At 39.9% G+C, this 143735-nt stretch overlaps 1 protein-coding gene and 1 long non-coding RNA gene across 7 annotated transcripts in view; one reads left to right on the top strand and one right to left on the bottom strand.

The window, feature by feature from the left end:
* LOC149623044 (uncharacterized) overlaps positions 1 to 14101 on the top strand; it is a 21589-nt gene extending 7488 nt beyond the window's left edge. Inside the window, exon 3 of the long non-coding RNA XR_016374950.1 lies at positions 13486 to 14101. This is a non-coding gene — a long non-coding RNA (uncharacterized LOC149623044). The remainder of the gene's footprint in view (positions 1 to 13485) is intronic.
* Positions 14102 to 76761: 62660 nt separating this feature from the next.
* Positions 76762 to 141914, bottom strand: LOC149623043 (B-cell receptor CD22-like). Of its 6 annotated transcripts, XM_089853485.1 has the most exons (15): positions 140196 to 141914; positions 135439 to 135768; positions 102313 to 102639; positions 98933 to 99250; positions 97544 to 97840; positions 95826 to 96098; positions 94297 to 94563; positions 93677 to 94015; positions 91788 to 92042; positions 84125 to 84403; positions 82127 to 82264; positions 81381 to 81414; positions 80873 to 80967; positions 78228 to 78361; positions 76762 to 78095 (listed from the first exon to the last, which is right to left on the bottom strand). In XM_089853485.1, the coding sequence occupies exons 1-14, from the start codon at positions 140482 to 140484 to the stop codon at positions 78273 to 78275; spliced, it is 3330 nt and encodes a 1109-aa protein (XP_089709611.1). In that variant the 5' UTR covers positions 140485 to 141914; the 3' UTR covers positions 76762 to 78095; positions 78228 to 78272. The 6 variants fall into 6 exon arrangements, with proteins under 6 accessions (XP_089709611.1, XP_089709609.1, XP_089709612.1 ...); XM_089853483.1 differs by lacking the exon at positions 80873 to 80967; XM_089853486.1 differs by lacking the exons at positions 80873 to 80967; positions 81381 to 81414.
* Positions 141915 to 143735: the final 1821 nt, after the last annotated feature.

The raw sequence follows: 143735 nt of genomic DNA, 5'->3' as shown, positions 1-143735 counted from the left end.
TGTATCAAGGAGCTAACATTTGCAGGCAGTTTAGAGAGAGAGAGAGAGAGAGAGAGAGAGAGAGAGAGAGAGCGAGAGAGAGAGAGAGAGAGAGAGAGAGAGAGCGAGAGAGAGAGAGAGAGGGAAGAGTTGGCCATCCCATCCCATCATGCAATCTTTATTTTTTTTTTATTCTCCTTTCACGATGATGAATGATATTTCCTAGATCCATAAAACATGGTTTGGCGAAAAATCTCTCTTAGATTTCCCTTTATTTTTTTCATTAATCACGAACAAAACAAGTTGAAACAAATGGCGTTTCTTAAGAAATTCTTTTCTTATTTCCTCGAGTCGTATCTATACAGGGTGTTTCTTAAGTACGTCTGTGTCTCCTTGGTTTAGGGGTCAATCAATGTATTTCCCTAACTAAATGAACTGTAGATCTCCGTGGTCCGGTGACACTTTCCACCACTCAGTTTGACCCCTTAAAAGATTACAAAAGCCTTTAATTTATTTATTAACAGACTTATCAGAATCACTATGTAGGCCCACGACATGAAACAAATTTCTTTTCAACTTATAGTGGAACATTATTAACATATGATACTAATAAATGGCGTGTTGGTGGTCATGGGGGGGGGTTAGTACTGAACAACACCAATGTTGTTATTATCGATATATTGGTTTGATTTTGAACACGAATTTGACTCTGGCATGCGGGGCTAGGGCTAGTTTTTCAGGGGCTATATATACCTCGGACATTGTAGTTCTTTATTAGTTTCTTTAGGGGGGGATTGTATCGCGTGTTGCGTCCACCGCTACTGGAATTGGGTCCAGGCTGCTGCCGATCAGGCTGGCGTGTTTCTTTTCCTAAGACTATAAGTCTACAACTCCGCAAATTTGACCGCAGAAATCCGGGTGCGTGGGTGAGTGTCTATAGCGCAAAACGGCCATTACTTATCGCGGTTATTTGTCATATAACTGCCCGAAAGCGTCAAAAGTTTTTCCGTAACAAGTCTATATCGGTTAGTAGGCGGCCATTTTTTTTAGTTCTTCCCAAAATATAAAGACTCAGACTAGTTTTGTTTTTGGGGGGAAATGGACCATGTTTTGATTAACATTGTCTCCGTAGTGTTTGCGATTTTAATGTTCATTCTGCGGTTCATATGTTCCGGTACCATATTTAGTAAACCGCTTGAAGATTAAAATTTTGAATTGATCAGAGTTCGTACAAACCTGGAAATGTCAGGGAAATGGGTTTCCCAAAAGTTGTACGAACCCTGTCGCCCCACAGCCTCCATCTTTTAAAATGGCGATCGCTAAGAAAAACACCTTGAAACCCAGCAACAGCCACGCACGTGTCTCTTTTATTATATTAACTTTGTTTCAACTTTGCGTAAGATTTTTGTTATATCGTAAAGCGAGAACCATCTTGCTATTTTTCTATATTTGTTAAAGATGGCCTTAGTTGGTTCTACTCCTAGAGTTTTTGGAAAAGGAAGGAAGATTGCCAGAGGAGGGTTAGAGAGTATGTCTGAACTATTGGGAAGGATGTTTGGTGTTTTGGGCTAGACTATCGCCAGGAGGGGGTGGGGGAATTGAGGAAGGGGGTGGGGTGGGGGCGGCGATAAAACCCGCGGGATGATCAATCAAGATGACAGCTTCGAGTGTTTTTTCTTGCCCATTTGGATCGGGAAATATCGCCAGGGAGTAAGAAGGCCAAGAATACCCCGATAGAAATGGGGCCCTTTTTTTCTTTCTTTTAAGAAAACCGAATTTACTCTATTCGACTACTAATGTTCAATAGGAGCGTTTATACCAAGTACTTCGATTCGAAACCCGTTTTGGAAAGGTAGAACGAAGCGTAAAATATTTCTCTAGATTCTTTGAAATCATTTTGAAAAGGGGTTTCAAGTATTTTGGTTGATAAATTTCCGAGTAATTGTCGCGTAGGTACTTTAAATATTTCTTATTCTGACGTGGTATACTTTAATGACGAGTACTTTCCATTCGAAACTCGTTCCATTGTTGGGTCGGTCCCGGGGAAAGCCACTATGTCACCCTTTAACAAAAATATGTCGATAAGTCAGTCACCAACACCTGATATTTCCGAGTGTACGAAGGAAGATATTTTGATATAAATATTTAGTTCGTTCAAATCGTATTTTTTTAAAATATAGTTGCTTATGGCTTTTTAACCATTTTTTCGAGAAACAATACACTAGCAATTTAAATCTTATTACGGTGTGAACAATGTATTTCGCGTGATCTACGTTCGTGATCGAGTGTTTTTAGTTCGAGTTTAAGTATTAAATATTACAGAAATATTTTTGTATTTTGTTCGAACCATTTCATTATTTAAGGAGGGAATATTCTTGAATATTTGTAAGAATAAATAATAATACGTTTCCCTTTTGAATAGATAATAGAAGCGTATTGTATTAAAGTTTCAAAATTTACTCCTCGATGGCATCCAAAATTTAAAGATATGTCAGAGGTAAAGCCGATGTATATAGCTTAGGGGGGGGGGCGATGATTAGCTCAAACTATAGCTTGTCAAATTTCCCTCTATGAACACTTTGTAATGCATTGTGTATATTATATAATATTTCAATATTAAATCAGCTCTAAGAACCGTCATAGTTATTCGAGAGTTAGATGGTTTGGAAACTATAGCATATCCTTGATGTTAGCGACTTCCCCCGAATTCCATCTCAAGAAATTGAGATCTTCAATTTGGAAGTATAGTTTAAGGGTTGGTTATTTTCAATATTGAAACCATATCATCAAACGACCCTGACTATTATTCCGTCTTTAATCGAATGGGTAGAGTTCGCGAATTTGTATCCGATATCCGTAAGTTGAAGTTTAAAACATTGAAACACCTGGTATTTCGTTATAACGTTGTCAGGGTTGGCATTATTATAGTTTTACTTCGAGTTAGGATCTTTCTCTTTTGGTTAAATCAATACGCGAGCTTGGCTATATTTCCCCGTGGAGCCCCAGGTTCGCTAGCGGCTGGCTGCCTGCCCACCTTTATGTAAGGAACTTTTTACCTATGCCCATGATGTACTCGCGCGTTAGGCCTTGGCTTCCTTCGCCCACGCCTTCGCAACAAGCCAAAATCCTCGTGTATTATCCCGCTTCCAATCGGAATTTCTAAGCGAACTTCCTCTTCTTAAGGCCCATTTTCAAACAGTACAAATACTACTCCTTTATTTGGTCAGTGAGCATTGAGAGAAGGAGGTACCGGGCACTGACTTGGTCCTACAGTTCCGCACACGCGCAACAGAGAGAAATTTGTTTACAACACTGCGCCGTTCAAGTTACCTTCCCCCTTCCTTGTTCCTCTCTCCGTGAATTCTTAGCCTAACAATGAAAATGGAGCTTAAGTCTATCCTCTTAGTACTGTACAGTCCCTTCTCATTCTCCGTATTCGTTGTTCTGGCGTAGTTTTAGCAGCATCATTTTGGGCTGGACTTGCATAGGTACGGCGATATTATCTCGAACACGGAATTTCATTATTACTGAGCGAGATCTCGGATCTAGCCTCCTCCTCCGCCAGGAATAAGATGAACTCTAGTAAAGGTACTCTTTCGGGAAAACGAGAATGAGAGAGAGAGAGAGAGAAAAAAAAATAATAACACCGAAGCAATTCCAATTTGTCATTTATATCTTGCTCGGGGTTCATTCAAATTACATTGCTTCCTAAACCCAGGATATGCTTTTATTTTAGTGGCGATACACCCGACGTGTTTATTGGGTTGCTTTACAGCCTGCTGCCAATGAAAATCCACTAAGTTTTGGAGGGAATAGACCATTCCACGAGAAACCAACGGGGCATTGGCGGGAAGGAGGTCACCCTCTTGGGTTATTTCAGTGGTGCCAATAGGTAACGCCAGATGGAGCCCTAGTGTTCGCAACACGCGTTATAGAGGAGTCGAGCTTCCTCTAGCCCCCAAGTAGGCGACTTCTGTTCTGGACTTAATGGAATGGTCTATTAGAATATTTTAACCAACTGTTAGACCATCTTTTCTGATAACGAATTTATGGTATAGTTGAGAAAATAAGCATTTCTCTGGATTCTTTATATTGAGTTAGCGCCTTTTACTATTTCTCGAAATATATTTGAAGGAAAAGACGTTGGCCGCGTCCTTTTCAAAGAGGATCTCTTTAACAAACTTTCCCTGTCTCGGAATTAATTCGAATAACTGGATTTTGGTTGCCGGGAAGCGCAGCCCTGCCTGCGCCTGCTTTTCGCGGGAAGACTGTGATCGATTTCGGCTAGGCTGACCATGACCAGACGCGTGTTACCTAATATAAAATACTCCTAAAAGCGCAAAAGGTAGCTTAGATTTCCACGTGGTTGGTACCCGATACCCTTCAAATGATTGACTTCCGTTAAAGTCGGATCTAGCGAGTTTTTGGCGGCCTACAAATTTCATCATTTGGTCCAAGGTCCAGGATAAATGTCCGTCAGGTTAGACCCCCTCCTCCACTTTGGTTAGCTCCTTAGCAAGAAAACTACCAGATGTACAGGGTGAAACGGGTCACACGCAATTGCGATGTAATCGGTATGATAATTGTCAGACAGTCTATGACACGGGGTATGACACTGCTTTTGAAGCTGACGCGTTTGATCTCGCTAGAAGTCAACGACATCTTCAAAATAGGTCTTGCTCTGATCCGTCTCACCCTGTGTATACTAAGAGGTAGTGATGAGGAATTCTCTCACCCGCCGTGCACCTGCACTCGGCAATTACTTTTGACACTAGACATCATTCAATTTCTTCTACGCGGGCTTTGCTCATCCCGCCAAGCTCCTTATCCTCGTGGGAGTAGCGCCGCTTCCCTGGAGAAACTCGACTACCCAGCGCAACCCAGACTAAAGTTAGCAGTTTCCCCTAGTTTCCGTCTTTCCGGCTTTGAACGTATTAAGGCAACTCGCTCTATGGCGTAAAATTCTGAGAGAGCGGTAGCTCTCTTAGATAAGACTTCATACTGCTCTTAATGTATAAGGAGGGTTTTTTGGTTGGATGTAACTTTTTTTGTATTGCATTAACTGTATTGAAAAAATTCCACAGAACTACAATTCTGGCCCACAATATGTGGTTAAAATTTCAAAAAGATCCATTAATTAGTTAATTTTATAAAAAATAAAGTTGCTAAGGGTGGTTTTCATTTCCATAAAATTCATCACACCTTTTGTTGAAAAACAGGAATTTTTCCCATAGAAATAACATGGGAAATTTTCTGAAAAAAACGATCGTGTGGCCACGATATTAGAAAAACTACACGTTTGTTAGACTTGAAAACGGTTTTAAATGGAAGGTACAACACCTAACATTCCGCTAAGCAATTTTCATTGACTATAATTAAGTCTAAGTATGTTTAAATTTAAATTTTCAAAACCATTCCAATCTGCGATATTTAAGCAGTGTAAAGAGTCAGTCTATGATGTTAGCACTTTTAAAGCTATTTGGTTCAAATTTCGTGGTGGTTGAAAAACAAGGGGACCTAGCTTTCTGTGAGCTAACAAGTTAAGTTGGAAAAGGTCCCCCACACTAATAAATTATGTAACCAACTGCCTTTGGTACTTGTGGGTACTTGTAGGTACTTGTGGGTGCTTGTAGGTACTTGTGGGTGCTTGTAGGTACTTGTGGGTACTTGTAGGTACTTGTGGGTACTTGTAGGTACTTGTGGGTACTTGTGGGTACTTGTAGGTACTTGTGGGTACTTGTAGGTACTTGTGGGTACTTGTAGGTACTTGTGGGTACTTGTAGGTACTTGTGGGTGCTTGTAGGTACTTGTGGGTGTTTGTAGGTACTTGTGGGTGCTTGTAGGTACTTGTGGGTGCTTGTAGGTACTTGCGGGTGCTTGTAGGTACTTGTGGGTGCTTGTAGGTACTTGTAGGTACTTTTAGGTACTTGTAGGTACTTGTGGGTGCTTGTAGGTACTTGTGGGTGCTTGTAGGTACTTGTGGGTGCTTGTAGGTACTTGTGGGTACTTGTGGGTGCTTGTAGGTACTTGTGGGTGCTTGTAGGTACTTGTAGGTACTTTTAGGTACTTGTAGGTACTTGTGGGTGCTTGTAGGTACTTGTGGGTGCTTGTAGGTACTTGTGGGTGCTTGTAGGTACTTGTGGGTGCTTGTAGGTACTTGTGGGTGCTTGTAGGTACTTGTGGGTGCTTGTAGGTACTTGTGGGTGCTTGTAGGTACTTGTGGGTGCTTGTAGGTACTAGTGGGTGCTTGTAGGTACTAGTGGGTGCTTGTAGGTACTAGTGGGTGCTTGTAGGTACTAGTGGGTGCTTGAAGGTACTAGTGGGTGCTTGAAGGTACTAGTGGGTACTTGTGGGTGCTTGTAGGTACTTGTGGGTGCTTGTAGGTACTTGTGGGTGCTTGTAGGTACTTGTGGGTGCTTGTAGGTACTTGTGGGTGCTTGTAGGTACTTGTGGGTGCTTGTAGGTACTAGTGGGTGCTTGTAGGTACTAGTGGGTGCTTGTAGGTACTAGTGGGTGCTTGTAGGTACTAGTGGGTGCTTGTAGGTACTTGTGGGTGCTTGTAGGTACTTGTGGGTGCTTGTAGGTACTTGTGGGTGCTTGTAGGTACTTGTGGGTGCTTGTAGGTACTTGTAGGTACTTGTGGGTGCTTGTAGGTACTTGTGGGTGCTTGTAGGTACTTGTGGGTGCTTGTAGGTACTTGTGGGTACTTGTGGGTGCTTGTAGGTACTTGTGGGTGCTTGTAGGTACTTGTAGGTACTTTTAGGTACTTGTAGGTACTTGTGGGTGCTTATAGGTACTTGTGGGTGCTTGTAGGTACTTGTGGGTGCTTGTAGGTACTTGTGGGTGCTTGTAGGTACTTGTGGGTGCTTGTAGGTACTTGTGGGTGCTTGTAGGTACTTGTGGGTGCTTGTAGGTACTTGTGGGTGCTTGTAGGTACTTGTGGGTGCTTGTAGGTACTTGTGGGTGCTTGTAGGTACTTGTGGGTGCTTGTAGGTACTTGTGGGTGATTGTAGGTACTTGTGGGTGCTTGTAGGTACTTGTGGGTGCTTGTAGGTACTTGTGGGTGCTTGTAGGTACTTGTGGGTGCTTGTAGGTACTTGTGGGTGCTTGTGGGTACTTGTGGGTGCTTGAAGGTACTTGTGGGTTCTTGTAGGTACTTGTGGGTACTTGTGGGTCCTTGTAGGTACTTGTGGGTGCTTGTAGGTACTTGTGGGTACTTGTGGGTGCTTGTGGGTACTTGTGGGTTCTTGTGGGTGCTTGTAGGTACTTGTGGGTGCTTTTAGGAACTTGTGGGTACTTGTAGGTACTTGTGGGTGCTTGTAGGTGCTTGTAGGTACTTGTGGGTACTTGTGGGTGCTTGTGGGTACTTGTGGGTGCTTGTGGGTACTAGTGGGTGCTTGTGGGTACTAGTGGGTGCTTGTAGGTACTAGTGGGTGCTTGTAGGTACTAGTGGGTGCTTGTAGGTACTAGTGGGTGCTTGTAGGTACTAGTGGGTGCTTGTAGGTACTAGTGGGTGCTTGTAGGTACTAGTGGGTGCTTGTAGGTACTAGTGGGTGCTTGTAGGTACTAGTGGGTGCTTGTAGGTACTAGTGGGTGCTTGTAGGTACTAGTGGGTGCTTGTAGGTACTAGTGGGTGCTTGTAGGTACTAGTGGGTGCTTGTAGGTACTAGTGGGTGCTTGTAGGTACTTGTAGGTGCTTGTAGGTACTACAATATCTACAATTTCAAAAAATTGGAAAATATAGGAAAATTATCGAAATTATAGGAACTAATAGGAAGACATCCGAAAATAGAAAAAATTATAAAATTTAGGATATGTGGTCACCCAGCACAGGTCTATGGAATATGTTTGTGCACAGGTGTATAGATTGTTTTTGTACACAGGTCTACGTAATAATTTTTTAGCCTAAGTCTTCGGAATCTATTTGTATTATTGCATCCACTGTGCTTTGCACGTGAAAACGACGGGAAGGCAATTTGAGTTGGACTGGGCGTTGAAGCAATCAAGATTAATACTTCTATAATAGATGGTTAGGGCCTTGTTAGTTCAAACGCGGTAACTAATAAACGAGCAACACCACAAGACTTAAATGGAGCGCCTGCTTTTCAGTATAAGTTTTAAAATACTAGTTTCTAAACAGTTTTAACTCATATTAAGACTGAAGTGACAGATATTAATAAAAAGTGTCTTTGTGCACAAAGACGCAAAAAAGTAAGAGATAAGTGTAGAAAATTAATTGTTTGAAGTAACAGATATTCAAATTTTCATTTTTGAAGACGTGATTATAAAACATCAATTATTTTAAAAAATTTCTTATCTTAGTTTTTTTCACAAAAATTTCAGAGAAACTACCTTGATACTACTGTTTATTTTCTTGAAACATTTGCTTAGAGAAAGTTCCAATACTCGGATATCTGAAAAATAGAGCTAAAAGAATTTATTTTTTTATTTTAAAATTGAAAATATTGCGAACCGAAAATTACATTCGCCCTTTGACTGTGATGTAGTTATTAGAGTCAAAAGGATATGTAGCTTGATCGTGATCTTTTGAGAAAGATACAACACGTCAATTTTTGAAAACTCGAAAACTTTAAAATTAACGAACACGTTTTGTTTAGTTTTCATGCTTATTTTATTTTGTCTGCTATGAACGATTTTCTGTCCATTTTATTCTCTTTATAGGCCCGAATACTCAAACTATCTCTAAATTTAAAAAAAAAAAATAAAATGCATACGTTTTCTATTTTTAAAATGATGCACATGTTTAAGGATAAAATATATTACTTAAAGAATTTTTGGTGAAAAAAACTAAGATAAGAAATTTTTTAAAATAATTGATGTTTTATAATCACGTCTTCAAAAATGAAAATTTGAATATCTGTTACTTCAAACAATTAATTTTCTACACTTATCTCTTACTTTTTTGCGTCTTTGTGCACAAAGACACTTTTTATTAATATTGTTAAGAGTCCATGCTTTCGAGGAAGTCTAAAAAGTTTACCCAAGAAAGTAACAATTTTCCTTTTTTGGGGGTCCCTGTTTGACGCAACCCCAAGTATTTAGTATCCTCGGATAGGGGAGAAATGGGACTATGACATACTCAGAGGACATCCCCGTATCTCTAATAGAACCAGAGTTACGAGCTTCCAAAATTTGAGTATAATGTTAAGCCTATGGAGGGAGCTATGTTTATGAACATTTTTCTTAATTACTCGGACCCTGTTTGCCGTAACCCCAAGTATTTAGTATCATTGGATAGGGAAGAAATGGGACTACAACATACTCAAAGGACTTTCCCGTATCTCTTACAAAAATAGGGTTTTCACGAGCCAAAAGTAGAAGTTAATTTCTGTTGTCAGCGCATTCTCGCTATAGTTTAGTCCGAACGAGTCCTTTGGGAGAGAAGTTTGAGGGGCCGATATTTGGTACATCGCTGACGCGCTATTAAGTCACAACAGATCGCGCCAATATTGAAGGTTCGGCTTTAGCGAGTATACGAACACTCTACGCTGCACCACCGAAAGAAAAGTGGAAGGAGCTTCAAATGACCCCGGCAAAATTCAATTAAACGCATCGCTGAGCGAAATAGTCCCTTTTGGTCAGACAACCCGCTCTTCAAAGACTCCAGCAGAAGGCATCCCCCCCAAAGAAAGTGTAGGACGGACCCCTTCGCGGCTCCCTACATCCCTCGGTATAAAGTAGAGGTCGAGGAGGAAATCACTTCGTATAGAAAACGCCAACCATTTATGTTCAAACGCGATAAACTTTTCAGCGGTGGTTTGTCCCTCGATAGGGTCCCTTTAAAATCTTTTCAAAACGTCTTAAATACGTACGCCCCCTTCGAAAATTCTTTTCCGTGGTTATCTAAAGCGAGATTAGCGAAAGGGAGAATTTTCTTAGAGACTAGTAAATTTCTCGAGTAATAATACCTAGGGGCAGGAAGTGAGATTCGTATAACAACTTCTTCCCTGGCGTACGCGTCCGTCAACTTCTTAAAGGCTAATTAACCCTGATAAGGGATATCTTACTTAATGAATGATGCTGGGAGATATCCGTCTTATTCCCATCTCTGACACCCCTCTCTCAAAGTGGAAGATATATTTTTTAGTCACTCAAAATTACCAAGGATCCGGGAAAAAAATAATAATGCCAATAAAATTAATATATTAATTAGAACATAATTGGTTTCATAGCTAACTAAATAAATCTATTTTACTGGGAGATGAGGAAAGTTGAAAGATTAAACCAATTTTTTTATATCTCCTCTCTGCGTTTCTGATTTTCCGTCGCGGTGTCCTTAGAGGAATCAGTAGATACTAAATTATTAAAGATACTATACAGGGTGTTTCTCGTAAGTCTTCCATAAATTATATGGCGCAGTGTTCCGGGGACACTTTTCACCACTTAGTTTGACCCAAAGAACACTCTCTTTAATTTATGGCTTACTTACGAGAAACACCCTGTATGTAGTAGTCTGGAAACACCGCGGTGCAAAAGATCTCTTCGAGGCAGTCCATGAACTTCCCATATATACGTCGAGATTCCAAGCTTTCTGAAAATTTTATGTTTGACGTTTCTCTGTAGGGATTTAGGGAAATTCATTCGCCCTCTTTCTCCCTCTCCTTATGCCTCGCGTTTCCTTGAGAAAAAAAAAATAGTATTACAGTCGGTGAGAAATAATAGACAACATGTTGAGTCACGCATTTGAATTGCACCTTTTTTCTCTAATGGTATAAATGCGCTGAGTGAAAAGAGAGTTTCTTTGTGAAATATTGCAGTTCTTTCCAATGGGCGAGTCCTTCAATCCGATTCAACATGAAACGTAGAAACGTGCTCTTTGGCTACGCTTGTAATGTCTTCCGTGTGGTTTGGCTCATTTTGAAGACGTTTCTCTCTCTCTCTCTCTCTCTCTCTCTCTCTCTCTCTCTCTCTCACTCGTTAGGCTAGCAGCCATTGCCTCGTTACGAAAGAATAAAGAACGCGTATCTCTTATTTAAAAAGCCTAACTCCATCATTAACTTTTCGGTGGGGGCCCCCACGCGTATTCCGTCTTTTTAGACTTTTGCCGCCATTTAGGGCAACCCTACTCGAGTACTGTTTTACGTATTTAACTCCTTCCTAAGCCCTTTAAGTTCCCGACCTTTATTCTCTAACCCCTTTACATTAATTTCTCTGTCAAATATTAAAAGCGTGCCAAAATTTAAAATGAATCATATAAAGCCATAAGCGCGTGAAGTTACAAATTGTTACAGAGCGCGAAACATTTTAAAAACCAAGGCTTAATGAATTCAACAAGAGGAATTTTCCTTTGTAGGCCTACAGGGTTTGTAAGTATGTCTGGCGTATCTTGTTTGGGGGAGGCACCAAATTATCTAGCGGGAAAGCTTTTTTTGTTCTTTGGCTCGGCTTAACTCGCTAACGGTGTGCTCGGAATAAAGTCTAGATATTTAAAGCGCGGGGCTTCCAAAACAAATGATCCCCGAACGCGTTTTTGCGGCCTGATTAGACTTTTACACTAATGGTACGTAGCGAAGAATAGAAGAGAGAGAAAAAAGAAGTACCTCCTCTCCCATTCTATATCTACGTTATGGCGTATACATTCGAAAGAAAGGATGGTACCCTGGCACGTTTTCTCGCTAAATGTCCGACCGTCTGGTTCCTTTACCGTCGTTTATCCACGCGGAACACTCGTTATCCAGAACGAAACCTTTAAAAACCAACATTTTTCTATTCTTTTCTTAGACACCGAGGCAAGGACCGTTATGGTTATAGACAGACAGCGCTTTGTCCCCCCCCCATGAATATACTAGGTCCCTCGCATGTCCATGTAGCCTAATAGTTAGTTCTATAATATTTCCCAACTGGTTAACAATATAGAGGGACAAACGAAACGCGTGTAGAGAAAAGAAACTATAGGCCTAGGCCTACATGGAAAATTTGCATACAAAAATCATATTTTTTCTCGCTCGTAAAAAGTAGGCGATTTTTAAAGAAACTTATTTTTTATCGCAACGGTTTTTTTTAATTTTTACTCATTTGAGAGTTGGAAGTCGTTTGGGTCGGTTGGTAAATTTGTCGGAGCGTATTATTTTACAAAACGAATATTATTTTGAGTAATCTCCGTTTAATAATAATTAAAGTAAGTTGTCGGCGTTTATTTTATTTCTTCCAGCTCAATTTTAATTCAATATACTTAATTATAATAATTAATACCAAGGCTTAAGTGCTTACGCGTTTATAATTATTCAAAGGAGATTTTTCCTTAAAGGGAGAGTGAAAATGAAAATCTAGTGGTTTTATTTTTGTAGATTCACGCACTATCTGTATTGTGAAACGTTCGGAAAATAGCTGGGAGTTATTTTAAAATTCAATTAATTAGAGATTTCACGGATAATTTGAAACTCGCGCTTGGTTTTTCTTTTCACCCTCACTTTAATGTAAATAGTAAAAGGTCGTACGAGAGTAAAGGTAAACGCGTTTAAATATTACTCCACAAGTTGAAAGAAAAACCAGGAGAAAAAAATGTGAGTTTAAACATAAGAGAAAACCCCCGGGAAGTTTGCCTTCATTTCGTTTTAATTTCATGTGTTTTTTTCTTCTTCTTACTGAGACTGAATCTGTACATTTCACCCGTGAATATCGCTTACCCGTAGATCACGTGGTTTTAGGCTTATATTAGGCGATATATTTTACTTACAATATTATTTTTAGCACTTATAAAATTCTCGGAAAAGTTTCTTTGCTTAGGCCTAGTGTTAATATAATATTACAAAATAATTTTTGGAATGAAGTACTAATGGATTAACTTAATTAGGCCTTATTATTCACCGTAGAACAGGTGCTACTTGACAATAAATAAGCCTTATCCCCTATTTAATTTAACAACATTATTCGAACTATTTTTGAAATTCGTGGAAACTTCTTGGTCTTCTTCCATATTTAGTATAAAAATAAGTTTTCATATCGACCGGGGGTAACTCCCCCCGCGCCCCGGAAAGAGTGGCCCACTATGTAGACGGTAGACTTGGTCGATGATGTGTGGCTTTTAGTCGCTTGATCCAAGAAAGGAACCACCGAAAAAGAAAAGTTATCCCCCTTTAACTTCCTTATATTTTTCAAACCCTCAACCCATTTTTTCTTTTCTTGGGGGGGGAGGGAAGGGGAATCTCTTTACTTAATGTTTTACAGGAGGCGAGTCGTCCGCCGAGCTTAGCTATAATATTTATATTCCCTCTACCGTCTACCATTACTCAGCCATTAGGGGATTTTCTTTGTATCCTGTAGAGATGCGGGGATTTATTCCTTAGAGGGATACGGAGTGTGGCCAGGAAAAATAAAAGGAACTCGTGTTCCTAGACGTTTTTGAGACGTTAGCTGTTTTCAGTTAAATATTAAACGTATAAACCATTTTGTACTAAAAGTGGCAAAGACAGAATTAAAGTAGAGATTCAAATTTTATTAAATTCCAACCGTAATTAAGTTAATTATAAAACAAATACTTTGCAGTGTATTTCCTATGGCCCCTTGGATGTTGGCTTTCCCTGGATGCTATGGCCCCTTGGATGTTGGCTTTCCCTGGATGCTATGGCCCCTTGGATGTTGGCTTTCCCTGGATGTTATGGCCCCTTGGATGTTGGCTTTCCCTGGATGCTATGGCCCCTTGGATGTTGGCTTTCCCTGGATGCTATGGCCCCTTGGCTGTTGGCTTTCCCTGGATGCTATGGCCCCTTGGCTGTTGGCTTTCCCTGGATGCTATGGCCCCTTGGCTGTTGGCTTTCCCTGGATGCTATGGCCCCTTGGATGTTGACTCTCCCTGGATGCTATGGCCCCTTGGATGTTGGCTTTCCCTGGATGCTATGGCCCCTTGGCTCTTGGCTTTCCCTGGATGCTATGGCCCCTTCGCTCTTGGCTTTCCATCGATGCTATGGCCCCCTTGGATGTTGGCTTTCCATCGATGCTATGGCCCCCTTGGATGTTGGCTTTCCATCGATGCTATGGCCCCCTTGGATGTTGGCTTTCCATCGATGCTATGGCCCCCTTGGATGTTGGCTTTCCATCGATGCTATGGCCCCCTTGGATGTTGGCTTTCCATCGATGCTATGGCCCCCTTGGATGTTGGCTTTCCCTCGATGCTATAATATGTTCGGTAAGCGATTTTGTTTATCAAGGTGTTACGTATTTAAAATCGACATTGGTGGCAAATTTAAAGTTTTAAACCGCGAGAAATGTTAATATTTAACATTCTTTGAATTCTCATGAAAATCACACGCCTGGTGTAGTTTTAAAAAAAGGACACAATTTTTGGTGGTGAAATTTAAATAAGTCTTCGAGAGCTGCCACGTAGGCTGAGAGGAATGAACTGGTGGGGGGGGGGGCAGTTGGTTCCTTGTTGGTTGGTGCGTCGGGTCCTTTCTAGCAACCCGAAATATTAAGGGAAGGTCTTTGTCGCGTCCTCTTTAATTGCGCCTCTAATTAAAACGGTGTTTTGCGCGTCCAGAAATAATTAATGATTCTATTCTAATCGTTGGAGTCGCGTTTACAACTCTCATTATCTCGGGAAACGCGCGCCACCACCATCACCAGCCCGTGCCATGCCAAGCTTCATTTTTACTCTATTAAGAACAGTACCCATAAATAACATCCCGCATTTATTCATTCCTAACATGAATATGCTAAACAATGGCATTAGCAACGTGAATTTTGTATCATTTGCCTTTCGTACAGTATATGAATGGTTCTTAGGTTTAAGTTGGCCAAGAAGTAGACCGTCTCAACGGAGTTAGGATTAAATAGACCATGAAATAGACCGTCTAAACGGAGTTAGGATTAAATAGACCATGAAATAGACCGTCTAAACGGAGTTAGGATTAAATAGACCATGAAATAGATCGTCTTAACGGAGTTAGGATTAAATAGACCAAGAAGTAGATCGTCTTAACGGATTTAGGATTAAATAGACCATGAAATAGACCGTCTAAACGGAGTTAGGATTAAATAGACCATGAAATAGATCGTCTTAACGGAGTTAGGATTAAATAGACCATGAAATAGACCGTCTAAACGGAGTTAGGCTTAAGTAGACAAATAATTAGATCGTCTAAACGGAGTTGGTCTTAAGTAGACCAAGAAATAGTGTTTGTATTTATAGTAGGGGTGTCAATTTGTGTTAAATTGACGAGATACAACCATTATAAAGTTCTATGTTATATTACTTGCGGAATTGAATACATTCTTGATACTCGTTCGGGATGAGCTTTAGCCGTATACATACAACAGGCAATCTGCCGCTAAATATAGAAGCGTTTTAAAACTTTCAGTGCAAGGTATTAAGCGGGTATTCATCATCGGAAAAATAATAAAAAAAAAGAAGAGGTTTTTTTCTTTGGTATTTGGGCAAGACGATAGATAGAGCGTATATTTTATCCTTCCGGTAAAGAAGGTAGTCCAGGGACCGGGGGGGGGAGTGGCATTTCCTGACCAAAGTTAAAACTCGGCTCGACTAACATTAATCTTCTGGACTTCTTGTCAATTTTCCAAGAACTTTCTACACTCCCCGGACCATATTGGCTATCGAACCCTCGGTGATATTGTTAGTTTTAGAGGAAGGAAGTTTTTTTAAAACCTATCGCAGTTTGATTTAACTATTTGAGCGTCATCTGTGTGTTGGTTTTTAGTGCTTAGAGTGCTCTATTGCAATAGCTCTAGCACTTCGGCGATTTTTGACATGGATAATTGAAGTGACGCTTATACGGAGAAAGAGAAAAGATTCTTTCCGGGGCGGTTTCATCAAATAGAATCGCGAGTATGGTTTAGAAGGGTTGAGTTATCGATATCGTACCATATATTTTAAATAATTAATCTTAAAAGTTTGATAAAACGCGTCTATACCTTATAATTCTGACTAATGAAGGGTAAACTAGAACCATTAGCTTTCAAGGAAAACCTCCTCCTCCCTTAATGGCGTTAGCTCCGGGAACCGCGCGCCCCACTTCCTCGGGCCAAAATATATACGGCCAACTGTCGATAACTGCAAATTTCGAGACCCTTTCCAAGTCAGCCGGAAAATCAAACAAAACACTAGCGAATAAATACCAATAAGTGTATCAAAACGCGTCGATTTTTGTCGGCTCGCTATTCGGTATTTGCCCGAACCTTCGCCATTTCGCGAGTAAGATCCCCCCTGTATTCTATAAGGATTCTTCGGTAACTCGCTCGGGACTCTCCAAATAGCGAGTATCTGATCAAAAAGCTAACGGGACAAAATGGTGATTGAAAATAGGGGTATGGGTAGCTCTTAGCGTTGATTGAAATCCTGGGTATTCTCCTTGATTTATCGCTAATGGATGGGGCGCCTTTGATTCGGACCTACCTCCTTCAGGGGCTTCCCCACCCCCTCACGCCACCCTAAATATAAAAGGGGAGAAAGAAGATACTCAAGAATAAAAGGAGATAGTCAAAACCCAAAGACACGGTTTCGCCGTCATGGACTAAAATTCTAAAGCGGACTAGCAGAAAAGAAATTATTATATTTTTTTTCTTTGCCATACGAGCGCGTGAGATTTGTGGGGGGGGATACATTCATTTCATTTACTTCCCCCTACCGCATGCGCCTACAGCTATGTAGAATGACCTTGAGGTGATGTTTCTCTCCTGCATACCGCGTGCACTCCCCTACAGTTTTCCATCCCCTACCGGATTTGTAAGATCCATGACTGCGTTGGGAGGTTTATACGTCAACTGCCACCGCTCCCCAAGTACTACGCCGGTTAAACTAATAATATTGGCTGGGCAAAAAATCCGGGGCTAAACTGAAAGATAGGGAAAGGTTCGTGTAAAGAAAGCCTAGTTTATATCGTTCCTCCTCGTCGACAAATTCATAAATCAAACTGGTCCCAGTTCGGCAGAAAAAAATAACCGGTCACCCAGAAAGAAAGAAGTTTGAGATACGATTCCCAATTAGGGTTATTACCCTGGCACGCCAGTATCCTTCTCGTTTCTATATAATGAGGCAAGGCCTACCTAGATGCAGTTGCAGCCTCTCTAACCCTTGGCTAGTGCCAGCAAGGAGAATATAACAAGAGGAGCAGAAAGTCTAGCCTTTCACAGGGCTTTTGAAAAGCCCGGCCACTGTTTTGGAGTAACTAGATCCGGTTTTTGTTGATTGGTTAAGCAGCGACGCCTTTTATTGGTTAAATTATGTCGGCTGCTTATTTTTGGTGGTGGCAAAGGGTTGATCTCTGCGTTGGCCGTTAACGTACAAAAGGTAGTTTTTAAGTAGACGACATGGTCACGTGAACAACCGGAACTAGTTTCTCCAAATTCAGAGCAGGTCCCTATTTACAAAGTTTCTGCTCCTCTTGGTATATTCTCTTTGGTGCCAGTGATGATCGAACTTGCCTCTAGCGCGAACGGATAATTCTTTTTTTTTATTCTTTCAAAGTTTTCAGTTGGAATTCGTCGGAATGAAAGTTAAAAAAAGACGCGACTGAAACGATGAAATTAAAGCTCTTCTTTTAAATCGGAACGGTTTTAATTTATGAGCCGGGGACAAATTACTACTGCACGCTTTCGGCGGCTGGCGATTAACGAAGACAGTCTTCTAAAAAAAAAACACGCCGCTTAACAACTACGAATGTCTTTTTCGTTCGCGACTTTCGACTAAACTTTAATTGAATTGGGAATGTGTCATTCATTTGTTTTTCGCGTCGCCTCAAATTACCTTGCACTAATTTCCTTCCTTTCTCGAGGGTCAACAATCGAGGTGTACCATACTCTGACTTACCATAAGTAAATAATTAAAACTATAAGTTAAACGCTCTAGTTTGCCGCGTGGATAAATACAGAAAGATGGGGGGTACCAAAGAAATTTCCGAATGAAAATTATTTTTAACATATCGAGAATAATTACTTTAATTCGACTCTCCATTTTTGTAAGAAACTTATGACGGTTAATTATTCGCTTATGTTATATTGTAAAAGTCTTTTAAATTTAAAGAATGTTGAAAGTTTTCTAAAGATGTTATATAGTTTCAGGGCGTACGTATGTATGTATGTAGGGATGATGATAGTAGATAGATCGAGGGCGGCTGCGACGTTGGCGGGTTTGTGGTAGCTGTCTCCTTTGTTAAGTTTTGGAAGTGAGCTTTTCTGTATAGCTGTCGTCACCCGTTGTTTTCCATTTGTTCTAGACTGTACCAGGCTAACACCCCCGTGGCCTTTATTACGGCTGTTAGTCGGAGATAACGCTGCCGTTTTCTCTCTCAGGAAGAGAACCGGCGCCCCACAAATAAACCAAGAGTGAAAGACCACTCGTCGCCTGAAATCTATCACAAAATACAGGGTGTTGCATGTACGAAAACTTTCCTAGTCTCGATTTAAAAACGCGTACCCTTCCAGCGCGCCTCCCCTAGCTGAACCCATGATACACCCTGTACAGAAACCCCCGAAGGTTCTGACGAGTATAGCTTCTCTTAGTTTTGTCCATTTTAAAAGGCTCGCCATTTGCCAGTCGAGCGAACGCGCCCGCCAACCAACGACTAAAAACAAAAGGTGTAAGACTATATAGTGTATAGAAGACTAAATCCTTTTGACCTCGGACGCTAGCTTCCAATATTTAGGGGAAATCTCAGTCGGATATTGACCAGGGATTTAACGAAGCGAAAATGATCGGCCTTCCTTCGACAACCACGGGGGCTCCCCATTTTATAAAGGGCGAGACACGAGCGAAGGGGGGGCAACTAACACTTAGTTTAATGTTTATATTCTGCTATATATATTGTTGTTTTCTTTCATTAGGCCTTTATCGATTAGCCAGCACTATTCCTTAAATTGTTTCGCCAAGCTACTCAAATACTATCAACGATTATACATGCAGGGTATAGTGGGATGGTTTTGAGTCGCGAAAATCTAACTTCCGCGATTGATTTTGCCCCCACAAGGAGTGTTTTAGGGATGTCCCCTTAAAAGAAGAAATTTAAAATAACTTTTGCAAACTCTTAGTTCTTTTTTGGCAACATCAAAAAGATAGCAAATGAGGCATTACGCGCCCGTAACCCTCGTCTTTTAAGCACTTTCCACGCACTTCGCTCATTATCGACCTCAAAGGTTACCATCCTTTTTTTTTTCATTCACAACGCGAAGAGAAAGAAGCTTAAAATTCCCAATGGTCAGGAGAAACTTTTTGAAGTGTGTTAGGATGAAAATTTTGAGGTTTTTCAGAGAGAGCGAGAGAGAACGAACTTTGAGAAGGGATTAAAGGCGAGCAAATATACCCTAGTATTTATTTTATCTTTTTATTTTTTTCTCGTTAAGAGGTATGTACGTGTTCCCGGAGTGTTCAACTCTTTTAGAACGGTGTCTGATTGAAGCTAAATTGCAAAAGTAAATGCAAATTCAGTGTAGTTAACAGGTTGAGGATAGACGCGTAACTTTGCTAACTACAAAAAGGTTCTTATATATTTTTTTTTGGTACAACTGCTAAAGTCGTAGCGAAAAATGCTCGGTTAATTAGACCGTTCAAGCGTGTCAACTCTATACTCACTCCGAAGTTATTAACTCTTGACACTGTTCTGGTTTCAAATACCAAAAATCTTTCACGTAAGCTAAAGAGAAAAAAAATCGACTTTCATTTAGTATTTATATAAGGACATCGTTAATGATTTAAAAATAAGGGCTTTGTAGAATTTTGCTTTTCAATTTAATCATTAAGAAAAGTAAAAAAAAATGGTTCCCAATAAAGAAAGTATACTTAAAAGATTAGAGATCACAGTGACCGTCAGTGATCATGCTAACGACGTCCGCGATTGACCTCAGCGAATATTCTCTGCTCGGAAAGTAGCGAATTCATTCGTGGGTGCTGGCTTTACGGTTAGGAACTGTAGGGATAAGAAAAGCGTACGTGTCTACGTCGTGGATTTAAGTTTGTCTCTTTTTTGGGAGGAATTTCTGGAAACCAAACTAGATAACGCGAGAAAGAAATCCCCAGTTTCGCGATTCGCCAAACATTTTTTGAGTAGAAAAAATAAAGAATTTGCGATGGAAAGAGGAGAGAGAGGGGGGATGGGGAGGGGGCTAAATCGTTTTAGTTGAAGATTTTTCCCCGGAGCTAAACTCGGGGACGTTACATCGGAAGAAAGAAAACTGAATAGGAAGTTTCTTCCGAATTTTTATCGTTTATATTTTGTTTCTCGTATGAGCTCCCAAAAAATCCGGGCCCTTTTTCTATATATCGTTCGGAACGGAAATAGTGTTACCATATTTTTAGTTTTCTTTCGCAAAATATCAGATTTGCGGTATATATATATCCTAGTTTTACTTCGCTGCTGCAAGTTTCTCAAAAGAAAATAAGATACCAAACTGTATTTTATTTAGAGAAAAGTGTATAAACTAGTATAAGAACGTACAAAACTGTTTCTCCTTTATATACTTTCTTCACTTCGGAATTCATTTTGAAAAAGCGCTCCGCGATTAAGATTAAAGACGGTTCATGATTGAATTTATGATAAACGTAACTCGAAGATACGTTGTCTAAAATAATTGAAATATTTTAATGTTTTTTATTTATTCTCTCATTATAATGTCGCGGTAAATAGATGACTTTCAGAGTGTCGAAATTATGATGAGAGTTGGTTGGGTTGGTCGCCTTTAGGTTATAGGTCGCGTGACAAAATCCGTCCGTTCTGAGATTAGAGTGTTCCTCCGTACCGTCTTTGTGCCAACCAGGTGATGTAAAAAATTGTTTGAGGAAAGGGAAAAATACAAAAGAGAAGGCGCGAAAATAAATCGAAAAAGAAGCAAAAAAACTGTGATAGCGCCGGACCGCTGAGGTACATCCTCCGGCGCCTGAACCAATAGAGACAACCCGGCCGAGTTGTATTTTATGCCTTTCGGTCCCCGTTTACCTCCGTTTTTTTTTCAAAGCCACCTTGTTCTCGCGAAAAACCGTGGCCCCGAATATAAGAAAGAAGAGTATGGAGAGAATCAGAGTTTAAAATCTCATTAGGGCGTTAAACCGCGTGAAAGATAATATTACCAGACTGAAATTTTAAGAACGAAGAGCTTCTTCTTTAAAACTAACTGTAAGGTCCCGTTTTAGAAACAATTTTCTAAACATCTTGATATCTCTTAAGCTGTATGTCCACAGTTACAAAGGAACCGTTTAAGAATTCTCTTCATTACCGTAAGTTTGAAGGGATTTGAACGACGCTTATATTAGCGCAGTCTGCTCTAGGGCTTCCGGTCCCTGAAAACTGTTATAATCTTTGAGGTTTCCTTCTCTGTTCTTTCGTTGTTGCGATTGGTGGAAACTCGGATGACGTATCGACGTATGTCCCGATGATGAATGAAATAGTCTTATCTGGTGTGTATATAGTCAATAGAGATATTTGCTCCTCGCTGCCGGGATAATAACGAGCCGAGTTTTTTTTTCTTCTTCTCTCTCCCGTACATTCGTTTCTTCTCCGAGGCGATGAAGGAACAACGAAAACGAAAGAAAAGAAGGGGAGGCAGGGATGGGGGAGGGTGGGGGCTTGGCGGCAATGTGTACCTTACTGATGAATGTTGGCCCCCAAAAACTGAGCAACTTCTATCCATTCATTATTCGTATAAACCCCTTTTTTTCATCCGTCCCTGCCAAACCCTTTCTCTCCTTGAACAAATCCCTCGTCCGCGCAAAGAGGAAGAAATCTTATTTGATAAAATGAATGAGTGACTTATTTGCTGATTGAGTTTCATCGTTTGTTACGCCGAACTTGTGTCGCCCTCCCTAATATTATTAATAGCGAATTCCATTGGACTGCTCCGAAAAGATTTTTGCCTTTCCCTTGGGGTGTGCCTTTTTTTCCGAGCAATCTCGGAGCGGTTCGATGGAATTCAGCGTCATACTTCTCGGAATATAATGTTACCTATAATGAGAGTCGTCTAGATACTTGTTGAGCTATTAAAGTATCCGTAATTAAATCCTTTGTTCTTGGGATTAAAATTAAACGGACAAAGCGTTTTCGCCGACGTAAACCATTTGTTATTTGAGGTGAATTTCTCGAATATACAAGTGGGCTGAACTTTAGCCCAATTTCTTTTTGGCTCTCGAAACGCGTTTGTATTATGAATGTTCAAATGTAGGGTAAATGTTGCTTTTCCTAATTAGCTTTTAGTCTATAAATGAAACGAGTACCATTCTCTTATCTTAAAGGGAGACTGAAACGGAAAACATCCAGTGATTCTATAAGTCAAATTAGATTCAGAGTTCAAGGATAATTTTTGAAAATTTGCATCTCTTGCACCAATCGCGTAACACCCTGCATGCCTTTTTGTTAACGAAAAGGGAAATAACTTCCATTTCAGCATCCCTTTAAGAGTCTTAAATAGCGAAGAACGCGCCTGAGTTTGAGACATTTTCCCTAATTAATTTCCCTTCAATGTTCTATTTCGGATCAAAATCAAATTCGGGTAAAACTAAATCAAGAGTTCATAAAACGGAATATTCAGCTACCACTCAAAACATATAGTCACGTGACATTACCCAATCACTACCCCGGGAAATTGTAACGCTATACCACTTCAAAATATAGTTTTTGAATTAACATCCCTTAGTAACGCGTTGTTCATCCACATTTAAAGGTATGAAGAAGCGAATCTGAACTTGTAAATGAAGTGATACACTCTTTATAAGCGTCTCTTAAGCTTCGACGGGGGAAAATCCTTACAAAGGGAAATCTGGTATATACGCTGGTGTGCTTTTCTAGTCATAATTGGACTGATTCTCAATCTATTAACTTAGTTAATGACGAAGCGCGTACGGGCCGCGGTACTATCAATTAAGTCGCTTGACTGAAAAAAATAAATAAAAAATGGCGCGCTCCGAGGAAGCCATATCCTCTATGTAGAAGCTTGGCGCGTGCACCCTAATTAATGCAAGCCGTGCGCGCACGCGATATTGCTAAATTGATAAGCCCCTAGCAACACCGGCTCTTCCGCCTCTTCCTCCTCACCTGTACATCCCCATCTTGGCGAGCACGATATTCATGATACTTAACCTTAAAATCACTAACTAGTACGCAATTTTAGGGGTCTATTTGTTGTTTTCTCTCGTGTCTTAGACGGAAACCTAAAGTAAACAAACAATTTGTCAACAACATTATCGACTAAAGAACGCTGGACCCTTAATTTCATAAACAACCCATTACTCGTTAGGCCTAGATTGAAGATGATCACCGGCTCGGTAATTTCTATTCTTTCAACTCAGGGGCGTTTGTAGGGAAAGGTAAAGAGGCTAGGGTGGGCCGGCGCGCCTCTTGTTTACGTATTCCCTTTTCTAATTAATGCTTGGGATAGCCGATATTAGTCTCGGAAGACGTATTGACTTAATCAAATTACTTAATTAGCTGGAGCGGCCGACGTGCAAAATGTTTTGAACTTCCCCCGCCCCCGCACCCCTTCCATTACTTCCTTCTATTTCTGTACGTGGCTGGCTCGAGTAGGCGGTACCTTTCCAACAAGACCGAGTTAATGGAGTTTAAACTGGGCCAAAGGAAAAGTCTCCCCATAGTTTTTCCTTCTACGTTTATTCCTTGATGCTGATTGCAATGACACCTCCGACTTACTTCCTTCCTGCCTTTCTAGGTTGTTCTTTTTTTTTTATGGAATTTTTATCTTACCCTAAGCCGTGATTTCCTTGTGTTTTTTATTTGTCGTTAAAAGGGAGGGTGAATTATCTAAAAAATTATCTCTTACGACTGAATTTTGTTCCTAAGGCACTGATGTATTGCGGGCTAGAGTTTTACAGGGGCTGGTAGGAAATACATTATCAGTTTTACCCCTGCAGGTTCGGCTGACCATCCTGAAGTCGCCCTTATACGTGGTAATCGAATTATTTGTACGGGCTTCTATGGCCCGAGCAGCTTTGTTCGTGACCGTGTGATAGAGTGGGCTATGCCACTTTGAGAATTGTTTTTCTTAAAAAAACGCGGAATTTTAGGTAGCCACCCACCAGGGGTAAAACTAGTAATGTATTTCCTACCAGCCCCTGTAAAACTCTAGCCCGCAATACACCGGTGTACGATATTTTTTAAAATTTTATAAAATTCGTAACTTCCGTAATTCTGTACCGATTTAACAGTTCTTTGCACTAAATTGAATGCAAAATTACGTTCTACGTGTCGTCAAGTTAAAAAATGTAGTTCGCGTCCGTGAGGGTGTGATGGAGTGCGATATGGGCCAGTGTATGTTTTTAATGGGTGTTCATCCTCACTTTGCGTTCAAGATCTTTCTATCTCTCTTTGTAAATAACTGGGGGAGTCCGGAATATTTAACAAAGAAACAAGTAAAGGCGGAGAGAGAGAGAGAGAGAGTAAAAAAAATTTCATTGTTAATTTGGTAAATGAAAATTTCCTTCCTTTCTTTGCCTCCTTTTGTCCGCTGGATTTGCCACTGTTGGAGAGGAAGGATGCCTGTGATATTGGACTGGGAAAGTCGATACCTCTTTTCCCAGTGGATATTGATTACGTCGCTTTATTAACTTTTACCGGGTTTTTCCCCCCACCCCACCCCTCCCACTCTCTCCTCTTCTATTCGATTATTTCTGTCGAATATTTGTCTCTGAATATTTGTTACTGGAACTTCTTATTCCAAGAAATGTTTGGGTTTTTAAATGCTTGCATATTTACACTAAAGTTTGGGGTTGTTCTTGGGTTGGAAAACCCTGACCCGTTTGAGAAAAATACCCAGACCAAAAAATCCAGACCGATTTGAAAAAACCCCAGAGGTATTTGTAATATATATAAAAAACTGCGTAGATCGAAAAATAGTTCTTATAGACTGTATCTCTGAAGTCGCAATCATTCTCAAAAGTTTCATCCCCCCGGAGAGAGAGAGAGAGAGAGAGAGAGAGAGAGAGAGAGAGAGAGAGAGAGAGAGAGAGAGAGAGAGAGAGAGAGAGAGAGAGAGAGAGAGAGAGAATATTTCCTTGCCAGCCAGACAGAACCGGAAAACGGAAAAGAAAAAGTTCCGGAAGCTCTAGTTTTTGTCCCTAACCTTTACGGGGCTAAAGGACTTAAAAATTTTTAAAGTGAAAACAGAAAATGGGATTTGTGTGTGTAAGAGAGAGAGAAAGAAAGAGAGAAAGAGAGAAAGAGAGAGGTGAGGTGAGCGAGTGAGTGAGAATCGGAAGAGAAACGTTTGATTTGGAACGGAGGTGGGCCGGGAAAAGCTGAGAATACATTAACCATCGCTGCAGGTGCACACTTTTTATTTTAAGCTTTAGTTTTTCTTATTTTTTTGAAAGTGAGCGAGAATATATAGAGGAGAGATTCTAGAAAAGAAGTTAGAAGTCTCCGACTATAACATTGCACTCTAAACGGCGGGATATTATCGTATTTCCACTACCTCTTGAACGTAAGGAAAATAACTTAAGCCTAGTTTGAAAAATAGGCTTAGCAGTAAAGTAAATCTTTTCTTTCCTCGCGATCTGACTAGTCTAGACCCTTTTACAAAATGTATTCTAATGTTAGGCTTAAAAGAGTTTCGACTCCTTCCGCGTATAATCTCCGTATGATTGTCGATCGATGTTCGGGATTTTGGGAGCTTTACTCTTTGGCCCCCGTTTCTCGTATAAAAAGGCCATTTAAACATACTGGCCCAAAAAGGCGGGCGGGAGAACTGAACAGAGGGGAGCGGGGAGGGAAGGATGGTTGGCTCGGGATCTTTCCGATTTTGTATTTTCCCATTAAAACGGAAAAAAGGGCCGATGCGATTGCATTCTGCGAGAAAAGTTTAATGTTTAATTAATGAATAGCACCCGCTGTTTCATTCCCACAAAACACCGGGGAATCTTTAAGGAACACACCACGTGTTTGGAAAATATATTCTAAATGGCAGTTTCCCTCCAATCTTTCCTACCACCCGCACACACTCAGTTGAATTGTACAGTAAAATTACGGAATAGATAGGCCTAACTCAAATTCATTTTAGATATATATATATATATAAAGGGAGAAAGGGTTAGGTAAATTAGCTCGTGCTTCATAAATCACGTGACCTTACTACGTAAATTATTAAAGCTCGTGAAATTTCCAAAAATTCAAAAACAAAATTGAAGACAAGGCCTAAAAGGAATTTTGTAAATTTAAACGCGAACAACCGGTTCTATTATCTATATTTTATTGTGTTGATTACATGATCTATCTTTTAATTATTAAAAAAATCTCCGTGAACTACTTTTTAACAGCGCAGTTATTCCTTTATAAGAATTTAAGGCAAAGTGGCGAGTGACCAGGGGCAAGCTTGTTCAATGAAAATAAAACGATATTCGATGAGGTGGCCTGCCCTGGTTGGGGGGGGGGAGAGGATGGGCGGAGGGGCTTGGAACCGAGTGATTTATTTCTTGCAGGCCACGAAGTACAGCTCGTTAATAGTGGCTTTAATAAGGAGGGCAAGAAATATCGGCAAGCCATCGGGTAAAGAGCTTAAATTGGGAATAATTAAATATCAAATTGTTTCCACTTAATTGGTTTCTTATAAGGACAATAATTAATAATGAAGAAAAAAGTTTTTTGTTTAGCTATAACAAACATCTCAACTATTATTTCCTAGTGAAAAGAAAAGAAGTTCCAGTCTGAACGAACTTTAAGCGCGGACGGGAAAGATATGGGACATACGATTAATGATTCTCAATGACTCGCTCTTGGACTGCAGCACTGCAGTGTCGCCGTAAAGAATAGCCGTACGACGCGCTATATGCCTACCAGGAATAAATACAGCTAGTAGGAATGTGCTTCATTCATGGTCTCAACTTATCTAGGCGGATTTTGTGGAAGGATTTAGGCTAATCATTATGTTGCTGCCAATCTATGAAGTCGCAGTTAGAAAGACTCCATCAGAATTATGTGGCGTTATGAGAAATTAAAACTGAAGATATGTTTCCTATAAGCTGTATGTATTCTCTGACGTAGGTTACATACTAAAGGAAACATTAGGCCGGCGGCGGTGACGGCGAGTTCCCTCCTTCTCTCGCTCGCTCTACGGAGAATGAATGGCTAAGTTAAATCCATTAGCTTGTCCCGGGCAAGTCATCCCTTGACCGGCAAGATCATTCTCTCGGGAGTTACCCCTCCCCCCGCCCCGATAAAACGCAATTTAAAGTCAACTTTGACGCGGCGCAATCTCCTTCTGTTTATTTAATCCAATATCTATTACAGTATGAAAATTAACTAGGCGGAAAATGAATTTTTCTCTACTTCCGTTTTATCTATCGTCTGACAAAATACGTAAATTCTTTCATTTCCCTATGATCGTTTTACGCGTGATTTAATTGTTGGTACTCGGAGATAACGCGCTTTTCTTTTTTTAAAATCTAGTTTAAGGGGTGGGGGAGGTCTTGAAAGCTAATTAGCTTAATGGACTTTAAATTTTGTCTAGGGGTACATAGTTAAATAGTTTTTCTTTTCAACAACGCTCAAACAAAAGGTTATTTATGATTTTAAATTTTTCAAACTTATGGTTGAGTAATACTCATTAGACAAATGACGATTCTTTAACTTCGTGACACGCGCCGTGATGATTTCTTTAAAAGTCTCTCTCTCTCTCTCTCTCTCTCTCTCTCTCTCTCTCTCTCTCTCTCTCTCTCTCTCTCTCTCTCTCTCTCTCTCTCTCTCTCTCTCTCTCTCTCTCTCCCTCTCTCTCTCTCTCTCTCTCTCTCTCTCTCGATCCAATTTCCTACATTACTAATTAGTCTCCTTTTTGGGTTTTGTACTCGAAATCAATTCACCGTAAATTTGATTCGAAAAATCGGTGCCCGAGTCACGTCGCTTTTTCCTCTTTTTAACCGCGTAAGACGAGCTGTTCCTCGTTAGGGAATTTCCTTCTTAATTAAGGGTTTTAACGGCCAGAAATTAATCCGACGTATTCGAAAAGTTCCATTTGCATTTGAAATTACGCAATATGTTTATCGAGAGACCGGAAGATCTTTAGATTAATTTACTTCTATTCTAGGTTTTTTTTTTCTACTTTAACTTAATTAGTCGAATCTTTCCCCGCAGTCCTTTGTTCGTGGTATCGAATTAGATGAGAGAGACCGATACTTGGAGATTTAAATACGATACAGGCACGTGACTTTTTGGCGCGTAATTTAGTCTATAAATAAAACCACGCCCCCGCATGTATCTATTTAAAAAGACCATTTCTAAGCAAACCAAAAATTTCAGTAATTATCTCTAACCCAGATTGAGGAGGTCTATAATGGTATGAGCGGCGCCGTAGTCCACTCCGACTCGCTGCATGCACAGTCCACCAGAAGGAAGGGTCATTTGTTTCTAAACGGTTTTCATTAAAGATAGCGACGGCTGTCGAGGGGTGCTTCTTTGGTAATAAAAAGACCCCGCGTACTCTGTAGGCATTGGTCACATCGGGACGTCTGTGAATATTTCAAGCATTAGATTCTAGGCTCCCAAACTTCCCGTTCAACTTTCAACCCTGGAAGAGCTAGTCCACCCAAGATGACGCTTGAACTTTACTGTCAAAATGACGTAACTGTTTGCAGTGCGTTATACTGATAAGTCTACCATAAATTAAAAGGTGCTGCATGTTATTTGCGTCAAACTAAGTTGGTAGTGTCATCAAACAACATGGGGAGGAGGGTCTACAACATTCAGTTGACCCCTAAAACCAGGGAATATTCGCGATAGTTAACAGAAACACCCGGTGTATATTGGGCAACTAACCATTTCAATCGAGCAACGATGATTTTAGCAATCTCATATTTTACAAAGTTATGTCATTTTTGTTCTTAGTTGGCGGTGGAATCTAAAACTTTGGTTTTGTTTTAACACCGACAAAGAGAGTTATAGCTCTTATTCGTCCCTTATAAAGGAAGAGCCTCTCCTTTCTTTCTTCCTTTCACCCTCTCTCTCTCTCCATCCCTCTCTTTCTCTTTTCCTCCATCTATCCCTTCATTTCCATAAAATTTCGGTGGTATTGGCTCCTCTTTTCTACGTCCGTCTCTTCTCCAGTTGAGAGGGGGGAGGAAAGGCTCTCTTTTATTACTTGCCATCAAGCGACCGTAATTCGGAAAGTTGCCTTCATTAAAACTTTGCCCAAGTAAAAATTGTCCCCCTTTCTCTCTCTCATCTCATCTCTTGGCCGTGTTTTATATTAGGAGAAATCCCTCCTTCTCCCATCCTCTCTCTCTCTCTCTCTCTCTCTCTCTCTCTCTCTCTCTCTCTCTCTCTCTTTTCTATATGATGATAAAAATAATCTCTCTACTTGTGACGAATAGAATCGAGAGATTTTCTTTGGCCGAGGGGATAAATAGTACGCGCATTTATATCTCCTACTTATTGACAGGTTGATTGATAACCTAGCGAATTTATGACGTTATCAAATTGGAAATTTAAGTATACCGGATTTCCAAGGCCTATGACGTTCCTTTTCCAATTTGATAATAAAATATTATGTTTACACCTCCACTTATCTGGTATTTAAAAATGTTTTAAATTATTTTATAGACCAAGTCACTCAAAGGGTATAAGAAAAATTAATTAACTTGTATGAGATTGCGAGATTACGTACGGGAAGTAATCAATATTTCTTCTATACAGGGTGTTTCAATGCGCGTCGCTAATTCCTTTGTTTTAGGGAGGGAAATAAATGTTTGGGAGCCCGTACTTACGTATAGCTAAATGAACTGTAGACAACCCCATGTTCCGGTGACACTTTCCACCACTCAGTTTGACCCAATGAACTCAGCACCCATTAATTTATGGCAAAATTATTAAAAAAAAAAACACCCTGTTTAGAGATTACTGAATATCTCCATGGGATTATTTTAAAATTGGTTAGGTTTTACCGAGAGTGGGATCACCGAGAGTTATTATCCCCTCGCTACGGGGGCTGGGGGTGGGGGTGGGATCTTTTAGCGATGAAATTTGTAAAACCGTTCGAGGAAAAGACACCCAATTATATCGGGATTAGGTCCGACTATATACCAAATATTTATCAAGAATTCTTCAAGATGCGGGGGGCTGTACTGTATCTTATTCATTTCACTATATCAGATTATCGGCTTCTGAATTTTCTCTCGTTCATTGGGCGTTCCGCTTTTTCTTTTTAAGTTGGGAGTATTTCTTAAGAAGTACCTACGTAATCCTCGTTTTATTCTTTTTCAATCCTCTCCCGAGTAATCTCTAAGCCGATTAGAAGAAAACCGAAATATATATATATTTGAAATAAGCCTTACCAAAATATGTCGGTTCTTTTATATCAAATGCAAAGTCGATTATGCTTACAAAGAGCCAAAAAGAGAGAAAGAGAGCTAAAGTAGAATATAGAAATGTGCTTTTTTATCAAAGAATGATTATTTATTTTTTCCTAAAGTTTTTCAGCTGGAAAATTAGTCTTAAGATTTTCTTACGAATAAGTTTCTTTTAATTTTACTTTTGTTCTTTTTAAAGGGAGGGTGAAAAGTAAAATCAAGGGATATCTTTTATTTATTATTCTACTTACCTGTCTATAGTGAAATATCGTGGAAATAGCTCCGTATAATTTTAAATTTCAAATGAGTTTTGTAATTTGCACCTCGGACCAATCGCGTAACGTCCTGCCTTCTTGCTAACAAAATGCACGTGACCCCGTAATTAACCTTTTTGGAACAAAGGTTAACATTCAATTTGCTACCTATATATAGTTACATTTGGTTTTTCTCCATCCAGTACATGACGTTTTATAAATAGATAGAACGCCTTCTGATATCTTGACGAAAACAGAGACCTTTTTCTTTTTCTTGACGGGCATTGAGTGCATTTCCTCCCAAGAAAAGGGGGGGCTTAAGGCGCTGAGGATTAGTGCAAGGAATCCTTTTTTTCCTGATCCTTTTTTTCTCTCGTGGCTTCTCCTATGTCGGTTGGGCTTAACTTAGCTACTCGCGAAATAAATTCTTTGTCCGTGGCGTTTCTTAAACGTCTTCATATTGGAGATCTTCTTTATTCCAGTCGTCGAGCCAGAAAAGGAATTTCCCGGAAGTAATCGCCATTTTGATTCCATTATGAGAAAAACGCCCGAGTGCTCCTTTTACGCCGCCGCGTTTAATAAAACTGAGCCAATAGAGATAAAGCTTACTTTCCAACGCTTGATTAGCCCTCGCTTAATATTGGCTACTGAGGTATAAAAGGATGGGAAATTAACTTATACGGCGTAAGCGTTTTAAACGTGGGATAATTTTGAAAACGCACGAGCAATTTCAAAATTCAAAAACAGAGTAGGCCTTTTTCTAGCGCGTGCAGTTTTCAAAATTCAAAAACAGAGTAGGCCTTTTTTCTAGCGCGTGCAGTTTCAAAATTCAAAAACAGAGTAGGCCTTTTTCTAGCGCGTGCAGTTTCAAAATTCAAAAACAGAGTAGGCCTTTTTTCTAGCGCGTGCAGTTTCAAAACTCAAAAAAAAACAGAGGCCTTTTTTTAGCGCGTGCTTTGACGACATTTTCTATTGCTACTTGAAACACGATAAAGCGTGAAATAGACGTTGACAAGCATTGACACACTCGTTAAATTTTAAATGAAAAACATAAGCTTTTCCCTTGAAAAGTAAATATATATATAGGTATATATATTTTTTCTTTCCCATGACCACTTTTATCTTAATACGAGAAAAAATAAAGGAACGTATTTACTGGAATAAGGAGGAAAATCCGTTTGTCGTCTAGGATGACAAGATTGGTCTGGCGCTCAGCGAGACTGTACGCTGTACGCTACACGCTTCAATCTTATCTTTTTTAGTTCGCTCAAGATGCTACGGTACATCACCCTCCTCGCTCAAAAAAAGTCCGAAGAAATTTGAAACTCTGTGGAGATGCGAGTGCATTTGTCGTTCAGGTCCTTTTTTCTCTATACTTCCTTCTCTTCTTCTATACTTATGTGTCCCACATACTTTAGATATTCTCTCATTTCTCCGGTTGTTCGCTTTGAACGAAGAATAGACTTAGACTGGGTGCCGGGGGAGCAGCCCCTTCCCCTCCCCCCGTTCGCAAATGACAGTAATTTTACCTGACAAAATGAAAAAAAAAACTTTTGATATTTTGTTCCCCTTATGGCATCGCCGCATTTTCGATAAAAGTATACCCTGGGTTATTCCCGCATTTTTCTTAAGATGGTGGTCTGTAGTTGAAGGACACGCCCACCATGGATAGATTTTTTTCTTATTTCAAGTATTGAATGATGTGAACTCCTGATTCCTTCTTCAATTTTCTTTATGGGCGGTGAAAGATTTCGATTGAAAAATTTGACGAAATTAGGATGGTTTAGATATTCGAAATAGAGGATAGTATTATTTAATCGTGGCACTTGGTAATCCGCTAGATTTAGGGTGACATCATTATCCGTTTACTTCCCATCCCGGAAGCGCTTGAGATCATCACTTCCTTTAATAGTCCGGGAGGAACTGAATGATTCTTAAGGATGGTTATATAATAACCAAAGAACCCCCAGACTACGCTTACAATAGACGCGGAGTGATACAGTAAGGAAGGACAGCGAAAGCATTTTCCAAATTGAACATTTTCTGTTTATAGATGGAGCAATTTTATGATCTTCCAGCTAGATTCCGAGTGTTAGCCAGAATCTGGGTCCGCCCCCTCACCTCGTTTTCTAAAAGTCATAACCTCGAGGAGGAAAGTTTCTTAACGACTATTTCTTATAGCGACATAAATATAAGCCAAAAGCGGGTAACGTCATTTTATAAGTGCTGGCTGGACCTTTGAAAACTTGTCTCGGGGAAGTTTATATAAAGTGGAAGAAACCTAGCCACGTGACATTAATTACTCTATCAAAAACCCAAGGCTTAACGAATACCATATTGAATCTCGTGACATTGCGCGCGAGATATTTCAAACTTTGAAAATTAGGCTTAACATCAAAGAGTTGCTATGGCGCTCGAGGCGACTCTGTATAATTTCTATAATCCATCTACGCTTCAATTGGTCTACTTTAGGTGTATGGATTTTCAGCGGCCGCGGTGTTAGGACTTTAGATATAAATATATTTCGAGGAGAGGGCCGAGTGGGCGTGGTTCGGCTGGCTCTTATCCGGTGGTAGCTCAAACTGTAAGGAAAGACTCAATACAGAGTCTCTAACCATTTCCACGCTATTCGGAGAAATAGGCTTAGTCGAAATCAGCTTTGAACTATATATAGGGAAGAAGAACGGAGGAAGAAAAAAAAAGACTGAACTGAACTGAAAGGGAAGCGAAACACGCGCGCGAATTTATATCCGAATTCGAGTAGAGTGAATTCGGTCGCGTCCGATTTATTTCCTTCGTCCATACTCGCGGTGGTTAGTATCGCCTTCAATTCTATAAGAGGAACAAGTTGACCAAGAGGCCATTTCATATCCCCCTATCTTTATTTAAGAGTAGCAAGTCCTTGAGGTGGTCTTATATGTTGATTGTTTTGATTTTAAATAATTCAGATTCCTAGCTGATAAGATTGTGGCCTCCTGCCACTGTTTGTTGGATCCACCTCGAGTAACTTACGTAGTGGTTTATATCATAATACCCCAGAAACATCTGGGAGTCAGTCCGGGGTACAAATAACGATTGGTGTGGAATATCTTTATCTCGGACAACAGAAGTATAACGTTTCTAGGGGCTATAAAGCGAGTATTTCTCGCTACCACTGACTTATAAATTCCATTCGGGCGGGCCCCTCGGTGCTTGTTTACGTCGCTTAAAGATCGGCGGTATCGGGGGGGGGACACCCCCTCTGGCCACTCTAGAACGTGCTATTTTTTTTCTATCGATTTCGGTAGGCATAAACTCTGAAAGCTTTAGTTGGTGGCTATATCGAGATAATACCATTCCCGTCGTTTCTCTCCCTCTCCCTCTCCCTCTCTCTCTCTCTCTCTCTCTCTCTCTCTCTCTCTCTCTCTCTCTCTCAACTTTTCATTCGATTCGAATAAAAGCCCCATAAAATGTTTGACTCTCATTCGAAGGAATCTTCCATAAAGGCACGTTTACGATCTTCAAGATTCTAAAGGAATTCGGGGACTGAATAAAAAAATGTTCACGCGATCTCTCTCCTGCAGAAACGATATGACCCAAGTTTAATTTCTTTTAAAAGGAAACTGTTGTTAAGCCTAGGCCTAACTATAAAATTATTACGTATTTAAAATAATTTTCACCCAAACGGCGATGACTTCTTCACCGTTCTTTTAACTAGCCTAGTAGCAAAAACACGATACAGTTGAAAAGGCGCCTTTTTATCTGGGTTTTTCTCTTTCTTTTTGGCCCAGTTGTTTGTATCAATAAGTTTTCCCCAGTTCCTTTTTAAGAACTTCTTTTCTGTTTCACTTCTTCATCTTGAGGACTTACTTAACTTTCTTCTTCTTTTTTTGTTCGCCTCTATGTGTGTGTGTGACTTCTTTTCTTCTAGTTTTTTTTGTAGGCTCTAGTTGGTTTTATCCAAGAGGAGTCTCGGGCCGTTGGCGGAAGGCGCCGAACGAGTGCTTTTCCTTGTCTTTATATTAATCTTTTCCTAATGAGAGAATTCCTCCTCAGCTTCCACCCATCGACCACTAACCCGCTTTCTTTCTAGGCGCCATTGACACTGAAGCGATAAAGGTAAATTTAAGCGAAGTGACGTACGACCATACCGAAACGCCACTTTCACTGTTGGGAGGACTAGATGGGGACAGAGGCTAGAGATCACTGATCCGTCTCACCTCTTTGCTACAAGGCGCCAGCCACTTGACCGGTAGCCTCCGTAAATATTCATGGATGTTTGTAATTCTTGTTGCACTTCAGGGAGTTTAAGCATCTACATTGCCAGGTACGAAGTGGGAGGGGTGTTAGGACCCGATCTTGGTTTAGATATACACATTCTCTTTGGAGTGATTCTTTAATTAATGGAAGGAGTGGAGGGGATGGAACGTGTTTCTCCCTCCCTCCCGCCTAGTCTCTTTTCCATTGTCGCGCCAAACCTATCCTAAAGATTCGATTCAGTGTAGTTCAAACGTTATGCCAAGTTACCTTTAGCCTTCTAACTGAAATTTCCATTAGATTAGGCCTTTGCAGCCGATGAATGCTAATTTTCCTTGGCCGCTCTTTACTGGAATAGTCCGGGAGCCACAACATAATTTACAGAAACAGATATTTTGAAGTTGTCGCGGCGAGCTGACCGATTATTTATCTTTTATAAAATTTTTGCGATGAAAATGAGTAACATTGGCACGCGGACTAATTTGTATACCGCTAGAGTTGATATTGAAATTTCTGGGGGCTTTATTGGTCGAAATGCGCTGTGGCGCCTCGGGCCATATAACTCGAAGAGCCTTCCAATTGTATTCCCTATCAATATTAGGATCCTCTCATTTACATTTTCTCTCGATAACTTCTCTCTCTCACTCAAGAGTTGGTTGGGTTGGGTTGGATGGCTTAGTTCGGAACTCTTCGAGAATTCATTCGGAATCGCAAAGAGTCGGCTTCACTCTCGTTAAGCCAAGCGGAATTTCCATAGTTTTTCCCCATTGATCTCTCTCTCTCCCCGTGCACTGTTTGCTCACACTTCAAACTTTTTCTTGTCTTGACTTTTCAAAGTGTTACGTCTATAAGTGCCAATACGATCAATATTAATCTTTCTAGAAGCCTATAAATTGTAATAAATAATGAAACTAGAGAGTGGTATTTAGAATAGGATATCCAATCAATAATTGGGAGCCCATATCTCGGTAACTAAATGAACCATCGTGTAAGGGTGACAATTTCCACCCGAAGAACGCGGCTGCGCACTCTTTAATTTATGGCAGACTTACGAGAAGTACCAGGCTGTACGTACGGTTTTGTTTCTCAGCTGTCGCGTTGCAAAAATTATCCAAGACGAGTCACTTCTTCCCGTATACCATCTTCTTCTTCGCGTTCTATTTAGATTAGTGTCATTACGTTTCTTGATGCGGCAAATAAGATTGGTCGGAAGCAAACGTATACCCGTTGGGTCAATGGAAGGCGCTTCCTGACAACCCTGCACCATTCCCCGTTGCAAATATCCCGTTTGGCGTAATTCTTCCCTGGGAACTAGCGAAACTTTTGATAATTAAATTATTCTGCCCAAATCCTTCTCCTTCTCTGTCCTTCTGAATTAGTTATAGATTCTAATTGTACTCGTCCCCCTACAACTCCTGTCCCGACTGGTTCGCGCTGGGAACAACAATTACCATATATTTGGAAGAACGCAACACCGAAAATGACATCGTATATATATTTATGATATTTTTGCTTAATTCCGCTTTTACATTACGGTAATGCCTGCTTCTTGCAAATCGAACACGGGCTATTTTATAATTAAACTTTCGAGGGTTTTTTTATCTTGTTGTGCAATGTGTCATCAGAACACGCGTGGGGTCTCTCCTGTTCATCTATTAATTCGCTACTAAAACCATGAAATAGTTAAGTACATGTGGAGTAATTAACTTTACTTTTCCAATTAATTATAAGTTAGTGACTTCTTAAATCTTACAGGATACCTTATAGAAACTTTACCTACAACTAATAATAAATAACAAAAAAATAAAAATTAAAGAATAGGAAAAGATAAAAAAGGGGCAAGTATATAAGAAAACAATTTTTTAAAGGGTGCAGCTGGTCTCTCCTTCCTTTCTTCTCGTAACTCAATAATATTTTCTCAATAAACAGTCTCTTAAAAGGATGGTTTTTTACGACATGACAAGCTAAACAAGAACTGCTAGAGGCTACCTTTCTCAATGCCCCTTTTTTCCTCTCCTCCATACTACAATATTTTTTTTTAAAGGGGGAATTTTTTTCTCTTGTATTTTATCGGAAGGCCATGAATATTGATTGCAGCTAAAAACGGCCGTAAAATATATATAGCGAGCGAAAAATTCTTGAAAAACGACCTATAGTCCGAGTTAGGAGAGAGAGAGAGAGAGAGAGAGAGAGAGAGAGAGAGAGAGAGAGAGAGAGAGAAGGAAAGGTTTTTCTACCTGTCGTTCCCTATAACCAGGCTTAAAGGAGCGTGTTTCTGTATGGCTCTTTAACTTTCGCGCCCATTCCCTTACCCCCCCCCCATACCCTCCGCCCCCACGCCTGTTCTCCTAGAGCTCTGATAGATTGCGCAGCCTATATCGCGAGCTGATTCAGCCCATAGACTGAATAACGATAGAAGATGATGCGTTTGTAACAGGGAAACAATAGAATTGAAGGTGACGCGATGTTTAATGTCCTGTCCCCAATTAGACCTAAAGTGATAATTAAACTTTATGTTAGATGAACTCCCTTAATTTACCTTCATTTTAAAACTTAGTGTAAATCGAATTTATTTCCAAAAATTAGGCCTTTATGGTTGTGTTTTAAGATGCACCTTTATGACGCCTTTATTACTTAGTCCAAGATGAGGCTTTAAGGATAGGGCGGGCGGGAAGATAGGTTGGAGGAGGATTGGATAGGGATGAGTCGAGGACCGGAAATGAAATGCCAATTTATCTTCGGTAACGGAGAAGGTCATCCGGAACAAACACCAGCGCCTAATGTTCGCGCTCCTTCGCTCCCGCCTGCCATCTCTCCGTCTCTCTCTCTCTCTCTCTCTCTCTCTCTCTCTCTCTCTCTCTCTCTCTCTCTCTCTCTCTCTCTCTCTCTCTCTCTCTCTCAGCTGGTATCTCTCGCGTTCTCTTGGAGACTAACTTCTTTCATCTTTTTTGCGCTCTGACGTTAGACGTTGAGACTGCCCATCTGAGCTGTAATTTTATAAACACTCCGAGTTGCGCAAATCATACAGTAATTAATCGCCTTGACAGTAAATAATTTTTCCGTTGTAAATGAAGTCCCGTTTATCATTTCAGTTAGTTGACATCGTATGAAAATACCCCTTTGAATCTTTATAAGAAGAAAGGCGTCATTTTATTAAAAATGCGGTATGCTTTGTCCCGTAATACAACTACTAAGCCTACTTAAAGCATTTTTCTTCTAAGCCGTGTCTACTTATTACTTATTTTGATCCTTGGATATTTTTGAAAGATCCGTTACGTAATGTTGCCAAATTACTTCCCCAAAAAGATTTCTTTAGAAAAACGTCTTTAGAAATAAAGAAAAGTGCGCGAGATCATTGGTGAAGAATGATCTCCTCTTTCGAATTCCGCCACACACTTACAAAAGAAACGATTAAGATTGCCAGAGCGTTTTTTCTTTTCTTTATTCCCCGCGCACAAAAAAGCAAATCGGCCAAAGAATCCTTTCCTTTTTCCTTGGAGATATTTAGGAGGATGTTGTTGTTGTTTAGGCCTCGCTCCATCCCAAGGAAAAAAAAACCCTTCTCTTTTAAATCAGGAAATATGATCATTTGGTTTGGCAGTTTCTAAAGCGGAATCAATTTGTACGCGGCCATTTTCTAACTTTCTCTTTCTTTAGTCCATCGAGATTTCGTACCACAATCCATTTTAATCAAATCTTATTCTCTAACAAAACTAAAATATATAGATACATTTGGGATCTTTGTTTTTAAGGCTTATAAAACCAGAATATATATTTTTAAAAAAACAAGTGATAAGGTTAAATTTCCCAGAAGAAATTGCGTAGCCATTCTATCCTATAACGCGGTTTTTCTCGAAATTTAGAAGTTGTTTGGGGGGAAACTTGGCCTTTAAATTTTACTTCGAGGTATAGGCGTCTATCAGTGAACGAAAAGGTCTAAGCTACAATAGGGAAGGGAGCTTCCTAAAGATGGGAGGATACCATATCAGGCCCGGTTATCTTGGAAAGCGCGGGAATCCAAAGAGATGACTGTAGTGTAGTCCCACGTACGCTTTTCTTCTTTTAGGATAAACGCGTTTACACTTTCGGTCGGGCAATTTTTCTCCATAAATCAAAAGCCTTTTCGTTAATCAGTCGATGGGAATTCCTCCCCGAACCACCGCGTCTCTCTCCCTCTCTTTTTCTCTTTCTCTCCTCTCTCTCCTCTCGTGTCTGAATGTTCATTGGAATATAGAGTTTCCTCATTTCTCTCCGCTTTCCGTTTACTCTTAACACCGGACCGGATGTAGATTCTCTCCCCCCCTCCATGGCTTCCTACTTCTACCTTTAGCTTCATTTAAAATTGAAAGTCACCGAATCGTTTTTCCTACCGAGGGAGAAACAGCGTCAGTGGAGACTCTCCGATCTCATTCATCGTGTTCGCGCTCCCTGAAAAATCGGAATGGGGGTGAAATCTGGGAGCGACCCACTCCGTCGTCTGACTCAACCATGGTTAACTTATTCGGATCGTCTGCCTTTTCCCTTCTAAAGACTCAAGCTACCTTCAGACGGTAACCTTTAGATTGATTTGCCGTAGAACTATCCTCCCCCGTATTCCTTTCCTTCGCTTAACTAACTCGAGTAATGGTTAACACGCCCATTTGCTATCGAGTATCGAAATGTTACCTCTCAGAATATGCGCTTTTAAATTAGTCATTGCAAGCGCTGCACGGTGTCGGGTTAGAGTTAAAAAATGAAAGGTCATTTCCCTAGAAAATGGATGTATCACTCGTTTATCCCCTTTAGCTGCAAAGCCAACCGTTGGCGGGGTCGTCGAGACCTATGTCCTGTAGGGATTCCTCGGCGCGGCGCACCCAGATAGACCTACAGTGTCAGACCATTTTCGTTTCTTGACTGAGACGGCATGCGAGTTCCCGCTGTAAGGAGAGAGAGAGAGAGAGAGAGAGAGAGAGAGAGGACGCCCTCTTTCTGATATCTTTTAGTTGCTCCCGAAACTCATTTTTCGATAAAATTCACTCTCCGAAGGTAGCCAAGTAGGAAAACGGGCCATTAATATCTTCCACAGTGACAAGTTTGTATTCGTTAGAACCTTCCCTGACTATACACTCTTGATCGACTCGATAACAACATTGGAAAGAGATTGAGAGAGTAAAAGATTGAATTGAGATTAAAGCCGAGGGAGGGAGGGAGAGAAAGAACCCCACCCCACCCCCTAGGAACTTAATAGATAACTCCTACATGGAAACCAATAATTAGAACGTCGCAAAATTTCAAAAATTTTCTAGATAACCTAGAAATTTATTGAAAATGCAGGGTCGTAAGACCAAGCTAGTACAGTAGCCATTTTGAGTCGGAAATATTCTATGAAATTTTGGCCGAAGGACTATAATTTTAAAGTTATGATTTAAATAAGATGCTAATTTAGTTAAGCGGTCATCCTTAAAACGCCACAAACATTACTTGGCTCTATATAAGGCTTATCCGAATAAAACTCGCCTCTCTACAGACTATTTATTCCTTTCGTAATTAAATCAGTTTTCTTAATTAATTAAATTTAAAGTTTAACGCTAGTCTTAGTAAATAAATAAATAAATAGAAAACTCAACTTTCTTTCTTTGTTGGTAGTTTTTAATTTACTCGCGAAAACACTTAGCCCTAACTCACTCTAGTTAATTCGTTTTATTTTAACCTAATTGCTGTTAATTAATTAATTAAATTCTTTATGTTCCGAATATTTTAACAGATTTTCAGTAAATTGAAAACCACCTGGGAGAATTAATATTTTCCAAGAAGCTCAAAGTATCAATCTAGATGGCCATTTAGGGTTTGTTTTTTTTAGAGAGAGAGAAACAGTGGTGAAGTATTGGCTTTTTCTGTACTGCTCAAGGGATCGGACATAGAATGTCCCTTGGAAAAGTACGGCACCATCCCGAGTGTTACATATGAAAGTCAATATAAGGTTAGGGTACACTCCCCTCAGCTTTGAGAAGTGATGGAAACTCATGGAGTTGTATTTTAGAAGGAGTGGAGACTATAGCCTCTGGGGTACGAAACGACCGAGGCTTAGTCTATTCTCACCGTTCATTTAGCTGGCTGCCATCTTTCTTGTTTACGAGATGTCTAGCTATCGAAATTCAAACCACCTTATTATGGATAAACAAGCTGTAGCTTTTCTTGAAAATAGAGTTTCTACTCCTCGTACGATACAACTCCATGATGTAAGTAGGGATATTGCTTGAGAAACAAGAATTAAGGGGGAAGCTAGGGAAGTTGGAAAAAGCCAATAACCCGAATTAAATTGAACTGGTAGACACAAAACTCCCTGGGCCGAAAAAAAAAAGAATAACAAAGAAACGTAATAACGGGGAAGACTAATCGACAATTCTTTATTCTTTCCCTCGTAAAAGAGACATTTTAATACCATTGGGGAAATAAAAACCAAGGCCCGAAATCGGATCGCTACAATCTCCCGTCACGGTACAGCTATTAAGCTCTTAATACGAACAAAGCTGACTTATACGGCAATCATCCGTATCAACTCGTAAATACAGCGTGTACCAAAGCCTACACTCCACTCTTATCTCGCGTCTTTCGTTTATACCAAAGAGATAAGCCTAACCTAAGCTTCGCTGATCTCTCTACTTGATTTACATACCGGTAAATCTCGGCAAAGATTCAAATAGATCACTTCTTTTTTATCTGGAAATGGACGTACGTACCCTTAGATTGGAATGCGCGCGCATCTTCTGGGAAAGAAATTAAATAACCGATGTGTTAATGCGCCAGCCTAGAGGGGGGGTTTTAACTAATGTTCATTAGGCCTAATTTGTAAGCAGTTTTAAATTACTTGTTTTGAGATTAACGTGTTTGTCAATTCAATTACGCTCAAATGAAATCATCTTCCAGCTGCTACCGAGGGGCGGTTCACTTTAGAACTGTTAAGACTATTAAGAAATATGTTTGTACGCGTAAATTAAGTTGATTTATAAAAGAGAAAGTGAAAATTTATTGATAAGAACTATGTTAGTGGTTAGTCCCTCGATTGGTTAACCAGTAAACCTTCAAAATTGACACGCTGTTTAATAATCTAACGTTATTCAGTATATAGGTAACATAGAGAGCTATATAAAGTAATTGTTCAAACTCGAGTAAAATTCTGTTGATTAAAAGTTGTTGTTAGTATATCGACCGCGAAAGGCTTAAAATTGCAACTTATCGCCTTTGCTAATTGAGTGATCGAGTGCGAGGGCCTCGCCTTCCCAACCGAAGACTTACTCAACGGGATATTTGAAAAGGGGCAGCGTTAAAGTAGATCCCTTTGTCGCTGAGAGACACCACCGACCGAGAGCTCTTCGGCCCCTTTTATAATTAAGTTTAAGCGGCTTTATCTACGGAGATTAGCTCCTTTCTAGGCGTCAAGATTATTCAACTACGCGCCACTGCAGCTCATATACACGCTTTAATAATATAACCCACTCTTTGATAAATTAAAGAGGCATCCGAACCAACTCGATATATATTCTTTAAAAATTTATTCATACTCTCCATGGATTATTGTTTTCTAGTAGAAAAGACATCGGTAATCGGTATAGAAATTTTAATTATTCATTAAGCCTTGTTTTTTTATTTAACCTATTTAATCGTCACGTGATCTTACAGTACACGTAGAGCACGTGATTTAGGGTTCAATTTGATACCAAAAACATCTAAATCGGTTCAGAATTAAGGAAGATACGAATTTAGTAAAAGTATCGTGCACCGGTGTATTGCGGGTAAAGGTTTTACAGGGGCCCGTAGGAAATACATAATTAGTTTTACCCCTGGTGGGTGGCTACCTAAAAATTCCCTTAATATTATTTAAGAATTGGTTTATTCATCAGTAGATACGTTTTAATTTTAAAAGCTTTTCGTAGTTGCTTAAATTGTAGCGCGTAAGGTACTTTATGGTACTTACTAATCGTCTAATAAAATCAATGACAATTTTGGCCCCAAAAACAAAAAATAAACTTGCTTATACAAAAAAATCAATGTCCTTTCGACATTTATAAAAACCGATATTTATTGGGAGTTTTTTTTTTTCATCAGAGCTCTTTCCCCACTCAAATCATTTTGTTGTATCAAAGGGGTAATACAACATAATACGTAATAACAGATTAATATTCGATTAGGAATTATTTACCTTTATCATAATGGTATTTTACTCTACCTTTATTAAGAATTCAATTTTATTTTAGCTTGTTCCCATTTTCGAGGGGATATCCAGTTAAGTATAATCGTATTTTTAACCGTATTGATGGGATTAAGACCGATCTTAGCGATTACCCTCTCGGCGCTTCTGTTATTGACTACCCATTAATAATGGAACTAAAATCCGATAATTTTAATTTCAAGGGAAAAATTGTTTCCGAACTATTAGATCTATCTTTTCTTTGAAAATTCAGAAATGCGATAAAATTTCAAGTCAAAAGAAAAAAAATGAATTTCGACAAAAGAAACTCTCGGAAATAAAAATTATTTTAAACAAGATGAAATGACGAGAATTTAGTCCGTGCCTTTCGAGTGAATGCAAATGAATTGTATCGAAGAATATCGTACAATTGTAATACTTTCTGGCAGGAGTAACGGGGAGAGACTAAAAATCCACGCGGGCCAAGTCACCACGCGCGCGGAGGGTAGTAGGAATAAAAAAAGTAGTCCGAAATTACAATAGAAAAAATGCGGGGGATGATAATGTCGTAAATTTCAAAGTTTCAAAGAAAGGCGCTCGAGCTCTTTTTGACAAATTTAGTCGTAATCAATTTCATTTCGTTTCCCGGTTTCTGTTTTAAACAGCTGCTGCGAGTTCGAATCTGACTCGCCTACTACTACACTAAGGCTTAGATTTCATTATGCCAAGGCTTAAGTCAGACTCGGTTTTTAAATGAATCAAAAGTGTTGAAAGTCTTTTGGAGTTTTCATTATGCCAAGGCTTAAGACATTTGCAATTTATTAAACCAATCCAAGTGTTGAAACTCGAAAGTATTTGTGCTTGGAGGAAAGAGGTGATATGGAGATGTTTTTCCATTGTTTTTTTTTCTACATTTCTCTTTTGTCGAGGTGACCGGGCGCCATTGGTGGGGTTCCTAGAGTTAAGGTGGGTGGGTGGGGGAGAGGGGCTTGATTGATGTACGAGGCAACCGCTTTGACGCTTGGCTGTCATTGAATAACGTTTGAAGGAGGTATAAACTTTGACGAGCTCTAGATAATATATCACTCCCGCGAGCAATGCTTGTCAAACTCGGATTAATCTTTGCCACTTTGTAAGAATAAAAATACTAAACTCCGCTGTTTTTCTATCGCACCTTCATGATTGCGATGCTGTTACGTCACCTAGGGGTATATAATTAGCTACTGTAAGCAAAAGTACATAGATAAACCAAAAAGTATACTTTGTTCGCATTTCCCAGTCTTTGGCTGTATCGCCATGTAAAGTGAGAAACGAACGATTCTCCTCTTAGCCCCGACGCGAACCAACCAATCAGAGAAGAGGTCAAAGGTTGATAGAAAATACTACTCTAAGGTGGCAATCCAAACGTTAATTCTTAATATTCGAATCTATTTTATTTTTTGTAGCCTAAATATTACGTAAAAGTTTTTTGATCCCCATCCTTTTACAGTATAGGAGGTTTATGTTTTTGGCAACGACAAAAACTGTTAAGTTTGGTTGAGAAGGCCATCATTCCTCGCGCGCTTGGTGGTGGTGGGTTCGAAGTGTGCTTCGAGCGTGCATGCTTGGTGGTAAACGGATCGCGTTTAGGCGGCAGTTTAGGCGCTTGACGAAGAGCGAGCTTGAAGGAAAGAGAAAAACCGAATGCCAGCAACCATAAAAGCAAAAAGAGAAAAAACTTTCAACAAAAAATTGCCAAAAAACGTTCCATCCATTCTCGCGCGCATCCCATCTTAAGCCTTGGATGGTTTCTCTCCCCCCCCTTTTTTTCTTTATTTTTTGAATAAGGGAAGAGAAAAAAATCACCAGGGAGAATATAATCAAGATGCGCACGGCGATTTTAAAAACCGCCAGTTTTTTTCTATATCTATACAGTTTCTGATAAGTCTGCCATAAATTAAACGTTGTGCTGTGTTAATTCCATGGGTCAACTGAGTCTAAAGTGTCACCTGAACATGTATGGGGGTCTACAGACTCCCAAACGTGGATTGTTTACCAATAGGAAGCAGAGCCTTAGTAGTTACTATTTTGAAATATTTATTTAGAAATCGAGTTGGCTATGGGTATGGGTTCAGGGTAAGATTCCCAAAGCACTGGTAAAGTTTGAAGGGTAAGGGGGTTTGGGGAAGCGTACACGCCAGGCGTTTTCCTTCGTTGAATTTTTTTTTCCTGTCTCTTGGCTAACTCTGAATCAGAAGAACTAGAAAAAAGAAAAAAAAAAAGATTCTGAAATCTCCTTTTCCCGTTGAGATTGTTGGCGCTTTGTCACGAAGACAGAAACTCTATCAGTCATTTATGACAAGCCCCGTTTGAAATGTTTGCCGACGTAAAATGACATTTTAAGGTCAACTCAAAACTTTCCCATATATCCTTTCACGAGCCCGATCAACCCCGCTTAACTCGAACTACTTTTATCTCTACGCGCCCTTTCGTTGCGTCTTAATCCGCCCTCTTTCTACATGCTTTGAAAATTATTCCTGAACCTAAGGAAAGATATCTAAATTGGATGGCTTAGCTATTCGAGTAGTTGTGTAGTTGGTCTATCAGGTCTCGTTTTCAATAGATCTTTTGGAAAAGTACCTCTAGCTTCCTCTTTCATATTTTGATTTTTAGTATGATTTTTACTAATCAGCAATGAGGCGAAAGCTTGATTGAAAACGCGCCTTTAGTATGACAAATTCCATATAACTCCTAGATGGTTGGAGGAAATATATTGTGCTCGAATAGCTAGCCAACCCTGTTAGAAAGACGTCTGTTCTATGAAAGAAACTAAATCTATTATTGGCGTTATCTTAACCTCAGAGTTGACCTTTTTTCCTTTCGACCACCTGCCCCCCGCTTCTTTTCCTTTTTCTTTTCCATCTCTGTTTTAATAATATAATGTTTGAGGGGTTTTGCTTGGACCGTTCCGTTCTTTCCTAAAGAGGTCGACTAATGGTTTGATTCAACGTAGGAAGCCTGGATTAACGGCAATCGGAAAGGCGCCGCCAAAGAGAACTGTGTATTTGAGCGAGCAATCGCGTTGAACAGGTTCAACGCCCCAAGCCCAGACCCCAAACCGCGACATGTATAATTGGAATATAGGCATAGTCTTCGTAATTTACCGGAATTATTCAAATAGCCAAAATTCATTTAACTCGCCTAATAGCGTATAGAGCTATTTCAGAAGACTTAGTGTGACGTCACCCATGCTATTTGCCCATAGAGTGCTGTCAGTTGTGACATCAGATCCAAGGTTAAACGTCACGAGTCCGCCTTTAGCAATGGGCGGCCATGACAGTTACCGTTTTTTCTTTATGGGAAAACAGCATGGATGACGTCACACCGGCGCTTCTGACAGCACTCTATAGAACCAAAGCGGTACCAAACATGGCCGCCGACTGCCAAAGCTAAGTCCGTGACGTTTTACCTAGGCACTGACGTCACAACTGAGATAGCTCTATTAATTTCCAAAAAATTTCTAAGCCTATAATGTTTTGTATTTTACGCGCTTTTAGGAATGTCACGTGCTTATCAATACGTAAATTTCGCGCGCGCTTTAACCGAAAGACTGTCACGTGACGTAAAAGCGTATTTCGAAAAGTTATTTTAGAAAATCTAAGTTTCCTATACCTAACCTATTCGGTAATTGGGGACACCTACTTAGTTTCATATATCTCTAGTTTTAAGCCAAGCACTTTCTCTAATTATTTCTTTGGGTAAAAAAAACGTCATACAGCTTATAGTAGAAGAGATCCGTAATTCAGTTTTTGACTTTGCCAGCACCCAACGGTAATCCGAGCCAATCCTTTCGGGCTATTTTCCTTTGTTTGGGCTTTTATTTTTGTCTCTCTCCCTCTGTGTTTGGGCCTGAAGCGGCGGCTCCCTGGAATAAGGAAAGGGTGCGGTGTACGCGGAGAAAAAAGTTGTAGAGGTTATAGTTTAGGACGGGGAACTTGGCGTTATTCGGAATTGTCTGTCTAAAGTCGGCCTAGCGGCAAATCCGGAAGAAGAAAGGAAGAGAAAGAGAGAGAGAGGAAAACGAATTGGGAGAGAGAGTCTGTGGAGAAGCTAGTCGGCTAACCGGAGAGGATCAAGACGCGTCATCCAATTGATCGGAGGAGCCAAAGGAATGAAGGCCTCACATTCCGCGTCCGACTCTATCTTCCCTCCCCCCCCACTTTTTTCCATTCCGACGCTGGGTTCGTGGAAAAATCTGGTTGTCAAATTGAGATAACGTCTTGGAGATTGTTGTTTCAGGGACCCATACTGATTAGGTTACCTCTGGGGATGGACCGTCCTTACAAAGATAGGATTGCGAAAGGCAGTTCGAACCCCCGAATATACTGTAGAACTTTTCATTGGTAATACGTATCTGCAACCAGGATTTCTATGGAACCCTTTTCCAGTACAGGGGCTGTGTGTTGGGGCCTCCGGGATAGGGACAGGGTTGGGATGGGGGGTCTAAATCTTGTGTGTTGGGGCCGAGGTTCGAGTCCCATGATTGATGTTTCCATTACTATTATTGGCACGCTTTGTTCCGTCTCCTTTCTTTCTACCAATCTTTTATTTTTCTTTTCTTTTCCTATATTTCCATCCAAGTATGTTTTCTTAGATTTTTTTTTCTCCTTGTTGTTTTCGGAGCCAATTTTCCAACTTTTTTCGATTCGAAGATTCTCTCTCCCTCTCTCTCTCTCTCGCTCTCTCTCACACACACACACTCTAATATCTTTAGGTTTAAGTTTCTCACCAACAAACAACTTTCAGTTCAGAAATGGAGGGTATATATCCTGTAGATTAAATAATATTTGCACCAAAACATCTTTTAAAATATTCAAACGGAAAAATATTGGAGGACCTCATTTCATTCAAGATGAATATTGAAATACTTCTTTTCCGAGAAATATTTAAAAGAAAAACAAAACGAATCATTCGTTTAAAATTCACTTGGATATCTGATATTCCCTTATGTTTATTTAGTTCCCTCGCCATTTCCAAATCAAAAATAAAACAAGAAATCCTTCGATAGGAGTTTTTGAAGTCGCGCTATCTTTGAAAATAAAATTAATTTAATAAATTCTTTATAACTTAATTTAAATACCTTTCATGATTTATTTCCGATTAAATAGGATTCGAATCGGAAATAGGGATTTTTATTTCCGCTCCGTTTCTTTAGGAATATATATTCCTTCATTAATAATGTCTCCCGTACTAAATATTGTAGACACCCTTTCCCACCCCCTCCCTGGTTCCCAAAGAATAAGGCACACTTTAATTATGGCAGACTTATCAGTATAAGACTCCGTATATTTAGACTAAATAAAGACATACAGTAGGCTGGCTTTAATTTAAGAAGTGGTATAAGCTTTAGAAAGAATTAGAGTCCGCGAATAGTTGAGCTGAATTCCAAATTTTTCCAGCGAGTAAATTGTTTGGTTTCGGATATAAAGAATGAAAGAAAGGAAGTGGTAATCCCGCAGTCTTTCGCATTTCTTTCCGGGAGTCTTTAAGCCGACTTTCTCTCTCTCTCTCCTCATAAGTCAATAACCTTCTTGAAGTATCCATCTTTGGTGGAACGTCTCTTGTCGCCTAGGGACAGACTCGGCCTATATAGAAGCCATTCAGACGTGGAAACATAATGCTAGATTATCAATTTATGTTCTCGTCTAGAAATAGCGAGTCGTTCGCCCAAAAAGAAACCTTTCTTAAATATTAATGCGAAAGAAAAACAAAGAAAAGACAGTTTTAGACAGAGAAAAAGAACGGGGTGATTACATTGTCAGCTTTACTACTCCCCCCTTGCTCTCCATCGTGTCTCCATCTCTTCCTCGTTCTCTCAAATAAATAAGAAAACTGAAGAAGATAAAAACCCATAGCTCCGGCCGCTTCTACAGTATACGCCTATAGCTGCTTTCCACTTTATTCTTTTTTCCCCCCAAATTGACCTAGAAGAACAGTGCGGATGATCCCGAAAGAATGCGAGTTAGATTCATCAAATGAACTTCTTGCAAATTAACCGAAAAGAGCAAGCACCCTAGAGTTTTAATTTATTTAAAAGCTTGATTAGTTTATAAAATATTTAGTTTAATTTCTTAATAATTTAAAAGTAATTTCTCGAAGTTAATGTTACGAGTTTCAAATGGCGCGATGATGCACGTACACCATTAGCGAGGGCATTAGCCATCTATTTACTCGTAACACTTTGACCTACAAAGATGTCCCGTTAATCAAAATGTAGCGCCTCATTCCAACGCTATTCTGGCAAAATTCATTTATTTTTATTCAAACCGCGAAATCTTTCTTTCTTTCCTTAGAGCGCGCCTCCCAGTTTCTTCTTCGTGCTTTTTTATTTATTTATTTAAGGGGTTGGATTTCGTTTTTTCTCGCCATTCGCTCTCAAAGAGAAACCGAGAAAGTAGTACATACATCGCGCGGATCATTTTCACTCTCCAACCGAATAATTTACTTTTTGCTCCAGTATATATTATTTCTCTCGCCACCCCCAACCACCCACCCCTCCCCCTTCTTCTAAGCAATTCTATATTCCTTTTGATACCGGCACCTTGGAGTAATTATAACAGGAGGTACAATTGGATCGCGTACATCAAAATATCTGCTGAAACAATTTATCAATTCACCGTTGTTTCTCATACCTGGTGCGGTTAATTCCGTTAAAAGTTTTCCGATTAGACCCTTCCATTAATTACTTGAAGGGAAACCAGCATGCACACAGGCAACCCCAGACGGATCCCGAGTTCACTACAAAGCTGGAGGCTAGCCGACTCTCTGGCGGTGCATTTTGGTGCCAGGGAAATACCCCAAGATGGTGACCTCCCCATGCACCCCTGTCGTGTTTGTTTCTTTTCTGGAATTAATCGCGTTGTCTATTTTTACATTGCTGATACCGTTATTAGAGTGTGGAGAATGATTATCGGAGGGGTTAGTGCCTCCAAGATGGGGGGGGGGGCTTCTTTCAGCGTTCGAGACCATCCGGGAAAGAGGATGTACTTAAGAATATAGTAGCCTTGTGCGTGGCTATTTCGTTTTTGGACGTACCAGATGCCAATGTCACTTGGTACGGTGAGGCGGCGAATAAAAAGCGGTGGCGTTTACAGCTTGGCTATGCCCGGCCAAGCATTTGTTACGAAAATAATGTCCGTGTCGTTTTTCACGCTAGCCGCGCCTCGCCTCGCCTTGCATCGTCCCGAGTACCTCCAGTCCTCCACCATGCATGCAGCCACACTTTGTTCGTTGGTCGTAGAATCTGAGAAATGTTTTTGGCCCGGCAATCGTCCCGGCAACCTCTTTACTTTTTATTTTCATATTTTCTTCTTTTTTCACGAGAAGAGAATTCGAGAATGAAGGTGGGCTATGAATAAGAAGAGATATATGGGCCTGATGCGTGTTGGAGCGAGCCGCGGGCAGGCCTAGTGCAGGCCCAACATGTCGCTGGCAATTTTCTTTCATTCCAACTAGCTCTTTTGGAATAGCTTTAAAGGAACAGTTCCAAAAAACTCAATTTTTCCCCGGTTTCTTTATGTATTTTTGGAACCTTCAAATAATGTTAATGTTTCTTGGAGACCATGTATCATATCAGTCCCTCGCGTGGGCGACCAGGTTTCTGGTTTCGTATTGATACGTCATCATTGTGGCATATTGTAACAATGTGTGTTGAAATTTCGAATGACGTTTTTCCCTTTACTTTGAGACTTGTACAGACTGTCCTAGGGATGGTGTTTGGGGTTGTTCCAAAAATGGAATGGAACATATATATATGGAAGGGCAATTTTCTCATCTCTACTCCTTTTTCTCGTTGGGCGTACTTGTAGGCTGGAAGAGGAGGCTTATAGAAACTCTAGAAGTAAGCAGCGAGGAATATTACGCTTTCCAGTTGGCTGATCGCCGTTCTTAAATCTGTCATATCTATAGCGACATCGTCGAAAAATTACGAAAAGGAGAGAATGAAAGGTTATAGAATAAGGAGGAGGGGGGGTCAGAGCGCCACCAGCTCTAGCTAGTTCTTTCGAGTGAAAAATTGGATTTGGAGGCGTGTTAAAAGAGGCTCAACTCTTCTTAAAGCGCCCGCCAGAAGAAAACCTCTTCTTTCTTCTTCAGTACGCTTCCACGCTCAAAGAGGTACAGCACCAACCAGCTAACTGGCGCACAGCGTGGTTTAGTTCAAAACCCTACAAACCCCGGGCCAGTAATATAAATCAACGTTAGACTGCCGCATGGCAATGCAAAGAATCTAAACCACCCCGACAGCGCCTTCGTATATGGCTCCTTAGGTTTCTGTCCTATAGACGGATAGCTTCGCATTTGGGCCTACGTTGCAACAAATTCTTTCATATCTTTCATTCACAGCTTATTTTTCTTTCACCTCTTAGTGGCCTTTGCCAAAAGACATCCGGCGAAAGGTCGTAACAAGAAGTAATTGTCTGTTACGTCACTCTAGCGGATGGAAGCGTTTAGAGAGATTGACTAATCACGATTCAATGTCGTTTCGATGATTTAATAAGCCCCGTCTTAATTGCGTTAACTCGACGATCCGCTTGTAGATACAATTTCTCTCAGGGTGGTTATATACTGTCTCGGCCTTCAATTATACTCGGTCTGTCCCCTCGTTACTGATTGATTCCTCAATAATTGTAACTCGCCGCCTCGTTCGTCACCAAATTATTGGGAGCCAAACTATAGTTGAGAATAGACCCTCGAGGCTCGAGGTAACACTCGATTATAGGCCAATTAATTTGGTTAGGCCCGAATATCTTGAACAATATTAATTATGATATATCGTTAAACGAAGTCTAGTTTAGTTTAAAAAGCCTTTCCTTGTTTCATCCACCATTAATGTCGTTCAGTGAGTTAATATATGGACAAGAACGTAAGTCAACTAATTCTCGACTAAGAAATGGGTTTAGTTCGCCTTCCTTCCTAGACTACCGTCAGCGGATACCATTATTATCATCATTATAAACTTACACTTTATTTATTTTTACTTATGAAAAGCCACCCAAAGAAAAAGCTAGCTAGCACTCTTAAAATCTAACAAGCTCTTTCTAGAAGTTTTAGACGAAACTTTACCATCGTAGAACTAACCCGGCGTATATTAGAACACGATCTTAGAAAGGGTAAAAACCTTTTCATAAATCGCTGTAAAATTTTACTCTTTTCAAGATTGTCATCAACTAGCTGGGGTTCAACTTCGAAAAGGTTTTCGCATCAACAAGTTTTAGGGTATATTTCTCCGTATAACAAGTCTAAGAGAGGAATTTCAGACCCTTGAAAATCTCAGGCACTTAAAGGGAGCGCCGCTATAGCTTATTCTCCGTACCATCTTAAGAGAGGTTATTTACAAAAAGACAAAGATCGGGGCCGAAAATACTTTTATGGAACCATAACCTTCGTAGAAAAATGTAAAAAAAAAAAAAAACGGAACGAAAAATTCCCGAAGATTTCGATTGAGAAGAAACACTCAATTCGGAATTCGAGGTTTAAGTTCTAAAATGTAGAGGGAACATAAATTTCATAGACCAAATTCAAAGGGATTTGCAGCACCTTGCTTTGAGGCAATAGATTCCCCGCATGGTGAGTTGGTGACGCGATGGTAAATTAAAGGGTTACCAATCATCAGATGTCGTTCTGGATCTCGTTAATTCTCAGTATTTACCAAGTATAATTATTAGCGTAGTTATAAAAACGCTAGAGTTCCGCTTCTCGACATCCTTCACTTTCTTTATTCCCTCGAAAGCGTACGTTTAAAATTCCGAATTCCTTTTGAAAGTAATTCATCCATAAAATGGATGAACCAGGAAATCCAACAGAGAGAGAGAGAGAGAGAGAGAGAGAGAGAAAGAGAAAAAAATCGAAATGAAGTTCAATATTATCTTAAGCTCTTTTTCTATCTCAACCTCTTTCGCTCTCTCTCTCTCTCTCTCTCTCTCTCCCTCTGAAAAGGAAAATAAACGCTGAGAGAAAGAAAGATGAAGAAAGAGCGGGGCTAGAAGCTATAACCTCATCACTTCATACGCGGAGTGAAGAAAAAAACCTCGAGGAAGGAAAAATAAAAAAGGATGTGTGTATAACATGAAGCTATGCATTTAAGCTCTCCATTTCAAGAATATAATGGCACGGGACTTGTATTATATATTTGCAACACACTAGCACTTGAATATGGGGTAAAATAGAGGGTAGATTGTACAAGGATCAAAACGAGATTCCCACCACGTCTGCTAGAGCTATAGCGTTACATTTGCGCCTGAGTGTGACGAAGAACAACTGTTTCTCTTAGTTTCACTTTATTTTTTATGTATGGGATTTACAAAGGATTCTATAGGAATTATGGGTAGAATTTCCTTGCACGAGCTTGAGGAAATTTCAAATGTTAAGCCCAATTAAGCCTTTCCTCGTGCTCATTCATTTCAAAAGGTCAATGAGGTCAGATTAAAAGTGACTAACTATGACAACGGTGTAGGTAATGGAATAACCTAATATAGCCGATAATCCTAAGCCTTTGAAGTTCGAAATTGCGTAAACGGAAAATTCCGAATAGATCTACGCTTATATATAGACGCGCTTCTAACTTTATATACGAAATGGTTTTCCATAATATTTTGCGTAAATATTGACGCCGGTATCGTAGATGGCACGAAAGGATCGAGAGAGAGCTCTGGGTCCTTCATCTCGCCCCCGTATCGTACAATAATTGTAAAATCGATAGTTTTCTTTCTAAAATTGCGTCGAAAAATATTTATTTTGCGGGCGGCGCTTTCAAAAATGATTTCTATCTCGGCTATCTAGACCATGATCATCTTCTCTATCTTCGGGCTATTGATCCCGCATGCGGCTTGAAATATTTGCGTGAGAACTTGAAAAGAGTAAATATTCGTCAGCACCACCGTCGAAAATTAGCATTTAAATTAAATAAAAGTTGAAATAAGTTTTCTAATTAAGAACCTAATTTTTTTTGGGTGAATCTTTTTTGTTTTTTGCGCATGCTTGACCTTTGGAAGATGATATAGGATATATATTCCTTACGTCGTAATTAATGTTTCGGTTAGCCTATGATTGACCGCCCAAACCTAATTAAGGAAGGCGATAGACTAACGCCTTCGCCTTAAAGTTCCTGAGAGGCGAAATACACGGCCCCGCCCACCGACGAAAGAGTGCCAACTTTAAAGATCGGTGAAGTGCGTTCGGTATATCCGTTGACTGACTGATATGTCACGCAACCCGTTGTCGTTGTTCAATAAGATGCCATTTATGATTTTTAGCAGCTATCGTTGACGCGATATTTTTCTATCAAAATGTTCTTATTAATCTTTTGACTGACAACAAAAGCTTTTCATTTCAGTTTTTTTTTGTTCACGAAACAATTACGAAGTTCTGCATTGTTCCGCTGACCACTTGCACCCAGCAGATAATCTTCATTCGTCACTCACCGCTCCATTTCTTCGCCCCATCTCCCATCATCGACTTCCGTTCAAATGTGCCACTTCCCTGAAAGGTAAATATATCAGTTCTTCGCCACTTTTTTTTGGAAGGGTGTTGGTACGGAGTCAGGTTTTGCAGAGTTCGATTTCCGTAGCGTTTTCTTCTTTTTCCTTGGAAAGGTTTTCTTTGGGAGAGTTGGCGGGGGGTAAAGATCCCTAGAACTTAATGAGAGCCGACGCACCAAGTCTTGGCTGTAGCTTTACTAAGTTCCTATATATATACCTGTGGTGGGTGTTTCCGATAAGTCTGCCATAGGTTATTGAGAGTTTTCTTTGGATTAAAGTTAGATGGGCCCATCAATGTTTGAAAACTAGTATCTCCGTATAGCTAAATGTTGTGACATTTGACCCTTTAATTTATGGCAGACTTATGGGAAACAGCTGGCTGTGTATGTAGCGCGTGGGCTTCTTCTTTCTCGCCCAGCACACTCTCCTTTAAAAATAAGATTCCTAAGGATCAATCGGATGGACCCCGTTATACCACCCTAGACCCTTTAGGTCCCTGACTCGGGCAAGGGTGTCTTCGACGCCCGGGTTCGTGCTCTATTGGAAAGTGGAAGCTCTCCCTTCGAACTGCTTTAATACTCGCATTTTCTACCATGAATTATTCATGAGAAAAGGAAATGATACTTAGGGGCTAGAATTACTCGATCCCTATTCTACCAAAATTCTTGTCGTCGGAACTGGATGGAAATCAGAACTGGAAACCCGAGACTCTCGCCTACCACCCCCCCCCCCCAGGCCTAAAACACCTACCTATCTTTATACGTAATCTCCTGCCAGTGCCAACCACCCAGCCTTTTACCATAAACTTATCGTATCCTCCGTAAGTATGAAGAGCTATTTTCCGTGAGCTGGCGTCCTTTTTATCCAGAGTCGAAAAAGGAATTTAAGATAATCACGGTAGGCCACGCTTCTATTCTATTCTATTCTGATCAAAGTTATTTATTTCACTCTCGCATGCCCTACGACAGATCCTTACTTGTTCAATATCGGGTTACGCTATTTACTTTTATTCAAATACCAGTATTAATGAAAAGACTCGTATTAGCCATATATCTCTGTACGGATCATAAAAAATTCAAATGAATGAACATAGATTGGTTTTCCAATTCTTTTCACGAATCAAAAATAATCCAGCCAGATCCGAACCAATTGTATACATGAACTCTTGTTAAGAAAGAAGCGGTTCCTTCTCGAGTTACCCTATAGTTCTAATTAATTTTAAGGACACTTCTTTTTCGATCGAATATAGCCTAAGGTGGCAAATTTTGAGACACCACATTGAAGCAACAGTAAGTTTCCAATTAGGCCTTTGCCACTGTGCACTAGCGTACGAATACGCTATGTTAAATCTCGTTGAAAAGAAAGTAGTGAGTGACATGTTTGAACAGGAGTCCACTCTGAACTTTTTTTTTAGAATTCAACCTCTAGTTGGGGATACTCCGCGGTACCGAGGAGAGTTTCTTGTTGTTTTTTAATTAAGGTGGGAGCCTACCCGAATAATTAGACGTCTTTTGTTAAGCCTAACAGTCAACGAATGTTAAGAGAAGCTTGTAGAGATAGGCCGAGGAAAACCTATAATTATTTTACGGTAGAATAAATACAGCTCCGTCGACGCTATATAGTTCTTTTATATTCCGTGTGACTCAACCCCTCGTACAATTCGTCTATAGATAAACCAGGACCCTTTCCCCGTTTGTCGTGTTGGAGTAAAAACTACGCGATACGTCATCCCGCTATAGAGATTCAGGCGGCATTTGCTTATGATCGTGTATAACAACTTGGGTTATTTCCACTACTAGGGTCTCTTTCTGCCAGCACTTCTTCTCATTGGGTGCCATTGTTAGTAGCCGGGGTTGGCGCGGGAAAATCCGCTTTTCTTAGCCGAGTGTTTCGTTAAGCTCTTTCCTCGATCCCCAAGTTCGCCTATTGCTTACAAGTGCTGAAAGAGAGAGAGAGAGTGAGAGAAAGGAGAGCTACCTAGTGGCTCAAATATTTTTCTTACCTAACTAGTAATTGGAATAAAACCAAGTAGGGGGAACCGTCTAACGAGATTAAAAGACCAACTAAGCGGTGAATTGTTTATATGTGACGCACCATCAAGGTTCGTGAAAACCCTGGTTAGTTAGATGAAGTTAGCCTCTTCTGCTTATAATCTGGCTTTCCTTTCATTGCTTTATTGTTGTCAAAGGACTGATTACCATCCTATGGTCTTGGTTCCAAAATTCTCTTATTGGCTTTTGGGTTTTAGGTTTCAGTCGACGCTCGCGCGTCATTAAGTTGTTTTGCATAATAATACGTAGGTCTGACGTCATCGTTTTCAACCTTTAGGTGCGTGAACCGTGTCTCGTCTCTAATGTGGCGTTTCTAATTCGCTCTTTGGAGAGCTCGCGCCGATCCTGCGTGGTAGGCCAAGAGACTTAAGTGCAGGGAAAGAGAGAGGACGCGGCTTGTTATTATTACTCTTAGAGTATAGCTAGCTAGCTCGGAGTTTAAGTGACGTCCTGCCACGCGATTCTCTTCCGGCTACGATTAATAAGAGAGAATGTTTAATTAGGATTTGTAAGAGGAGACGGGACGGAGAGATGTCTGCGGCCGACGCTAATAATTCATTCATATTGCCAAGTTGTGACGCTTCGTGGTTTGCTCTTCGAAACCGCCAACGCCTTTTCTCCTAACCCCAAAGTTTTGACAAGGCTTAACTTAAATTGCTAATCTCCGAATCACGTGATGCAATTCTATAAAACCTAACCCTCCAACCGTTAAATCTAGCGCGGGAGATTTCAAAGGGAAACCAATGGTCCCGTATTAAGGAGAATTTTAGAGTAGCCCCTGAAAAGTCTGCCATAAATTAAATAGTGCCGCGTTCTTTGGATCGAACTGAGTGGAAAGGGTCATCAAAGAACATAGGGGTCTACAACGTTTGGTTTTCGGAGTTATGGGCTCCCAGTGTTCAATCTATGAACCTGATAGAACTTCTATTTATGGCAGACTTATCAGAAACACCCTGTATTTGGTGCGAAAGAAAAGTTTAGCTACTGAGAATTTCCCTCGATTTCAACCCTAAAAGTTTTCTCGGTTTGCAAAAGTAGCTTTTGAGGGTAATCACCGCGAGATTTATTAATGGTGTCTCATTCTCAGGCACTATAGCTGTTAAACGTTTCGTGGGTATAGTCGGAAAAGGGAACAGTTGTTGTCCACTTCCAGCGGGGCGTAGAGTCGTGAAACGTGTACTTGCTGGATGGCTAACTTTCTAATACGACCCATAGTTTTGAGAAAATTATCGCGCGGTCGGAAAAACTCGCGTTAAATTGCGCGAATATTAAAAGCGTTTTCCGCAAAAGGTCGCCGCGAATTCGCGTAAAAAAGGATTGTTTTAAAGATAATTAGTGAATTTGTATATTCATGGGGGGGCATAGAATGTTTATAGCGTAGCTTATATCAGAAAACCCTAATTGGTTTTATCTCCAAGTTGTTTCGCTACTGTTTTAGCCATAAAAAAGTCTTGGTATGTATACCTCTTCAATTTACATATCTGTGAACCATAGTAACTTGCCTGTATTATCACGTTACTTTCAACAACTTCTTCTGAACCTATAACTGACATAAGAGCAAGGTTCAGTCTTGTGTGGTGACGTTGTATACTTGTGGAGGGGTGTTGGGTTACTTGGGGCGAGCGGTAATGTTGTCTCTCGGCAGGTAGAAAGTGGGAGAATGGTCATCTCGGCGCTATAGTTGCCTCATTGCCTTCGCAACCTCTTTTATTTCTCAAGGACGCGGTGCAATTACATTCCAGGCCTTTAATGGCCTTCGTCTCCTCTCTCTCCGGAAACCAGTGATAAACGCTCTCGTGGCAACTCGAATCTTCCTCCGGCGTAATAACTGTAATGGGTCTCCCAGATTTTGAATCCTAATTTGCCTGTGGGGCGGCGCGTACTGCCAGCCTGACCTTGTTTACGACGTTTCGTCGCCACTTATAACAAAAGGAAGACTTCCTCGCAAAGGTCAGATTCGGTTAGTCGCTCGAGACTGTTGACCCGAAATTTCACCCGACCCGACAAGTTTTTTTAAAAGCTTATTTATCGAGTACTCTTTTTATAGTCTAGCCAAAAGTAATTAGCATCGTTTGATAGAGAATGAGTCGTGTTAAAAGTGTTTGTTTTCTTAGATTGAAGTTATGACGTTTCAAGTTAAATTACGCTGGAAAACCTTAAAGAATAAATCGGGCTTCTGTTTTCTAGTTTAATTTGTAGTTTCACAGAAGGGGTTAAGATTGGAAGACGAAATTTCCTTGACCCTGCATGGGTCGAAAATTTCATCAGTTAAGTCATTTTTAATTCCGAGATTGCTCGGCGATTTACGGTATATCCTATCCGCGCAACCTTCCTTCCTTCCGTTGAAAAACTTTGGAATTCTGGGTAATTTTGGGGTTGCCGCCTAACAGTTTAAGAAAATTGCTTGCCAGTTTATAGCCGCCACCGCTGAAGGAGAAACGCCTGACGCGCCAGAACAGAGATAGTCCGACAGCGCTGGAAATATTCTCCATGTCCCTTCGGAGTTCGGACTTTGTAGGGAGTATAGTTTGTTTATAGGATTGGCTCCCGGACTAACGTATAAGAAGAGTCTGGTGAGTGGCGATTCGCGTTTTCAAAGCATTCCGCGGCAAAAACCAATTGGGCTAGAAAACGCCGAGCTATAAATCGCGCCAAAAAAACCACCTCTGTATTTTGGCGTTAAGAGAGCAGGTGAAGAGGTACTTAAATCCCATAATGAAAGGAGCGCTATAGGCGATAGAGCTATTAGTATTTTCGATTTATCTAGACACACGCCTTCGAACAACGCTTCTTTCAGACACGAAATAAAATCATTCTTTATTTTTATATCGTTCAATTTAGGTATGCCCGAGTTTAGTTTTCTTTCCAAACGCTACAGTAATTCACGCGGAAACCTTTTTTGGCGCTAAACTCTCGCGCCAAAATCTTATAACAAAAACCAAAGCGTGTTTTCTTTCTCACGCGCTTTCGACCGTACTCGCACCAATCACGTGAGATTACGCTATCAATCGCGCGGAATATCAAGACCAGTGTATGATTGATATCCCGCCAAATTAGCCCGCGATGGTCGTTCCAACTACCTAGTTTAGTGATAATTAGTTCGAGAGCCGCACTTGGTGGAACAATATAGGGTCGATCAAACGCTATTAATTGTAGCTCGCGATTAAAGACGTACGCTTTGAAAGAAACTCATCGACAAATGCATCGAGGATAAGAGAGAGGGAGAAAGGAAGAATAAAAGAAATAGAAATGAATGGCTGATGGGTTAGGTCATCTTGTCCGGAACACTAGGTCGTTTCGTCACCTCTACGCCGGGCAGCTATCTCTCTTTTCTAATGACATCCTGGTCGAATCGAGTGTCTCTTTGGAGCCTCTCTATCCCTCCGACAATCTCTGACTTGGCTTTCTTTCAGGGCGTCCGTCGGTTGTAACCGTTAGACTATTCTCGACAACGTTTAGACATTCTTCTTCATTAGTACTTTAGTAGGAGCGATATTTGGCAAATGGAGGAGTGAGAAAAGGAAGCCCAACTCTAGGGTACGTGGGGACACATCAATTACGCCGGATTTCCCGTGATGGACGTTACCCCGATAACCAAAAGAGTTTACTTCTCTCCTTTTCTAACTAGAACTCTATCTCGTATCCTGACTATTTTATGGCAATGCCAACCTGACGTTTCTAGGGTTATTTAGATGAAGTCATTCGTGAAGTACTCGTACCGTGCAAACCAAATTGCGTTTACCTACGACAATCTCAGAGTACTAAACATATTCTAACGCCTCCAAATTCAAAAGCCGAAGCAACCAAAGAATTAAGACTTGTCGTCCGTCATACTGGCAACCTCCATAGTGTCTTAGATCACTTTGATTTATTTTTATTTGCCTTGATCAATAAGCCTTTAATCAAATTATCAGTATTTCAATGAGGGGTTTTTAGTTTGTTAGTTTTAAACTTGTTAGAGTTCTTTGTGGACTCGATTGGTCTATACGAAGGAAGAGGACATATTCCCTGGTCACCGCCATGCTTCCATTAGAGAAGCGGCTCTCTTTGATTCCCGTTTCGGTTTTGGACGGTGGCGCTCGCGGGTGTGAGCGGCGCCCACGGTGTGTCGTCCGATAGGGTTGTCCGTTCGTTCAGTCACTCTCTTTCTCGGCTCGTCTCCTCTCGGCATCAGGATAATTAAATAAAACGGTCCCAAGGATATCGTAAAAACGCCGAGTCAACAGAGTATCCCGTTTTCTTCAATCGATCCTCCCCGCCCAACTCCATGGCTGGCAAACGGAACGTTGCTTGGAAACTTCTCTAGCCTGCACGGCGTCTCAATCCCGCTGAGACTTTAACAACGGAATTTTCTATCCCTGATTTTTTTTCTTACGGCCAATTTCTTAGACCTCTTTCGAATCGTGAAGATTTCTTTAAGCCCCTTTTCCAATAAACTTTTTCCTAAGCCCAATTGCCATCGCCAAAGTTACTTTTGACCCAAAATTTCTTGATTGAAAATACGACTTACTTTTAAAAAGAAAAGAAAAAATCCAAAACACGCACGATCTTTGGGAATATGAACTTTTCAAAGTTCGAGAAACAAAAGATGCTTGGTTATTTACTTAAAATCATTGTTGGGGTTTATTTTGATCCGAACGAACCTGGACTGTTATGGTAGGCCTTAGTTCATGGCTCCATAATTGGCAAAGACCGTCATCGATGGCGGGATGAAGTATGCAAGGATTGGAACTTAACATCTCTCGAGTCCCTACGTTCTTATTAGCTCGAATGCGTTCTTGGTACAGTGGTAAAAGTGTTTATCTTATTTATGGGTGTATATAGAAGAGTGTCGAAACAAATTTAGCTCGGGCTTCTGTATCGACTAGTTTAGAGATGACTAGCGAAAGGAGATTTATTGAATGAAGACACCGAGGCTTAAGATCCCCATTTATTGCTAGAAACTTAGGCCTAGTCGCGCTCGTTCGCGCACCAAAAAGAGAAAGCGAAGACAGTTTGCGAAGATCAAACCGGAAGCGCGGTCGACTCGCCTCTTTTTCTCGACCAAAGAAACGGACCAGAATGTTTGCGCGAGCTGTCTTCCTTGCCAAATTCTCCCACGGATGTTTCTTATACGTAATACAACGCCTCCTGTATCGAAAGAAATTATATGGGCCAGTCAAATAACTCTTTTCTCAAAAATAGTATCCTTTTGTTGAAAGCGGTGGAATTTTAGAAGGACTGTCTGATCCGTAATAAACCATTCCCTTAATTACTCGCGGATAATTAATGAAATGTTCTATAGGTAATATGATAATGAAACTAGATATGTCGGCCTATCAGAAAACTCGCGCGCGGCGATTCGAGTCGAGAAATCCCAAAGGGGCAATGATAAAAATTGTTTGGCCGAATTTTGCGTGAATGACGATGGTGGGTCGCGATGTTTCGCTAGTCCAAGAAATTAATCTCTTTTAAGGCGTTTGATAAATGGCTTTGAAGAAAAGATTAGGCTTCTCAGAGCCTCTTTTCATCGGCTCCAAGAGTTTTTTCTTCATCATATTTTTCTTCAAGGTTCATAAATCCACGGACTAGCTCTGTCGGTTCTGGCTTGGGAAAAACCGCGTCACGTGTCCTTCTTCTATTGGCCGGGGGGGGGGGGAGTGTAGAAATGGTCTAATACGGAGGGACACTCGTTTTGGGGAAATAAATTGCCGCTGGCCCGTGGATGGGGATAAAAGGGTTACCGTTGAGTAATGGTCCGAATGTAGTCTTCGCGCTTGCTTTTATTGCTGTTTGACATTTTCATCCAGTTCAAAATTGTAAACGCAATGTTCCAAATGAATTGCCATTTAGTTTTTTTTTGGGGGGGGGGGACAATTTTTTTTATATTCTTTACTACTCGAATTATATTCAATCGTAAAATTTGAGGGTTTTTTTTGTCGTAAGTATAATATAGAAATTTAAGCCCAAATAATATTGAATACGAAAACTATATTTTTTTAATAAATTTATCTTCCGTTACTAGCAACGATAGATTAATTTTATTTATGAAATTTTCGAATTTATTTATGGTGTTTTTAAGCTTAGTAACGTGGTTTTTATTAAACCCCAGAAATATTTAGACTTTTGTCTATTTTTGGTCTAAATTTAAAAACTCTTTGCCCACCAGCTGGGTGCTAAAAAAATTAACTTCCGTTTTGATTTCATTTTGGAGTTAGAAGTTGCGAGGTGCGGTTCAGTCGGAATTTTTGACTTCGATTACGTTTAAGTTTATTTGCGGCCGGCGTGTTTTAATCGCAATCGAAATGTACAGCTCCTGCTAAGCCTAATTAGGCTAAGGTAAGAAAAATTATATTGGAACAAAACTTTATCTTTAAAGACACTCGGGTTTTTATTCTCGCGTGTCGCGAATCTTAAAGATACTCGAGACCATGGGGGACGCGCCCCCTTTATGGAGGACATATTCAATTTTAGGTCTGTAGATAAGTACTTAAGATTAGGTCTACTAGACTTAGATTGAGATTGTCGTGAGTTGAAACCTTCCTTCTCTATATGAAAAGGGGAAAAATGTGTCCCGACGAAAATTGGCTGCGAAAAAAAGGCCTCTGAAATTTGTCTTTTCGAGTCATCAGACAGTCTGAGTGCCGACATAAACTTTCCTCAAAACCCATCTTCTAAACTTTATCTGATTCAGTTTGAAATTTCTGCGAGTTCAAAGCTATCTCTTCGCGGACTCGGCCTTTTGTTAAATCGCAATACGAGTAGAGTTTTAATATTGGTTAGAGTTAGGAAGGATGAATGGATATGCAGTCCATCGCGACGCGAGTCTATAGTTCAATGTATGGGTAATTGTTCATTTAAATAGACTATAGAAAACAAGTTTGTTAACGATTCAAACCAATAATTATTTAGAATGCAATAATAATTCATTTTATCTATGAAATTTACCATGTATTCCGCTGTACCTAAAGAATATTCGCCATCCCCAAGAAGGGCTGGACCCTTGTTCCTAATCGACCCTGGGGAATAGGGCTCGAAAGTTTCTTCTTGTCGTAAAGAAAGGCGTATCGCTATAGCCATCAGGAGTTTATTACGTTGGAGTTACTAAGAACAAATCTGTAACCGTTTTTACATTTTCCGAAAGCTTCCTTTTTAAGTACACCTAAGGTTGAAAATAGTTTCCCCCCTTTAAAGTCCAAAGGCGATGGTGATGTTAGAGAGGGGAGGGCATTGACGACACCGTATCAATGACGGCACGCCCCTTTGTAAAAATGCATGGTCGAGCTCCGACCGGCGTTTGATATGAACTTCGGTGGGGAGTTATAAGCTTATGTCGTATCTGCTCGGTATCCTTAAAACAAGAGCATCAAATATCCCTAATGGAGTGCAAAATAAACCCGGTCGGAGGATGCCAGGATAAAAGCGCATCCCCGCGGAAAAGCTCTCTCAGTCTTTGACCTTTGGAAGCCCGTGACTCGATCACCACCGTGATAAACTCTTTCTTTCTTTGTATAAATTATCAAAGTAGCTTCTTCTCTTCTTACCGATAGTAGAAATGAATGAAACCGAAGTAATATCCTCCAAGAAAGGATTGGCTCGCTTTATCCGCCCATTTTACGAATAATAACTTCGTATTAACCTACTTCCGGTATTTAGTGATCCGGAAGAGGATTTAGGTAGGCTTGTCGTTTGTCGCGCGGCGCTCAAGCGATCGGATTTTCGATGCCGCCTAGGCTCTGCGTGAGGGAAGGAATCAAGACAAAGTGTGGTTGGTTAAACTGTAATTCTTGACTTTAGTAGGCCTAGCTAGCTAGCTGCGTTGTTTTCCCCTTTCATCTATCTTATTCCAGTATGATGTCTAAACATCAGCGCCACGCGTTCACCAACTAATTTATCATAATAAATGTCATTCTGAATAAATAGAGGGCGTGCATGCAGTCTCGACGTCCTTATAAAAGCGTATCACTTCAAATCTATTGTTTTCGCAAGTTAAAAACTCTAGCTAGGAAAGCGTAGTATACGCTTTTACAAAGGTTCCGAACTTCTGGCATGCACGTCATCTCTTGAATGTCAGCTGGCGTATTTCATTTAATCATATCTTAGATTGGGAGGTTATCCGGTGAAATTCCATTTTTAATATTGAAACATCCGTATTAATCAAATTGAAGATCTCTGTATGTATCTCTAGAGCTTTTACCCAACTCCAAACCTAAATAATTCGGTTGGACCGACCAACCAGAAAGTTCTCGGAGTTGATTTTCAATTTTCTTTATGTTTGCTCCTAGGTAGGTAGCTTACAGAGTCGCGTGTCCTTACCTTATTGATAAACGCCCAAGTAAATAAGTAAAGCTCTCCCATGCCGCCGCCACTCTTTCGCGCGTGGTTCAGATCAAGAACGTCAATTTTTGAATTGATTGAACTTGGGTTGGAAAGAAACTTAAGAGGATGTAGGGTTTTTTGCTCCGTACCATTCTGTGTCGTTGGGAAGGTTTTAAGTCAGTAATGGAGATTTTGGGGTTCAAAGTTGATCCATAATCTATGGGAAAGCTAGTCAGAAAGAGTCTAGAATTAAAAATACACGACTGCATGCGGGACTTGACTAGTAAGTATTACGTTAAATGATTATCGTTATAACTTATAGATTAGACGATGTCTACAACTAGGTAGAAGTAATTGTTAATTCCGCTTTGAAAATAGCCCTTTATAAATATCTGATCGACATACTTGGAGTTGAACCACGGCTGTTGTCAAGAAAATGATAAGTTTCGAAGATCATTCTTGAGGAAATGTATTTTTCTAGGTTTTCCTTATTTCCTTAGTAGGTTTAATTTCCTCTGGCAGTTTCTCGGTTACAAGCTGCCGCTATTTCGCTTCACTAATCAAATATATCTTAAAAATAAATTCCCCCGCAGATCCAGGCTACTATCTCTCTCCCAGCATATCGATAAAATCGACCAAAGAATTTTATTTTGAAAAAAATTGCATGCGGTTCTCCAAAAATCCCTATCGAATTTTAAACATTTGGCACGCGGTCTTTAATTCTGACGCGTCGTCTGTCCAACAGAATATAGAGGCATGTCTTTTCTTAATTTGCTTATTTCTGAGGGCACTCGTTGTTGTATAACCCAAGTATTTGGTATCATTGGAAAGACATAGAAATGAGATTATGACATGCCCTTGTATAAATCAAAGAACCAAGGTAATATCACAAATGACCAAAAGTGATTGAACAGCTAGTGAAGCTAAAGTGTCCAGCACCTTCGAACCCAAGCTGCTATATAAATGCAAAAGACATCGAGTAGTGTTAATCAATCATTGTAGACGGGTTTCTCGCAATCGTTTGTCGTTTCTTCTTGTTTCTTTCATCTTTCTCTCTCTCTATATATATCTGTGTGTGGGGGTCTTTTAAAGTCGGTAGCAGTCGTCGTGAATTTTTCCTCGCTCAATATGCTAAAGCTTTTGGTCGGCGGGTCTTATCGATGGAATATTTCTGGCCTTCTGACACGAATTATACTCGCCCAAAATATCCGAGAAGGATTTTTTATCCACGCCTTTCTTTCCTTCCTTCCTTCTTTCTTTCTTTCTTTTCAATTCTGGACGGTGGCATCACCTTCGCCCTGGACAAACTAACCACTAGGCGGCTTTGCCAAATTTTCCAAATCACACTCTTTATAATTTCCCCGTGGAGTTTTCCATTTTATATTTCGGAATAGAAATTTAGAGTAAATTTGATCTGGAAATCTGTCCAGAAGGAGTTTGACAAATACGCGCGTGGCGTGTTGATGGAGGAAAGAGTATCTGCGTAGGGTTTCTTTGTCCAAGTTCACGCAAACTTCATTACGCCTGGCTGAACTGTCAATAAGTTTTTCCACCTCGCGATTCCAAGTCGATGCGAGACTCGGATGACGTATAGAATTTTCAGCCATTTTAAGTCAATCGTACATTTTTTACGCCTGGACAAATTAGTTTTTTCTCTTCTCTCCGTCTCTCTCTCTCTCTCTCTCTCTCTCTCTCTCTCTCTCTCTCTCTCTCTCTCTCTCTCTCTCTCTCTCTCTCTCTCTCTCTCTCTCTCTCCCTCTCTCTCTCTCCCTCTCTCTCTCTCTCTCTCCCTTGCTCTCTTTCTCTCTTTCTCTCTCTCTCTCTCTCTCTCTCCCTCTCTCTCTCTCTCTCTCTCTCTCTCTCTCTCTCTCTCTGGGAAGGTAGGTTTGAAGGCGTTCTTTGAAATGGCAAGGCTTCTTCCAAAGGCGTCTAGCCTGCTTATTATTCTTCTTCAATATAATATAGCGGAAAATTGACTAAAAAACTCGGATCTCTCTCTCAAGTGGTTTATGCTAGAGATATTATTAGGTAGGACACGGGTGTCAACGTGATGTAATTGACGTGAAATTAAAAGGAAACATGTGGTATTTAAACCTTATCAGATTCAGTCTGCTTTGTTAACCCTAAGTATCCATAACCGGAAAGTATTTGTTTCTTACCAGACCAGTAGAGCTGGAAGGTTGTCCTGTAGAATTGATTGATAGTTTGTCTATGGATTTTCCGCTTTTTTTTTTTTTTTTTTGAACGCTATAGTATTCCCGAGCGTCGTTTTCCATTCTTATTGCCTCTGGGGACCCTTTTTCTACGATATCGACAAGCGACGGATAAATTCGCGTACAGGGTGTTTCTCGTAAGTCTGCCATAAATTAAAGGGTGCTGTGTTCTTTGGGTCACCAAACTGAGTGCGACGTGTCACCGGAACATGCGTGGGGTCTAGTTACGGAGCAACGAGCGGGCTCCCAAGCATTGATTGCATGTCTAAGACACTGTTTACTCTTTTTGGTGACCCCAAAAACAGGGCATTCCCTTCGATTTATGGCAGACTTACGAGAAACACCCTTTATAGTCAGTATAAAAATATTTATATTTGAAACTAGCTTCTTATAGGTTGGAGGGAGGTTGCGTTGAACTTAACAGGTGCTCCGCCTCAAACCCAAACGCGTTTAAATCAAATTTCCTTTTCTCCCAGGAAGATGATATATTCCTTCGAGTCCAGTCGGCGGTTTGCCCCAAAAACACCGCCGGATTTATTTTTAAAGGGAGAATGAAGACAATCGTAAAAAAATTCTCCTCACCTGAAAATGATTATTAGTCCAGGATTTTGCTAAGGAACTAGCTGATGCCAGAATAAAAATACGGTAAAGGGGTTTTACCATTATGAGGCCCGCGCAACGTAATTTAAGGGGGCGTTGTTCCCCCACCGCGATCGGGGAAGGGGGGGGTGGTAAAAGAAAAATGGCAGGTTGTCAAGGAAAATTTGCTCGCTCCGTCGTAACTCGTTTAAGAAGTTCTTTACTTTGTCAGTCTTCTTTTGTCGGCAAACGCTTTTAACTAAAACACTCTGCGAGTTCTCTCACCTCTTATTAAAATAAAGTGCAGCCACCTTTGCCTTTTTCTACTCTTTCCTTCCAAAAATAGCTTGTTTTCATCGCGACGTACGCGCCTGCTTTAGCTAGATATAAGCTTGCACTTATATCCTGCAGTATGGATATAGTCCCTTATAATCTAGTAGTTTTCCCGCCGCTGCAACTCTTTAACTGATGACCTAGAATTTCCTTGTCCTTTAGTATTGCTAGCTATAGGTAGGTAGCAGCTTGTGGGTAAAATTGAATCGTAGGCGATAAACTTTAAGTAAGTTTTAATTAAACTCATTAAAATTAGTCTAGCCTAGTTATAGTATTTTAGGGGCTGAGTTTTTCCGCCTTTTACATCTTATGGTACTCAATAAAGTCCACTGAAAGGGGATACGGCTTAAGATCCAAGCTGCGTAATCTTTAGGGTAAAGTCTGTCTGTCTGCTTTATAGCGGAGGCGATCCATCCGAATCTTATTCTTTTATTTAGGCGATAAAATCAATGAATAATATCCACTAGGTAAACTAAAATAGATAAATTCAGTTTTGTTGCAGGCAAGGCTTAACTATTACAGAGTGGTTTGGGTAACTAGAAACTCAATCGCGTGTATGATTTCCAAACCATCTTCTGCCATGTTTTTATATCCGAATCACCCTGTTATTTAGCCGCTAGCGAAAGTAAACTGCGTCTCGTCGTTCGACGTACTCGCGTTTCTAAAACAACCCGGGCCAATTTAGGATTGTTTTTTCCCCCACCTTGATCTTTTCATCCACATCGTATCCTATGTTTGGTCGTACACTTTCACGTGCTCTTCCATTTGCAGCCCGACTGTAAAGAGTATAATGTGAAGTGTGAAAGATCCGTTTTCACTTTGAATTTGATTTCATTTAGGACCAATCGGGAGATACCTAACAAAATCACTACGAATATTTTAACTTCGGTGTTACGAGCTTCTGGTGCGATTTAGGGGTCGCACTAAGGGCGCTAGCAATAGCTGGATAGGCGCGATGGTTGCCCCAGGGCTTTTCCTCTCTTTTGTTCCGGCTTAAATGATGAGCGCCTGTTTGCGCCACTGATTCCTGCCAAGCAGCTGAGCATCCCGCCAGCTAAATCCTCGCAGCAGCCATCGCCAGTTGTTGCCAGGCGCCCCTGCCTCCCCCCTGCACCATCCTCTTCCTCCTCCCCGCTCTCTCGCCGTAGCAGTCGACGTGGGATAAGCCCTAATCGATCCGCGTGTTTTTTTTTTCTTTCCATCCCGAGTTTCTTGGCATGTCCCTGAAACATCGCGAGGAAACTAATATATTTATGCATCTGTATGTCTGTACCACCGAGTTAGAGAATGGAGAAGGAAGGGGGAAGGAATCTCACGCGCATCTACCCCGGGCGCAAAGCGGTGGGACCCAAGCATCACGTGACCTGTTTTCTCTCTCCGAAACGGTTAAAAGGAAAGAATTGTTGCCCACGAGGTAGAGAAACTTATATAGACTTGTGGCGTTAACCATTTTGTTTTCTTCTCCGCTCGCCTTTCCATTTCGACGCGTCAGTGAGCTTCTTCGGATTATATAAATATTCGGAAGCATGCATGGTCGAGACGCGACCCAGGGCGTATCGAGCCGCACCGCGCTAGCTCTCCAGCGACAGAGAGAGTAAGAAAAAAAGTATTAGAAAAAATGCCGTGCAAGCGACAAGGCCTAAGCTTAACCCCCTTTTTGGAAAATATTTAGGGAAATCAAGATGCTAAAGATCGGATAAGAATATAGGCCTACCATTGTTTCTCCGGTAGCGTATTTTCTGTCCCAGAATAAGGTCGTATTTACTAATTGTAGTTAAAATAGTTAATTTGTCTGTATACGTATTTATCTGGGTAGATATTTTGGTCTATCATCTTTCTTCTTTTTTTATTTTACTTCCTACTTTGACAAGGAAGCTTTATGGGGGAACTGCTTCTGGTTGATCTTTATGGCTGGCGCGTGGAAACCGGAAGTCGGGAAGATGGGGAGAAGAGTCTCTCTCTCTCTCTCTCTTCATCCGGACTATGGTGGTCGTATAGTTACTGGCTCCACTAGGCTACAATCTGACGGAGGGATAGCTAGCCACTTTGGTCAAAGATTTATGTCGCGAACTTGCCCGAGTAGCGAAACGAAGCTATATAGGAGTTGGCGGACAGACGGGCGACGCTATGTGGTCAGCCTTTTCATCCTCCTACATCCCTCCCTCCCTCTCTCTATTTCTGACAATGCTTTTTACGGTTTTTCAGTCTTTTGACCCTCCCATAAAATACATTTTTCTCGGGAAACTTTCGCTTTAGGCAATTTTGTATTTATAGAAGAAATGAAAGCGAACGTTATTTCGTCTGTTGAACGTATGACTATGTATATCCTACTCCATACTCGTGACTATTCCCTTGTTTTAGGGACCAATTAGTGTTTGGGAACCATTATCTCAGTAGACCCCATTTTCCTCTCAGTTGACCCTCGGACCACACTCTTTAATTTATGATGCAGACTTATTAGAAACACCCTGTATACGAATGGCTTCGCTTAACCCTAATGAGGACCTAATTTAACGCTCGAAAAATCATCTATGATTAAAGACGAGTTGGCGTACTTAGCGTTATAGGTTTTGGAGCATGCAATCTAGCGTCCTCTCTACTGGACAACTTGTTATATTTTTATCCTTTTCTGGGTTGCGTTCGTTTGCTCTCTCGTCGGGACTTTTTAAGGCAGTAGATACTATTAAGGAAGGCGTGTATGTGTATATATAGAGATATATATTGGTAGAGTGGTCCACGCTAAAAAGACGGTGGCCGGCCCATCTATGTATGTACCCATCGAGATTTAGAGTTCCCAAATGGAAAGGAAAAGTAATCCGAAGAGGAGATTTCTTCTTCTTCTTCTTCGTCTTTTTCTTCTTTAGCTCTTGCCCAAATCTAGAGTATACTCGTAATCAAAAGTCCATAACTCTCGGGGAAGAAGTATCTATGCTTTATTTGCGAAGTTTGTTCGAATTGTTCTGTCTTTTTTACGATGGAGGAAGTAGAGAAAGGAGTGAAAGACGTAACTTGAACGGCACAGTCACTGAGCCTCGGACGTAAGTTGTAAACAAATTTCTCTGTGCGGAACTGGAGCAGTAGAGCCGAGTTGATTAGGAATTTATTTGAATAATTCCGCGTGTACTTCGAGTTAGAGGTTTCTGCGGGGGTCTTAACGATTGAATCGTGAGAGATGGTGTCCCATTATAGCTTTCTCCTTCTCTTACAACTTCCATAATCCGTCGAGGAATGAACCGCCTTTTCTGTTGGGGGATATCAAAGGGATATTACCTTTAGTGGCGCCCGAGAGCCACCAATAAGACCTTCCTCTCCTTAAATACGAAAAATTGTCATAATCATTGCCGGCGAATAAAAGGAAATATGCCTCATTCGCGTCGAATATATATCCTCAAGTTCGTGCAACTATGCATCATCTTTATACTTGGAAAGAGCAAATTGCACGCCCAACTTCTAGCTGACTCTCATCTCCGATATTAATGGTAATGAAGACGCCCCCCGTCCTCATTTACCCCAATTTCGAATGACCCTGTCCCCCCCCCCGCGCGTGCTAGGGCGTCCGCAAAGGACCAGTGTCATCTTTAGCTTTGAAGAGATCAAATTAACTAAAGAGTTTTTTGACCCATGCATTGGAAAATATTTTTGATTTCTAAATTCTTGTTTCAAATGAATATGAGTCTATTTAATCATATTTTAACATCAAAGGGAATACCGACTGAATGCATTGATAATTAAGTCATGCACGCATGAATATTGGATGATATTTCTTTAGATTTTCTTTTCAATTTGTACCCAGGCGAATATTTTGTGGAACTAGTCGCGAGTCGTAACCTCTAGTTCAAGCGCAGGCGCTTCGGGAAAATGGTATTACGCGATGTTGGAAGGAAGCCTATTCAGCTTCAAGTGCGCCTAGCTACGTACACTCTATATATATACACATACACTCCTTTGAATGTAATTTGCTCAATTCAGATTTGCCTACAGCGTATATTCTATATTTTGCAAACGAGGATTTTTTGCTTCTCCTATTACGTATTCCTTCTCTCTCTCTCTCTCTCTCTCTCTCTCTCTCTCTCTCTCTCTCTCTCTCTCTCTCTCTCTCTCTCTCTCTCTCTCTCTCTCTCTCTCTCTCTCCCCTTCTAGTCAACATTGGGGCTTTCAATGCGGTATTTACAGCGCGAGACGAGATATATTGGATAGTTTTATATATGGTGAAAAAAGTTAGTATATAAACAGGGTGGTTCAGATAACCTTTATCAGAAGTGTAATATACAAGTTTAATTCGTACACAGGTAAAGTTAATCACTCCACACCCCCATGTCTCCGTAATTAAATGAACTCTAGACCCCACACATGTTCCTGTGACACTTTTGACCACTGAGTTTGACCCAAAGAACACAGCACCCTTGGATTTTTGGCAGACTTACGTGAAACACGCTGCCAATATCGCCATAGAACCCTGTTGAATGGATTAATCCGAACCACCCTGTACAAATATATAAAAAGTGGAAAAGAAATCTTCTCGAGTTGAATCCAAACAGCCAGCGTTGTCGTCTCCTTCTTGGGTTTTTCCAGTTTTTGGATTCTGTTGTTGTCAAAAGAACCTTTTTTATTTTTCTTTGGGACCGGTATACGAAAAAAGAAAAAGAGATGAAAATGAAACCGAAGCTAGCTTCTCAATATCTTTTCTTAAGAAAAGGTTCCAGATTTTCTTTTATCCTTCTAGAAATTGCAAACCAGAGGGAACTTCTCTTCAAGAAGGAGAAAAAGAGAGAGAGAGAGAAAAACCGACATTTCGCGAAGCAGTTCGTTTTATTTGGATGGGTTTATACGAGTTTCCTTAAAGATTTCTGGGCTTCCCATTTGGAAGAGCACGCTGGCGGCCAGACCCCAAAACCTTCTTAGCTATAAGGCACTTTCTTTTTAACCTTATTTCGAATATGACTTCTTGTAGGCGTTTAACGGGCTCTCTAGGTTTTAAGGAATGGCGCGGCGAAAAACTGGCGAAGAAAAAGGCGTACGTTGCAATCACTGAAAAGAGGACTTTGGTTGTTGCGTTGAAACCCTATATAGTCTTCGTGATTTAAGCAATTGTCTTTGAAAGAATATTGTGGATATATTCCTGTTCAGTCAGGATTTACATTATGTATTAACGCGCCTTTGTATAAAGAACGGAGAAAGATTGGGTAGGGGGGGATGCAATTCCAAGCGCCAGTCTTGTTTGTCCGGAAAACAAGATTCGGACTCGGCCGGTCCGATATAAAATAAAAGGTCCACGCGTTCTTGGACGTATTAACCTCGAAGGACTCTTTTTAGACCTGGTAGAACCCTTGGTCACCCCTGTAAGTGTAACGGGATTCCACACGCACGTGGTTCCTTCGTCCAAGGTGTGACGTTTGCCGACTTATTCGTCTTCCTGCGTCCGGAAACGCGACTCTTGGACATTGGTTGGTGGCGTCGGATCTTTCTATTCTATTATATCTAGGCGATAGAGAGATTTTCGGTCAGTTTGGCCGCGCGACAACAATAGACGGAACAAGCTTTCGCGAAATACGTTGGCGACCCTTCCCCATGCACCCCATTTCGTTATATTCTTTTATATCGTCTACTCTTTCAGATTCCTTCCAACTTTCCCCCACCATCTTTTGTATTTTACTCGTAAAGCGGACAACATACGTAAACCTTACGTAACTATAGTTCTTCGCGAATACTATAGAACTATTTTTATCAGAAGTTCATAATATTCTAGCAAATTGAAGTGAACGTGGTTTAATTCCTCGTAAGTTCAGGATAATAGACGAGAAAACTTTCTGACTTCAAGCCTCGTGACGAATGTATCCGTTTTAGGTTAGTTAGTTATTCTTTCTAACGGACCAATTCATCAAAATTTTAATTGACCCAAATCTTACTTTGGTTTAATGTACTTCTATATTTATATACAGTTCAGAGTAAAGGGATGAAATCGAAATCCGGTTGGTTGGTAAGAGAGTGCGGGCATGCGGTGGGGGGTTGGGGATGAAGCTTACCATGGTGGTGGTGGTACAATGGCGCTTGGCCATGGTGGATCTGGTATCGCTTTTCGATATAAAACTTATACGGGGGTTGGTCTATACTCTCTTGGCGTATTTACTATAACTCTTATAAAAAAAGAGTATGTATGGCCCAAGTATAGAAAGGAGAGTATAGTGATAGAGAACCCGCGGCGATGCGGGTAGAAAAGAAAGCGTATCGGAGCAGCGGGTTTGTTCTTTCCCACGCGGTGCATGATGGTGGTGCGGAGTGCCAGCCAATATCCCAAGATTTCTTCGTCTCTCTCTCTCGCTCTTGTCTATTGTTCCTTTAGAAAAGGTTGGGTGGGTGCACCCGCTTAAGGTCTCTTTCTCCGTGTTGGGACAAAGAGAGGCCCAGAGGGGGTTGGCCAAATCCTTTCTCCGTATTCTAGCTCGACAGCAGCCTTTAGGCCTAGCTCTTGACCGATCAATTTGCGGGGAGTTTGGGGAGGGTGTCGCGCCCGACCGAGGCTTAGGTGCGTGGAGGATGGGAGTTGCTCCGGGTGATATAGAACCCCTTTCGACCCCTACCCCTTTACCCTTCTCTCACTCTCTCTCTCTTCCATTGCGCTTTCGCTGTAATTGAACTGATTGCGTTACGAGAGAAAATCTTCAAGCCCTCACTCCTTTTACCGAAAGCCTAAAGTTTCAGGGAGTAAACACGCCAAAAGGAGACCAACCTTTTAGACGGTGATCGAGTTCTAAAAATTTCTTACCGAGTTGGACGAACTGATTAAAGTTCACTAGGGAAACTGGTTTGATTCAGTTCCTCTCAGGTTTGAACCTGTTAAGATTCTGCAGTAAAGATTAGCTTTATGAATAACCCCTATTTCAATTTCAAATTTGTGAAAGGGTTATGCAGGGCCCAATATTATTTAGCGTTTAGTCACAAACCCTTAAAACACCCGGGCAACGCCGGGTAACTTGGCAATAATGAAAAATGGTCTCCCTTTAGTTGTTTGCTCCCTGGGTGCTCTAGAAGATAGTAGATGTAACCCTTTTGAAGGAAACCGAAAGGATTTTCTCGTGGTACGTGTGGTGATGGTGGTGGTGGGGAACCTTGAAGAAGGTGACGTTGGTCTTCGGATAAGACGCTGGGGTCTCTGAAGTTTCCCCCCGAAGGATATCCAATGAACGTCTCAAATTCCGCGTCCGAGCTCTTCACGTATGAATCGAGGGAGGAATATAGAGAGATAAGAGACGTCGAAGAGAGGCGGATGGACCTTCAACCCTAACGCACCATCACCCAACCCCATCTGTATTAAGAGTACCCGCGTTAGAAAGACCAACGTTTCCATAGAAATGGTTATATCACTCTTAGAACCTTGAAGCGTACGCCGTATCGAAGTTTAATTTGATATCAACGTGGCGACGGTGTTATTTAACCATTTCTTCAATAAACCATGACCGGGGAGTTAGTTTATCAGCGTTACGTGGTGCGGGAGCCCCTTTTCGAATGAGAGGGTGCTTTGGCGCCTTTAATAAATCCGGCAGCCGTCTTTCTATTGAAATTCTTCCTTGCCTCTTTCTCCCTCTCTGTCGCTCACTCACTCTTTCTCTCTCACACACTCACTCCTCTCTCGGTTACGAAAGGAAATTTTAATTACGTCTTCGTTAAGCGCTTTTACTCCGATAAAGACGCTCTGTTTACAAGGCGAGAGTTTTCGCGAGAATTAGGCTTAGTTTAAAACCCGATTTTCTCGCGTAATAAACGATCAAGGTGTGTATGTGTATGTGTACTCGCATTTGGCCTATAATGGAGAAAACGTCTTGTCTAGCAAATTCTTCCGCCATTTAGACCCAGCAATATTAACGCGAGATCCCTTTGTACCTGTATAGATATCTTCAATCTCTTACTAACTATTACTAAATCACGTCCAAAATACGTGTAAAACTATCCTCGCAATACGCCAATGGTTTTTGGTCATCTAAAATAACCGTAACGTGTCGAAATGGAATGCGCTAGCTGATTAGCTCCGCGTTGTAGGCCTAATCCAAATGATAAACCGTTAACTTTTGAAATAAGGTCCACTGCAAATATGTCGAAATCACCATAGCAACTCCCGTTAACGTTATAAACAAGTCTGCTCTGCTTTATAAGGGATGGAAACGTAGAATTTTTCCATCCTAGAAGGAAGGGATAAATTTTGTGGCGCCCGTTCTTCTGGCTTTGTCTAGCGGTATAGCTTTCTTTTTTTCTTAGCCCGGTGCTACTCACTGGACTGTAAAAATGACGTAGAAGTAAAAAAAAATAGGGGATCCCGATTATCTTGGCTTCCTTACAAACGATGTTTCGAGGGAATGCATCGTTCCTTTTCTTCCTTAGACATTCTGCCTTAAGGAAACCAATGGGGTTGGAGGGTGGAGGGAGAAGAATAGCTGAATAAACCACGGGCATGCGAAGAAAATTAGGTCTAAAAAAAAACGTGGAATAATAAAAAAAAGAATAAATCTTACGTATAGGAAAATAAAATAGACCTATTCTTTAAACACGTAATATTTAAAAAAGGGGTATGCAGTTATATAAACGCGATATTTTTATTCTTGAGGGAGAATTTATGTCATTGAACTCTGTAATCTAATAGATATTGTAAGAGCTTATTTCATTTCGTGATGGGAAAAATAAAGCGGTTTATGTAAATAATCAAATCAAATTATATTTAACATCGAGATATACCTACGTGTATTACCATGTTTTTTATTTACGCATATAATATTTATAAACAGCTTTCATTTTTTATTTTTTTTTTGTTATACGAAAAATGTTTCTCTTACCCAAGCGCGAAGATATATACTTAAATTCTCTCTTCATTTTTAGTAATATAACGTTTTTTTTTCTACCTTAAATTTTTTCCTTTGATTTCAATTTATTAGAAATCTTAATTTCCTTTTGTTTTTTCGCGCGTTCATTTTCCCTTTAATTTGGTTCACCATAGCGTGAGAGAATAAAGAAGGACCACAATGCATTTCGTCGTCGGGGCCACAGCTGCTGGTTCCGTCCGTTTTTCGCGGTTTTCTTGGTTTTTTCTTTTGGGGGTCTGGATTTTTTTTTTTTTTTTTGGTAGTAATTTTAGTAGATCATTCCGCGGCGGTATGAACGCAAATTGTTTGTTTATTTGTTTGTTTTACTTGCCAGAAATGTCACAAGATTTGGGGGAGAGGGGAAAGGGGTAATATATTTATTTACATATACACACAAAATTTCATTTATGTTTTTTGGGGGTCAAGGGTCAACGTACGTAACGATGTCGTATATAGTTCAAACGTACAAATATTTATTTTGGGGGAGGGGGGAGTTTTCTATCTTTTATAAATGAAGCCATATATTTAACGCTACTTAATAACTTATATTTAAATCGCCGCGTTTAATTGATTAAAGGGCAAGTGTCATGTACCTTTTGGCGCTATATTTCTTTCATTTCATTATATCATCAAAATTTATTTCTTTAAATAAATATTTTTGGCAATTTTAATTCACCTTTTTAGTAGTTTAATCTCAGGTGAATTACGCAGCGTTGTCTCTCTGACGAATTTCTAACAAAATTTCGAAATTAATATCTTTCCTAAAAATACTAATTTAATTTATTCACTTGTCGTTTAATTAATTAACCGTGTTTATAATTATATAATCATTCTATAATTCCTTAATCTATATATTATTTTTTTGTTTTTTTCAATCCATATATAATTATTTTCCTTGGCTTTTCAATTCACTCAACAGCAACATTTTCAATGATTAACCAAACATTTCTTTTCTTTATATCAAACTGGGTGTAAATATCATTTTTTTCTTTTCAATTTAGTTTCATTTTCTTAGTTTTTATTTCCTTTTCGAACGGATTTAGTTACTTTTTTTTTAATTTTTGGTATTTTTTTTTTAATTTCGACACGAGCGAAAATATGATTTCATTTTTGAATGTCTCATGAATTATTTTCAATTCCATTTATTTTTCTTTCTTTTTATTTTTTTTTTGATAAAAAAGCGGAGCTGCAATATATTTTTTTCTTGTTGTACGATCATAAGTGTTAATTACTTTTTCACGGGTGGCCATCTTGTTGGTATTTTCAATGAAAATATGGATAGGGTGGGTCAACGGGTAAAGTATTCGTGGAATTTTTTTTCCCACGGTTCACGATGGATAAATGGTCTAGAAGTAGGCACGCAGGTGGTTCTTTGTCGCCTAATTTCATTACGCGTATTTTAATTTTTCTAAGTTTATTTATGTTAAAAATCAGGAATGGATACAGCTAAAAGGAGTCCCACGTTTTTAGCTGTATATATTCCTGATAAATGGGGTGGTTTATATAATTACCGTATGGCAGGGGCAGCCGATGGGATTGGCTGATTGCTGTATCCGTCATCCAATACCGTTTTCCGGATACATTTGCTTCTTGAACATATCGGCTTCTTCTAAGTGTTCGTGATGTTCCGGATCGTCGCGGAAACCTGCGTATATTTAAAAGAAAAAATAATAATAATTTTTATTTATTAACAGTTATATTTTTGTTGCAATTTTTGTACAACAATATGTTAGGGAAAGCCGCAATTTAGGGCAAACGTTTCCACGTTAATTCAATAGGCGCCTGTAGAAATGTTTAACCAGCGATACAATCGTGGTCACGGAGAAGCTATCTTACAGGGGATTATAATATTTTAACAATACATAAAAATATAAAATGGAATTTAGTGATTTCCAATATCGGTACAAATCTTTCAAATAACATAGAATCGATGTATCGATCACATATTCCGATATCATATCAGTTTGTTGTGATATCGGTATTATTATTATTTAATATTTCAGTTAGAACAAGACTCTGCCTAAGTTACGTGATTTTCGTTATCAGACGTCGCTAACTTTAGCCCGTAAAATGTATTGCGTGTACGAGATAGAATTTATTTTAGATTAAATCGTTTCTTGAAAATTTTACTTTTAAGAAAGCTTTAAGGGAAAATTACCGTCTAATAACTAATGAATTTTCGCTCCATTAAACTTGACTTTGCTTTATTTTAAACTATATATATATATATTATTTAAGTAATGTTCTAGGCGCTATATTCTCTAAAACCGTTTGTTATACTCTCGAGACATTGTCCGTTATAGAAGCGAGCCTGCTTTAATGAAAATTAAACTTTAGCTGGCGGCCCCATATTTTTAACGCTCAAATAATTCTCTCCCGCTCACTCTCTCTCTCTGTTCTACGGGATTTTTCATTCTTTTTGTAAAACAAATGAAGAGCGGCGATAAATGCGAATCTAAAACGTAGCGTTTCCGCTCGGCCGACTCCCTTTTCGGGGCTCCACTCATTTTTCACTTCCTCTTAAAATAATTACGAGTAAATCTTTCCAACCAAAATAATCTTCCGGAATCTCCCTCCCTCCCTCCTTTCTTTCTCTTACTTCCACTTTTCTTTTTTTTTCTTTTACTTTCTTCTCGCTACAATTTGTTCAGCCACGAAAATTCGTTTTTGACGAGCCTAAGGTCGTTTTTAAGAAAACCCTTGATTGGATTTTGATAAGCTTCTATTCCCGCCCATCACGATCCAAAAACGAGATTGAAAATAATCATCAATATCCTCATTTCAGACGGAGCCCGAGTTCACTGTGTGCACGTGGTGGGAGATACTAGCCAACTCGCGCTGCCTCTAGCGGCGCGGCGCTTCTTGGCGCCATCAGGGAAATAACCCAAGAAGGTGACCTCCCTCGACCCCTGTTGCGTATGCTTCTCCGCTGGAATTAACCGAAATAATCTCAAAGGATTTTCCACGAATCAAAGGCAAGTTGTTGTTGAAATTTCTCACTACGAAAAACTAAGTCATTTAAGCTTAGTTCACTCGAATAGCTAAGTCACTCTCCCTCGTTTTCTTTTCTTTTTTCACTTCGACTAATAAATTTCTGAAAACTATAATAAGATGTAAGAGAAATAAAAGTAGAGCTAGCTCTGATTTTGGATTTTAAGAGGTGTAGGTATGGGGGGGGGGTTTCAGGTTATAGTCGGACAAAGGCTAGCAGCGGGGTCACGAGAAGTGAATTATAGAGCGTCATTTTGTTCCCGCCCCTTTCCAGTCCCCGAAACTCCCGGAGTGCACGAATACAGGCTGACCTAAGAGAGAAATTAAGTCTCGCTAATCCCATCAGTCAAATGTCCGCTTGGCCACGCTCTTTGGACACTGGCCAAAATGTCCTTCTAAGACCAGTGTGCTGCCCTCTTTTCCACCCTCACTCCCATCCCTACCCAACTAAACTAATCGACGCCATTTTGTTTCCTTGAAAGTTGAAACTAAGAATATCTTTACGAAACATTTGAAGTTTTTCGACTCGAATTTGCTCCTCAATATTTATTATTTGACTTTAGTTTTTGAATCGAGTGAAGATCCGTTCTCATTTGAATTTAATTAAACTAAATGACGATGGAATATTTTTCCGTTAGCAACCACATCCCTACATTCCTAGGCGGAATTTATAGTTTAAGATTTCCTTTTCCCGAGCCAAAATTAGCATTTTAAGAGCGCATTTTCCTTTTAAAATCGCCCCCACTCCCACCACCACCACCCCCACCCCCATTTCACTATAGCTCTAGATAATTCCTTCTCACGGCGGCCTTAACCACGTGATATGTGTACGAATCGATTCAAGATTCACAAGAATACTAATTTAAGGAGAATGGTGTTTCTGATAAGTCTGCCATAAGTTAAAGGGTACTGTGTTCTTTGGGTCAACCCGAGTTGAAAGCGTCACTTGAACATGGGGATCGGATGACATTTTGCACTCAGTTTGACGCCAAGACCGCAATAACCTTTAATTTACGGCAGACTTATCAGATGTTAATTCGCGAATAGTTGAAGATTCGTGGGAGCGTACGATTGGGGTTTGGGGTGGGGGATGAGTTCGGGGTGGTAATAGCTAGGGAGCGTGGTGTCGGAGAGAAATGAAATTGTTTGGAATGCGAAACTTTACCGCAAATTCTTCTGGCAAAAGGTTCCCTTTCTGTTTCGGATTCCGTAGAAAATAAATTTGGTTCCGAGTGTCGTCTAGCGCCGAGTCGAGGACTTCTAAGCTAGACAAAGGCCTCAGTCAATCATTTTTCTCAATTTACCCAAAAATAAAAACCCCCCGTTGCTCAAAATGTCAAAATTCGACTCGTACTAAAGAAATGTTTTTCAAACTGACATTCCATTTAAAATCTGACCCCCGGAAATAATCTCAATTCTCTCTCTCTAAAAACTCAAACCTAGACATGAAATTCGTAACTCAAAGTAGCCAAGGTATATACCCAAGAATATTATAATGTCGCTTTTATTTACTTTGAGTTACGAATTCCCAATCATAATCTATCGACGCCATAGCGTTAATAAGTAATAATTCAGAGTGTTGTATATAGACGCCTCTTCTCGCGTATTCATATTTAATCTCTACCCACGAAGATATATCTTGTTTAAATAAATTAAAAGCGTAACTAACTCACTTCTCGCGGTCGTCAACCTCCGATTTAGAGGGCCCTGAAAAGAGCCAATAAGAAAAAAAGCCACTATAAATAACTGAAAACTGAAATATGAAGATAACTTTTCATATAGCGAAAATAAATCTTGGGTATATCATTATAAATTAAAGATAATGTTCCGCCCCTCCAAATTCTTTTAAAATCTTTGGAATTTCGGGTTTGATCTAGGAAGCCCAGGATCAATCTACCATCGATCAAGAACAGATTCAAGTTATAATAAGAACATCGGGTCATGCATGGTTTTAGCCTCTGGTACACCATCCTCGCGTATACCTGGTTGAGAAGATTCGTCCGCTAATGTCACGTGTCTAATAGCGTATGGTGTCACGCGTTCTTATTGGCTTGAATCCGTTCTTAATAATGACAAATTTATAGTTAAAGTATATTAGCTTATTTGGGGAATGACAAACCAATCAGAATGGAGAAATTTCTTAGTCAAGTATATTTTCTGGGCGGATGGATACGGTTAGAAAAATATAAGGCGATTAAGTTTGTTTTTCTCTATACTTTTTTCTTTCGTCGGGCATGCTGTCCCAACGCGACTGGTATCGTTAAGGACATTGGTTGGGTCCCATAAATCTTTGACGGGGTAAACACACGCTACATCTACTAGAGAGACTGTGTCTTTGGGGTCCAAAAGGAACGGGAGGGATGGTGGATGGAGGAAAGGGGGGTGAAAGAAGCGCAATCTTTGGTCGTATTTCTCTTACCCGAGAAGCGTCTTCGAATGACCAGAATGATGATGACGGTGACCAGAATGATCCCCAAGACGGCGATCCCGCCCGCCACGCAAGCAACGATGATTAGATTCTCTTCCTGCAGGAACAGTTGAACCCATCCTGCTGGCGCTATCCCAACAACACAAACACACACACAAAAAAGAGAAAGTTACCACCAAAAAATTCAGGAGGAAAGAAAGAACCTAGCTAAAGATGTTGATACAGGGTGTTCCATAAAGGTACTAGCGTAATTATAGGACCCTGAACTCCAGTGGCATGGTCCTATGAGGAATGAATTTTAAACTTCCCTAAAAAACTCCAATGTTCATAATTGATGTTATGGGGTGACTCTTGTGGGGGGCAAAATCGGTCATAGAAGTAAAGAACATTTTCCCACTGTATTTCGGGGCGACCACCATTTTTGTAACACCCTGTATAGAAACTTGGAGCGCAAAGTATTTTTAGAACAAGCCGCACGATAATGAATATAATGGTTTTTGGAAATTAGAGGTGTATATTGTAGCCCTGGTGGTTAGAGTATAATGATAGTAGTTACGGATGAAGGACAGTGTGTAAATAATAAATATTCATTTATGGTTTGACAACAAAGCGTATAAGGGAATCTCCCGAAAGGACTCGGTTAATCTAATTGATTAATCAACTTTCCTGAGAAGCTTGTAAAGCCGTATAATCTCCATTGTGTGTCACGCCCCTCCCTCCACCTCCACCCTCTTATTCAATTCAGCTTCATGCGGCTCGAGTAATTAAGGAACCTCGAAGCTATAGTCTCAATAATAATATCTTGAGTCTCATTTTGAAAATCTTGCTAAATTATTCATATCATTTAGTTTAGTCTGACAGTTTAATTTCGCTAAAATTATTCCGTAATTAAATTATCGAAAGATTTATTTTGAATGGCAGCGTCTATAACTACCGGTTAATTTGATTATTGATTACGTTCAACAGTTATCAGAACTTAGAATATTGTTAAAGGTCTTATTACGTATACCCAAGACGAACTCTGATCCCTTATAACTCCGCAACACTAAAAATGAGTATTATTCAATAACTGAACTTCAAATTTCCCGAAATTACATTAAAAACAACTAAATATTTACTCGGTTTTTCAAAAAGAAATTGCGTTCCAGCTTTGAATAAATTATATCATTTACTTCGGATAATGGACGTTTAAAATAATTACGAGTAAATTCTAAATTGGGCTTCTTTGTAAACCAATTACTAAATTAGATTCTAACTAAACATAATTAATTATTTCTTAACTTAAGCGTGCCTTCTTACGCGGTATTTAGCTTTAGGCAGAATTAAAATTAAATAAAAGATAAACTTAACCTATATTATCTCAAGAATTTTAATTCACAAACGAGTACGTCATTTTAAATAATTAAATTGTCGTCTGCTAGAATAGTCATAAGAGTATACAGCGTCGTCTGGTAAATCCCGGTGTTAAATGATTGAAAATGGTGTAGGAAGTAGCCGCGCGTTGTCTCTTTGATAAAACCCTTAGGTTAATACGCGAGGAAGTGTCCTAACAAATCGAAACGGAATAGAATTAATTCAATTCCGGATTTAAGCTTCGAGTTAGGCCGGGATATAAATGAGATAAGCGACGTGGTAGCGGCAGCCTGCCTCTAAACTGTCACCCATTCGAAGCTGAAATCCCAGCCCCGGACACTTTAAGCCGCTAAAAGGTTTACGTATGGCCCAACTAAAATCGGATAAACGGGATTACCTCCTAGAACGAGTAAAATGGATGAAACCATCGGGTTTTAGCATCGCCTGATCACAGAAGCTCAAAATATAACCTAACAGGCCACCTCCCACCATACATGTGTCTCGCTTTCTAGGCTAGTAACAGTTACGCGAAAAACTACTCGTGGGACATGAATTTTAGGAAAAAGCGATGTGTGTTTCCCACCTATCTCTTTCTAAATGTTAAGCTTAATTGTTAATGACTTCTCGATAACTTACATGGTAATGGAGCCAACTCGAGTTCGCAGGAATCCGAGTTTCCAATGGCGTTGACGGCGACGCAAGCGTATTTTCCGTACATATCAGGTGTGTCAGCTGGTAAGGAGTACGTGCTAGAAGAACCCTCGCTGGAGAAGGAGACGGCCACCACTTCTTGGAGGACGCTGTTATTCCGATACCACACGAATCTCGAGACGCCCGGATTGCCTTTCGCCGAACACGTAAGCATCACGTTTCCTTTTTGGTCAAAGTCCCGCCATAAGTAACATTCTGGTCGATCTGAAACGAACCGAGACAACAAAGGTATTATTATAACGTCTTCCGTCCTATATCAAATTCTACTGGTTTCCAACTAAAGAATTAACAAATCATTATTCAAATATCAGGCGAGTACTGTACAAGTAAACAACCTCGAATTAAAATTTCACTTAATTTTGCATAAAATCAATTGGATGTTTTTATTTTAACTCGGGGTGAACGTAAGGGTTAATGGACCTGTGGAAAATTGACGAAATGGCGGGGCCCGGGCCCCTTATAGCTAAAGATGTGAAATTACTGGTAAGTTACGGATGTTAAATTACCGACTCTCTCTGCTGGCCTTTCTTTAACTGACATACTTCGGATAAAACGAAACGGGTTGAGGTAGTAAAATTTTTTGGGTGGAAGAGATTTAGCATGAGGGTATTGGTCCGCCTGTCTCCCTAAGTGCGATGCCGCAAAACCGTAAAGGATGATGAGGGGTGGGTAGGAAAGAAGCTCGATTTGCTCGGCTGAATATTTCTCCTCTAGTTTTCTGTTACGAATAAATAAGCTCTGAATAGCTGATAAGCAGTAAGAAGATACTCCCGGTGGAGAACTAGCTTCTCCAAAGCGCGCACGCACTCTCTCTCTCTCTTTCTCTCAAATTGACCCTCTTTTTTTATCCCATGTCAACTAGCTATCGTATTCCCAGAGTGTATGTGCCTTATTTCCATCTCTTTCAAGCGATACGTGTACTTGTACGCGTACTCCTACGAGTAATCCTATTAAAGAAATCTTTTAAAAACTGACAGAACCTGTCCCGTAAAATTAACTTCAAATCCGCTTTTTCGTATTAAATTAATAATGGAACCCATTGACGTCAGCGCGTAATAAATTAAAAACAAAATCAATGTTTTGGCAGCCCATATCACCCATTCAACTCAGTTTGACCCAAGAACGCGGCACCCTTTAATATATGGCGAGCTTACCAGAAACACCCTGTACAGGCGCGTATATTTTTTATTTGAAATTATGAAACTTGCCGGGTGATGAAATATTAAGCAACCGCAGGCGATTCTTTGAAAATTCCAATATATTTAAGGAATTTTAGCGTGAATTTTACCCAGGCAAGGTAAATATAGATATACAGGGTGTTGCGTACAAGCGTGGTGCGAGGTTTCTATGAGAAATCAATTTCTAGTCGAAAATATATTGAATATATCGCAAACTGCATGCCTTTGAAGAAGAGAATGTATAACGCGTAATATTGTATACCCGGAAGGCTTTTTCAAATTTAATTAAAATCGTAAATTACGTAGGGATCCTTCCAATAAGCGAGGATCCCATTTTACACGTCACTTAGCTTAACGACTCTTTAGGAATGATTCCTATACTATTTTTAATATTGAATATTAATATCGTAGATTCAGTTCCCAATATACCTTCATTCTCGATCAACAATCTTCGTACACGCGCGAGGGGCTACTCACTCAATCATTTAATTATATAAAATCACGAGTTAAAGACGAGAAAAATTAAGGTTATAATTCAAATTGTTAATTGCACTTTCATGGAAATTAATTTAGAGACGCTAATTATTTAAGAATCTTAGTTAGTAGTCCATGCAGCGCAAAAGCTTAAACGAGGAAATATTTAGTAAATTTATCTGCAGCTCCGACTCCTTTTCTAAAATCTCTCTGTACGATATGGAGGAGGTAAACCTTGGGGTAGATGGAGGGACATTAATCGCTTTAGGGAACGAGTTTTTAAACAGCGAAAGCTCGCTTTAATTAACTCGAAAACGATTTTGAGCAGAAAGCTTTGGAGGAACCGTATACTACCTAGCTAGCTATAGCCTGCAGGGGGAAAAGCAAAGGCCTCCCCAAAATTCGCCGTCATAGCGCGAAAACTAATTTTGTTAACAACCCATTTAGCTAGGACCCCAAAACTCCCAGAATTTATAAAGGCCCTCTTCTAATATACTGGGACAATTTGTTTTCGCCATCATAAGGTGGGGGGGGGTGAAGGGTCAACACAGGCCGCTCCGAAACCCCCAACACCCCACCATACCACCACCGTCGTCCTCGGAGGCTTAAGCCCCCCTAGAACGGGATTATATAATACGAAATACCTTATGGTCCGATGGCATTCGAAAAGTGCACCCCGGCTATACTCTGTACAGGCCCTGGGAATTTAGTAGGTGACTGATTGTGTCAAAGATTATTAAGTAATTGCTTCGTTATCAGCGTTATATAAGATTTATTACTTGATTTACTTTTAATTCGAAAAAGTGTTTTATAATTGAAGAGTAAATAATAATAATGTAACCCACGAACTTTTCAGGGCTTACAAATATTTGGTACGCCGTGAATTCGCGTTACTAGATCGGCGTTGGAGCTAGAGATTTCATTGGGTGCAACGTCATAGGTAAATAATATCCCTCCCTGATAAGTTATAACAGATATATTGTTTTTGGGAATTCACTATTCTCTAACCCTAAAGTTTTATTAACAACTTTGGGACGGTAGAACTCACGTTCTATAAGAGATACATGGAATTCCTTTGAGTATGTTATAGTCCTATTTCTCACCTTTCTAACGATACTAAATACATGGGGCTACAACAATCAAGGAAAGAGTAATTAAGCAAATTAGTTAAAAATATTTCCACTATCTTCATCGTGTAACTTCTTGGAAATTGTTATATACTTATGAAGGATAGGGAGAGGTATATTTCTGTTTGGTATACAACAAGGTTTTAAGAGAATTGTCGTCGTTAATTCACTGTGAGAGCGTGGACCGAGCACGATAAATTGATTTGAAAAACAACTAATACTAAAGCTATACAGGGTGTTTCTGAAAAGTCCATCACAAATTAAGGGGCGTGTTTATGGGACCAAACTGAGCGGAAAGTACCAAAGAACATGGGGTGTACAACATTTTGTTACGGAGATATGGCCTTCCAAACATTCGCCCCTAAAACAAGGAAATATCCAAAAATGAGGAGTAACACTTAAGACCGACTAACCAGCTTGTTTAAAATTACTAGACAATTTCAATAGCCTTTAATCGAACAATTGATTTCTACCTTTACTAATCAGAAGCGTATAAATGAGTAGAAGTATGCCTACGGTGGTAATGTAAAATTAATCCCAAGTGACATGATGTTTCAAGATCTTCCCAGCACCAAGTAAAATGGTTCTGATTGAAGGGACTTTTATTAGCACAGCGTAAACAACGTTATTTTCAGGAATTAGTCCAAATGTCCACGGGCGGCATTACAAAAACGAGGCAGTCTTTCGAATGATACTTGGACATGTTGGAAGATCCCTGGCTTGTTCCTGTTATCTCAAACCGTAAAAAGCTACGCAAATCTTCATCATCACGGACAACACTCTTGTACGTTAGGTATGACCTTGAGAAAACCTAAAAGGACATCTCGAATGTATTTGAAAAACCCATCTCCAATTAAGGGGCGTGTTGTTTGTTTCCAACAGAGTAAACTCGCCCAGAGAACAATTACAATGCAGAGCCACGTTTCGGCGTTAATGGCCCACAAAGGTGGTCCCAAACAAAAGAACAAACTTTAATTTGTTTCGTTCAGTAAGTATTTCATGTGTCATAGATAAAACGCCATGATTAATGCACAAAGAAAATGTTATTGACAAGTTTTCGGACCGCGATGCTGAAATGTGGTGGTGCACCATCGTGCATGAACCACATTCTGTTTATTAAACCTAAGGGTACGTCTTCGAGTAGTTCTGGTAAATCGTCCCGTAAGAACTACAAGTAAGCCACACCGTTTAACCTGGGCTCTAGGAAATATGGCCCAATTAAATTGTCACCCACAATACTACACCACACGTTTAAGCTGAATTGTACTTTGTGAATTCTAACGCAAGTTGCGTGTGGTTTTTTCTTAATCAGCAAACCAATTGGCGGCTGCTTGTTTTTGGATCGTCCTCGAAAATAGTGAGAACTTCGCCTATTCTTAAAAAACAGAGCACTAAAACAGAGCACTATGTTTTTTAAGAAAGGAATAAAAGAGGTTTCACGTACATGTGTTTGTTTTATTAAACTCATAATTCAACGAAGTCTGTTACAATGCCTTTCTTCACAAATGCCGAATATGCGGATATGCACCTAATGTATGGACTAGCCGAGGGGAATGCCGCTGCAGCTGTACGCTTGTATCAGGAAAGATTTCCGCAGAGGCGACTACCAAATCGACTGACGTTCGAGGCTGTGGACAGACGTTTGAGGCAAGATGGACGAATCCAACCGGCTGGACCTCAACCTAGAGCGAGAGCCATCCCAGAGGCCGTAGAAGACGAAGTTCTCACCATTTTCGAGGACGAGCCTGAATCAAGTACCCGCCAAGTTGGTCGCCGATTAGGCGTAAACCACACGCTCGTGTGGAAAATCCTCAGAAGCCACCGGTTTCATCCTTTCCATGTTCAAAAAGTTCAAGGTTTGAATCCAGCGGACTACCCACGACGCACGGCGTTTTGTCAGTGGTTTCTGGCTAAAGTAAACGATATCGATTTCCCACGGGATTTGTTGGTTACTGACGAAGCTAACTTTTCACGGGATGGTATTATTAACTTACATAATAAACATCAATGGTCCCAGCTAAACCCCCACGCAACTTGCGTTAGAAGTCACCAAGTACAATTCAGTTTAAACGTGTGGTGTGGTATTGTGGGTGACAATTTAATTGGGCCAAATTTCCTAGAGCCCAGGTTAAACGGTGTGGCTTACTTGCAGTTCTTACGGGACGATTTACCGGAACTACTCGAAGACGTACCCTTAGGTTTGGTAAACAGAATGTGGTTCATGCACGATGGTGCACCACCACATTTCAGCATCGCGGTCCGAAATTATCTTAACGCGACCTTCCCTTTGCGGTGGTTAGGTCGACGTGGACCTGTGGAGTGGCCTGCTCGATCACCCGATCTGAACCCTTGTGATTTCTTTCTTTGGGGCCACCTGAAAGACTTAGTTTATCAGACTGAAGTGCCCGATGTTGAAGAGCTACGTCGACGAATAATTCACGGCTGTCAAACAATTCGCGAAACTCCAGGCATTTTTCAACGTGTAAGGGAATCATTTGTAAGACGTGCTAATGTGTGCCTTAACGCGGGTGGTGAACACTTTGAACAATTTTTGTAACTAGTTGCAATTAAATGTTAAAACTTGTCAATAAATTCATTTTCTTCGTGCATTAATCATGGCGTTTTATCTATGACACATGAAACACTTACTGAACGAAACAAATTAAAGTTTGTTCTTGTTTTTGGGACCACCTTTGTGGGCCATTAACGCCGAAACGTGGCTCTGCATTGTAATTGTTCTCTGGGCGAGTTTACTCTGTTGGAAACAAACAACACGCCCCTTAATTGGAGATGGGTTTTTCAAATACATTCGAGATGTCCTTTTAGGTTTTCTCAAGGTCATACCTAACGTACAAGAGTGTTGTCCGTGATGATGAAGATTTGCGTAGCTTTTTACGGTTTGAGATAACAGGAACAAGCCAGGGATCTTCCAACATGTCCAAGTATCATTCGAAAGACTGCCTCGTTTTTGTAATGCCGCCCGTGGACATTTGGACTAATTCCTGAAAATAACGTTGTTTACGCTGTGCTAATAAAAGTCCCTTCAATCAGAACCATTTTACTTGGTGCTGGGAAGATCTTGAAACATCATGTCACTTGGGATTAATTTTACATTACCACCGTAGGCATACTTCTACTCATTTATACGCTTCTGATTAGTAAAGGTAGAAATCAATTGTTCGATTAAAGGCTATTGAAATTGTCTAGTAATTTTAAACAAGCTGGTTAGTCGGTCTTAAGTGTTACTCCTCATTTTTGGATATTTCCTTGTTTTAGGGGCGAATGTTTGGAAGGCCATATCTCCGTAACAAAATGTTGTACACCCCATGTTCTTTGGTACTTTCCGCTCAGTTTGGTCCCATAAACACGCCCCTTAATTTGTGATGGACTTTTCAGAAACACCCTGTATAGTTAGGCTTAGCATTTTGGGGCCTGGCTTCCTTTTGGCGAATAGGCATTACGCTGTCACTTTTGATAAAATAGAGCGATTAGGAGCGGGGCCGGCCCGCGTGCCCGTTTCCAAAGCGAACTTAACCCTCGCTTGCTAGACGGGATAAATCAAGCCCGTGCTGGAGAAAGGCCCAAACTAAAGGTTAATTTCATTGCTAAACGCCGATGCCTGCATGGCTGTTTGGCTAATAACGATTTGCAGCCTTGAACGGAAATCCGAAACCGAAAATTCAATTCGTAATTTCGATTCGCCGCTTTTAAAGCCCATGCATTTTCGATGAACGCTTTAATGAATGTCGCTCGCGTAATTATAGACCAATATGAATATTTGCGAATCGAAAATGCATGCGTGGTCTTCTCGGTTTACGTTTAATCGCGGTGTTTCGTAAGTGAACCAAAATTAAAAGACGTGAAATGAAAATGGCCGAGTGTTTTCCAGCTAGAACATTCCTGACCATGCAGCCAGCCACCGACTTTGTTTACCCGACGTTTTGGGTATTATTTTATTTACTCTCGATGTATTTCTAACAAGTGAACAAATATGGCGATGTTATTATAATAATAATACTTTGTAGGCCTAGAAATCGATGCCGTTTTGAGTTTGTCGCGCGGATTGCCATAACACTCTGCATTAAGAATATTATGTTATTTCGCGTGTAGCGAGAGCTCTAGCTGGGATTCCCGGGATTCTATTTTCCATTAAGCGACTCATTATTTAGTACAGCGAGCTATTAGATCGCTACCCGAATAAAATAAACATACTTTCCAATCCCCGCTCGTTCCCTAGTTTCTGTTAATGAGAGCAGCGTCGAGATTCATCACGTACCGAGGTAGAAGGGTCAATTTTATGTACTCGCCGCCGCGTAGACCCATACACGGAAAATGAGCCAACACCCCTAGGCTTAAAAAACACACGCCATATATACTCACTCTCCCTCCCGACTTGTTGATTCCTGCAGTCAGCTATTTCGTAGCGACGCTATTCATTTCGAATTCAGATTGGCGTTAGGGACAAAGTTTGTTGAATATTTTACGAGGATCACTCATTAGCGAAAGAGAAAGACCGAAGCGGAGGGGGAAGAGGAAGGCATAAAGGAACCATTAAAAGTTAACGCGTTTTGTCACGATCATTTTGCCACGGAATCAATTGATCTTTTATTCAAGTCAATATAAAAGCCGCCCTGTTCTCCCTAACGACAAATCACGTCGATCAATTTTATTTTATGAAAAATTCAAAGCAATTAGGCTTAATTTTTCTATTAGTTTCCAATAGCTTATACAGAATTGGTCTTATTTGCCCTATTTTTTTAACTCGAGATTAGAAAGGAAAATCGAAGGAGTAGGAAGGCCTATACTCACGTAGGACGGTTAGGTCGAGGTCAGCCTGGGCTCTTCCGTGTCGGTTAGAAACGACGCAGGTGTAACGTCCACCCATGTCCCTGGAGACGGACGAGTTGAAGGACAAGACGGGTCCCGAATGAACTAGTCGTTCCCCCAAGAGCCAATGAAAATCTCCTCCCGGGTTGGCCGAAGCTGAGCAACGAAGGTTTTCGACTATCTCGCCTTCCACCAACTCGATCTTGACCGCCGATAATTGGACATCTTCCGGTGGATCTATAAGGAAAGTATTTTAAATTGCTTTTCATCTCTGTCCTCGAAAACATTTTTTATCAATTTACAAAAAAATAATCACTTAGTTTTGCCACAAAAGGTTTAACTTCAAAAAGTTTTAGAAGTGAGACGCGTCAAAATTCTGCAATATCCGTGACATTCTCTCTGTCCGACTTAACTTGTTTGGACTGGTAATACTCGAAAGCGTTCGTATCCCGCGGCCACGCCAAAGATTTAATATAAAAACACGTAACAGACGATTTCTACAGTACACGTTCCAATAAGGAAGTGTCATATCCCCATCCAAAAACCATTTCCTTCTTTTATGACAGACTTATCAAAAACACCCTGTATATTCCTCATTGTATACAGGGCGTTTGTCAATTTTAACGTATAGTTGAGCTGTTTTTTTAAAAGAATCTTTTCTTCTTACACGAGATTTAGGTAACATTGCGTTTTGAAGACGTAACTACATAGGCCATCTCTCTCTCTCTCTCTCTCTCTCTCTCTCTCGAAATGGTCGATCCGGACTTTGGAAAACGCTTTCCCTTTTTGGACGTCCGTTTATTTTCTTAAAACGGAAAGAAACAACGTGGGAAGTGAAAATCGATGAATTTGATTTTTATTCTCGGATCGTTTCTATTCAGGAAGCGATAACCGAAGGGCGTATGGATATACTAAACAAAATTGAAGAAGGCGAGCGCGGGCGCCCTTAAGGAAAAACGAGCCACGCTCCAGATTACTCCCAAATTCAATTACATATTGGTGAACGCGTCTTCCAGCTTTAAATTTTCCCGCGGCCAAAAACTCTATCTCATTTAATATAAAAATGTCGGGGGGGGGGGAAGATTAGGATGATACGAACTGAATTATCCACGACGACGAAAAACAACAACTAAATATTAATATAGATTATAATACAGTCTTTGAATCGAAACTACATTTCTATATAGGAATTAAGTTTAGTTCTACCAGATTATATTAAACCGATATGTTCTCTTTCTACGCGAGTTCGTGACTTTCCTTTGGAGGAAAATGCACCGACCAATTCTATTTTGTTTAAAAAAAGTGTTCATACGGGTTTTTCCCGCAACTTTAAAACGAAAGTAGGAAAGCGATGGTGAAGTCACGTCCGATGGCGAGCTAGCGAATCTAAATATACCGCGTCGAATTTGTAATTGTCGTGAACGGGAGAACCCGCCATTCTCGGGGACAAAAGAGACGAGGCCGGGAAATCATTTCCGGAACGTGTTGAAAGGCACGAGTCAACGACGTAGAGTACGTAGTACTCCCAAAGGAAGAGCGTGAGTACCCGGAATAAGGAAAAAGACGAGAGCCCACAGAGAGAGATCGGGATGGGGGCTTTAACCTTTTTAACTTATCTTCCTTATTCCAATTCAAATTAATTTTCTCACTGCATACCGAATTTAAAAAGGAATCGAAAAGAATTCTCCGTAATGTTCAGGCTTTAAGACCGTTTTCAAACAAATTAGGCTTAACAATCTCCCGCCTTCAATTTTTGACAGTAATAACCTTTTAAATTGGTCTATTGAAGATCCCTGCCGTTTGGTTTGTCGTCAAAAGCGCGACCCCTATAGTTGGTAGAAAGGAGAGCGAGTAATTAGGTTTGCACTCACATTCGATGGTGAAGAGTGTCGAGCTAGAGACTCCGGGACCCACTCCGTTTCCAGTGCTCTTGCAAGTGAAGACGCTGTTGTGGAAACTTTGGCTCGGCGACAAGGCCATACTCCAAGTTAACGTCGACAGCACCGAGCGGAACAAATTCGCTTCCGGATCTTCCGCTACTAATTGGTCGCTCGACGAGAACGCTTTCGATTCGACCAGGCTTTCGTTATTCCGGTACCATTGCACGTCGCACGGAGGCTCGCACTCGACTCGACAACTCAAACTGACCGACGTGGCATTCCTCAAGGCCCCTCCGCGCTCCGGCAGACCCAATATCAAACTGGGAGAAGCTGTACAGTCACCGAAAAAAGAGAAAGAGAAGAAAGTCCCCCACCAACAAATATATTAAGCCTCGTTCAGACCAAGTTTGCGTTCCCTTGGTGCCCATTCAATTCAGTAAAGTTTTAAAGGAACTCGAAATTAATTTTATTCGAACGCGCCTTGAACGATAATTAATTTGCGAGGCGGCGGCCATTTTTATAAGGATTCATTTTTCAGAACCCAAAACATGTTGCGAAACTTAACCGTAAGAAAGAGTGATAGAAAATATTGTGTTTTTTCTTCTTCTTACCCTTGGCTGTTAGAGTGAAGAATCCTTTGGGTCCGGCTGCCACATCATTAACCGCGGCGCACGTGTAATTGCCTTGGCTGGAGACGGTGACCGGGTCGATGGCGAGGGACTCGAAAGAGCTGTTGGCCAGAGGGGCGTCCCCGTGCTCCCACCGGAAATGGCTGGGGTAAGGGAAACCGGCCTCTTCCACTAAACAACGCAAGGTAGCGCTTTTTCCTTTCATGGCTTCGCTCTCTAACTGCCGGATGATTGCCGGACCCGGGGGATCTGTAGCCGCGCCGCCGTAAAGAGAACAAAAATAATAACCCATATAGAAAAAGAACGTCATAGACATCTATTTAAAAAAGAATTTCTTCCATCAACTGGGCCTCCCCGAATATTATACAAGAACCCTCTCAAAAAAAACTATACGGAGTGTTTGTAGAAAAAACTGAGCGAAGATAAAACCCTGACTAGTCAAACTCAAAATTTAAAAAAAAAATAATAATAATTTTGCGTTTCTTAAGTCTGTTTGTACGACGAAGTGAAGGAAAGCATCGTGAGTGATATAGCAGCGGGGAAAAGGAGCAATTTTGAAAGGCTAATCAGCGGAGCGTGTTTGAAAAGTGTCCCCTTATTGATTCATTTACTTTTCTAATTTGACTCCATTCCTTTTACATCTCTCTCTCTCTCCCCTTCACCCTCTTAGTTCAAATTAGACTGCACCACTGTTCGAATTCCAGATGATTCTTTTACCCAGCAACCCTCACCCCTCTGTCTTTGCGAATCGATATCCAGTCTTGGATTAACTAAGCGAAGGATTTGAATCGCTACGCGTGCGTCTTCTTGCGCTACGGGGATGAAAAAATAAGCCCAATTCTTAACGTGATTCGATCCGAATTGAATAGTCCTAGGAATAGTTCTAGGTAAAGTTGACACGCGTCTCGTGGGAGTCGAAGCGACGTTTCTTTCGTACAATATTAATCGATCAATTGGTGAATTTTCCCTTCGCGCCTCCAGAATACGCGGGCTTCGGAGAGAGACGACGTGATGCGAGGGAGAAAACGAGGCACACCGAGTAATTTGATTAATTAGAACCCTATCGGAGTGTCGACGTTCAACCAAAACTCGCCCGACCCGCAAAGTCTACACACCCCGCCATCATGCATAGTTACTCGACTCAAATGGTTCGAGTACGAAGGCCAATAACTCTATCTCAATAACAACACTCGAATTAGGAATACATACAGCAAATGGGAATAGCCATTTTCTCGACGTCTCTAGACGGATCATTTTTGCGGGAAGAGCTGGACTAAAGTACTCAATCCCAGTCCACTAATTTAACATGGGAGATATGAAGGGACAATGATTCCCAGTAGCTATACGCATTCCCGCTCTGGTAAATAAGCTTTGAAAGATATAGCTCGATACAGAGCGGCGATCTGAAACTCTGAATGGTGTCAAGTTTATCTACTAAAGACTAGGGCCGCGTATGTTTTACTGGATTTTCTATAGATGGCTTTAGAAATAAAATTGAGAAATTTACTGACACTGTATGAATAGGGAGTGAGGCTCGGCTCTGAGTCCCCAACCGGCGTCATTGTGTCCTTCGCAAGAATACGTTGAACTGAAGGATCTATTGAGGGCGCTGAGGACGATGTTATCGCTTTCGGTTTCACCGAAGAGCGAACCATTCTGGTACCATCGAACGCTTTTCAGTCGAATGGGATTTCCCTCCAGGACTTGGCACACCATCGTGATATTCGCTTTGCTTCCTTCGACAATAGTGTCGCGATCCAATTTTAAATTGACAATCGCAACGTCTGAAAACAAACGGAGAAAGCGCGTCAAGACGACCGTAATTAATTGCATTATTCATGGCCCCGTCTGGATGCCTCCAGCCCGCCTCCTCCTCGCATTACGCCTTTAAACCGCGACCTATTTAGTCACTATCAATACAAGACCATCTCGAGGCGCGGCCACTTGACTGATGGTTTCGGAAAACAATGACACCTATATCCTTTAAATTCGTAAGATAGTTTTATTCACAAACCATGCGCGCTTGTCCATTTTAGGAAGCCATTCCGCTTGACCACCGAATGTCTTCTAGGATAAGAAGCGACTATATTTAGATTCGTACGACCAAATGAGCGAGAATTGAGAAAGATCCGTAAATAACGCGTTAAGAAATTTATCTCTGAAGTACAGAATTCGAAGTTAAGTTTTATATTTACCCTTCCGTTCAACTTCCGGGTTTTTATTTACTTATGCGCGCAGTCATTTCCATACGTTTAAAGATAAGTAACCTAATATCACGTCGGTCCGGTTGATGCTTAAATCCAAACGGATGTATACAATCACGCGGTATTCGTAATGCCATAGGTAGAATCGTCGCGTATGGTAATAGCCGGTACTTCCCTTGCCGGTACAACGCGGGTCAATTTAGGCTCGAGGTCGCCCAGTCGCTCGACAGCGGGAATCAAACCATTCGTTTATCGATCCTATCGACTCGCCTTAATTAAGAGGGAACAGCCAGAGCTAAAAGGAAAACCGATCCTCCTTTAACGGCTCGCGCGCGCCGACAAATATTAAGGTCGGACATAGAGGGGACATTCACTATGAAATTTCACATTGACTTTATTATACTTCAGTGAGAATACTTTTACTTATTGCCTAAAGTCGCGAATGGCGCGCTTTATGCCGCGCCAGAATGCGTAACGTATTGTCCTAAGGTAGAATTGGGACTGCGGGGCCTGGCGAACAAATGTAGCGTACTCTATATTGGTATCGGGAAATACTAGATAAATATTTCGCGTCATTTAGCTAAAAGGAGCTTGCCCGTTTACGGCGTCCCAGTGACCCCGAGTCGCTTCAACTGTCGTTATACCAGCGAATTGCCAGCGTCAAGGTAAAATAAGGAAAAAATGATAGCTCGGGGATAGAAACAGTTATCAAAACCATAGACAAACAACTCGGGAGGACTTAACGCTATGATAAGGCATTGTTTTCTATACGCTGGTTCAAGGATTGTATAAACTTAGAGACCCTTCCATTAATTACTTGCGGAGGAACCAACGCGCGGGCGAGAGGGTGCCTTCTCGGGTTATTTCCCTGGCACGAGTTCACTACACGAGGGTCGCTTCTCTTCCGTGGTTAATGGAATGGTCTATTAAAGACTCGTTTTACTTATGGTTGGTTTATTGTCTCTAGAAGTGAAATAAGCCTGTATGGTTGGTATAAGAAAAGAGATAAGAGGCTGGTAACGTACAGGTGACGTCAAGAAGCAGGGCGTTGGAAGAGTTGTCTCTGCCAAAGGCGTTTCTGGCCTCGCAGCTGTAAGAGCCGGCGTCCTCCCTAGAGATGTTACGAAGACGTAGGACGGTGGCCAGGGGCCTCCTCGTTTTACTATCGGCTTTCCGGCGCGTCTTGTGAATTTTGCCGTCTTTGTACCAGAGAATATCCGTGACGTTCGGCGGATTAGCGTCGAAGGTGCAGCTAATATTGGCAGATCCCCGTTCCGGGATGGAGAGACGTCCTTCGGGAGAAACAGCCACGGCCGGAGGGTCTGATTGTCGCAATCACCGATAAAGGATTGAGAAAAGAAAATAGCCAAAGATAATGTATTCCAACTATATATTCCTTCTTACAGCGTGCGCGTGGTTCGGATCGAAAACCCCTTAGCAGATTTTTCTATCCGAACCACGCTGCGTAATGTCCGAAAGGAGGTCGCTGAGATAAAAGCCATTAACCGAAAAAGAATCAAGCTCGCAAAAATAAGAGCAGTTTCGAGTCTATATTAACTCGAAGTTATCAAAATAAACAGGGTGTCTGTCATAAATTAAAGTGTGTTTTCCTTGACATTCTCCACTCAGTTGGACCCAAAGAACGCTGCCTTTAATTTAGGGAGAAACACCCTGTACAGAAACGTAACCCTTGCCTTGTTTGCTAAGATTTCTGGGAAGATAGACGTTTATTATAGGCTTTTAGCAGCCCCAATGTCAATGTTGGAGAAAGTAAGGCTTTTTCTTATTCTTTTCCTCTTCCGAAGATCCTCCAGAATTGATTTCTCGCGCTAACTTTCTGCCTCTCTTAACACTTAGTAAGAATTGACAGAGCGGCTATAGGATTTAGGCGAATCTACTACAGCCGGAGTGGAGTGTCCACGCATTTGGTGAATATTCGAGTTGTAGATCCGAGCGAATATTCGCCAAATCCCGAGTGCATTACCGCTTCAAGGATAAATTTGTTTCAAAATGAAACTTTCTCAGTACCGTTTTTAGCTTGATCATTTTTAAATCCTGGTTTAGTATGAAAAAAAAAGTAGTTCCATTTGCAAATCCCTGGAGTTTAATTCGGTTAAAATGTTTTTCTTGGGGAATGCATTTTCGTCTCGCGAGAAAACGCGCTTGGAATTCAGAAACGCGAAAGAAACAAACAATTTTTCAAAGTGGAAAAGCGAGTGAGAATATTTTTCCGCCACCAATTCTGTAGAGGTTTTAGATTCGCGTCGCCTACCTATACCTCTGACTTTTCCAACCAAAAAGAAATATAGCCAAGAATTTTTGTCTTAAATACGTAAGTAAATACATAAACTATGAATGAAAATAATTATAATATTTTTTGTGAAAAACTTGTTGGTGTGATAAGTTTGACTTACATAGGACGTGTAGCTTAGCGGCCGTTAATAACGGAGCTTCTTGTCGTTTCTTGAGAACCTCGTTGGTGCCTTTGCAAAAGAATTCGCCCTGATGGTCGTACCTGAGGGCGGTGAAGACCAAGGTACTCGACGTCCTGTACGTTCCTTCGCTCATCAAATCTTTCGAGGATGGCGGTTGCGGCCGGACAATGTCCGAACGATTGTACCACGTGATATTGGCAGCTGGTCGGGCCCCGTTGACCGTACACGTCAAGGAAACCATTTCTCCCGCGACAACGTGAGCTTGAGGACTACGAACTAGAAGGGAATGTGGCCTCACTGTAAAGAATAAAAAGCACGCGGTGTCAAAATTAATATACGGTAATCCTGACTTATTTTCAAAATTCATTTCATATTTCTTTGCTAATTTTCGCCAGCTCAGCTATAGCGAGTCTCGAATGTTTAAAAGCCCATTCAGACTATCTTTCGTTAACGTCGGTGAAGTCGCGTGTTAATGGGCCTTAAGAAGTTCCGCTTCTTGGGTCTTATAAAGGTCTGGTGGCTAAAACGTCTCTAAGAAACAATAACGAAGAGAGAAAGAAAAAGAAGCGTTTTATAACAAGGTGTTTTCTCTGCGGAGAAGTTGGCAAACAGCAAATCCTATTAAAGCCGTGGTACGGCTGGCTATAGGCGCCTTCCGAAAAAAGGGGAGCAGCTGGAATTGTTCGGAACGTCAAAGAAGCGAAAAGGAAACGAGAATTATTGTTTCTCGCTTAAATCTCAATCCTAGGAGGAGGAGTACTAGATCGCCGTCATCTCTTAAGTAGATCCTTTAACCTAATTGGATTATAGAAAAGAGCTAGCCGAGTTGTCTTCCCCAAAACCAAATACGTTCCTTGGTAAGACGATTTAAACGTCCAATTTTTAAAGCATTAATTGAAAAGAATGTCCCCTTTATACGACGCTGCTACCAGCTCGCGTCGTTAAGCCACGGCGACATTATCAAAAGACAGTTTTGTACGGATTTCAACTCGATCATCGGATTCAAAGTGGTCGGGGGAAAAGAAGAAGGAATTAATTTCGGGGGTTTAAGAGACGCGTTCTCGGGTAAAAGAAGAAGTACGTGAACGGACATCTTCCAGAAATCCCTCGGGAATTTAATATCGACGCCTTTTGGAATGTGTTGAAATTTTTCGAAATTATCCATCTCTCTCCCATCCCATCCAAACTCCTCTCACTGCACCCGAGAAAGATTTCTCCAGAAGAGCCTTTTTAATAAACGATGCGCCGCTCCGTCTTTTTTATTGGTTGCCCCCAAGTAAATTGAACCTCGTCTAAGTTTAGATAACCTCTGATTCAACTTGATAGAATTTTAAAATCACTCGAAGCTACTTATTTCCAGCGTATTTGGTCTTATAATTAATAGAAGAATCGATCCTTCTCAGCCTTTCTCGATATGCGTGAAACCATTTTGTTGCGAACTTATATCGGAGTGTCGTTTACGTATGTTCGATGGTTTTGATGGTGGTGGTTCGACGTATAGAGTTCGCCGCTTTCTTATCTTCTCTCAAGCTTTTTAATACGTTGGTCTTTCAAGCGCGGAGACGACAACCTTCAAAAAGGTGAATTTATAGAAATAGTCTTTCAGAAAAAAAATCATTTTTTTTTCAAGAAACGTTCTAGAGTAGGTATACTCTGGTAATCTAGTTCCGTTGCATTGAACTTAAGGATATGGCGTATTGATACGTCGTGTAAAATCTCGTAGGAATGAAAGTAGTTTTTGCTAACAGATATAAGATGCGGGTACATACTGGAGAAGGGGGTAATTTAGGAGCTAGTTCTCTTCTTAACGAGTTTCTATTCTCTTATCGGCTTGGAATCCCCGGAGTCAATTAAAGGATTATTATACCTTCGAAAAGAGAACCGAAGAAGTCTATGATAATTCTTTCCTAGAAGTTTATTTTTTTTCTCAGTTTCTGAGAAGTCTGCCGTTATTTAAAAGGTGTCTTTTTAGGGTTAAAGTGACTCCGCGGAGTGTCACCGGATCATGGAGGTCTACAGTTCATTTAGTTATACGGAGAGGTGAGCTCCCAAACATTGATTGTTCCCGAAACAAGGTGAGAATAATTAGGTTCACTTGGACCACCGAAATTTTCAAAACTACATGGGAACTAAATTTAAAGAACGCGCGTCTCAAAGGAGGAAATATATACTTCTAGTTTGCGGATTGAATATAGCGTAAAAACGAGTCGTACGTTTCGAAGAGAAATTTCTCGTTACCCCTTGGGATTTTAAAAGAGCAATTTTTACCCGGTTCTAAAAAGTACAGGGCCGCGATAACAGCACTGTCGTTGCTGGTACAGTTTTTCAAAAAGTTGGTCCCGGGTATAGTGGCTATAGGGTTTAGGCCTAGCGTTTAAAACTCGGTTGATACAAGCGAAACGATAGAAGCCGCTATAATGAGGTGGAAAGAAAACTAATGGTCTAGAACCTTTTCTCGTGAAAATGTAGTTTCGTATCGAATTCAAAGGTATATGAGCCAGACTCGAAAATGAAAGAAGAAGAAAAAAAAATGGAATCAGCGCTAGATTTTGGGCAGAGCTTAGTTGGTTGGGGCCGGAGAGATCCCCCATTCAGGCAATCTATGGAAATAAGTTCCAGCTAAAAGCAATTTAAAAGTAAATCACGTGGGAAACTAGGATATAGGAGGGGGGGCTGTTGAGAAAGCAATCACGATTAGAAAAGGAAAGTATTTAAAACCTCTCATCTTCTGCTAGTTTGTTTGTTTGCTTAAAAAATTAGCTTTGCAGGGTGATTCTGATTAGGCTGGTGTGGAGTAATTAGTTTTATTTTGTACATTTCTACGCATTAAATAGCTCAAAGTTCTTGACAAGGTTTATACCACATCCCTGAATGCCGCTGGTTTTAGTAATATAACATTGAGATTTCCTTCGTATGATCCTTTCATCTTATTTGAATTGGAATGTCTCGAAACAGACCGACTCTCAAATTCCCCGTCGCATTTTCAATCGAACCATTTTATCCCGAGCTTAACAAATATATAATTCATTTCTATACCGCAAGGCGTTTGACTCAAGCGCCACGATTTTTAAGAGTATACGGACGGGACTTGGAATTATCTTACATATATTAATAAGATTGTATATATAGTTTCTCTCTCTCACTGTTTTAATTAATTATAACGCTACGACGACGTTTACTAAACAAATATTTTGCGCAATTGGGGAATTTAACGGAAACCGATTGTAAATACGCCGGTATGGCGCCAAGATCTATTTATTTTTCCGCGTTTTCTTTGGGCGGAAAATCTAACGAGTATTGAATATGTTCGATTTAAATTATTATTATTAATTAATAATTTAAAAGAGTTTTAAACTCACCGTGAACGTCTAATTTAATCCACTTTTCCTGAGGCGTTTTCGTGGCATTGGCGAAGACTTTGCAGTAAAGTTTGACTCCCAAGTCCCAGCGCGTCAAGACGAAACGCGCGGTTGATATGACGTCGAAGGTTCCCGCCGGATCGGCCTTCATTCTGGTCTTGGAGACCATGGGTCGAGTCCCGTTGTACCAGGCAACGTGAGGCGGAGGTCGGCCGCCGTGCGATTTGCAAGCGAGGGCCAAAGGGGAACCTTCCATGAAGGGTCCCACTTCGCTGCCGTTCAGAGCCGAGACGCTCTCGACCTCGATGACGGGCTCGGAGGGAACAACTGCGAAAAGAAAGACCAAAAGGGTTGTACACCAAAAACCATCAACCTAAAAAGAACGGACAATGTCCGTCCTGTCTAGATGACGTAAACGCTTTATAGTCTGAAGAAATTTATTTATGTCTGCTGGCTTATCGAACCAGGGTCAAAAGCCCAAAAAGCCCCGTAGCTTGTTTAAGGTCGGGACCAAGTCAATGGCGATCGAAAATTGGAAATGGCCTAGCGCGTTTAAGGGGGCGACAACAATCGGGTCGATGTCTGTCCGAACTCGAGAAGAAGATATCGTTCTCTCTTTTGATACTCGAAAGCTAAATTGACCTCGGTCCTAGCCAGACCCGACCGCTCTAACGGAACGCTTTTCCAAGTTAAAAATCGATTCAAGAAGGGCCAATTTCTTTCTTTTTTTGTACTTGTACTTGAAAGGCGGCGATGGTGGCGAGGGACGTGTAAAAACGGGACTGGAGAAATAAATGTTCGTAAGCCAATAAAGAGTTTTTATTGTCCGACGTGAAGATCCACTTTAGAAAGCGGAGGCCCCCGACTCTTAAAGTCAAGTCGGCCTTTCATCGACACCTTTCCGCGCCACCAATTTAATAGAACAAAAAAAAGAGGCACTTTCGCTCAGTCGCCCATAAGACCCGGCCATAATTTACGATAGAGTTAGTTTACTGCCAGAGTGACATTGTTCGAGCTAACTGGTACTCGCGTGCCCCCAAAAAGCCTCTTCCATCGATATTCGGTCACCGCTCCAGCTCAAATTGAAGAAACCCAATTTTGCGATATTGAATTTTATCTGATCATAATCGTAAGTTCAACTATTCTCTTTAATTAGTTAATTTTCCAAGTTCGGACCATAACTTGAGCCTCCATGGTGTCATTCTCTCGCTAATGTTTATGTCACCCGTCAATGTTCTTATTATCTTGAATCCGTTCTTGATATAACAAATATATCCACGTGATCTAGAAGTTTTTCAATGAAGCCAGCTATTTTCTATTTTGACATGAACCGCTACTTAGGCAAATACTCGTTCCCCACGCAAGCTAGAGTTGTTTTCTATCGAGGAAACTAAGTCTGACAATATGATGGCGTTTTCCTACTAGCAGGCGTCGCTCGGTCGCGTAACCCCATCCTTCCCTTTTAAGGACGGGATCATCCCCTTCTAGGAAATATTGTATAACGTTTCAATCGTGACCTCTATTTTATAGATTGGAGTAAGAAATCTCTTCCACCGTTTCTCATACGATGTTTTTTTTTCTTATGCTGGAGGAATATCTCTCTCTCTCTCTCTCTCTCTCAGGACGCGTTCCCCCGGTTTCTTCGTTACTTAAAGTGAACCATTTTTATTGAATTATTACCGTCTTATTTCACCCACTTTTTTATTCTCAACGATCTAGAACCGATTCAAAAAGGGAGAGAGCAGCTTCCGAGGAAATAAAAAATGGCGCCAAGGCTTAGCTAGATTTCGCAAAATTATTTTCAACTTAAAATTCCGGAGACGCTCTCGTTCTTCGCTGTACGAATATTGAATATTTTAAAGATTTTATCCCGAAAAAGGCGGAGCCAAGAGAGAAAAATAACGAATCTTTTCCATTCTATTTGATACTATTCCAAAAAGGGAGCGTTCGATAATGGGTTAGCCGAGTATTCGTACAGCTGTACGAATACTCGGCTAACCCATTATCGAACGCTCCCTTCGAAAAAATCTCTTCAACAATACAGGGTGTTTTTCATAAGACCGCGTACCATTTCTTTATTTCACGTGTACTTCATTCTCACGAGCTTTTAAGATCTCGTGAATTTCATTCTCACGAGCTTTTTAGATCACGCGCACTTCATTCTCACGAGGCTTTAAGATCACGTGACGTGTACTTCATTCTCACGAGGCTTTAAGATCACGTGACGTGTACTTCATTCTCACGAGGTTTAAAAGATTTGATATTGACGTGTTTTGGAGGATTTTCGCAAATTCCATCGTCGTAAATTTTCCTGATTTATTTAAATTTCGAAGGAAATCTTTTGGCAGATTTCCTACTAATCCCAAACGTTTGCGGTTGATGTCCAACCACCTATTAAAGGAGGGGGATTTTGGTCTAAGCCAAATAAGAGCGAACCCACGTTTGATGGAAAAGCTTTTTAGCTATTCTAAAATCCGTTCCCCGGGAATTTTGCTATTTCTCTCTCTCTCTCTCCTCCCAACCTCTCTCTCTCTCTCTCTCTCTCTCTTGGTTAAAAAAAATAAAAACATAAAAGATAAATCGTGACAGCTTCCCATTCTCGTTGAATTGCAAATTTCTTCCCGAATTCAAATTCGATAAACCGGTGAAACAAGGAAGGGTTGAACGGAATGGGACCATTCCCCAAAAAAAATTCCCACGCTATAACCCGGCCGCGACCTCCACTATTTTTGTATTATTTTATTAGAATTTTTCACGGGTTATATTTTAAATAAAAACAGGGATTTTTTTTTCTTTTTGGTGGTGAAAAATAGCGGGTTAAAAGTTTACAGACGTGTGGTATTTACGCGCCAAGGCGTTCAGGGTACATTTTAAGAAACGGTAAGCGCAAAATATCTTTAATGAAGCGAAGTTTGTATATTCAGGCTCGGGAAGTTGGTCCGGAATGGGATATAATTGTCATTAGTCGCTTTGGCGTTTTGGCGAATTGTTTCCTGCAGGTTACACCCGCGCTTGATATCAAACGCAAATATTCATTTATTCAAAAAGCCGCTAGCTTTGGTTATTTCTATTTTTGTTCTACGAAGCGTACAAAGCTTTCGTTTTAAGTAAAATCAACACGGTACGAAATATTGTTAACGTCTCTTTTTCTCGCCGAGTTTTCTTTTTAGCTCATTTTGAGGCTCCGGCGTTTCCAAGCTGAAATCTTAAATATTCAACGACTTTTTCGCGTGATTTTAACCTATTTGGTTTTCGGGGGGGGGGGGAATACAGGGTTAAAAAGCCGAGCCTGATGTGCCAGTACTAGTGGAAGCCATGGTTATCGCTGATAGAGAAATTCTGTGGTTCTGGAACGTTATTTGCTTTTCCTCTATTCCCAAACCATTTCAGTCAAGTAACTATACCAGGAGAATTCGCGTTGGGGGGGGGGGGTAAAGTGTGGGGGGAATGACACTTTTTGTAATGAAACAGGTAATTAAGAAAGGCGGGAGCTATATAGCGAGTCGCTCCAACTAGCTCGACGATATTTTTGTACATACGTTCACCCCCTCACCTTAAGTACCTTGATTTTACAACTTTTCATAATTACAACGGAGAGATTGGGTCTCCCTCCGACCCGAAATTGGAAAGTACATAAGTTTATAAGATATGTTCCATAAGTATGTCACTACCCATACTTCGTAATGTAAGAGGCTTAATGAGAGCTAGTTCAAGAACGACGTGAGAATTGACTACACTCGGTTTTGCAGTCCATCATCCTCTTTAGTCTGTACTAAGCCTTTGACAGGGCTTCACTAGGCGTCGCTTTACGAGAATCTATGACGTTTCGCCTACGTCACTTCATGACAAGCTCTCATTAACGAGTGACACACTTATGGAACATATCTTATAAACTTATGAAAGTAGTAAACGTGGTAACAAGGCGTGCATGGAGTTTGCCAAGAAATTCCACGCACTTGATCACAGGAGCTAAGTATTTATAGTAAGTTAACGTGTTTTATTTTGTTTTTATTGTTAACGTGTTCTATTATGTTTTAATGTTAGTTAACGTGTTTAACATTATTCTTATTATGTTCCTTCTTATGGTGTCTCACTTTTTGTTATTATGTCACTTCTTAGTGTCTCACTTATCATGTTTTTATGCTATTTTATTGTTCCTATACTGTTTTATTGTTTTTATGCTGTTTTTTTTTGTTTAAATGCGGTTCTATTGCGTTTTATGCTGTTCTATTCAGCTATAGTACTGTTTTATTGTGTTTCCTACTGTTTTTACGCTTTTTTTTTGTGTTTTGTGCGGTTTTACTGTGTTTTTATGTTGTTTTATTCTGTTTTTATGCTGTTTTACAGTGTTCTATGCTGTTTTACAGTGTTCTATGCTGTTTTATAGTGTTCTATGCTGTTTTATAGTGTTTTTATGCTGTTTTATTGTGTTTTTATGCTGTTCTATTGTGTTCTATGCTGTTCTATTGTGTTTTTATGCTGTTCTATTGTGTTTCATGCTGTTTTATTCTGTTTTAATGCTGTTTTATTCTGTTTTTATGCTGTTTTACTGGATTTTATGCTGTTTTATAGTGTTTTTATGCTCGTTTATAGTGTTTTATTGTGTTTTAATGTGTTTATGCTGTTTTATTGTGTTTTTAAGCTGTTTTATTGTGCTTTATGCCGTTTTTGTAGTGTTTTATGCCGTTTTATTGTGTTTTCTACTCTTTTTACGCTTTTTTGTGTTTTGTGCGGTTTTACTGTGTTTTTATGCTGTTTTATTGTGTATTTATGCTCTTCTATTGTGTTTTTATGCTGTTCTATTGTGTTCTATTGTGTTTCATGCTGTTTTATTTTGTTTTAATGCTGTTTTACAGTGTTTTTATGCTTGTTTATAGTGTTTTTATTCTCGTTTATAGTGTTTTATTGTGTTTTAATGTGTTTATGCTGTTTTATTGTGTTTTTATGCTGTTTTATAGTGCTTTATGCTGTTTTAGTGTTCTATGCTGTTTTATAGTGTTTTTAAGCTGTTTTATTGTGTTTTTATGCCGTTTTATTGTGTTTTTATGATGTTTTAATGTTTTTATGCTGTATTATTGTGTTTTATGCTGTTTTATTGTGTATTTATGCTATTTTATATTGTTTTTAAGCTGATTTATTGTTTTCATGCTGTTTTATTGTGTTTTTATGCTGTTCTATTGTGTTTCATGCTGTTTTATTCTGTTTTTATGCTGTTTTACTGGATTTTATGCTGTTTTATAGTGTTTCTATGCTCTTTTACAGTGTTTTATTGTGTTTTAATGTGTTTATGCTTTTTTATTGTGTTTTTATGCCGTTTTATTGTGTTTTATGCCGTTTTTGATGTGTTTTCTACCGTTTTATTGTGTTTTTATGCTGTTTTACACTGTTCAATGCTGTTTTATAGTGTTGTATTCTGTTTTATAGTGTTCTATGCTGTTTTATAGTCTTCTATGCTGTTTTATAGTGTTTTTAAGCTCTTTTATTGTGTTTTTATGCCGCTTTATTGTGTTTTATGCTGTTTTTTTGTGTTTTTATGATGTTTTAATGTTTTTATAATGTATTATTGTGTTTTATGATGTTTTAATGTTTTTATGATGTTCTAATGTTTTTATGATGTTTTAATATTTTTATGATGTTTTAATATTTTTATGATGTATTATTGTGTTTTTATGCAGTTCGTTTAGCTTCGTTTAGGTTCGTTTAGGTTCGTTTAGCTTCGTTTAGCTTCGTTTAGGTTCGTTTAGCTTCGTTTAGCTTCGTTTAGGTTCGTTTAGCTTCGTTTAGCTTCGTTTAGGTTCGTTTAGCTTCGTTTAGCTTCGTTTAGGTTCGTTTAGCTTCGTTTAGCTTCGTTTAGCTTCGTTTAGCTTAGTTTAGCTTCGCTCAGCTTAGCTTCGTTTCGCTTCGTTTAGCTTAGCTTAGTTTAGCTTAGCTTCGTTTAGGTTCGTTTAGGTTCGTTTAGGTTCGTTTAGCTTCGTTTAGCTTCGTTTAGCTTCGTTTAGCTTCGTTTAGGTTCGTTTAGGTTCGTTTAGCTTCGTTTAGCTTCGTTTAGCTTAGTTTAGCTTAGCTTCGTTTAGGTTCGTTTGATTCGTTTAGCTTCGTTTAGCTTCGTTTAGCTTCGTTTAGCTTCGTTTAGCTTCGTTTAGGTTCGTTTAGGTTCGTTTAGCTTCGTTTAGCTTCGCTAAGCTTAGCTTCGTTTAGCTTCGTTTAGCTTAGCTTAGCTTAGCTTAGCTTCGTTTAGGTTCGTTTAGGTTCGTTTAGCTTCGTTTAGCTTCGTTTAGCTTCGTTTAGGTTCGTTTAGGTTCGTTTAGGTTCGTTTAGCTTCGTTTAGCTTCGTTTAGCTTAGCTTTGCTTCGTTTAGCTTCGTTTAGCTTCGTTTAGGTTCGTTTAGGTTCGTTTGGGTTCGTTTAGGTTCGTTTAGGTTCGTTTAGGTTCGTTTAGCTTCGCTTAGCTTAGCTTCGTTTAGCTTAGCTTCGTTTAGCTTCGTTTAGGTTCGTTTAGCTTCGTTTAGGTTCGTTTAGCTTCGTTTAGCTTCGTTTAGCTTCGTTTAGCTTCGTTTAGGTTCGTTTAGCTTCGTTTAGCTTCGTTTAGCTTCGTTTAGCTTCGCTTAGCTTAGCTTAGCTTAGCTTCGTTTAGCTTAGTTTAGCTTAGCTTCGTTTAGGTTCGTTTAGCTTCGTTTAGCTTCGTTAAGCTTCGTTTAGGTTCGTTTAGGTTCGTTTAGGTTCGTTTAGGTTCGTTTAGGTTCGTTTTGGTTCGTTTAGCTTCGTTTAGGTTCGTTTAGGTTCGTTTAGGTTCGTTTAGGTTCGTTTTGGTTCGTTTAGGTTCGTTTAGGTTCGTTTAGCTTCGTTTAGCTTCGTTTAGCTTCGTTAAGCTTCGTTTAGCTTCGTTTAGGTTCGTTTAGCTTCGTTTAGGTTCGTTTAGGTTCGTTTAGGTTCGTTTAGCTTCGTTTACCTTCGTTTAGCTTCGTTTAGCTTCGTTTAGCTTCGCTAAGCTTAGCTTCGTTTAGCTTCGTTTAGCTTAGCTTAGCTTAGCTTAGCTTCGTTTAGGTTCGTTTAGCTTCGTTTAGCTCAGCTTAGCTTAGCTTAGCTTAGCTTAGTTTAGGTTCGTTTAGGTTCGTTTAGGTTCGTTTAGCTTCGTTTAGCTTCGTTTAGCTTCGTTTAGCTTCGTTTAGCTTCGTTTAGCTTCGTTTAGGTTCGTTTAGGTTCGTTTAGGTTCGTTTAGGTTCGTTTAGCTTCGTTTAGCTTCGTTTAGCTTCGTTTAGGTTCGTTTAGGTTCGTTTAGCTTCGTTTAGCTTCGTTTAGCTTCACTTAGGTTCGTTTAGGTTCGTTTAGCTTCGTTTAGCTTAGCTTTGCTTCGTTTAGCTTCGTTTAGCTTCGTTTAGGTTCGTTTAGCTTCGTTTAGCTTCGTTTAGGTTCGTTTAGGTTCGTTTGGGTTCGTTTAGGTTCGTTTAGGTTCGTTTAGGTTCGTTTAGGTTCGTTTAGGTTCGTTTAGCTTCGCTTAGCTTAGCTTCGTTTAGCTTAGCTTCGTTTAGCTTCGTTTAGCTTCGTTTAGGTTCGTTTAGCTTCGTTTAGGTTCGTTTAGCTTCGTTTAGGTTCGTTTAGCTTCGTTTAGGTTCGTTTAGCTTCGTTTAGCTTCGTTTAGCTTCGTTTAGCTTAGCTTCGTTTAGCTTCGTTTAGCTTAGCTTAGTTTAGCTTTGCTTAGCTTAGCTTCGTTTAGCTTAGTTTAGCTTTGCTTAGCTTAGCTTCGTTTAGCTTCGTTTAGCTTCGCTTAGCTTCGTTTAGCTTAGCTTTGCTTCGTTTAGCTTCGTTTAGCTTCGTTTAGGTTCGTTTAGTTTCGTTTAGCTTCGTTTAGCTTCGTTTAGCTTCGTTTAGGTTCGTTTAGCTTCGTTTAGGTTCGTTTAGGTTCGTTTAGCTTCGTTTAGCTTCGTTTAGGTTCGTTTAGCTTCGTTTAGCTTCGTTTAGCTTAGTTTAGCTTCGCTTAGCTTAGCTTCGTTTAGCTTCGTTTAGCTTAGCTTAGTTTAGCTTAGCTTCGTTTAGGTTCGTTTAGGTTCGTTTAGCTTCGTTTAGCTTCGTTTAGCTTCGTTTAGCTTCGTTTAGGTTCGTTTAGCTTCGTTTAGCTTCGTTTAGGTTCGTTTAGGTTCGTTTAGCTTCGTTTAGCTTAGTTTAGCTTAGTTTAGCTTAGCTTCGTTTAGGTTCGTTTAGGTTCGTTTAGGTTCGTTTAGCTTCGTTTAGCTTCGTTTAGGTTCGTTTAGGTTCGTTTAGGTTCGTTTAGGTTCGTTTAGCTTCGTTTAGGTTCGTTTAGCTTCGTTTAGCTTCGTTTAGCTTCACTTAGCTTAGCTTCGTTTAGCTTAGTTTAGCTTTGCTTAGCTTAGCTTCGTTTAGCTTAGTTTAGCTTTGCTTAGCTTAGCTTCGTTTAGCTTCGTTTAGCTTCGTTTAGGTTCGTTTAGGTTCGTTTAGGTTCGTTTAGCTTCGTTTAGGTTCGTTTAGGTTCGATTAGCTTCGTTTAGGTTCGTTTAGCTTCGTTTAGCTTCGTTTAGCTTCGTTTAGCTTCGTTTAGGTTCGTTTAGGTTCGTTTAGGTTCGTTTAGGTTCGTTTAGGTTCGTTTAGCTTCGTTTAGCTTCGTTTAGCTTCGTTTAGGTTCGTTTAGTGTTTTTATGCTGTTTTATTGTGTTTTTATGCTGTTCTATTGTGTTCTATGCTGTTCTATTGTGTTTTTATGCTGTTCTATTGTGTTTCATGCTGTTTTATTCTGTTTTAATGCTGTTTTATTCTGTTTTTATGCTGTTTTACTGGATTTTATGCTGTTTTATAGTGTTTTTATGCTCGTTTATAGTGTTTTATTGTGTTTTAATGTGTTTATGCTGTTTTATTGTGTTTTTAAGCTGTTTTATTGTGCTTTATGCCGTTTTTGTAGTGTTTTATGCCGTTTTATTGTGTTTTCTACTCTTTTTACGCTTTTTTGTGTTTTGTGCGGTTTTACTGTGTTTTTATGCTGTTTTATTGTGTATTTATGCTCTTCTATTGTGTTTTTATGCTGTTCTATTGTGTTCTATTGTGTTTCATGCTGTTTTATTTTGTTTTAATGCTGTTTTACAGTGTTTTTATGCTTGTTTATAGTGTTTTTATTCTCGTTTATAGTGTTTTATTGTGTTTTAATGTGTTTATGCTGTTTTATTGTGTTTTTATGCTGTTTTATAGTGCTTTATGCTGTTTTAGTGTTCTATGCTGTTTTATAGTGTTTTTAAGCTGTTTTATTGTGTTTTTATGCCGTTTTATTGTGTTTTTATGATGTTTTAATGTTTTTATGCTGTATTATTGTGTTTTATGCTGTTTTATTGTGTATTTATGCTATTTTATATTGTTTTTAAGCTGATTTATTGTTTTCATGCTGTTTTATTGTGTTTTTATGCTGTTCTATTGTGTTTCATGCTGTTTTATTCTGTTTTTATGCTGTTTTACTGGATTTTATGCTGTTTTATAGTGTTTCTATGCTCTTTTACAGTGTTTTATTGTGTTTTAATGTGTTTATGCTTTTTTATTGTGTTTTTATGCCGTTTTATTGTGTTTTATGCCGTTTTTGATGTGTTTTCTACCGTTTTATTGTGTTTTTATGCTGTTTTACACTGTTCAATGCTGTTTTATAGTGTTGTATTCTGTTTTATAGTGTTCTATGCTGTTTTATAGTCTTCTATGCTGTTTTATAGTGTTTTTAAGCTCTTTTATTGTGTTTTTATGCCGCTTTATTGTGTTTTATGCTGTTTTTTTGTGTTTTTATGATGTTTTAATGTTTTTATAATGTATTATTGTGTTTTATGATGTTTTAATGTTTTTATGATGTTCTAATGTTTTTATGATGTTTTAATATTTTTATGATGTTTTAATATTTTTATGATGTATTATTGTGTTTTTATGCAGTTCGTTTAGCTTCGTTTAGGTTCGTTTAGGTTCGTTTAGCTTCGTTTAGCTTCGTTTAGGTTCGTTTAGCTTCGTTTAGCTTCGTTTAGGTTCGTTTAGCTTCGTTTAGCTTCGTTTAGGTTCGTTTAGCTTCGTTTAGCTTCGTTTAGGTTCGTTTAGCTTCGTTTAGCTTCGTTTAGCTTCGTTTAGCTTAGTTTAGCTTCGCTCAGCTTAGCTTCGTTTCGCTTCGTTTAGCTTAGCTTAGTTTAGCTTAGCTTCGTTTAGGTTCGTTTAGGTTCGTTTAGGTTCGTTTAGCTTCGTTTAGCTTCGTTTAGCTTCGTTTAGCTTCGTTTAGGTTCGTTTAGGTTCGTTTAGCTTCGTTTAGCTTCGTTTAGCTTAGTTTAGCTTAGCTTCGTTTAGGTTCGTTTGATTCGTTTAGCTTCGTTTAGCTTCGTTTAGCTTCGTTTAGCTTCGTTTAGCTTCGTTTAGGTTCGTTTAGGTTCGTTTAGCTTCGTTTAGCTTCGCTAAGCTTAGCTTCGTTTAGCTTCGTTTAGCTTAGCTTAGCTTAGCTTAGCTTCGTTTAGGTTCGTTTAGGTTCGTTTAGCTTCGTTTAGCTTCGTTTAGCTTCGTTTAGGTTCGTTTAGGTTCGTTTAGGTTCGTTTAGCTTCGTTTAGCTTCGTTTAGCTTAGCTTTGCTTCGTTTAGCTTCGTTTAGCTTCGTTTAGGTTCGTTTAGGTTCGTTTGGGTTCGTTTAGGTTCGTTTAGGTTCGTTTAGGTTCGTTTAGCTTCGCTTAGCTTAGCTTCGTTTAGCTTAGCTTCGTTTAGCTTCGTTTAGGTTCGTTTAGCTTCGTTTAGGTTCGTTTAGCTTCGTTTAGCTTCGTTTAGCTTCGTTTAGCTTCGTTTAGGTTCGTTTAGCTTCGTTTAGCTTCGTTTAGCTTCGTTTAGCTTCGCTTAGCTTAGCTTAGCTTAGCTTCGTTTAGCTTAGTTTAGCTTAGCTTCGTTTAGGTTCGTTTAGCTTCGTTTAGCTTCGTTAAGCTTCGTTTAGGTTCGTTTAGGTTCGTTTAGGTTCGTTTAGGTTCGTTTAGGTTCGTTTTGGTTCGTTTAGCTTCGTTTAGGTTCGTTTAGGTTCGTTTAGGTTCGTTTAGGTTCGTTTTGGTTCGTTTAGGTTCGTTTAGGTTCGTTTAGCTTCGTTTAGCTTCGTTTAGCTTCGTTAAGCTTCGTTTAGCTTCGTTTAGCTTCGTTTAGGTTCGTTTAGCTTCGTTTAGGTTCGTTTAGGTTCGTTTAGGTTCGTTTAGCTTCGTTTACCTTCGTTTAGCTTCGTTTAGCTTCGTTTAGCTTCGCTAAGCTTAGCTTCGTTTAGCTTCGTTTAGCTTAGCTTAGCTTAGCTTAGCTTCGTTTAGGTTCGTTTAGCTTCGTTTAGCTCAGCTTAGCTTAGCTTAGCTTAGCTTAGTTTAGGTTCGTTTAGGTTCGTTTAGGTTCGTTTAGCTTCGTTTAGCTTCGTTTAGCTTCGTTTAGCTTCGTTTAGCTTCGTTTAGCTTCGTTTAGGTTCGTTTAGGTTCGTTTAGGTTCGTTTAGGTTCGTTTAGCTTCGTTTAGCTTCGTTTAGCTTCGTTTAGGTTCGTTTAGGTTCGTTTAGCTTCGTTTAGGTTCGTTTAGCTTCACTTAGGTTCGTTTAGGTTCGTTTAGCTTCGTTTAGCTTAGCTTTGCTTCGTTTAGCTTCGTTTAGCTTCGTTTAGGTTCGTTTAGCTTCGTTTAGCTTCGTTTAGGTTCGTTTAGGTTCGTTTGGGTTCGTTTAGGTTCGTTTAGGTTCGTTTAGGTTCGTTTAGGTTCGTTTAGGTTCGTTTAGCTTCGCTTAGCTTAGCTTCGTTTAGCTTAGCTTCGTTTAGCTTCGTTTAGCTTCGTTTAGGTTCGTTTAGCTTCGTTTAGGTTCGTTTAGCTTCGTTTAGGTTCGTTTAGCTTCGTTTAGGTTCGTTTAGCTTCGTTTAGCTTCGTTTAGCTTCGTTTAGCTTAGCTTCGTTTAGCTTCGTTTAGCTTCGTTTAGCTTAGCTTAGTTTAGCTTTGCTTAGCTTAGCTTCGTTTAGCTTAGTTTAGCTTTGCTTAGCTTAGCTTCGTTTAGCTTCGTTTAGCTTCGCTTAGCTTCGTTTAGCTTAGCTTTGCTTCGTTTAGCTTCGTTTAGCTTCGTTTAGGTTCGTTTAGTTTCGTTTAGCTTCGTTTAGCTTCGTTTAGCTTCGTTTAGGTTCGTTTAGCTTCGTTTAGGTTCGTTTAGGTTCGTTTAGCTTCGTTTAGCTTCGTTTAGGTTCGTTTAGCTTCGTTTAGCTTCGTTTAGCTTAGTTTAGCTTCGCTTAGCTTAGCTTCGTTTAGCTTCGTTTAGCTTAGCTTAGTTTAGCTTAGCTTCGTTTAGGTTCGTTTAGGTTCGTTTAGCTTCGTTTAGCTTCGTTTAGCTTCGTTTAGCTTCGTTTAGGTTCGTTTAGCTTCGTTTAGCTTCGTTTAGGTTCGTTTAGGTTCGTTTAGCTTCGTTTAGCTTAGTTTAGCTTAGTTTAGCTTAGCTTCGTTTAGGTTCGTTTAGGTTCGTTTAGGTTCGTTTAGCTTCGTTTAGCTTCGTTTAGGTTCGTTTAGGTTCGTTTAGGTTCGTTTAGGTTCGTTTAGGTTCGTTTAGGTTCGTTTAGCTTCGTTTAGCTTCGTTTAGCTTCACTTAGCTTAGCTTCGTTTAGCTTAGTTTAGCTTTGCTTAGCTTAGCTTCGTTTAGCTTAGTTTAGCTTTGCTTAGCTTAGCTTCGTTTAGCTTCGTTTAGCTTCGTTTAGGTTCGTTTAGGTTCGTTTAGGTTCGTTTAGCTTCGTTTAGGTTCGTTTAGGTTCGATTAGCTTCGTTTAGGTTCGTTTAGCTTCGTTTAGCTTCGTTTAGCTTCGTTTAGCTTCGTTTAGGTTCGTTTAGGTTCGTTTAGGTTCGTTTAGGTTCGTTTAGGTTCGTTTAGCTTCGTTTAGCTTCGTTTAGCTTCGTTTAGGTTCGTTTAGTGTTTTTATGCTGTTTTATTGTGTTTTTATGCTGTTCTATTGTGTTCTATGCTGTTCTATTGTGTTTTTATGCTGTTCTATTGTGTTTCATGCTGTTTTATTCTGTTTTAATGCTGTTTTATTCTGTTTTTATGCTGTTTTACTGGATTTTATGCTGTTTTATAGTGTTTTTATGCTCGTTTATAGTGTTTTATTGTGTTTTAATGTGTTTATGCTGTTTTATTGTGTTTTTAAGCTGTTTTATTGTGCTTTATGCCGTTTTTGTAGTGTTTTATGCCGTTTTATTGTGTTTTCTACTCTTTTTACGCTTTTTTGTGTTTTGTGCGGTTTTACTGTGTTTTTATGCTGTTTTATTGTGTATTTATGCTCTTCTATTGTGTTTTTATGCTGTTCTATTGTGTTCTATTGTGTTTCATGCTGTTTTATTTTGTTTTAATGCTGTTTTACAGTGTTTTTATGCTTGTTTATAGTGTTTTTATTCTCGTTTATAGTGTTTTATTGTGTTTTAATGTGTTTATGCTGTTTTATTGTGTTTTTATGCTGTTTTATAGTGCTTTATGCTGTTTTAGTGTTCTATGCTGTTTTATAGTGTTTTTAAGCTGTTTTATTGTGTTTTTATGCCGTTTTATTGTGTTTTTATGATGTTTTAATGTTTTTATGCTGTATTATTGTGTTTTATGCTGTTTTATTGTGTATTTATGCTATTTTATATTGTTTTTAAGCTGATTTATTGTTTTCATGCTGTTTTATTGTGTTTTTATGCTGTTCTATTGTGTTTCATGCTGTTTTATTCTGTTTTTATGCTGTTTTACTGGATTTTATGCTGTTTTATAGTGTTTCTATGCTCTTTTACAGTGTTTTATTGTGTTTTAATGTGTTTATGCTTTTTTATTGTGTTTTTATGCCGTTTTATTGTGTTTTATGCCGTTTTTGATGTGTTTTCTACCGTTTTATTGTGTTTTTATGCTGTTTTACACTGTTCAATGCTGTTTTATAGTGTTGTATTCTGTTTTATAGTGTTCTATGCTGTTTTATAGTCTTCTATGCTGTTTTATAGTGTTTTTAAGCTCTTTTATTGTGTTTTTATGCCGCTTTATTGTGTTTTATGCTGTTTTTTTGTGTTTTTATGATGTTTTAATGTTTTTATAATGTATTATTGTGTTTTATGATGTTTTAATGTTTTTATGATGTTCTAATGTTTTTATGATGTTTTAATATTTTTATGATGTTTTAATATTTTTATGATGTATTATTGTGTTTTTATGCAGTTCGTTTAGCTTCGTTTAGGTTCGTTTAGGTTCGTTTAGCTTCGTTTAGCTTCGTTTAGGTTCGTTTAGCTTCGTTTAGCTTCGTTTAGGTTCGTTTAGCTTCGTTTAGCTTCGTTTAGGTTCGTTTAGCTTCGTTTAGCTTCGTTTAGGTTCGTTTAGCTTCGTTTAGCTTCGTTTAGCTTCGTTTAGCTTAGTTTAGCTTCGCTCAGCTTAGCTTCGTTTCGCTTCGTTTAGCTTAGCTTAGTTTAGCTTAGCTTCGTTTAGGTTCGTTTAGGTTCGTTTAGGTTCGTTTAGCTTCGTTTAGCTTCGTTTAGCTTCGTTTAGCTTCGTTTAGGTTCGTTTAGGTTCGTTTAGCTTCGTTTAGCTTCGTTTAGCTTAGTTTAGCTTAGCTTCGTTTAGGTTCGTTTGATTCGTTTAGCTTCGTTTAGCTTCGTTTAGCTTCGTTTAGCTTCGTTTAGCTTCGTTTAGGTTCGTTTAGGTTCGTTTAGCTTCGTTTAGCTTCGCTAAGCTTAGCTTCGTTTAGCTTCGTTTAGCTTAGCTTAGCTTAGCTTAGCTTCGTTTAGGTTCGTTTAGGTTCGTTTAGCTTCGTTTAGCTTCGTTTAGCTTCGTTTAGATTCGTTTAGGTTCGTTTAGGTTCGTTTAGCTTCGTTTAGCTTCGTTTAGCTTAGCTTTGCTTCGTTTAGCTTCGTTTAGCTTCGTTTAGGTTCGTTTAGGTTCGTTTGGGTTCGTTTAGGTTCGTTTAGGTTCGTTTAGGTTCGTTTAGCTTCGCTTAGCTTAGCTTCGTTTAGCTTAGCTTCGTTTAGCTTCGTTTAGGTTCGTTTAGCTTCGTTTAGGTTCGTTTAGCTTCGTTTAGCTTCGTTTAGCTTCGTTTAGCTTCGTTTAGGTTCGTTTAGCTTCGTTTAGCTTCGTTTAGCTTCGTTTAGCTTCGCTTAGCTTAGCTTAGCTTAGCTTCGTTTAGCTTAGTTTAGCTTAGCTTCGTTTAGGTTCGTTTAGCTTCGTTTAGCTTCGTTAAGCTTCGTTTAGGTTCGTTTAGGTTCGTTTAGGTTCGTTTAGGTTCGTTTAGGTTCGTTTTGGTTCGTTTAGCTTCGTTTAGGTTCGTTTAGGTTCGTTTAGGTTCGTTTAGGTTCGTTTTGGTTCGTTTAGGTTCGTTTAGGTTCGTTTAGCTTCGTTTAGCTTCGTTTAGCTTCGTTAAGCTTCGTTTAGCTTCGTTTAGCTTCGTTTAGGTTCGTTTAGCTTCGTTTAGGTTCGTTTAGGTTCGTTTAGGTTCGTTTAGCTTCGTTTACCTTCGTTTAGCTTCGTTTAGCTTCGTTTAGCTTCGCTAAGCTTAGCTTCGTTTAGCTTCGTTTAGCTTAGCTTAGCTTAGCTTAGCTTCGTTTAGGTTCGTTTAGCTTCGTTTAGCTTAGCTTAGCTTAGCTTAGCTTAGTTTAGGTTCGTTTAGGTTCGTTTAGGTTCGTTTAGCTTCGTTTAGCTTCGTTTAGCTTCGTTTAGCTTCGTTTAGCTTCGTTTAGCTTCGTTTAGCTTCGTTTAGGTTCGTTTAGGTTCGTTTAGGTTCGTTTAGGTTCGTTTAGGTTCGTTTAGCTTCGTTTAGCTTCGTTTAGCTTCGTTTAGGTTCGTTTAGGTTCGTTTAGCTTCGTTTAGCTTCGTTTAGCTTCACTTAGGTTCGTTTAGGTTCGTTTAGCTTCGTTTAGCTTAGCTTTGCTTCGTTTAGCTTCGTTTAGCTTCGTTTAGGTTCGTTTAGCTTCGTTTAGCTTCGTTTAGGTTCGTTTAGGTTCGTTTGGGTTCGTTTAGGTTCGTTTAGGTTCGTTTAGGTTCGTTTAGGTTCGTTTAGCTTCGCTTAGCTTAGCTTCGTTTAGCTTAGCTTCGTTTAGCTTCGTTTAGCTTCGTTTAGGTTCGTTTAGCTTCGTTTAGGTTCGTTTAGCTTCGTTTAGGTTCGTTTAGCTTCGTTTAGGTTCGTTTAGCTTCGTTTAGCTTCGTTTAGCTTCGTTTAGCTTAGCTTCGTTTAGCTTCGTTTAGCTTCGTTTAGCTTAGCTTAGTTTAGCTTTGCTTAGCTTAGCTTCGTTTAGCTTAGTTTAGCTTTGCTTAGCTTAGCTTCGTTTAGCTTCGTTTAGCTTCGCTTAGCTTCGTTTAGCTTAGCTTTGCTTCGTTTAGCTTCGTTTAGCTTCGTTTAGGTTCGTTTAGTTTCGTTTAGCTTCGTTTAGCTTCGTTTAGGTTCGTTTAGCTTCGTTTAGGTTCGTTTAGCTTCGTTTAGGTTCGTTTAGGTTCGTTTAGCTTCGTTTAGCTTCGTTTAGGTTCGTTTAGCTTCGTTTAGCTTCGTTTAGCTTAGCTTCGTTTAGCTTCGTTTAGCTTCGTTTAGCTTCGTTTAGCTTCGTTTAGCTTCGTTTAGCTTCGTTTAGCTTCGTTTAGGTTCGTTTAGGTTCGTTTAGGTTCGTTTAGGTTCGTTTAGGTTCGTTTAGCTTCGTTTAGCTTCGTTTAGCTTCGTTTAGGTTCGTTTAGGTTCGTTTAGCTTCGTTTAGCTTCGTTTAGCTTCACTTAGGTTCGTTTAGGTTCGTTTAGCTTCGTTTAGCTTAGCTTTGCTTCGTTTAGCTTCGTTTAGCTTCGTTTAGCTTCGTTTAGGTTCGTTTAGCTTCGTTTAGCTTCGTTTAGGTTCGTTTAGGTTCGTTTGGGTTCGTTTAGGTTCGTTTAGGTTCGTTTAGGTTCGTTTAGGTTCGTTTAGCTTCGCTTAGCTTAGCTTCGTTTAGCTTAGCTTCGTTTAGCTTCGTTTAGCTTCGTTTAGGTTCGTTTAGCTTCGTTTAGGTTCGTTTAGCTTCGTTTAGGTTCGTTTAGCTTCGTTTAGGTTCGTTTAGCTTCGTTTAGCTTCGTTTAGCTTCGTTTAGCTTAGCTTCGTTTAGCTTCGTTTAGCTTCGTTTAGCTTAGCTTAGTTTAGCTTTGCTTAGCTTAGCTTCGTTTAGCTTAGTTTAGCTTTGCTTAGCTTAGCTTCGTTTAGCTTCGTTTAGCTTCGCTTAGCTTCGTTTAGCTTAGCTTTGCTTCGTTTAGCTTCGTTTAGCTTCGTTTAGGTTCGTTTAGTTTCGTTTAGCTTCGTTTAGCTTCGTTTAGCTTCGTTTAGGTTCGTTTAGCTTCGTTTAGGTTCGTTTAGCTTCGTTTAGGTTCGTTTAGGTTCGTTTAGCTTCGTTTAGCTTCGTTTAGGTTCGTTTAGCTTCGTTTAGCTTCGTTTAGCTTAGCTTCGTTTAGCTTCGTTTAGCTTAGCTTAGTTTAGCTTAGCTTCGTTTAGGTTCGTTTAGGTTCGTTTAGCTTCGTTTAGCTTCGTTTAGCTTCGTTTAGCTTCGTTTAGGTTCGTTTAGCTTCGTTTAGCTTCGTTTAGGTTCGTTTAGGTTCGTTTAGCTTCGTTTAGCTTAGTTTAGCTTAGTTTAGCTTAGCTTCGTTTAGGTTCGTTTAGGTTCGTTTAGGTTCGTTTAGCTTCGTTTAGCTTCGTTTAGGTTCGTTTAGGTTCGTTTAGGTTCGTTTAGGTTCGTTTAGCTTCGTTTAGGTTCGTTTAGCTTCGTTTAGCTTCGTTTAGCTTCACTTAGCTTAGCTTCGTTTAGCTTAGTTTAGCTTTGCTTAGCTTAGCTTCGTTTAGCTTAGTTTAGCTTTGCTTAGCTTAGCTTCGTTTAGCTTCGTTTAGCTTCGTTTAGGTTCGTTTAGGTTCGTTTAGGTTCGTTTAGCTTCGTTTAGGTTCGTTTAGGTTCGATTAGCTTCGTTTAGGTTCGTTTAGCTTCGTTTAGCTTCGTTTAGCTTCGTTTAGCTTCGTTTAGGTTCGTTTAGGTTCGTTTAGGTTCGTTTAGGTTCGTTTAGGTTCGTTTAGCTTCGTTTAGCTTCGTTTAGCTTCGTTTAGGTTCGTTTAGTGTTTTTATGCTGTTTTATTGTGTTTTTATGCTGTTCTATTGTGTTCTATGCTGTTCTATTGTGTTTTTATGCTGTTCTATTGTGTTTCATGCTGTTTTATTCTGTTTTAATGCTGTTTTATTCTGTTTTTATGCTGTTTTACTGGATTTTATGCTGTTTTATAGTGTTTTTATGCTCGTTTATAGTGTTTTATTGTGTTTTAATGTGTTTATGCTGTTTTATTGTGTTTTTAAGCTGTTTTATTGTGCTTTATGCCGTTTTTGTAGTGTTTTATGCCGTTTTATTGTGTTTTCTACTCTTTTTACGCTTTTTTGTGTTTTGTGCGGTTTTACTGTGTTTTTATGCTGTTTTATTGTGTATTTATGCTCTTCTATTGTGTTTTTATGCTGTTCTATTGTGTTCTATTGTGTTTCATGCTGTTTTATTTTGTTTTAATGCTGTTTTACAGTGTTTTTATGCTTGTTTATAGTGTTTTTATTCTCGTTTATAGTGTTTTATTGTGTTTTAATGTGTTTATGCTGTTTTATTGTGTTTTTATGCTGTTTTATAGTGCTTTATGCTGTTTTAGTGTTCTATGCTGTTTTATAGTGTTTTTAAGCTGTTTTATTGTGTTTTTATGCCGTTTTATTGTGTTTTTATGATGTTTTAATGTTTTTATGCTGTATTATTGTGTTTTATGCTGTTTTATTGTGTATTTATGCTATTTTATATTGTTTTTAAGCTGATTTATTGTTTTCATGCTGTTTTATTGTGTTTTTATGCTGTTCTATTGTGTTTCATGCTGTTTTATTCTGTTTTTATGCTGTTTTACTGGATTTTATGCTGTTTTATAGTGTTTCTATGCTCTTTTACAGTGTTTTATTGTGTTTTAATGTGTTTATGCTTTTTTATTGTGTTTTTATGCCGTTTTATTGTGTTTTATGCCGTTTTTGATGTGTTTTCTACCGTTTTATTGTGTTTTTATGCTGTTTTACACTGTTCAATGCTGTTTTATAGTGTTGTATTCTGTTTTATAGTGTTCTATGCTGTTTTATAGTCTTCTATGCTGTTTTATAGTGTTTTTAAGCTCTTTTATTGTGTTTTTATGCCGCTTTATTGTGTTTTATGCTGTTTTTTTGTGTTTTTATGATGTTTTAATGTTTTTATAATGTATTATTGTGTTTTATGATGTTTTAATGTTTTTATGATGTTCTAATGTTTTTATGATGTTTTAATATTTTTATGATGTTTTAATATTTTTATGATGTATTATTGTGTTTTTATGCAGTTCGTTTAGCTTCGTTTAGGTTCGTTTAGGTTCGTTTAGCTTCGTTTAGCTTCGTTTAGGTTCGTTTAGCTTCGTTTAGCTTCGTTTAGGTTCGTTTAGCTTCGTTTAGCTTCGTTTAGGTTCGTTTAGCTTCGTTTAGCTTCGTTTAGGTTCGTTTAGCTTCGTTTAGCTTCGTTTAGCTTCGTTTAGCTTCGTTTAGCTTAGTTTAGCTTCGCTCAGCTTAGCTTCGTTTCGCTTCGTTTAGCTTAGCTTAGTTAAGCTTAGCTTCGTTTAGGTTCGTTTAGGTTCGTTTAGCTTCGTTTAGCTTCGTTTAGCTTCGTTTAGCTTCGTTTAGGTTCGTTTAGGTTCGTTTAGGTTCGTTTAGCTTCGTTTAGCTTCGTTTAGCTTAGTTTAGCTTAGCTTCGTTTAGGTTCGTTTGATTCGTTTAGCTTCGTTTAGCTTCGTTTAGCTTCGTTTAGCTTCGTTTAGCTTCGTTTAGCTTCGTTTAGGTTCGTTTAGGTTCGTTTAGCTTCGTTTAGCTTCGCTAAGCTTAGCTTCGTTTAGCTTCGTTTAGCTTAGCTTAGCTTAGCTTAGCTTCGTTTAGGTTCGTTTAGGTTCGTTTAGCTTCGTTTAGCTTCGTTTAGGTTCGTTTAGGTTCGTTTAGGTTCGTTTAGCTTCGTTTAGCTTCGTTTAGCTTAGCTTTGCTTCGTTTAGCTTCGTTTAGCTTCGTTTAGGTTCGTTTAGGTTCGTTTGGGTTCGTTTAGGTTCGTTTAGGTTCGTTTAGGTTCGTTTAGCTTCGCTTAGCTTAGCTTCGTTTAGCTTAGCTTCGTTTAGCTTCGTTTAGGTTCGTTTAGCTTCGTTTAGGTTCGTTTAGCTTCGTTTAGCTTCGTTTAGCTTCGTTTAGCTTCGTTTAGGTTCGTTTAGCTTCGTTTAGCTTCGTTTAGCTTCGTTTAGCTTCGCTTAGCTTAGCTTAGCTTAGCTTCGTTTAGCTTAGTTTAGCTTAGCTTCGTTTAGGTTCGTTTAGCTTCGTTTAGCTTCGTTAAGCTTCGTCAAGCTTCGCTTAGGTTCGTTTAGCTTCGTTTAGGTTCGTTTAGCTTCGTTTAGGTTCGTTTAGGTTCGTTTAGGTTCGTTTAGGTTCGTTTAGGTTCGTTTTGGTTCGTTTAGCTTCGTTTAGGTTCGTTTAGGTTCGTTTAGGTTCGTTTTGGTTCGTTTAGGTTCGTTTAGGTTCGTTTAGCTTCGTTTAGCTTCGTTTAGCTTCGTTAAGCTTCGTTTAGCTTCGTTTAGGTTCGTTTAGCTTCGTTTAGGTTCGTTTAGGTTCGTTTAGGTTCGTTTAGCTTCGTTTACCTTCGTTTAGCTTCGTTTAGCTTCGTTTAGCTTCGCTAAGCTTAGCTTCGTTTAGCTTCGTTTAGCTTAGCTTAGCTTAGCTTAGCTTCGTTTAGGTTCGTTTAGCTTCGTTTAGCTTAGCTTAGCTTAGCTTAGCTTAGTTTAGGTTCGTTTAGGTTCGTTTAGGTTCGTTTAGCTTCGTTTAGCTTCGTTTAGCTTCGTTTAGCTTCGTTTAGCTTCGTTTAGCTTCGTTTAGCTTCGTTTAGGTTCGTTTAGGTTCGTTTAGGTTCGTTTAGCTTCGTTTAGCTTCGTTTAGCTTCGTTTAGCTTCGTTTAGGTTCGTTTAGGTTCGTTTAGCTTCGTTTAGCTTCGTTTAGCTTCACTTAGGTTCGTTTAGGTTCGTTTAGCTTCGTTTAGCTTAGCTTTGCTTCGTTTAGCTTCGTTTAGCTTCGTTTAGCTTCGTTTAGTTTCGTTTAGCTTCGTTTAGCTTCGTTTAGGTTCGTTTAGGTTCGTTTGGGTTCGTTTAGGTTCGTTTAGGTTCGTTTAGGTTCGTTTAGGTTCGTTTAGGTTCGTTTAGCTTCGCTTAGCTTAGCTTCGTTTAGCTTAGCTTCGTTTAGCTTCGTTTAGCTTCGTTTAGCTTAGCTTTGCTTCGTTTAGCTTCGTTTAGCTTCGTTTAGGTTCGTTTAGCTTCGTTTAGGTTCGTTTAGCTTCGTTTAGCTTCGTTTAGCTTCGATTAGCTTAGCTTCGTTTAGCTTAGCTTAGTTTAGCTTTGCTTAGCTTAGCTTCGTTTAGCTTAGTTTAGCTTTGCTTAGCTTAGCTTCGTTTAGCTTCGTTTAGCTTCGCTTAGCTTCGTTTAGCTTAGCTTTGCTTCGTTTAGCTTCGTTTAGCTTCGTTTAGCTTCGTTTAGGTTCGTTTAGTTTCGTTTAGCTTCGTTTAGCTTCGTTTAGCTTCGTTTAGCTTCGTTTAGGTTCGTTTAGCTTCGTTTAGCTTCGTTTAGGTTCGTTTAGCTTCGTTTAGCTTCGTTTAGGTTCGTTTAGCTTCGTTTAGCTTCGTTTAGCTTAGTTTAGCTTCGCTTAGCTTAGCTTCGTTTAGCTTCGTTTAGCTTAGCTTAGTTTAGCTTAGCTTCGTTTAGGTTCGTTTAGGTTCGTTTAGCTTCGTTTAGCTTCGTTTAGCTTCGTTTAGGTTCGTTTAGCTTCGTTTAGCTTCGTTTAGGTTCGTTTAGGTTCGTTTAGCTTCGTTTAGCTTAGTTTAGCTTAGTTTAGCTTAGCTTCGTTTAGGTTCGTTTAGGTTCGTTTAGGTTCGTTTAGCTTCGTTTAGCTTCGTTTAGCTTCGTTTAGGTTCGTTTAGGTTCGTTTAGGTTCGTTTAGGTTCGTTTAGCTTCGTTTAGGTTCGTTTAGCTTCGTTTAGCTTCGTTTAGCTTCACTTAGCTTAGCTTCGTTTAGCTTAGTTTAGCTTTGCTTAGCTTAGCTTCGTTTAGCTTAGTTTAGCTTTGCTTAGCTTAGCTTCGTTTAGCTTCGTTTAGCTTCGTTTAGGTTCGTTTAGGTTCGTTTAGGTTCGTTTAGCTTCGTTTAGGTTCGTTTAGGTTCGATTAGCTTCGTTTAGGTTCGTTTAGCTTCGTTTAGCTTCGTTTAGCTTCGTTTAGCTTCGTTTAGCTTCGTTTAGGTTCGTTTAGGTTCGTTTAGGTTCGTTTAGGTTCGTTTAGGTTCGTTTAGCTTCGTTTAGCTTCGTTTAGCTTCGTTTAGGTTCGTTTAGCTTCGTTTAGCATCGTTTAGGTTCGTTTAGGTTCGTTTAGGTTCGTTTAGGTTCGTTTAGCTTCGTTTAGCTTCGTTTAGCTTCGTTTAGCTTCGTTTAGCTTCGCTTAGCTTCGCTTAGCTTAGCTTCGTTTAGCTTAGTTTAGCTTTGCTTAGCTTAGCTTCGTTTAGCTTCGTTTAGCTTCGTTTAGCTTAGCTTTGCTTCGTTTAGCTTCGTTTAGCTTCGTTTAGCTTCGTTTAGCTTCGTTTAGGTTCGTTTAGGTTCGTTTAGGTTCATTTAGGTTCGTTTAGCTTCGTTTAGGTTCGTTTAGCTTCGTTTAGCTTCGTTTAGCTTCGTTTAGCTTAGTTTAGCTTAGCTTCGTTTAGGTTCGTTTAGGTTCGTTTAGCTTCGTTTAGCTTCGTTTAGCTTCGTTAAGCTTCGTTTAGCTTCGTTTAGCTTCGTTTAGCTTCGTTTAGGTTCGTTTAGGTTCGTTTAGGTTCGTTTAGCTTCGTTTAGCTTCGTTTAGCTTCGTTTAGGTTCGTTTAGGTTCGTTTAGGTTCGTTTAGGTTCGTTTAGGTTCGTTTAGGTTCGTTTAGCTTCGTTTAGCTTCGATTAGCTTCGTTTAGCTTCGTTTAGCTTCGCTTAGCTTCGCTTAGCTTCGCTTAGCTTAGCTTCGTTTAGCTTAGTTTAGCTTTGCTTAGCTTAGCTTCGTTTAGCTTCGTTTAGCTTCGTTTAGGTTCGTTTAGGTTCGTTTAGCTTCGTTTAGGTTCGTTTAGGTTCGATTAGCTTCGTTTAGGTTCGTTTAGCTTCGTTTAGCTTCGTTTAGCTTCGTTTAGCTTCGTTTAGGTTCGTTTAGGTTCGTTTAGGTTCGTTTAGGTTCGTTTAGCTTCGTTTAGCTTCGTTTAGCTTCGTTTAGGTTCGTTTAGCTTCGTTTAGCATCGTTTAGGTTCGTTTAGGTTCGTTTAGGTTCGTTTAGCTTCGTTTAGCTTCGTTTAGCTTCGTTTAGCTTCGTTTAGCTTCGCTTAGCTTCGCTTAGCTTAGCTTCGTTTAGCTTAGTTTAGCTTTGCTTAGCTTAGCTTCGTTTAGCTTCGTTTAGCTTAGCTTTGCTTCGTTTAGCTTCGTTTAGCTTCGTTTAGCTTCGTTTAGCTTCGTTTAGGTTCGTTTAGGTTCGTTTAGGTTCGTTTAGGTTCATTTAGGTTCGTTTAGCTTCGTTTAGGTTCGTTTAGCTTCGTTTAGCTTCGTTTAGCTTCGTTTAGCTTAGTTTAGCTTAGCTTCGTTTAGGTTCGTTTAGGTTCGTTTAGCTTCGTTTAGCTTCGTTTAGCTTCGTTAAGCTTCGTTTAGCTTCGTTTAGCTTCGTTTAGCTTCGTTTAGGTTCGTTTAGGTTCGTTTAGGTTCGTTTAGCTTCGTTTAGCTTCGTTTAGCTTCGTTTAGGTTCGTTTAGGTTCGTTTAGGTTCGTTTAGGTTCGTTTAGGTTCGTTTAGGTTCGTTTAGGTTCGTTTAGCTTCGTTTAGCTTCGATTAGCTTCGTTTAGCTTCGTTTAGCTTCGCTTAGCTTCGCTTAGCTTAGCTTCGTTTAGCTTAGTTTAGCTTTGCTTAGCTTAGCTTCGTTTAGCTTCGTTTAGCTTCGTTTAGGTTCGTTTAGGTTCGTTTAGGTTCGTTTAGCTTCGTTTAGGTTCGTTTAGGTTCGTTTAGGTTCGTTTAGCTTCGTTTAGGTTCGTTTAGGTTCGATTAGCTTCGTTTAGGTTCGTTTAGCTTCGTTTAGCTTCGTTTAGCTTCGTTTAGCTTCGTTTAGCTTCGTTTAGGTTCGTTTAGGTTCGTTTAGGTTCGTTTAGCTTCGTTTAGCTTCGTTTACCTTCGTTTAGCTTCGTTTAGCTTCGTTTAGGTTCGTTTAGGTTCGTTTAGGTTCGTTTAGGTTCGTTTAGGTTCGTTTAGCTTCGTTTAGGTTCGTTTAGCTTCGTTTAGGTTCGTTTAGATTGGTTTAGGTTCGATTAGGTTCGTTTAGGTTCGTTTAGGTTCCTTTAGGTTCGTTTAGGTTCGTTTAGGTTCGTTTAGCTTCGTTTAGGTTCGTTTAGCTTCGTTTAGGTTCGTTTAGATTGGTTTAGGTTCGTTTAGGTTCGTTTAGGTTCGTTTAGCTTCGTTTAGGTTCGTTTAGCTTCGTTTAGCTTCGTTTAGCTTCACTTAGCTTAGCTTCGTTTAGCTTAGTTTAGCTTTGCTTAGCTTAGCTTCGTTTAGCTTCGTTTAGCTTAGCTTTGCTTCGTTTAGCTTCGTTTAGCTTCGTTTAGCTTCGTTTAGGTTCGTTTAGGTTCGTTTAGGTTCGTTTAGCATCGTTTAGCTTCGTTTAGGTTCGTTTAGGTTCGTTTGGGTTCGTTTAGGTTCGTTTAGGTTCGTTTAGGTTCGTTTAGCTTCGTTTAGCTTCGTTTAGGTTCGTTTAGGTTCGTTTAGGTTCGTTTAGGTTCGTTTAGCTTCGTTTAGCTTCGTTTAGCTTCGTTTAGCTTCGTTTAGCTTCGTTTAGCTTTGTTTAGGTTCGTTTAGCTTCGTTTAGCTTCGTTTAGCTTCGTTTAGTTTCGTTTAGTTTCGAAACTAAACGAAACTAAACGAAGCTAAACGAACCTAAACGAACCTAAACGAAGCTAAACTAAGCTAAAGGAAGCTAAACGAAGCTAAGCTAAGCTAAACGAAGCTAAGCTAAGCTAAACGAACCTAAACGAACCTAAACGAACCTAAACGAACGTAAACGAACCTAAACGAACGTAAACGAACCTAAACGAACCTAAACGAACCCAAACGAACCTAAACGAACCTAAACGAACCTAAACGAACCTAAACGAACCTAAACGAACCTAAACGAAGCTAAACGAAGCTAAACGAACCTAAACGAACCTAAACGAACCTAAACGAAGCTAAACGAAGCTAAACGAACCTAAACGAACCTAAACGAACCTAAACGAAGCTAAACGAAGCTAAACGAACCTAAACGAAGCTAAACGAAGCTAAACGAAGCTAAACGAACCTAAACGAACCTAAACGAACCAAAACGAACCTAAACGAAGCTAAACGAACCTAAACGAACCTAAACGAAGCTAAACGAAGCAAAGCTAAGCTAAACGAAGCTAAACGAAGCAAAGCTAAGCTAAAGAAGCTAAGCTAAGCAAAGCTAAACTAAGCTAAACGAAGCTAAGCTAAGCGAAGCTAAACGAAGCTAAACGAAGCTAAACGAAGCTAAACGAACCTAAACGAACCTAAACGAACCTAAACAATCTAAACGAACCTAAACGAACCTAAACGAACCCAAACGAACCTAAACGAACCTAAACGAACCTAAACGAACCTAAACGAAGCTAAACGAAGCTAAACGAACCTAAATGAACCTAAACGAAGCTAAACGAAGCTAAACGAAGCAAAGCTAAGCTAAACGAAGCTAAACGAAGCTAAACGAAGCTAAACGAACCTAAACGAACCTAAACGAAGCTAAACGAAGCTAAACGAACCTAAACGAAGCTAAACGAACCTAAACGAACCTAAACGAACCTAAACGAAGCTAAACGAAGCAAAGATAAGCTAAACGAAGCTAAACGAAGCTAAACGAACCTAAACGAACCTAAACGAACCTAAACGAAGCTAAACGAAGCTAAACGAAGCTAAACGAACCTAAACGAAGCTAAACGAACCTAAACGAACCTAAACGAAGCTAAACGAAGCTAAACGAAGCTAAACGAAGCAAAGCTAAGCTAAACGAAGCTAAACGAAGCTAAACTAAGCAAAGCTAAACTAAGCTAAACGAAGCTAAGCTAAGTGAAGCTAAACGAAGCTAAACGAAGCTAAACGAACCTAAACGAACCTAAACGAACCTAAACGAACCTAAACGAACCTAAACGAACCTAAACGAACCTAAACGAAGCTAAACGAAGCTAAACGAAGCTAAACGAACCTAAACGAACCTAAACGAACCTAAACGAACCTAAACGAAGCTAAGCTAAGCTAAACGAAGCTAAACGAAGCTAAGCTAAGCGAAGCTAAACGAAGCTTAACGAAGCTAAACGAAGCTAAACGAACCTAAACGAAGCTAAACGAAGCTAAACGAAGCTAAGCGAAGCTAAACGAAGCTAAGCGAAGCTAAACGAAGCTAAACGAAGCTAAACGAAACTAAACGAAGCTAAACGAAGCTAAACGAAGCTAAGCTAAGCTAAACGAAGCTAAGCTAAGCTAAACGAAGCTAAACGAAGCTAAACGAAACTAAACGAAGCTAAACGAAGCTAAACGAAGCTAAGCTAAGCTAAACGAAGCTAAGCTAAGCTAAACGAAGCTAAACGAAGCTAAACGAAACTAAACGAAGCTAAACGAAGCTAAACGAAGCTAAGCTAAGCTAAACGAAGCTAAGCTAAGCTAAACGAAGCTAAGCTAAGCTAAACGAAGCTAAACGAAGCTAAACGAAGCTAAACGAACCTAAACGAACCTAAACGAAGCTAAACGAACCTAAACGAACCTAAACGAACCTAAACGAAGCTAAACGAAGCTAAACGAACCTAAACGAACCTAAACGAACCTAAACGAACCTAAACGAAGCTAAACGAAGCAAAGCTAAGCTAAACGAAGCTAAACTAAGCAAAGCTAAACTAAGCTAAACGAAGCTAAGCTAAGTGAAGCTAAACGAAGCTAAACGAAGCTAAACGAACCTAAACGAACCTAAACGAAGCTAAACGAAGCTAAACGAAGCTAAACGAACCTAAACGAAGCTAAACGAAGCTAAACGAACCTAAACGAAGCTAAACGAAGCTAAACGAAGCTAAACGAACCTAAACGAAGCTAAACGAAGCTAAACGAAGCTAAACGAACCTAAACGAAGCTAAACGAAGCTAAACGAACCTAAACGAACCTAAACGAACCTAAACGAAGCTAAACGAAGCTAAACGAACCTAAACGAACCTAAACGAACCTAAACGAACCTAAACGAACCTAAACGAACCCAAACGAACCCAAACGAACCTAAACGAACCTAAACGAACCTAAACGAACCTAAACGAACCTAAACGAACCTAAACGAACCTAAACGAACGTAAACGAACCCAAACGAAGCTAAACGAACCTAAACGAAGCTAAACGAAGCTAAACGAAGCTAAACGAACCTAAACGAAGCTAAACGAAGCTAAACGAAGCTAAACGAACCTAAACGAACCTAAACGAAGCTAAACGAAGCTAAACGAAGCAAAGCTAAGCTAAACGAAGCTAAACGAAGCTAAGCTAAGCAAAGCTAAACTAAGCTAAACGAAGCTAAGCTAAGTGAAGCTAAACGAAGCTAAACGAAGCTAAACGAACCTAAACGAACCTAAACGAACCTAAACGAAGCTAAACGAACCTAAACGAACCTAAACGAACCTAAACGAACCTAAACGAACCTAAACGAACCTAAACGAACCTAAACGAACCTAAACCAACCTAAACCAACTTAAACGAACCTAAACGAAGCTAAACGAAGCTAAACGAACCTAAACGAACCTAAACGAACCTAAACGAACCTAAACGAACCTAAACGAACCTAAACGAACCTAAACGAAGCTAAACGAAGCTAAACGAAGCTAAACGAAGCTAAACGAACCTAAACGAACCTAAACGAACCTAAACGAAGCTAAGCTAAGCTAAACGAAGCTAAACGAAGCTAAGCTAAGCGAAGCTAAACGAAGCTTAACGAAGCTAAACGAAGCTAAACGAACCTAAACGAAGCTAAACGAAGCTAAACGAAGCTAAGCGAAGCTAAACGAAGCTAAGCGAAGCTAAACGAAGCTAAGCGAAGCTAAACGAAGCTAAACGAAGCTAAACGAAACTAAACGAAGCTAAACGAAGCTAAACGAAGCTAAGCTAAGCTAAACGAAGCTAAGCTAAGCTAAACGAAGCTAAACGAAGCTAAACGAAACTAAACGAAGCTAAACGAAGCTAAGCTAAGCTAAACGAAGCTAAACGAAGCTAAACGAAGCTAAACGATGCTAAACGAAGCTAAACGAAGCTAAACGAAGCTAAACGAAGCTAAGCGAAGCTAAACGAAGCTAAGCGGAGCTAAACGAAGCTAAACGAAGCTAAACGAAGCTAATCGAAGCTAAACGAAGCTAAACGAAACTAAACGAAGCTAATCGAAGCTAAACGAAGCTAAACGAAGCCAAACGAAGCTAAACGAAGCTAAACGAAGCTAAGCTAAACGAAGCTAAACGAAGCTAAACGAAGCTAAACGAAGCTAAACGAACCTAAACGAAGCTAAACGAAGCTAAACGAAGCTAAACGAACCTAAACGAACCTAAACGAACCTAAACGAAGCTAAACGAAGCTAAACGAACCTAAACGAACCTAAACGAACCTAAACGAACCTAAACGAACCTAAACGAACCTAAACGAACCTAAACGAAGCTAAACGAAGCTAAACGAAGCAAAGCTAAGCTAAACGAAGCTAAACGAAGCTAAACGAAACTAAACGAAGCTAAACGAAGCTAAACGAAGCTAAACGAAACTAAACGAAGCTAAACGAAGCTAAACGAAGCTAAGCTAAGCTAAACGAAGCTAAACGAAGCTAAACGAAGCTAAACGAAGCTAAGCTAAGCTAAACGAAGCTAAACGAAGCTGAACGATGCTAAACGAAGCTAAACGAAGCTAAGCGAAGCTAAACGAAGCTTTGTTTAGCTTCGTTTAGTGGGGGTAACAGCAGGGGGTAACAGTATGGAAACAGCAGGGGGTAACAGTATGGAAACAGCAGGGGGTCCCAGCAGGGGGTAACAGTATGGAAACAGCAGGGGGTAACAGTTTGGAAACAGCAGGGGGTAACAGCAGGGGGTCCCAGCAGGGGGTAACAGCAGGGGGTAACAGCGGGGGTAACAGCAGGGGGTCACAGCAGGGGGTAACAGTATGGAAACAGCAGGGGGTCCCAGCAGGGCTAACAGCAGGGGGGTCACAGCGGGGGATAACAGTATGGAAACAGCAGGGGGTCACAGAAGCGGGTAACAGTATGGAAACAGCAGGGGGTAATAGTATGGAAACAGCAGGGGGTCACAGCATGGGGTAACAGTTTGGAAACAGCAGGGAGTCCCAGCAGGGGGTAACAGTATGGAAATCGCAGGGGGTAATAATATGGAAACAGTAGGGAGTCCCAGCAGGGGGTAAGAGTATGGAAACAGCAGGGGGTCCCAGCAGGGGGTAACAGCAGGGGGTAACAATATGGAAACAGCAGGGGGTCCCAGCAGGGGGAATAGTATGGAAACAGCAGGGGGTAACAGTATGGACGCACCATAGAACAGCATAAAAATTTAATAAAACCGCTTAAAAACAATATAAAACAGCATAAATACACTATAAAACAGCATAAAAACACAATAATACAGCATAAAAACACAATAATACAGCATAAAAACAGCATAAAACACAATAAAACAGCATAAATACATTAAAACACAATAAAACAGCTTAAAAACACTGTAAAACTGCTTAAAAACACTATAAAACAGCATAGAACACTATAAATCAGCATAGAACACAATAAAACAGCATAGAACACAATAAAACAGCATAAAAACACAATAAAACAGCATAAAAACTCAATAAAACAGCATAAAACACAAGAAAACGGCATAAAACACATTAAAACGGCATAAAACACTATAAAACGACATAAAACACAACAAAAACGACATAAAGCTCAATAAAACAGCATAAAAACACAATAAAACAACCTATAAATAAACTAAAACAGCATAAAAGCACATTAAAACAGCATAAAAACAGGATAAACACACATTAAGCAGCTTAAAAGAGTTGGTGGGTTAGCTAAACGAGTGAAATGGTGGGTTAGCTAAACGAGTGAAATGGTGGGTTAGCTAAACGAGTGAAAGGGTGGGTTAGCTAAACGAGTGACAGAATAGGTTAGCTTTTTTAGAATAGGTTAAACACAATAAACAGCATAAAAACACAATAAAACAGCCTAACACTATAAAAGAGTATAACACTATAAAAGAGTATAACACTATAAAAGAGTATAAAAACACAATAAAACAGATTTAAACCACCAATGGGTATTTTAATATTTATAATATTTAAATTTAAATCACGATAAATCAGCGTATAAACACAATAAATACTATAAAACACCATAAAAGCACCATATAACAACATAAAAACACAATGAAACACTTTATTTAACAATATAACACGTCATCCAACAATAAAACGCGTTAACTAACAATTAAACACCTTAGCTAAGAATAAAACACGATAACTAACAATGAAACAGAATAGAACACGCTAACTAACAATAAAACAGAATAAGACCTGTTAACATCGTAAGTATAAACTCGACTAGAATCATTCATAAAATCATCTCAACTCTAATCGCTGCTGACAAATCTTTAATTTACTTTTAAAAAAAAACTACATTTTGGGACTTTACCCTTTTAATATTTGAGGCGCCGAAACGTTAACACGCCATTGAGTTAAAATAAAATTTTTTTATAATTTGATTGGAAAAAATCGCCTAGAGTCACTCGTAATAATCGATCAGCAGATTGAGAATAATCGCTTGAAATAGGGACCAGATTTGGGGTAATTGCGACAACAGTACAACTGTATACATTTATCCCCAACACATCGTGATTCAGAGACCTTTCACACTGACGATATCATCGGGATTCGAAGTCCAGGGCCGGAAATAAGAAAAATTTCTTATAGGACATGTGTCCAGTGACCCCCCCGTTTGACTGCAAAATTTATAGGACATTGTCCACTGGAGTGTGCAAAAATAGTGTTGCATCTTCATAGTAAAGCTAGCAAAACTTTGAAAAATTTATTGGTCAAACTGTCTAGTGACCCCCATAGTTTTTAAAAAAATTATGGGGCATTTTAAAATTTTATTGGACAATGTCCAGTGTCCTGTGCTTATTTCCGGTCCTGATTCGAACCCGGGCCCACCAGTCAGCGGCTACATTCTCGTCAAAAGTACAGTACCGTGATTAATTGCGAAGTTTAATTATAAAATACAACGGCTCTCATTAAAGAAAAAGTGAGACGATGGAATTTCCTCAAATAGCTAAAATTTTGATACGAACCGGAAGGCCCGAGCTCTTATCTATTTGCCCGGGTCGTTTATTTTCCATTGGCATTGGTATTGATCGATAAAGGAAAAGCGAAATCCATATAGACTCTTCTTTGGTCGCGGAACACTTCGACCCAGCTCTTTTTCACGCCTCATTTACTCGTTCTTTTTTTTCTTTCAAACTTTTATTTCTCGTCTCGTTTTCGCGGCATTCCTGCCTAGAAGTTAACATTAGGCGAACCGCTTTTCTCAGAGCAGTCTGCTCTCGTTTCGAGTCCCGTTAAAGTTCAGCTAGCCCCTAACTGTTATCCCCGATATTAGAAAGGTGCCCGTCTATATAATGTCTAGGGTTAGTCCCCCTATTATCGGACACATTTTAAAAAATTATGGTTAAATGTAAGGAAATCACAGAAAACCTTTGAAAAGTTTATGAAATATATATTTTGAACGTTTCTGCACCTAATGGTATAGAAATAATTCCAAAAGAACGATCTAATATTGTCCCAATCATGGATTTTATTCGGCAAGTATCGTACCCTATTATCGGCTATTTGGATGTTGATTCGGACACCCATGTTCCATTTATCGGACGCCTATACATCCAACTCGGACACTGGGATCTCAGAATCGGACAGTGGGTCTTTGTAGCCCGGACACTGGGATCTCAGAATCGGACAGTGGGTCTTCGTTATCGGACACTGGGATCTCAGAATCGGACAGTGGGTCTTCGTTATCGGACACTGGGATCCCAGAATCGGACAGTGGGTCTTCGTTATCGGACATTGGGATCTTTGTATCGGACAATGGTTCCTCAATTGGGACACCAATTTTTTTAACAATAAAAGACCCGTGAAAATTGTTACTTCTCTGACACTTCTGGACCCATTCTGAACATCACTAACCGCTTTAAGCATTAAATATTTACAATCCCTCTCTTATTGTAAGCCTACGTTAAATATTTGTCCTTAAAACGTGTTTGAAAGCTGTCCGATAATAGGTTTTCTCCATTAGATACGATTCGCGTTTTATTTTCATGTAAAGAAACCTAGAACTAACTGTTAAAGTAGCAATTTATAGAAAAAGATTCGGGCTTTACAGCCATACACATAACTTATAATTGGCTTCTATTTATATACCTCAAAACACGATTTGAAAATGGGGGGAAGAATTTTTCCGGCCCCTCAATTAGTTTTAATTAATCAAAAAAATTGGATATCTGGTTCGTTCGCGCTTTCCTCCTCTGACATCGCGCCCCTTCTCTGTTTTTACATGCAACATACAGATTTCGACACCCTCTTTAAAACTAGGTAACTTTCAGTGTTCCTTTTTTCCCCGGCAGTTTTATAAACAACTTTTTAAAAATGTGTCCGATAATAGGAGCGTCCGATAATAGGGGGACTAACCCTATATCCCTAGTCTTCGGGCTTGCGAAAAGCGACTTCTTTAAAGATTAGGCCTACCACGCGTGAGTTTCTTCGCTATATCGGAAAGAATCTAGAATATTTATTTTTCGTTGGAGCAACGAAAAGCAATGGACTAAAGGATTTCAACTTTATCCGTAACGGCTAATAGGAATCGCGCAATGATTTTCCTGCCGTAACACGGAAGAATTCTTCCGCTTAATTTAAAATTAATTAATTATTGACTTGATCTTTGTCCCGATGTACACTTCGAAGGCGATGGTAAGAAAGAACAATAAGAGTAAATGAGTAGGTACTTACTAAAAGCGTGAAGTTGGACGAATGAGAGTGAGGGACACTTTCCGTGGACGTAAGTGACGTCGCACTTGTAAGCGCCTTCGTCTTCGACGCTGAGCGATTTGATTCTCAGGTAGGCGGCATTTTCTTGTAAAAGAAACGAAGCCTTTTCGGGGTCCATCAGTTGACCCATCGGCGTTTCGTACGAATCGCTGTATAAATAGACGCGTTTCCATTCCGTCGAAGTGTTTTTTGTCCAAGTAATAAAATATACTCTTCCGCACGATGTCACGTTCACGTCACAGGGTAACACTACGTCTTCTCCCACTCGACCACCGATCGTGTACTCTCGACCTAAACCAAAATATACACATCTTAGTTTAAACAATGCAAATTATTAAATTAATAAATTAATAATAATGAAGATGGGGGTTTTGGGGTGGGCTTATCGCCTTCGAGCCACTCTAAATTACCAGAAATACTCAGATCAAGAAAGCAAGCTTATCGATAGCGCGCGTCCCGTCCGACGTTCGCGTTTAACCAAAAAGCCACAACGAAGATAAATTCTTTACTTCTAGAGCGGCACTGATAAAGAAATGAAATGGTAACGCGCCTTAAAGCGTAAGGCCCGTTTCGCCTTATAGATAAGATACCCCTGGGGTACAAAAAAAAAGCGCCGAGTCTGATACGGAGAACAAGTGATACCCCGAAAATGGAAGCTATAACCTTTCTTCGCTTTCCGTTGTTTGAGTCCCTGGTCTCTCGTGTGACATTCCCATACACTCTTGACCTTTTCTTTCTTTCACTTCGTCCCTAATCCGTCGCAAAGTACAGTACCATTCCGAAACCGTTAGATATTTAGAAACTGGTGGTGCTTTTGCGTTCCGTGTCGCCCCCATATCCAATTATTAAGGGAAGCTATTACCGACCGCAGACCGTATACACCCGTCTTGAAACCGGGGAAAATATATAGGAGAGTTAAAGCTCCTTTCAGACAGAACCTCGCGAGAGTCGCTTCACCCGAGGAAGTTGAGGCTCGTAAAACAAAAGAGGTTGTCACCGAACAATACGAATAAACTAACGTGTAAATAAAGACTACTTCAGACGGTTCAGTTGCCTTAATGAATTAATGTAAGATTTGGGTTCAGCGAAACATCTTTACATTTTGGTAACTGTCTGAGCAGGACTTAAGAAAATCGAGTGATGACGTCATTATACGTATCTCCCTTTATTGGACTAATTTTCGCCGCTGATTTCGTCCCCCGAGTGTATACAGAGAAAAAGTAGTTCACTCTTCAGCTAGGCCTAGTTTGGCGGCGTAATTGGCTCTAGGCGACTAGCTCCTTCGGGCTATTATATCCTGGGACACGAATATCAACAATGTCCTTTTAAAGAAGCTTTTTTTTATCCTTTCGCAATTACCCGAAAACTATCTCGTTACTTAATATTTTTTCCTGGTAAATAGCGGCTTTAATAAGAGGGAAAAACTAGGGCTCCGTTTAGATGGAATAATTCCAACGCAATTTGTTCAATAAACATTCCAAATTTCCTGGGGGTTTTTAAGCGACCTCGTTAACGCCAAGTTTGATAATAATAATAATGGGCACAGGCCGTCTAGTATTTACTAACCTCATTCCGTTTGAGTTTGCGATTGCGCTACTTTGAAAATCATTTTTTGAGGATTTTTGGGTGGTTCGAGGACCACGTCGGTATTATCTTTTATCAGTGTACGGGAAAAGGGTTACGTTTCGTTTTATCCCGTAGAGAAAACAGTAATAATAATTGTTTTTCTGTTATTTCAGTTGGGATTATCTATAGCCTCTTGGTTTTCGCGAAGCCTCGGGAGTAAAAGTCCGAATAACCAACTTTCCCTCTTCATGAAGTTACAATTGAAAAATAAAGAGAAAAAAAGCGGGAAGGCGGGAGTTTTACCGAAAGAAAGAAGAAACGGACGTAGGAAAAGTTATTTTTATGGTCGAAAAACAGAGCTAGAAATTGTTTTACTTCACCCCCGAAAATAACCCTTTTTAAGAAAGTTGCTCCTGAAACGAAATTGTAGTTGTAAGGGTGTAACAGTATGGCGTTTATCATTTGCACGAGCTTTTCTAAACTCTCACGGGCTTTCCTAAATTCCCACGAGCTTTTCTAAACTCTCACGAGCTTTTCTAAACTCTCACGAGCTTTTCTAAACTCTCACGAGCTTTTCTAAACTCTCACGAGCTTTTCTAAACTCTCACGAGCTTTTCTAAACTCTCACGATCTTATCCAAATTCTCACGGGTGTTTCTAAAGTCTCACGATCTTTCTTTTCTAACTGTTGGTGAAAGGGTTTCTAGGAAGCTAATGATCGGAGAGGAAACACTTCATTGTAAGTTTGTTGAGTTAAATGCGGGTCTTTGGCATCTTGTCTCCTTTTCATTCTCGCTTCTTCCTCCTCGGAGTTAGTGCCAGCGGAGACGGAATGAAAGAATTTCTCTTATTTCTTAGAGTTTCCTCTAAAAAAGGAAGACGGAAAATCCCAAAAAACTCGCTCCCAAAGAACTCCGAAAGTAAAAAAAAAAAGATAACTCGTAGTATATAGCGGCGGGTTTCCGTATCTTAGCAGAAAAATCTTCGCTAATATATTTCGGGCACGTACCTAGTGCTCGGCTCTTTTTAAAGGCGCTTCCCACGCTCGCTAAGGAAAAACTCTCGGAAATACGGTCAGCCGGGTGGGCTGCAGCCGCCGCCACCACTGTTGGCCCAAGAAAAATCCTTGGATTTGAAAAGAAGCGAAATTTCATTCCAAAGCTTTCGAATTTTTAGCGGGTTAATCCTATAACGGGCTTTGCGAGTTTCTTTTTTAAGTTTTCTTCAAAATTAAACTCGTTCCTAATCAACTTTTCGTGACACGATAACTCGAGGGTTTGTTCCAAATACAATAAAAATTGCGACTCTTTTAAAAGTTTTAACTAGTGTGCAAGGTAGGTGCGGATTACTACCTAGTAAACCCAACGAAAGCGCGCTACCTTATCAAAGTAAAGACGAGTTTTCTAAAATAAAATTCACAATAGGGTCAGCAACCCTAACTTGGAAGTGTTTTCTTAAAATCGTTATAACTTAAGTTTGGCACCTTCGAATGAATACTTCGAGGGCTCATTTTGTAGACTGAAAATCCCTCTATTCATCAAACACGGTCGCGAGACTCTATCATAAAATCCAGAGAAGATACAACCGTAATTAGGCAAATAACGAATTTAGGAAAAATGAAGGAAATTATGAATAAATTGAAAAAAAAAGCGGGAAAAACCGTGGGTCCTGGAAATAAGCTTTCAGGTCGTCTTGTTTTTCCCGCGCGTATTTCACTCACGCGCGGCGTCGAAATATATATAGATTGATCGTTCTCACGTTTTTCTTTGCCGCTCTTGACAAATGTTTCGAACGAAAATTCCTTCCCCGGTTCTTTCTTCGACAACTCAAACTTATAAACATTTTGAAGGCAAAACGGGGTTTTACTAAAACGAAAACGATAGTCTAGGGAGTCGAATAAATCCAAGATAAAAACCGTAAAAGAAAAAAGTAAGGATACATATAACCTATTGGAGTTTCAGATAAAACTTGGGGTATAACGTTTTAAACGGTTCGATACAGAATTACAATTGCTTTCTTACGTCTTACCTCTATCTAAATCAATTTTTATTCAGTAAGCATAGGTGAAAAATGCCAATGTAATCAAGGCGTATCTGTTTTTTCAAAGAGAATCGCGAGTTTTACGGAGAATACGTTAATCGCGCTATTAGCGTATAGCTAACCCCTTTTATGGACTGGATACAGAAGGATATTAGTATGTAAAAACATGTAAATTAGGTGTAATTAGCTAGGAAAGCCTTTGTCCAATCAGATGGCTCATTTAAAGGACCTATGAAGCGTCTCAATCTTAAGGTATATACGGAATAATTTCGAATAAGATCGAGTCCAGCGTTACCTTCTCTTTAATAAGTACTCTCGTAAAGCTACGGTAATACTCGTTTTAACATAACGGGGGACGGGGGGTTCGTAGTTTAAATTTTAATGCCGCCAGATTTTTATAGTTTCCGGAAGAAGCTTGGGTTTTGGGCCGGTTACTAGGGCAGGAGGCGGTGGCGAGGCCCATCACTTCTCCTTCTCTCACATTTTCTCTTTTAATTAAGGCTAATCTCTCGTTGTTTGCCTCAAACGCTTTTGGAAAGCTTCAGCTCGTAAATTTTTATTAGTTTGATCGTCCCCGACTCTTCCCCGATACTCCGTTTTCAATTAGGTTTTAATCGTTCTAGGTCCACTACGTTTTAATTAATTTCAATTTCGCTTATCTACGTAAGCGCGTATTTAAAAATATTCCTAGAGCTCGGAATTTAATTTATCACGGAATAAATTATTATTTATTTAGAAATGTTGGTGCTTCTTGGGTAAGCCCGCATTTAGGGGTGAAATATTACGCGTTAAGTCTATGAGCCCCTGTAGAAATGTTTTTCCCCGCTTACATCAGACCTTGCTGTATCTTTCCCGTCATAATATAATCTTAATAAATTAATATATAAAGTAAATAAAAGTGACTAATGACCAACGGAATTTGAAATTAGCTTTGCGAAGATGGTCATTTTTACTAAGAAACCTACACTTTCCTTACTGAAGAGTCGAAGCAAGTTTCAACCGATTTTCCTATAGACGGACTGCTAATAAACGATAAAAATATAGAAAACTGGTGGAAATGCCCCTCACAATGTTTGCAAATAGAACATTTTAGAAATAAACAAGAATACGAACCAGATAATATCCGTGAGCAGTTAATCTTGGAGATACTGGTCAAGAGCAGAGCGGTCAGCGAGAAAAATAACCACCGTAAATTGAGGTTGTTCAAACGAGTCGCGACATGACGCGAGGTAAATCCCACCGTGGTCGCGTTAACATCAACACCCTGACCCGTAATCAAAGCTGAAGATGACGCCGAGCAGTTTGACTTGTCCCGAGGATACACGCTCCTTGGACTCGTTTCGAGCCGGATTTGGGGCAACCGGTTATCCGTAACAACGCTAACTTCTTTACCACCCGTCATATTTCGAAGGTAAAAGAACCTTTATGGCGATTGCAACTTGGTTAATCCGGACGACAGTAAAGAAGGTGGTCCATTTGGGACCCGACAACGGGACGTTGATGACTTTCGTCGCATCCCGGTTGAGCCACGCACCGTTTCGTCACCGTTGTTGAAATTATAAACAAACTCGAACACTCGCTTTGTAGAAACTCCGGTCACGTACTTTGATTCATAAGTTAAATCCCGTCGGTGTGGTTCTGGGTTGAGATTTCTCTTTGAGAGAGACGCTGAAGAGCGAAACGGAAAACGCGAGTTTTGAAGCTTGATAGGACGACGCTACGATCGTATGTGCGCTTTTCTCGCGCCGGACTGAGGTTTTATAAAATGCCAGTCAGGAATGGAGTCTTCCTGGAACAGGCTGGCTCCCGGCGGCCGGAGAGCGGGAAAGGAAACGCTAGACCTAGCGGTGACGTAGCGCCCTCTCCACCCAGAAACGAATACTAAAAGGAAGACGAGCGAAGGAGCTGCTGGGAAAAAATTGGTTCAGACTGCGGAATTGGACCATCTAGTCTGAGTTTTCTCTCTCCCTCTCTCGACGTCGGCGGGCCCGTTTGGTTTCAAGCTTATCCCAAAAGAAAACATATAGGTATATACTTTGTTGATACTGATGTCTTTGTTTTAAGAGTTAACAGCCTCCGTGGGAAAACATCTACTACAATTGATATTACTTGGTGACGATCTTCTAATTGTTCTTAACATAGTTCGAAAGTAAACAAATTTCAAAAAATGTAATTTAAGTTGACTCGTTAGAGTAGTTCCGACGATGTAGCGAGATAATTCTGGTAATGCAAAGCCTCAAGGGCAGTTTTCTTCCGATACATCTTTATGGGCCGTTGACGTTCCATTCGTCATTTTAGCGGGCCAGCAACGCCAAGAAAGATTCTGTTCTTGGCATGGCTAGGGGGGTGGGGAGGACAAGACGAGGGGGAACGCCATCACCTCGGCCCGACTTTCTTGTCGAAATCGTGTCAAAGGTTTGATTTAGTCACCGATAGGCCGGGCCATCTTAGCAATATCTCTTTCCTCACGCGCATTTGCCCAAAATGACAAAAATTGATTTCTTTCCATCGTCAGAAGTATATAATTATTACTCAGAGTGAAGTATTCGAGTCGTGATTGTTGACTCTTCTGAGATTTGTTCGAAAGGGCCATCATTTGAAGTAAAAAAATTACGATAGCGACACCTCTCTGATAGAAATCTTATACACTTCTAGTTGTTATATATATGTTTATATAAATTTGACGCTGGTGGCTTCAGCCTAACGTTGCTCGCGTTCCCGGTCCACCCTTCCAAAAAAATGACGGAGAAGTCCATTTTCATTTCATTTTTCAAATCCAAGAAAACGTCTTGGAAAGTTTTATGTATTTTTTTCTTCCCCCGCATACCCTTTGGCCCTTATAGCGAAGGATATTCCGATACCAGAGTTTTAGGATTTCTTTAGACTCGAAATATATTTTAAAGACGAGTCTATAATTTAGTCAGTACATACAGGGTGTTTCCGATAAGTCTGTCATAAAATAAAGGAGGGTGTTATCTCCGAGTTAAACTAAGTGGAACGTGTCACCTGAACACGGGCTCCCAAACATTGATTGGCCCCTAAAACCAGGTCTTCAATCTTAGAACTTTAATGAACCTTTATCTAACAGAAGTGTCTACTATTAAATGGGTAGCGTACGCTGCCAGTGTTTTCCCCCGTCGAATCAAAAGCCCAGCAGCAAAGCAACGCGAGAGCTTGTTAGTTTAGTCGATATTAAAATTCAGTTTTTCGGATATTCAAATTTTTCGCATTTTCCAAAACCCAACATTAAAAAAAGAAGAAACTCTATAGAGCAGCGGCGGCGGCGACCTTTTTGCTTAGGTTAGTTTTGAGAATTCGAATGAATTAACATATTGGGTTAATGGAAATAATTCTAGGGAGTTTTAAAAGAAAACCTTGTTGAAATATATGTTTCGCGAAAATTATCAGAGCGGAAATTTAGAAAAAGAATTCATTCAGAAATATTTTTCGTCTCCTTTTATCTCTTTGTTTAAATTAAAGTTTGCGTAACTTATGCTAATCTGTCACATTTTTCTAAAAGAAAACCTTGGATATGGCCAACGGAAAAAGATACCAAAAAAATAATAAAAAATAAAATAAAGATTGGAATAGAGTTCCTTAACTTCCTTTAGATGAAATCCTACTAATTGGGAAGGTTCTAAATGCGAAATGGGGTAAGTTTCAGACACCACGTCACTGGGGACAGTAGAAAACTCTATAAATTAGCGCGGAAACCAGTTGGAGCCGGGTAATATCCCCGTTTAATCCGTTGCATATTGAAATGAAAATTAGGGTTAGCGTTGTCAACGAACCCCTCCCCCTCCTCTCTCTGTTGTATAAAACATACCCTTATTGATTGGCCCTATTTTAAATGAGCGAATGCTTTCGATGGGGTCCTTAATTACGCTGTCAAATGACAATGTCTCGACCTATATCTCCCTGGGATACGATACGGATTATTGGTTATAATTAAATTCTGACTAGGCGAGCGAGTGTTCATGGCATAATTCCGAGGCTGGGGAGGTCACCTTCTTGGGTTATTTTCCTCGTGCCAATGTGCACCGCTAGAGGCAGCTAGCATCCCTTTGTGTTGGTTTCGACGCGAGTAATTAACGAAATGGTCTATTAGACTAGATAAACTTAGTGAAATTAACGAATATAAGTTTCTGTTTTTAGATTAACAAACTAAAAAAAAGTGTATTTTGAAGCGGCGGTATTAATCATAAATTATTCCGAGTGGACGCTGACAAGTAACAAACCTTAAGGCGCCATTCGGAACTCGTCTTAATTCTCCACACAAAATATTCCTCGGTAATTTAACGGCATCCCTTATATCCCTTTTTAATTAGCTGTCGTCTTGAAAAATTACTCGCTTATTTTTATCACCTAATGTCGCGAAAATTGATCGTCCTTATATATATAACCTTACTTAGGTTATAAATAAATATATTTCGTCGCTCGGGACAGAGCCAATAAACCCCTACGAATAAAGACACCTTTTTCCTAGGTTCTCCCGCCTTTGGGCTCTATTGGTTGCGCTAGCTTGGACAAAGGATTATAAGGGCTAGATGGGACACCATCCGTTTTGGTGTTGGTGAAAAAATATAGAGAAGGGCGGGAATGCGGGTGAAAAACGGCTGGGAGATGCGTAAACATCGTGTCGTGGCAAAAGAA

The sequence above is a fragment of the Phalangium opilio genome, unplaced genomic scaffold, assembly GCF_054372755.1.
Source record: "Phalangium opilio isolate 3A_F unplaced genomic scaffold, DU_Popi_V2 ptg000115l_1, whole genome shotgun sequence".
Classification (NCBI taxonomy): domain Eukaryota; kingdom Metazoa; phylum Arthropoda; class Arachnida; order Opiliones; family Phalangiidae; genus Phalangium; species Phalangium opilio.
This window is presented reverse-complemented; position numbering and strand designations above follow the sequence as displayed.

Excerpts from the sequence above, each read along its gene's own strand:
- LOC149623043 (XM_089853483.1), bottom strand. The coding sequence starts at position 140,484 with ATGACGGGTGGTAAAGAAGTTAGCGTTGTTACGGATAACCGGTTGCCC. Across the intron at positions 78,362-81,380 it reads GAGGTTGACGACCGCGAGAA|GTTTCCGCGACGATCCGGAA; the intron begins GTGAGTTAGTTA and ends AAATATACGCAG. Across the intron at positions 78,096-78,227 it reads TCGGCTGCCCCTGCCATACG|GCGACAAAGAACCACCTGCG; the intron begins GTAATTATATAA and ends TAATGAAATTAG.